This window comes from Procambarus clarkii, chromosome 83, assembly GCF_040958095.1.
Source record: "Procambarus clarkii isolate CNS0578487 chromosome 83, FALCON_Pclarkii_2.0, whole genome shotgun sequence".
Classification (NCBI taxonomy): domain Eukaryota; kingdom Metazoa; phylum Arthropoda; class Malacostraca; order Decapoda; family Cambaridae; genus Procambarus; species Procambarus clarkii.
The window spans coordinates 4917841-5062019 of NC_091232.1; the positions used below are offsets into that span (position 1 = coordinate 4917841).

The following is a 144179-nucleotide window of genomic DNA, read 5'->3' on the forward strand; positions in this document are numbered from 1 at the left end:
GGGTCCTTCATTGTAAGGGGCAGCACCAGAGGACTGGAGACTTCACTCGTGTTTATGTTTTAAAAACCTGAGGCGGAGGAAGCGGGGTTAAACTCATTTGGATCAGAGGGTAAAATTTATATAAATAATAAATAAATAAATGTTTATTCAGGTAAAGTACATATATACAAGAGGTTTTACAAAAAATGATAGATTTATAGATAGAGCTAGTACATACAATGTCTAAAGCCACTATTACGCAAAGTGTTTCGGGCAGAAGATTAACCAAGATTAGCCTTTATAACTCCCACTGTCCTATGCTTACGAAACAAGTCACAACCAAAAGGCTTAACAATCCTTGGCTTACAAAGGGAATACTTAAATCCATTAATAAAAAACATGACCTTGAGAAGAAGTACAGGTTAGGAACCGTCTCCAAAGAATTCTCAAAGAATTACTCGTTATTGCTATCTAAAATAATTAGACGAGCCAAAACTAAATACTACGAGGATAAATTTACCCAAATAAAGAGCAATGATTAAAAAAACTTGGAGCACAATTTCACAAATATTGGGATCTAAGAAGATTCTAAATAAACCAACACTCCTGTCCAATAAAGATGGTCAGCTTTCAGCCTCTGATTCTGCTATCGAGTTCAATAGGTTCTTCTCCATTGGGTCATCCCTTGCAAATGATATTCCATCTTCCAGTACTGATGTTAAGGACTATCTTACAGGTAACTATCCACAGTCTCTGTACCTAAAGCCTATTAATTCCACTGACGTTAATGAGATAATCCTTTCCCTTAAAACCAAGTCTAGTGCCCTTGAGGAGATACCAACTTTAATTTACAAAAAAGCCTCCAGATCTTTAGCTCCTGCTATTGCATTGCTCTTCAACAAGTCACTTGAACTCCAAACCTTTCCAGATATTCTAAAAAAAACGAGAGTAACCCCTGTCCACAAATGTGGTGATCTCACAGATGTTAACAACTACAGACCTATATCAATCCTGCCTAACTTATCAAATATATTTGAAAAACTAATCTACAAGCAACTTTACTCCTATCTAGCCAAACACAATATACTTAGCTCTTGTCAATATGGCTTCAGACCCAAAAAAACACTAACGATGCACTTATTAGTATGATTAACTTGATTCATGCAGCTCTTGATAAAAATGAGTTCCCTGTTGGGTTATTTGTGGACCTGCGTAAGGCTTTTGACACTGTCAACCACCAAAACCTTCTTCTTAAATTACATCATTATGGGGTCAAAGGACACTCCCTGCAATACCTCAAATCTTACCTTACTGACAGGCTCCAGTATGTTTCTGTGAATAATTCAGTTTCTCCCACCCTACCCATCAACATCAGTGTTCCTCAGGGCAGAATACTTGGCCCTCTCCTCTTTCTCCTCTACATTAATGACCTTCCAAATGCCTCCCAACACCTCAAACCAATTCTATTTGCTGACGACACAACCTTCATTTACTCCAGTCCTGACCCCCTTGCTCTAAATGCCACAGTAAATACTGAGCTAAATAAAGTCCATCTTTGGCTAACGGCCAACAAACTCACCCTTAATATTGACAAAACTTTCTATATTCTGTTTGGCAATAAATCCTCTAATCAAATAAATCTCAGAATAAACAATACCCAAATTTGTAACAAATTAGATGGCAAATTCTCATTGACCACAATCTGAATTTCCAGGGACACATTCTAAATATATAAAAAAAGTTTCAAAAACTGTTGGGATTCTTTCTAAGATCAGGTATTATGTACCCCGCCATGCCCTGGTGACGCTCTATTACTCCCTCATCTATCCATATCTCAACTATGGTATTTGTGCTTGGGGTTCTACTACCCAAAATCATTTACGTCCTCTAATTACTCAACACAAAGCTGCTATTAGGACAATATCCAACTCTGTCCCCCAGACATCACTTGGTACCCCTACTCAAATCTCTAAATATGTTAGATATTAAGTCACTGCACATCCTCTCATGTGTATTATACATATATAAAACGCTGAACTGTAATGCCAATCCTGACCTCAAAACCTTCTTTGAAGGTTGTAACAGATCCCATGAGCGCCACACCAGAAATAAATTCAGTTTTGATATTCCAAGAGTACGACTTAATCAAATTAGAAATGCTCTACAAATCAAGGGACCCAGAATGTGGAATGACCTTCCCAACCATGTTAAAGACTGTACCTCTCTCAACCAGTTTAAGATAAAAGCGAAGCACTACCTAATAAATTCCCTGTAACCTACCTTACCCCCCTATTGTCAACCCATGTCTGTTTTCTTAAACAACGCTGTTTGTCGACCTAATTGTATTTGTGCTGCGTGTTCAGCCATGTTTCCCCCTTTTTTATCTTTATTTTTATCTGTTCTCAATACATTTTATTCTTTATACTCAATTAGTATTAAGTTTTAGTCATTAATGTTTTTCCTGCCCGAAACGCTTTGTGTAATAGTGGCTTTAGGCATTGTATGTACTAGCTCCATCTATAAATTGATCAAATTATGTAAAATCTCTTGTATGTACCTTACTTGAATAAACATTTTTTTTTTATTAACCAAGATTTCGGGCATATCTACCTGAATTTACCTGAAGGCCACTAAGACCCTTTTGAGGCCTCGACAACAACAAGCATACTACATAATTTACACTCCTTATCTTTTTCACTGACATCAACACCGTATTGCCAGATATATTTGTTTCCTAATCTTAATCTCATGTAAATATAATCCTTCCAAGTAGACTTTCCTCTACCATAGGTGAAGGACGAATTTGTATTTATTATTGAATAATTGTTAAGTGTGTTACTACTGTTCACCATTGCCATTCTCTTTACCATTTCTTCACCCTCTTGGATCATCTTGATTCTTGTTTTTATTTACTTCAAGGTAACTGACATACAACATCAACAAGAGTTTTTTCCGTGGCGCTCTTCGCTATCTCATCAACTACCTCATTCAACAGTATTCCCACTTCACAGATGGATCAGTAGACCAGCAGGAACAAGAAACGGGAGCTGCATTCAGGGTTGTCAGTCTAAATTGCTGAAAGTAGCGAGCTGACTGTCTAAAAGTAGCGAATTTGTAATCAGAGTAGCCCAATTTTTTTAGTGAATGATATGGGTTTCAAAGTAATATATTTTTTGATATATAGAGTACACTACACCGCCCACGGGATGGGTATGGGGTGCATAATAAAGAAAGAAATAGAAGAAATTGAAATTGCATAATACGGTTATTGACATTCAATAATAGTAAGATAAAGCAATGAGGACCAAATGGGAGACCAGTGATCAGATGAATATTACAGACTCAAGGGTAGCCTTCTCTTCTTGTATATAAATGAAAAAATAAATGTTTGTTTAATTCTAATGCTTGTAGGCGAGAACAGTTGTGAACGCCAGCTAGCGCACAAGTACATGAGCGCCCAAAATACTTTTACACAAAAGACATGTACAGACAGGCGTGTGGCTTCTGACTTCTTTTTTATTGATTAATATTAAATATTAGGCGCTTACCTATAATAGTTATCATTTTATACATGTATAACTCTCACATAATAAATATAAAAGGAGTTTATCCAAAAACTGACAGAAGTGTTGTATTTTGTGCGTTGTATCGTGTTTGTGGGCATTCGGGTGTGTTGTGTTTACGCTGGCGGGCGGCGTCCTTACCAACTCCGGATTATGTCTATTACATCACTAAACTTCATTTAATAACTATATGCCTGTTAAATAGAAGATTTTAATTGTTAATAGCATTATATTGTCGTTTTAATATGGAACACGTACACATATGCGAAACGTCTAAAGCTGGTGTCCGAAGTGGTAAAAATATTAGTGTGCGATGTTGTCAATGTACGGAGTGTCTTGTATCCCTTTGTGGGACCTTGGTATAAGCCTAACATGTATATATACACTGGCTGCCTGTCCCCCTACACAATGATTTATTATTACCTATTATTTTATCGTTTAATTTAAATATTAAAATAAAATAATTTATTTAATTATTATAGTAAGTACTTAATAATTTAATAATAAGTAGTAAGTACATAAAAATGATTAAAAAGTACAGTTTAGTCATAGGAGATTCCTAGATTGGAATTCACTACCAAATTTCAATATATCCAAGTATTTTTAGTGTGAAATGTTGTTATAATATGCATAAATTGTTGTTTTAACAATAATACACTTAACCACTTGGGCTGGACGGTAGAGCGACGGCCTCGTTTCCTACAGGTCCGCGTTCAATCCCCGACCGCCCAAGAGGTTGGGCACCATTCCTTTCCCCCGTTCCATCTCAAATCCGTATCCTGACCCCTTCTGAGTGCTATATAGTCGTAATGGCTTGGCGCTTTCACATGATAGTTCCCCCACCCCCATGAATAATATTACGAGAGCAGTATTTACGGGCTATTCATGCCCGTGCCACCTCTTGGGTGGCTTAATCTTCATCAATCGAGAGCAGTACGTCCTAACTAGACGTTATATGATGATATCCTGAACAGTTGATAAATAAAAGTAATTGCGGAACTCCAATTATCTAATACTTATTATAAATGGTATAAAACCTCATCATAAGCCAAGGGATTTGTAGATCAGTGTTTAAAGGGAATTCGGAAGTAATAATAACACACCTAATGCCATCTGTCGGCAGATAAGAACACTATCAACTGGCAGGTTAATAGTAGTCATAAGATACAGCTTACGCCATCTGTTGACATCAAATTACACCTATAACAAATTACCCCACAAAATACTACTAGCGCCATCTCTTTTTTTTCCAACGCACTATAAATAGCCAAACAGCAACCCATAAGGTGGGTTGTTGTGCTCGGATAGGAGGTTCCAAGCTCCGCCCACAAGTGGTATGGGGTGCATAATCAATGGCATATCATTTAGAAACTCTTTGTTGACATTCACACAACAGCCAATCACAGGAAGGGATCAGCTATAGGTGCCATCCACTTAATAAATCATCTTTATTCAGCACACCATCCTTTCTTATGACATTCTGCTTCAACTTTAATCTATCTAATAAGTGAAATGTTAAGTATTTAAAAGTATTAACATAGTGATAATTAAATACTGCAGGAAGTAACGGGTGTTACAGAAACATGGGCTGGCTACCTAGCTTGTGACGTCATCAGTGGGGGTTGCCTCACACAAATAACAGTGATGATACAATGCTCCGTTCTCTTATTGGACTCGATTATTCAGTTAGATGGAAATTTCTTTCTTGTATAAAGCAAAGAGGTTGTTGTGCACAAGGACGTGCAATATTTCTTAGTTTGCATTTAATTTATAGAAAGAGTGTTGGCATTCCCAGCAACAACCAATCACAGGAAGGTATTTGCTAAAAGTTCGTCTCCTTATTGACGTCCTCAGGAGCGACACACAGATCTAGCTTATGGCTTTCTGTTTCATCTCTTGTATATAAAAAAATATGAATATTTCGGTTACTATGATTATTAAAAGTATGAGATTATAACTTCAGCTTCAGGTATAATTAGCTTACTTCAGGTATAATCACCGATAGCACTACAGATCATTACCCCACATTTCTCTTAACTAACATTAGCAAACCACCTCTTGAGTCAAGAGTGATACGTTTTAGACTACACAATGAAACTGCTATAGACAATTTTATAACTGCTGCTGATAATGTCAACTGGGAGTCCGAGTTAGGTAACATAGTGGACATCAACCTTGCAGTACAATCTTTTCTTCAAAAAACTCTTAGCCTTTATAATACCCACTGTCCTATGCTTACAAAACAAGTCACAACCAAAAGGCTTAACAATCCCTGGCTTACAAAGGGAATACTTAAATCTATTAATAAAAAACATGACCTTGAGAAGAAGTATAGGTTAGGAATTGTCTCCAAAGAATTCTCAAAGAATTACTCATTATTGCTGTCTAAGATAATTAGACGAGCCAAAACTAAATACTACGAAGATAAATTTACCCAAATAAAGAGCAACATTAAACAAACTTGGAGAACAATTTCTCAAATATTGGGATCAAAGAAGTCTTTAAATAACAAACCGACTCTCCTGTCTAATAACGATGGTCAGCTTTCAGCCTCTGATTCTGCTACTGAGTTCAATAGGTTCTTCTCTTCCATTGGTTCATCCCTTGCAAATGATATTCCATCTTCCAGTACAGACATTAATGACTATCTTTCAGGTAACTATCCACAGTCTCTGTACCTAAAGCCTATTAATTCCACTGACGTCAATGAGATAATCCTTTCCCTTAAAACCAAGTCTGGTGCCCTTGAGGAGATACCAACTTTAATTTACAAAAAAGCCTCCAGATCTTTAGCCCCTGCTATTGCTTTGCTGTTCAACAAGTCACTTGAACTCCAAACCTTCCCAGATATTCTAAAAAAAGCGAGAGTAACGCCTGTCCACAAATGTGGTAATCTCACAGATGTTAACAACTACAGACCTATATCTATCCTGCCAAACTTGTCAAAAATTTTTGAAAAACTAATCTATAAGCAGCTTTACTCATATCTAGCCAAACTCAATATACTTAGCCCTTGCCAATATGGCTTCAGACCCAAAAAAAGCACTAACGATGCACTTATTAGTATGCTTAACTCGATTCATACAGCTCTTGATAAAAATGAGTTCTCTGTTGGGTTGTTTGTGGACCTGCGTAAAGCTTTTGACACTGTCAACCACCAAAACCTTCTTCTTAAATTACATCATTATGGAGTCAGAGGACACTCCCTACAATACCTCAAATCCTACCTTACTGACAGGCTCCAATATGTTTCTGTGAATAACACAATTTCTCCCACCCTACCCATCAACATTGGTGTTCCCCAGGGCAGCATACTTGGCCCTCTCCTCTTTCTCATCTACATTAATGACCTTCCAAATGCCTCCCAACACCTCAAACCAATTCTATTTGCTGACGACACAACCTTCATTTACTCCAGTCCTGATCCCCTTGCTCTAAATGCCACAGTAAATACTGAGCTAAATAAAGTCCATCTGTGGCTAACTGCCAACAAACTCACCCTTAACATTGACAAAACCTTTTATATTCTGTTTGGCAATAAATCCTCTAATCAAATAAATCTCAAAATAAACAATACCCAAATTTGTAACAAATTAGATGGCAAATTCCTTGGCATTCTCATTGACCACAAGCTTAATTTCCAGGGACACATTCTAAACATATCAAAAAAAGTTTCAAAAACTGTGGGCATTCTTTCTAAGATCAGATATTATGTACCACGCCCTGCCCTGGTGACTCTCTATTACTCCCTTATCTATCCATATCTCAACTATGGTATTTGTGCTTGGGGCTCTACTACCCAAAATCACTTACGTCCTCTAATTACTCAACACAAAGCTGCTATTAGGACAATATCCAATTCTGGCCCCAGACATCACTCGGTACCCCTACTTAAATCTCTGAATATGTTAGACATTAAGTCACTGCACATTCTCTCATGTGTATTATACATATATAAAACGCTAAACTATAATGCCAATCCTGATCTCAAAAGCTTCATAGAAGGTTGTATCAGAACCCATGAGCACCACACCAGAAATAAATACAGTTTTGATATTCCTAGAGTACGACTTAATCAAACCAGAAATGCTCTACAAATCAAGGGGCCCAGAATGTGGAATGACCTTCCCAACCATGTTAAAGACTGTACCTCTCTCAACCAGTTTAAGTTAAAAGCGAAGCTATACCTAATAAATTCCCTGTAACCTACCTTACCCTTCTATTGTCAACCAATGTCTGTGTTTTTCTTTAAAGAGCGCTGTTTGTCGACATAATTGTATTTGTGCTGCTTTTTCATCTATGTTTTCATTTCTTGTTTTCATTCTACTCATTATGCTCAATTAGTATTAAGCTTGTCATTTAAGTTTATCATGCCCGAAACGCTTTGCGTAATAGTGGCTTTAGGCATTGTATGTACTAGCTCTACCTATAAGTCAAACAATCCTTGTAAATATTTATTGTATGTATGTACCTTACCTAAATAAAATTGTATTGTATTGTATTGTTGTATTGTAACAGTTGTTACACAAAATGGCTAAATTTTGCCATTAAAAAGAGATCAGTGGATTTTGTTATAGAGTTTTATGGAAAGCATTGTTAGTTTAGTTCATTTATTATGCACCCCATACCCATCTTGTGGGCGGTAGTGGAAAGGGTTACAGAGGCACATAATGGGCTCAGGGACTGAACCCCACAATTCATTTCGCTAAGCAAGTTACACTCCTGATGAGCTAGTTACAAAATTCATTATAAGTCGTCACATCATAAATGGCTTCGAGATCGACCACAAGTACAGTTTCTAAATTAAGCAACTGACATATGTGGAGAACTTGTGTCACAATTGATATGTTTGTCCTGCACACCGCCCCCCATCCAGTGGGCAGCGGAGGATAGGTTACAATCACCTAGTTACAACCTACAAATGGAAAGCGTGCTATACAATTTTTCTAAATATCTTCTGATATGGGTGCTGACTTCTCAATTCGTGTACCTAATACTTGAACGCTTTTCTCCAGTTCCTTGTAGATTTTATACCAGTCAGAACAATGAGTACGGGCTCTGAGTATAATTGCGTTTATTATACTATTCCTATATCTGTCTGGGCATTCGGAGTGACCATTCATACACATTCCAGTGTTGGTGGGTTTAGTATAATATCTTCTGTGGTGAAAGAGTTGTCTTAGGTTCTCACGTAGTTTAGTTCATTTATTATGCACCCCATACCCATCTTGTGGGCGGTAGTGGAAAGGGTTACAGAGGCACATAATGGGCTCAGGGACTGAACCCCCCAATTCATTTAGCTAAGCAAGTTACAATCTTGATGAGCTAGTTACAAAATTCAATATAAGTCGTCACATCACCAATGGGTTCGAGATCGACCATATAAGCCTAACATCTATATATACACTGGCTGCCTGTCCCTCGTCAGAACAGGGTGCACCGCTCCTGTGCCAGGTAAGTCCAATACGGGCTCACCATAGCCCGTGCTACTTGCCCAGCTCCTGTGCCAGGTAAGTTACGGGCTCATCATAGCACGTGCTACTAGGAACTTGTTCCGAGTAGCTGAATCTATAACAACAACAACATGTCCCTCGACACGCAGCGCACCGCTCCTCTGCCAGGTAAGTTACGAGCTCACCATAGCCCGTGCTACTTGGAACTTGTTCCGAGTAGCTGACTCAATAACAACAACAAGGAACAACGATTTCAGCTCAGTTACAGCCTCGCTCCTGTGCCAGGTAAGTCCACTACGGGCTCACCATAGCCCGTGCTACTTGGAACTTGTTCCGAGTAGCTGAATCTAAAACAACAACAGCGATTTCAGTTTCAACAAGCCAGGACAGGACAGAAAACAGATTTTTTTCACCCATGTGGGGCATAACAACCAAATCATCAACATTATCTTGGAGTCAGAATCCACCAATCACCGATAGTTGTACAACAAGTGGAAGCTGTAGTTATAAAAGCAAACCAAATCCTAGGAATAGTCAAACGAAATTTTGACGAAGGAAAAGGTAGTTATACAACTGTATAAATCTCTGGTGTGCTTCCACTTTGTATTATTATATCCACGCATTGAGACCTCATCTTCAAAAAGACATATTTGCTTTGGATAAAGTTTAACACCGAGCGACTAAAATCTTTTGCGAACTAAGTCGACTTTCATACCAGGAACGGTTGAGGGCCACAGGGACCAGACATGACAAGGGCTGCTCTCAGCAAAACTTTTAAATTTCTGAACAATTTGGAAGATATTGACCCAGAACACTTCTTCAAAAGGCTAGATGTAAGACGAACAAGGAGCAACGGCTTCGAGCTCAACAAGCCACATTGAAGGATGGAAAATATTTGTTTTCACCCATAGAATTATAAAGTTGTGGAAACGCATACCCGCCGAAGTCGTAAATGCCAAAACATTGATCGATAAAATCCCCAAAACAAAAGGGAGGGGCCTTCGACAAGCCAGACAACCTTCCTGTCCTCGTCGAGACCACTAGAGAGAGATACCTGAATTTACCCGGGGGCCACCCTCGAGTAAATTTAGGGAAACCATGGAACCACTTTCCCGACGAAGCCGTAAATGATAACACATTGCTCGATAAAACCACCAGGGCAAATATTATTTATTTATTTATTTATTTATTTATATACAAGAAGGTGCAGGCGATGAGTCACAATAACGTGGCTAAAGTAAGTTGACCAGACCACACACTAGAAGGTGAAGGGACGACGACGTTTCGGTCCGTCCTGGACCATTCTCAAGTCGATTGTGAAAGAGGAATTGATGATTGATGAAGATTAAGCCACCCAAAAGGTGGCACGGGCATGAATAGCCCGTAAGTGGTGGCCCTTTTGAGCCATTACCAGTATCAAGAGCTGATACTGGAGATCTGTGGAGGTGCGAATGCACCCTGCACCACATGACAGAAGAGAGCATTGTTAGTGTCTGCAGACTTAACACTTGTGTTCTTTAAGTCTGTCATTCAGTGTACGGCCAGTTTCGCCAAAGTATAGGAGAGGACAAGACGAACAGGAAATAGAATAGACACCAGCAGCATTAAAAGCAGGAGGAACGGTGTGAACTAGATTGCTACGAAGTGTGTTAGTTTGTCGAAAGGCGAGCTTTATGTCAAGAGGACGAAAGGTATTGGTAAAAGTTTTGAGTTCAGATATGAAGGGAAGGCATAGTACAGTGCTACTAGTGTTGGAAGCAGTAAGACAGAACAAACCTAATGCACCTTCTACAAGCAGGTGCATTGGGTTTGTGAGAATACATAGCAATGGTATTTACATTCTTGTAAAGCCACTAGTACGCGCAGCGTTTTGGGCAGAAATAGGGGACATTTGACAAGCCGCCGGCTTCCTATCCTCACTGAGAGATAGTGACCCTCTGGTAAATTTAGGTAAATCTTAGCTAATTAAATAATCCTGAAAAGTTTGCTTATTGAAGGCAGTGCTGTGTTAGCAGCATTATACTCTCTGAGCAAAGCAATGCACTGTTGCCCTCCAACCCAGATGATGGGCACTGGGGCCCATACCTATGGACCTATACTTACAACCACGTTCTCGTCTGTGGACCCTCCCTACTCTGGTAGGGCTCTCAGTGTGCTTGGTAGAGTTAGGGGGGTGTTTGTCTGGTCAGGTGAGGTGTTTGTTTGCTAGGCCTGTGGGTACACAACTGCTTGGGCTCTGGTTACACAATAGTCGTTTCAGACACGAGACTCTGCTAAACTCATTTTCTGTTTTAAAACCGGATGTATTGTTATGCTAGGCTATATTACGTTGTTATTAAGGTTAAGCTGCATTGAGGTCGGTTAGGATTAGATTGGTTTGATATGGGTTACGTTAGGTTGGGTTGAGCTAGGTTAGTCAAGTTTCAAAATTCAAAATTCTACTATGCCACGGAGCAGTCTCTGTGGCGCAGTGGTAAAGCACGCGCCCGGCTCTTCGCCAGCGCTGTGACCTGCTGGCCGGGAATGATTGGCCGGGCGACAATCCTTAACTGCTCACCCAGCAGAGAATTGGTTGTTAAACGATTTGGCGGGTCGTATTCCCTGGAAAAAAATTAGGATTAAGGACTTGCCCGAAACGCTATGCATACTAGTGACTTTACAAGAATTTAAGAACTCTTTTTATATATAAATAAACAAAATAATAAAAAAAATCCGCTAACGAATCTACTTGTGTGCGTTGAGACTTGTATATCTGGCATAATTAAAATATTAACTTAAATAATTCGTTTGTTAGACAATATATGCTATTCAGATCTAAAAATTACTTTAGAAAGGTCTATAATGCATATAAATATTAATTTACACACACTCCTGGCGCTATACGCTAGGAATTTCAATATGGCGTTCAAATAATTTTAGGCAGAGGGTCTCTGGGTCGGTTGGTCGCTAACGGCTCCGTGACGCTGACCTCGCCAGTCGACAGGAAGCAGCGGCGGCGTGAGCATGTTGCTCCCGTGTAGGTAAGGCTGATTTTTTTTTTTTTTTTTTTTTTTTTTTTGTGCTATCTGAGCAGTTGGGAGGTACACATGAGTATACAGTCTACCTCCACCTATAATGCTTAATACATTATACATTTGCTCGCTATTATAACATTGAGGTTTTGAAATGTCTCCGAGGGGTCATTGTTTTTTCATCCGGGTTCTGTCGTATTCAAATGTTTGTATTCCACTAATGCTAAATAGTCTGTCCCCTCTCGGATATTGTTGAAGATTTTGAGGATCATGATTTGCCAACATTATACAGGGTAGGATATTATTTAGAATACACTTCCCCAGAGTGTTAAACCACCCCGTCGTCAGGCTAGGCTCGTAAACGCGGTGGTCGACCCCCGCCTCCACCTCCCAAGATGCATTTATTATCGACTTTCATGTACTGTGTATTACAAATAGTTTTTATCGTGTATAAATTAATTTTATATTCTATGTTTAATTAGGCGTATAGTAGGTTCGGTATTTAGGTTCTGTTGGCAATTATTTGCACTTGAAGTATGTTGAGGGTGAAGCATTTACAGTTGCCTGTCCTCAGGCCAGGCTCGCCTACGCGGCGCCCGACCCGCGTTCGTTAATTTTATTGCAGTGCGAATTCAGAATTATTCTTTCGTATAAGGTAATATTATTTCATCAAGTTAATAGTTTAAAAACTAAGTTAAAGTGACAAGCGACAGTCCAGTGTACAAATACTGGAATAGATGAACAACTTCCCAACGGTAAGGAGCAGGGACACGTACCTCCTTCAGGAACTGAATTTACCCGAGGGCCACTAACACTAATGGCCTCGATGAGGACAGTAAGCCGGCGGCTTGTCTAAGGTCCCCCATTTGTCCTGAGGATATTTTCCAGCTGTATTTTATTAAAACCCAGCGGAGTTTTGGCGTTTACGGCTTCGGCGGGTAGGCGGTTCCACGGGTTTACAACCCTATTGGTTAAAAAGCATCTCCTCTTTCCTGTCCAACATTCTGGCTTGAGTTTGAACCCGTTGCTCCTTGTTCGTGTAACATCTGACCTTTTGAAGACATTGTCCTGATCGACATCCTCCAAATTGTTTAGTATTTTAATGGGTTCTATGAAGTCCGCCCTGTCATGCCTGGTTTGTGGCGTTGTTAGTACTGATACGTTCCTGATACGAGAGATGATTATTAAGCTCTGGTATGATTTTTGTCGTAAGACATAGCTCCATAGCTCTGGTAAGACATGGCTCCAGAGCAGCTATGTCTTTCTGAAGATGAGGTCTCCATGCCTGAATACAAGAATTCATGTGGGGGCGCACCAGAAACTTATACAATTGAAGGTCTACTTTCTTTCCCTTGAAGGTAAAGGTACGCATGATTATTCCCAGGGTTTGGTTTGCTCTTTTACTGCCGCTCCCACTTATTGCCTCCCCAGCCGCTCTGGGGCTGTTTGTGCTACTGTCAGTGATAGGTGGATTCTGACGCCAAGATAATGTTGATGATTTGGTAGTTGTGTTGTGTATTATTATGCCTCACGTGATGGATTCTGACTCCAAGGTGCTTTTCTTCATCTATCTGTTGAAAGGTAGTGCTGTCAATTTGGTAGTTGTGATGTGGATTGTTATGCCCCACATGCAAGGTCTTGCATTTATCGATATTAAGTCATCTGACCATTTGTGGAGTTCATGTAGATCTTTGTAAGGTTTCAATATGGCTTTCACTTCCCACTTTATCATAGATCTTAGTGTCATCTACAAATTTGATGTGGTTTGTAATATTCTCATCTATGTCATTGATGTATATGGCAAAAAGAGTTGGCCCCAAAATGGACCTTTTTGGCATCCTACTTAGCACAATGGTGGGGGGTTGGGTGAGAGATTTGCTTGCTAGACTTGCGATTACACAACTGCTCGGGCTCCTGTTAGGTTAGGTTAGGTTTGTTCGGTTCGTTCATGCTAGGCTTGAGGTTACACAACTGGTCGGGGTCCGGTTACACAACTGGCGGGGCTTCGGTTACACAACTGGTCGGGCTCCGGTTAAATAACTGGTCGGGACTCCGGTTAAATAACTGGTCGGGCTCCGGTTACTTAACTGGTCGGGCTCCGGGGGTGTCACTTGGGCTAAGGGTTGTGCATGGTCGGGCTTCGGTTCGTGCATGGTTGTGCTTCAGAGGTTTTGTTCGGTTCGTTCATGCTAGGCTTGCAGTTACACAAATGGTGGGGTCCCAGTTACACAACTGGTCGGGTTGCAGTTACACAACTGGTCGGGTTGCAGTTACACAACTGGTCGGGCTCCGGTTACATAACTGTTCGGGCTATGGGGGTGTCACTTTGGCTTCGGGTTGTGCATGGTCAGGCTTCTGTACGTGCATGGTTGTACTTCAGATGTTGTTTGTTCTGTTCGTTCATGCTAGGCTTGCGGTTACACAACTGGTCGGGGTCTGGTTACACAACTGGCGGGGCTTCGGTTACACAACTGGTCGGGCTCCGGTTAAATAACTGGTCGGGCTCCGGTTAATTAACTGGTCGGGCTCCGGTTACTTAACTGGTCGGGCTCCGGGGGTGTTGCTTGGGCTAAGGGTTGTGCATGGTCGGGCTTCGGTTCGTGCATGGTTGTGCTTCAGATGTTGTTTGTTCAGGTTCGTTCATGCTAGGCTTGCAGTTACACAACTGGTCGAGGGTCCCGGTTACACAACTGGTGGGGTCCCAGTTACACAACTGGTCGGGTTGCAGTTACACAACTGGTCGGGTTGCAGTTACACAACTGGTCGGGGTGTGGTTACACAACTGGTCGGGGTGTGGTTACACAACTGGTCGGGGTGTGGTTACACAACTGGTCGGGGTGTGGTTACACAACTGGTCGGGGTGTGGTTACACAACTGGTCGGGGTCTGGTTACACTATTGGTCGGGGTCTGGTTACACTACTGGTCGGGGTGTGGTTACACAACTGGTCGGGGTGTGGTTACACAACTGGTCGGGGTGTGGTTACACAACTGATCGGGGTCTGGTTACACAACTGGTTGGGCTTCGGTTACACAACTGGTCGGGCTCCGGTTAAATAACTGGTCGGGCTCCGGTTAAATAACTGGTCGGGCTCCGGTTACTTAATTGGTCGGGCTCCGGGGGTGTCACTTGGGCTAAGGGTTGTGCATGGTCGGGCTTCGGTTCGTGCATGGTTGTGCTTCAGGGGTTTTGTTCGGTTCGTTCATGTGGGGTCCCAGTTACACAACTGGTCGGGTTGCAATTACACAACTGGTCGGGCTCCGGTTAAATAACTGGTCGGGCTCCGGTTAAATAACTGGTCGGGCTCCGGTTACTTAATTGGTCGGGCTCCGGGGGTGTCACTTGGGCTAAGGGTTGTGCATGGTCGGGCTTCGGTTCGTGCATGGTTGTGCTTCAGGGGTTTTGTTCGGTTCGTTCATGTGGGGTCCCAGTTACACAACTGGTCGGGTTGCAATTACACAACTGGTCGGGCTCCGGTTACATAACTGGTCGGGCTATGGGGGTGTCACTTTGGCTTCGGGTTGTGCATAGTCAGGCTTCTGTACGTGCATGGTTGTACTTCAGATGTTGTTTGTTCGGTTCGTTCATGCTAGGCTTGCGGTTACACAACTGGTCGGGGTCCGGTTACACAACTGGTGGGGCTTCGGTTACACAACTGGTCGGGCTCCGGTTAAATAACTGGTCGGGCTCCGGTTACTTAACTGGTCGGGCTCCGGTTACTTAACTGGTCGGGCTCCGGGGGTGTCACTTGGGCTAAGGGTTGTGCATGGTCGGGCTTCGGTTACACAACTGGTCGGGGTCTGGTTACACAACTGGTCGGTCTCCGGTTTCACAACTGGTTGGTCTCCGGTTACACAACTGGTCGGTCTCCGGTTACACAACTGGTCGGTCTCCGGTTACACAACTGGTCAGGCTTCGGTTACACAACTGGTCGGGGTCCGGTTACACAAATGGTCGGGGTCCGGTTACACAACTGGTCAGGCTCTGGTTACACAACTGGTGGGTTTCCAGTTACACAACTGGTGGGTTTCCAGTTACACAACTGGTGAGGTTCTAGGTACACAATGGGTGGGGGTTTCAGTTACACAACTGGTGAGGTTCCAGGTACACAATGGGTCGGGTTCCAGTTACACAACTGGTTGGGCTCCGGTTACATAACTGGTCGGGCTATGGGGCTGTCACTTTGGCTTCGGGTTGTGCATAGTCAGGCTTCTGTACGTGTATGGTTGTACTTCAGATGTTGTTTGTTCAGCTCGTTCATGCTAGGCTTGCGGTTACACAACTGGTCGGGGTCCGGTTACACAACTGGTCGGGGTCCGGTTACACAACTGGTCGGGGTCCGGTTACACAACTGGTCGGGGTCCGGTTACACAACTGGTCGGGGTCCGGTTACACAACTGGTCGGGGTCCGGTTACACAACTGGTCAGGCTCCGGTTACACAACTGGTCGGGCTCCGGTTACACAACTGGTCGGGCTCTGGTTAAATTACTGGTCGGGCTCCGGTTAAATAACTGGTCGGGCTCCGGTTACTTAACTGGTCGGGCTCCGGGGGTGTTGCTTGGGCTAAGGGTTGTGCATGGTCGGGCTTCGGTTCGTGCATAGTTGTGCTTCAGATGTTATTTGTTCGGTTCGTTCATGTTAAGCTTTTGATTACACAACTGGTCGGGGTCTGGTTACACAACTGGTCGGGGTCTGGTTACACAACTGGTTGGGGTCTGGTTACACAACTGGTTGGGGTCTGGTTACACAACTGGTCGGGGTGTGGTTACACAACTGATCGGGGTCTGGTTACACAACTGGTTGGGCTTCGGTTACACAACTGGTCGGGCTCCGGTTAAATAACTGGTCGGGCTCCGGTTAAATAACTGGTCGGGCTCCGGTTACTTAATTGGTCGGGCTCCGGGGGTGTCACTTGGGCTAAGGGTTGTGCATGGTCGGGCTTCGGTTCGTGCATGGTTGTGCTTCAGGGGTTTTGTTCGGTTCGTTCATGTGGGGTCCCAGTTACACAACTGGTCGGGTTGCAATTACACAACTGGTCGGGCTCCGGTTAAATAACTGGTCGGGCTCCGGTTAAATAACTGGTCGGGCTCCGGTTACTTAATTGGTCGGGCTCCGGGGGTGTCACTTGGGCTAAGGGTTGTGCATGGTCGGGCTTCGGTTCGTGCATGGTTGTGCTTCAGGGGTTTTGTTCGGTTCGTTCATGTGGGGTCCCAGTTACACAACTGGTCGGGTTGCAATTACACAACTGGTCGGGCTCCGGTTACATAACTGGTCGGGCTATGGGGGTGTCACTTTGGCTTCGGGTTGTGCATAGTCAGGCTTCTGTACGTGCATGGTTGTACTTCAGATGTTGTTTGTTCGGTTCGTTCATGCTAGGCTTGCGGTTACACAACTGGTCGGGGTCCGGTTACACAACTGGTGGGGCTTCGGTTACACAACTGGTCGGGCTCCGGTTAAATAACTGGTCGGGCTCCGGTTACTTAACTGGTCGGGCTCCGGTTACTTAACTGGTCGGGCTCCGGGGGTGTCACTTGGGCTAAGGGTTGTGCATGGTCGGGCTTCGGTTACACAACTGGTCGGGGTCTGGTTACACAACTGGTCGGTCTCCGGTTTCACAACTGGTTGGTCTCCGGTTACACAACTGGTCGGTCTCCGGTTACACAACTGGTCGGTCTCCGGTTACACAACTGGTCAGGCTTCGGTTACACAACTGGTCGGGGTCCGGTTACACAAATGGTCGGGGTCCGGTTACACAACTGGTCAGGCTCTGGTTACACAACTGGTGGGTTTCCAGTTACACAACTGGTGGGTTTCCAGTTACACAACTGGTGAGGTTCTAGGTACACAATGGGTGGGGGTTTCAGTTACACAACTGGTGAGGTTCCAGGTACACAATGGGTCGGGTTCCAGTTACACAACTGGTTGGGCTCCGGTTACATAACTGGTCGGGCTATGGGGCTGTCACTTTGGCTTCGGGTTGTGCATAGTCAGGCTTCTGTACGTGTATGGTTGTACTTCAGATGTTGTTTGTTCAGTTCGTTCATGCTAGGCTTGCGGTTACACAACTGGTCGGGGTCCGGTTACACAACTGGTCGGGGTCCGGTTACACAACTGGTCGGGGTCCGGTTACACAACTGGTCGGGGTCCGGTTACACAACTGGTCGGGGTCCGGTTACACAACTGGTCGGGGTCCGGTTACACAACTGGTCGGGGTCCGGTTACACAACTGGTCAGGCTCCGGTTACACAACTGGTCGGGCTCCGGTTACACAACTGGTCGGGCTCTGGTTAAATAACTGGTCGGGGCTCCGGTTAAATAACTGGTCGGGCTCCGGTTACTTAACTGGTCGGGCTCCGGGGGTGTTGCTTGGGCTAAGGGTTGTGCATGGTCGGGCTTCGGTTCGTGCATAGTTGTGCTTCAGATGTTATTTGTTCGGTTCGTTCATGTTAAGCTTTTGATTACACAACTGGTCGGGGTCTGGTTACACAACTGGTCGGGGTCTGGTTACACAACTGGTTGGGGTCTGGTTACACAACTGGTTGGGGTCTGGTTACACAAGTGGTCGGGGTCTGGTTACACAACTGGTCGGGGTCTGGTTACACAACTGGTCGTAAGTGGAGGCTCTTTGGAGCCATTATCTGTATCAGTGACTGATACTAGAGATCTGGCGATGGATGGGGGTCTTCATGATGGTTTTCAGCCTGGGGGCTGGCTATGGGGTGTGAGTTTTCAGTTATATATATATAGTGGTACCTGCACCTCTGGTGCAAGTGTAGGGACCCATAGCCTCTGAGAAAATAATGAGTACTCAGAGAAGACCTTGTGGCTCCTTACTGAACACTTTGATATTTTCTTCCCCTACCACCTATATTTTTAAAATATATTAATTGAAACCCGTATCAATCACTAAAAAAAATTGGGCTACTTTTATTACAAATTGGGCTACTTTTAGAGCGTCAGCTCGCTACTTTCCGCAAGTTGGAGCTGGCAACCCTGTTCTAGGGTTGTTGCTGTTTTAGATTTAGCTACTCAGAACGAAGTGTTCAGGTAGCACGGGCTATAGTGAGCCTGTGGTTCTAGGGCTTCCTTATTTATTTTATCTATTTATTTATTTTTATATATACAAGAAGGTGCATTGGGTTTGTGAGGGGTACATGGCATGGTGTTTACAGTCTTGTAAAGCCCTGCTCTTTCTCTACTTGTAAAGCCTTGCTCTGCTCTTATTAAGAATGTAATCACTATTTCTCTTCATTTTATGTGTGTGCAGGTTTAGTGGACGGTGAGGTGGAGATAGCAAGTTGATAGCGGGGGGAGAAAGAAAAGGTTGAATGCCTTTGGTTATCTATAAAAGGCTAATCTTACGAATGGGACAAGTTTCTGCGTGTGTCCTCTGTAACCATTTCCACTACCACCCACAATTGATAATCAATTCCCTCTTTACGAGCAAAAGTCTTGGCTAACTCATCAGTTCACGTCTGGTCAGGTTGGGTTATGTTATTGATTATTAATAATGAATTTTGGTTTATGTGAATTTTGGTTTTTGGTTTAGCATGGGGTTAGGTTTCTTTAGGTTATGATAAATTACATTTTATGGTTATATCTGAGGGATTTTTGTAAATTTAGTTATTAATTATATTTGATATTACATTACACTAGTTTAATTATTTTGTAAAGGTTGTCCTAAATTAGTTTTTATTGTTAGATTATCCACTAAGTTAAATTGGCATTGTTTGAGCAGTTCCCTGTGGCATAGTGGTAAAACACTTGTTCTGTGCTTCGCAAGGGCTTTGTCCTGGGTTCGTATCCTGGCTGGGGAGGATTTTCTGGGTGCCAATCATTAACTGGGTGCCTCTATTCAACCAGCAGTAAATGCGTACCTGGTTGTTAAACGATTCGGCGGGTCGTATTCCAGGGAAAATTTGGATTGAGGACCTGCCCGAAACAGCTATGCATGCTAGTGGCTTTACAAGAATGTAAGAACTCTTGTACATATATATAAATAAATAAAAACAAATTGTTTTCCCTACAGAACAGTCTTATCAAGCCCTTACTTCAGGGACCCTACAAATCAAATCTTCAGTAAATTTCAAAGATCATTTATTTTTTTATTCTTTTTATATGATAATAAGCCATTGTGTTGGGGGACAGGGAGCCGAGAGTGTATTTATTCACGTTAAGCTTATATCAAGGCTCCCGCCCTTCCCCAAAGTCAAATTATTGACCCTGTCCCAGGATGCAACCCCACAACATGCTGACTAATTCCTGAGTACAGTACCTACTTACTGCTAGGTGAACAGAGTCATTAGGTGAAAGGAAATGTGCCCAACTATTTCTGTCCCACCTGGGACTTGAACCCGGAATTCTTGATTGAGCGTCGAGACTGTGATTGTTCTCACTTGTGTGATTTCTATGTTGTTCTAATTCCAGAGTTGAGTGAAGGATGTCTGTGTTTGCATGTGGTAACAACACCTGCGCTCAAATTTTGACAGGTGGTCCCAAGCATACTGTGTTGTCCTTCTCTTGTACCTCTGACTGATGTTATGCCAAATTGGGGTGACATTTAGCCATATACTTTGGAAGACAGGTGAGTTCTTATTAGGCAATTAAGTGAAGCTTTGATAATGAAATAAAATCTAGTTCCCTGATTTACATGAGAGCCACTAACCCTAGTGGCTTCGACGAGGACAGGAAGCTGGCAGGCTTGTTGAAGTTTCCCCATTTGCCTTGATCTTTTCCAGGTATATTTTAAAACTCAACACAGTTTTGGCAGTTATGACTTCAGCTGGTAGGCAGTTCCATGGATTAATAACCCTGTGGGTGAAAAAGCATCCCCTGTTCTCAGTCCTACATTATTTTTTGTTGAGCTTAAAACTGTTGCTTCTTGTTTATGTTACATCTGACCTTATGAAGAAAATATCCGGATCAACATCCTCTAACTTGTTCAGTATTTTAAGTTTCAATGAGATCTGCCCTGTCATGCCTAGTTTGCAGTGTTGTTAGCCCTGTGGTCTTCAAGCATTCCTGGTAAGAGAGTTGACTTAACTCTGGAATGACTTTTGTTGTCCTGTATTGTACCTTCTCCAGAGCAGCTGCCCTTCTGGAAATGAGGTCTTCGTGCTTGGATACAGTAATCCAAATGGAGATGCACCAGAGATTTATACAGTTGAACCATTACCTTCTTTTCCTTACAGTCAAAAGTACGCTTGATTATCCCAAGAGCTTGGTTAGCTTTTCTGACTGCTAACCCCCACCTGTTGTGCATTTTTTAATGAGTGGTGGATTTTGACTCCAAGGTCCTTTTCTTCATCAAGTCTGCTGTAATGTAATGCTATTAATTTGGTAGTTGTGGTGTGGGTTGTTATACCCCACATGCATGGTCTTGCATTTGTCGATATTAAAAAAAACATTTGCCAGTCTTCTGACCATTTGCGGCATGTAGATCTATTCATTTGCACACAAGCTGTTTGGTTAAATTATGTATATTTTTGGAGTTGTTACATACTTCCACACTCCTATTTATTTCTTCCTGGGGTGCCTATAAGACCCTGGAGGAACTAGCTTTGAAACCTGCAGTGGGCATTATAATTCATAAATAATGTCCCACTTATGTTCCTTATGAGGTTCCTGGTTATTTTTAGTCTGAATTTTAGTTGTCCTTTTGGTTGCCTTGCCATAGTCTACATTTGTCTTTTTAAGTTCATGTGTTCCTGTTGCTAGTAATCCTAGTGCTACTAACCAGTGTGATCTGTAGTTGCTAATGGGGGGACCTTCGCCGAGCTGCTGGCTTCCTGTCCTCGTCGAAGCCACTAGTGTTAGTGGCCCTCAGGGTAAATCAGGTATTTTGCTCCAATGATGTGTTGATTGTCTAGCATCATCTAGTGATTGGACGAGATTAGACGATCAGTTAGTACTCCTGCTGTAAAGGATGTATATACCAATAGATGTACCCAATTTCTCAATGTATATACTCTGGAGAGTTTACTAAAGTATACTTAGTGGTTGGTCAGTAAGTTATTGTGGTGGCCTTAATAACTTTCCTATGGGTTAATAGGCTATAAGTCTAACACCAAATGCCTTGCTGTTGGTCTTTCATTGATCTCTTAGCAGGACTCAAGGGCTGTTAGGCACATAAATAACCAAATACTGTATCTTATACATATAAATCAAGCTGTAACTTCTGCACTATTATTATTGTATTGTATGTGTGCACCAAAATTTTACAATAATCTTATAAGCTTAATTTTGAACTAAATAATATCAATACCAATACTGTACTGTATTATAATGTAGTGAAATACCTTTCATGTTTTCAGAATCTGGATGGAAGTGGACAGGATACCACTATCAGAATGTTCCTGATAAATTAAGCATAGACCCAAAGTGGAAGGTAAAGGAGTCAAAATTGCCTCATACCTATTTCTTATTCTGTTTATCTATTGTATAATACATCTTTGATATTTTTCTTCCTATGGATCTCTCCCTCTGTGGGAATGTCCATGAGAAAAGACAATTCAGGTAATTTATGATAAATGCTGTAAGCTCTCCTGAACTGCTCTATTGATATTCTTTCCTTAGGTATTTTCACCATAATGCATTATGCTTTTCCATGAAAATGATACTCTTACTGGCACACACACGCACTCAGTGATTGTTATTCTACAGACTTAGATAAGCTGACTACAGGTGGCTCAGGTACTTAACCCCCTATTTACAGCATTTGTGTCTATTGGAAATTGTGGACCTAGTACTGAACAAACAACTTGCTAAAATTTGGAATGCAACCTGTTCATAACTTTGGAGCTCCCTAATATCTAAATACTGTACTTTCAAGTTGAGCTTATCCTTATCAGCATTGCTTTGAATGAGATTACAGTATTAACATTTGAATTCAGGGCAGTTAGGAGCTGAAGCTGATATGTACAGTACTGCTAAAGTAATTTTCCCCTCAGGTTTTTGTGAGTGAAAACCGCACAGCAGCAATCAATAATGCAGGGTCCATTATTGTGTGGGAGGACGAGGGGTGGAGAACTCTGCACTTCCAAAAACATTATCCGGGAGATGAGGCTGCTGCTGTTAGGGCACCATTCAAACACCAAAAACCAGTGTCATTCAAACGTTATAAAGACGGAACACAAAAATTGCAATAATATAAGGCATTTTGAACTTGAAGAAGGTGATAGAGGATTGTCAGTGGTTCCTGTGGATGAAGGTTATGTTAAAGAAATTTGCTGTGATAATGGGTGCAAGAGAGAAAAGTTACGTAAAGTACAAGAGAGTATTATTGGAACAAAAATTCATCCCTGAGTGTGTGAGTGAGCCAAAAAAACTAAACAATGCCAGTTCTAGTACTTATGGTTCTACACTCATTGAAAGTCAAAATTCTGAATCAGATGTGTCCCAAATAGCTTTCTGCAGTGTTGCTCTTGAAGATAATGCTCTTCTTGCACTTGATAAAGGTAAATAAATCATATATTTATTGTAAGTTGGATGCTTTTCTCTATTCAGTTCAGTCACACCCCTTTGTGTTTTAGTGTAAGCTGCCTAAATATTGATACATCATATGTCTGTACTGTACCTCTACTGCATATTTTCTTCCTTTAATGTAATAATACAAATTTATTGTTAGTGCTATTTAAGAAGTTTCATGAGTGGTCTATCTTATCTACCTTGTACAAGGCCCTGAAAGTTACCAACACACACAGGGTCACTGCTTTATGGTAGCTTACATACCTATATTTTGTCATTTGGTTATATGTGAAGTATGGGTTAGCACACTGTCAGCATTTAGAATTCTCATATGGATGGGTTTTATCATTGCAGCTTAACCAGATAATAAATGTCAACAGTTTGGTGTATTAATGAGTGCATCACTTGTTCTCAGAGTAGGAATTTGCTAACCTACAGTACAGTAGTGTAAAATTTCTTAAGCTGATATTTGAGCAGCTTAAAATAATTACCAAATTTTGTTGTATTCCATCAGATGGAGTAATGTATTCTGGTAGTATTCCCATGGGACTTGGACTAAAAATTACTGAAGTTGCAGTGGGAAAAGAACATAGTATGGCACTGACAGCAAATGGTGATGTCCTCACATGGGGTGGTGGAATGTGAGTACAGTATGTTAATGAAGAGGTGTTTACTGTATACAAATTTGTTGTAATATGTAAACATTGCTTGCAAACTATTTTCCGTTAGTCTAATTAGAATGCAAGATGCTAATATATTTTAATTTAAAGGATCCACCAGGACCCGACTCATTTGCCAAGCTTTTAAACAACTTACCTTTCCACGTTGACAGGGAGCTTTGCCAATGGTCTTGCCATGAAAAAGGGGAGGGACACAGTATAAAGTCCAACTCAGTCCACCACCCAACAATGCTTGCTATCATATAGTCATGTAACAGCTAATTCAAGAATCCCTTCCATGAGTGACTAGAACTATCACATTTGGTTGCTCCATGCAGCAAGAAACATTTTGTTGTAAAATTCGGCTCATGCAGTCAAGTTGGATTACATACTGACTGTGGCGTCACAGGGATCTTTTCAGTCCTGCAGTCATTAAAGGTGCTATGGAGTCACTGGATAAGATAATTATGAGCAAGAGTTAAACCAGTATATAGAGAAAAACTAATCCAACCCAGAATTACTTGCAGAGGTGCAAAATAAAAACTTGGTCCTTATGAGCTGTATCTTGGCATCATAAGTAACTGCAAGAAAAGAGGCTAATGTTAACTACTCATTTGCAGGTCAGGCTATCACACACTCTCACCATGTGGCAGCACCATGCATACCTTCCCATACCCAAATTGGGAATGTTCTTACATTCCCAATCTGAACTTACACACACTGGTACTTCCTGCCTGTGTCTCATGCAAGTTGGCAGGCAGGAAACTTTGTTTCTGGTGTGCATATACACTAGTATGTATATATATAATTTGCTTATTTGTTTATATACTGTATATACAAGAAGGTACAATGGGTTGTAAAAGTACATATTTTGGTAATTATGTGGCATGTACTTTCTTGCAAAGCAACTAACATATACTGTAGCATGTTAATTGTTACGAGTTTATATTCTTTGACCCTTACTGCCTATTTTCTCTGTTCAATGGTGGTGATGCCTACCAATGATTTCAACAATCTGCTTATATCTTATGCATGTATGTACTTTTGCCTAAGTAAAAAGTTTATTATATGTTTAACATTCCTCTGGAGTCGAGCTCCAGAGAGAGCGGTATTTGTTTGTGTTCCTAGAGTCTGTTTTATGCTGGCAGCTCATTCTGTGTAATCCTCATTCATATTTGGGCAGAGTTGATTTAGATTATTACTCAAAGGTATCTCCAAATCTTTCCTCATCTCTAGTATTGACAGGGATAGGTTATTGGTCACCAAGCACTCATGCCCTGGTACTCGGGCATCTTCCTCATACATTTGGTCATTGGCAGAAAGGTTGTTGAACCATCTTAGGTCATTTCAATTATTTTTTTCTTTCATAGTGTCGGTCATAATGGCATAGCTATACAGTTGTTTTTACCCCTCTGGACATTCCTTACATCATGGCATTCTCCCTGTTAGACAGAAGGTTTTTCACCTTTGCTTGTGCAATGTCACATTTTGGCATCTTTCCCTATGGTAGTTTGAGGCAACTTCTTGAAGCTTAGGGTTCAAGGGCTGTAGTAGTAGCAGTAGTGCTGGTGGTCTCAGTTACTGGCTTTTGTGGATGCGTAGTTGGATTCTTATTAGTTTAAGGATGATCATGTTATTCTTGTGGCCTCCACTTGAGTCTTGATCAAATGGATTAGTTGGATCTGTTCTGTGCCATCTCCTCTAGTCTCTGGTCTTGTCTTCTGCAGTCTTGATGACAACCCCTTCTTCTGATCAAGGAGTAGGTTCCATCAGAGGTAATGATCAATGAATTGGCTTTTGGGTACCTCACTGAGAGAGCATTATCCTAATGGATTTTTCATGCTTAGCATATACAATAACTTCCTCCTTTATGCATCTTCTTTTTCATCAGAGACTTTATGAAAATTGCCTTTTTGAGCACTTCTGTTCCGACCCTTCATTCATGTCTGAAAGTATGTGGGATAGATTGGGTGTGTGGCACTAGGGCTTGGTATGGGGGCCAGCAAAGGTGAAAAAGTGTAGTGATTAGTTATTAACCTTAGCCTGTCATTGACGATCACAGTCCTTCAAGGGAAGGAAGGCTCTGTAAGGCTTGATTTTGTTATTCTTGGTTATAAAGATACTTTCTCCAGCTATTTCCCCAACATCTTGTATGACTATGCAGGGGTGTTTGGAAACGATTTCTGTGGCACTGGTGCGGTACTCATCCTGCATGATTGTACGTGGTCCTATTTGTAACACATGGCAGATTCCTCAAGGAATGGCAGAATAATACTGTATGCTCAAAATGTGCTTTTCATAAGCTCAAATCCTAGTATATTTGCTGTTCATTTATATCTCTTGCATGAACCTGTTCTCTTACTCTGAATTTTTTTTCTAATTTTGTATATGTTCACCAGATCATTGACTCATTTATATAGTACAGTCCTGTACTTTGTAATGCATTGCACTTTTAGATTTTCAGATAACAATGTCTTTATTTTCAGGCGAGGACAATTAGGAAATGGTGAAGTATGCCAAACACACAAGCCTGAGTTAGTGGAACATCTCCAGGGTATAACCATTTCTTCTATTGCTTGTGGAGGATGGCACTCTGTTGGTAAGTATTGCTGCTTTGAAAGTGTCAGTTATAAATTATCATATATTTGTCTGTTCATCTGCATTGTTTTAACTACTCAACGAGATGGAGCAAGTACATTTATCAGCACTTGAGTATTTCTATATTCGGTATACCAAGTATTAACATAGTACTGTATTCATATCTTTGCTTTTGTGTTACAGAGGAATGAAGACAGTATGGTGTACACTCAAATGTTTAATATATTTTGCAGTGTTTAAATTTGTAAATCTAACATTGTTGTTTAGATTAAATGAAGGTAGGGAGATGTTTTAGGCAAATCCTGTGGTTGCATTATGGTTTTGTCCCACTTATTTTTGTATTTGTTATATACAAATACTGTATATAATGTCTGGTCAGTAATGTCCATTTAATAAATCTATAATTATTAAAATGGCTTCAGATTTCGGTGTACAGTCATTACTGTTGAAAATTGTTATAAAATATTTAAAGATTTATATCCAGAGGGCTGTTTGGGAAGATGTTTAAAGACTACTACAGTAATCATTAACTGTTGGATGAAAAATTAATTACATCTTAGAGTTACAACACTGCACTATGGTAATTAAGTTTCATTGTACAAGCAATGAATTGTACCTCTTGAATCAGCAATATGCAATAATTTGTGCAGCGTGTTTTGTCTTATCCAGTATATGCTGCTTAGATTTGTAATACACAAAAATAAAAAATAAGTACCTAGAGATAGCCCTACAATTGTCCAGTTTTCACTAATTTCTCATTATTCTATTATTATTTTTTCTATATTTAATTTTGCTAACTATATAATCTCTTTACAGCACTAAGTAACAGTGGAGATGCCTATGTCTGGGGTTGGAATGAGAGTGGACAGTTAGGGTTTCCAGCTAAGTCTCAAACCAATCATTCAATCTTTGAAACAATTGAACATTCGTGCCAGTGCCCCAAAAGTGCTTCAATAGAAAACAAGGGAGCATGGGGTCCCAGTGAGACACTAAATGATTAACAGTGGCAAGTCATCGTACAAAGTCACGGAGTCTCTGGCTGAATCCCATGGCTCATTCAAGGAAGAGACATACACCCAAGCAGTGAGAGAAAGAAAGGTCGTGAACCCTCCAGTTGGCAGAGTAAACCAAGAGCGCACCAAAGATGTGATAAATGTTCAAGCGTCTCCCAAATTGTTGGACTTCTGGAGTGAAACTGTGAGAATTGAGGATGTCCAGTGTGGAGATAGACACACTTTGTTCCTATTAGGTAAGTTGTTATATTGTGAACTAATAATCTGTAATTAAATTCCTGAATACTGTAACTCTAGCTGTTATTTCAGTAAATTATTCTTTATTTCAGCCTGATATCCTTAAAGCTGCATTATTTATTATATATTCTGTTAATTAGTATACCAATTAAATGTTGATATTCATACTTGTTAAAAATAGATATTTTGCCTTATGATTTAGTTCGATGTAGCTTACAATTCCCTTTTTAATGAAATATCACTAATATATTTACCATCATGTAATGAAGTACCCTGTACCAGTGAATTATTTATTTATTTATATATTATTTCATATATTGGCCAACATTCAAACCAAGTTATAGCACATAGTCACATAAGCAATTGCAAACACAAAATATACTGTATATATACAATTCGTTTTCAGCTACGTAGATCAGTAAATTTGTTCAATTTAGTTTTATGTGTGGCTAGTTTTGGAAATTGTCAACTTGTGAAGTCTGAGATGCAGTAATAAGATACTGTATGTAAATTAGTAGCAGCAGTGTTGTTATCATTATATGTGGATGTGTAGTGTACACACATGCATTTATCTTCTTGAATGGTAGCCAATCCATAAATTGTAATGCTTTCTAATGATAGTATTATAGTGTGATCTTGATTTATAGGTAGGCAAGGCAATTATCAGGAGCAAGCACTAAGCAGTAGTTACCCAAGTGTAGTTACAGGATGAGAGCTACTGCTTATGGTGTCTTGTCTTCCCAGCACTCTATCACATAATGCTTTGAAGCTATTGATGGTTTTGACCACCACCACCTTTTCACTTAACTTATTCCAACTGTCTACCACTGTTTGCGAAAGTGAATTTTCTTACATTTTTTTGGCAGCTTTATTTAGTTAGCTTAAATCTATGACCTCTTGTTCTTTAAAGTTTCAGGTCTCAGGAATTCTTACGTATCAATTTATTGATTCCCGTTACTATTTTGTATGTAGTAATCATATCGCCTCTCTTTTTATCTTCAAGTTTTGGCATATTTAATGCCTCTAACCTCTCCTCGTAGCTCTTGTCTTTCAAAAGTACTACTATGTAGCTCTTGGAATAGATGAGGATAAGGATTTGGGATAGGACAGAGGAAAGGAATAATGCCAATCCCGTGAACGGTTGGGGATTGAATGTCAACCTGCAAGAAGCGAGACTTGATCTAGTTGTTGATCTGGGATTGGCTTGATGTATAGGTAGTAAACAAAATATTGAGGTGCAATGATTCTTTTCAAGACATTAGAATATATTAAAATTTCAATATTTTTTAGAAATTGTGATGTTGGAGTGTCTTCTATTTTTATATTGGAAAGTGAAAGCAATATTCCCCACAGTATTTTAATTTTTGTATACAATTGCAGATGATGGCAGTGCCTGGTCAGTTGGTATGAACAAGTAAGTGTAAAAAGTAATATATTTAAAATTGTTGTCATACTTAAGATTCTATTTCAGGTCTTTTTGTTTGCTTAACCTTTGAAATCTATTTACTTCATTGGGAGTTTTCAGGGACAATTCCAGTTCACATTATGTATATGAAATTGATTTTAGTGCCACGGTTTTTAATGCTGATTGGCATCATAATGTAATTGCATTATCTTTTAGGAGGCTATAAAATTGACATTTGCAAAAATAATATCATTGATGAAATCGTTGGTACAAATATATCCCCCATATTCCAATCAGAATAATTTGTGCAGATTATTTGAAAGTAGAAATAGATTTTTGTGAAATGTTTTAACCTTTAGATGAAGACAGGTTGTGTTTTACTCTATTCAGATCTTAGGAGTGATCTATCTACATGAATATACAGTATATGGATATATACAATAGTGTATATGGTTTACTATAGTTGTGGGACAGAAAACCTGTTAAGATTGTTGAGTCCCCCTTATATCAACTCCCAATCTCACCCAGGATGCAACCCACAAGTTACCCAAGTCCCAGGTACCTATTGTACTGTACTTAGGCAACAATAGGAGTTGCATTCTTAGTAGGGTTGGGTATGGTATACCCCGTCACTCATAAAGAGTGACTGGGACAAGACGGTGTTTCTTCTACCTGATGGGGTATCAGGTAGAAGAAAATGTTGGCTAAACACTGTCCTACAGCAGGAATCGAACCTGGGCTGTGACCTAATTGCCCTTACATCTTGAATTTGTACATTATACTGTATATATTTCTTCTTGAAATAGAAGCATGCATGTATTTTACACTTGTGTAATGTTAACATATAATTGCAGGTATGGTCAGCTTGGTCTTGGGCACACTGAGGTGAGTGAGGAGCCGGCGCAGGTGTTCAACAGTGGCGTCATAAGGATTTATGCTGGAGGATGGAATTCTGTCTTTGTTACTACATTAATGCCCTCTAAATTTGATGAACATACAACTTAAATAAAAATGGTAATTTAATTATGGTTGTTATTCTTAATTTTATCAAGCCCAAACCTCCTTTTTAGACCTTTGTACAGTATACCTAGTATTCTGTACTGCACTGAGGAATGAATGGAATAAGGTTGATTGACAAGCAAGCATGTACTGGTTTTTTTTATAAAGATATGGTGAAACTATACACTGGCATTAATATATATGGATCTAAGCTGAAGAAATACACATACTCTAAGATTACTTGCATCTCCAGTATGGCTTAAGCCTGTACTAGTCGTGATCTTCCTTCCTATCTCGTGTATGATCCACCTCACTTCATTATTATTGCGATTCCTTTGCTATATATCTGAATATTTATAATCTATCACCACTGTTGTAGATATCTGAACTTGTGGTTTCCCCACAAGGTTCTGTTGAGTTACCTACTTTTTCTTGTTAATCATCACATCTAATATTCACCATTCTTATGCTGGTATCTCCACTTCGTACTTTTCCTTGCATTCCAGGTTTAATTCTCTTCCAGTCTCTACTGAATCTTGCACTTAGTAGTTCTGTCTTATATAAAGCCAACTTGCAAAATGTGTTTGAACATAGATATTAGTGAATCCATGTTATATAAATAATAATGGATGGAGTGAATTTCTGCTGGTATTAGGTACAGGAACAAAACTGAGTGGTAGTACTGAGTACCAGTACTGGTACTGTCGCTCACCACAACTTGGAATAAACAATTACTGTATTCAATGTTTTTGAATAAGCTTCAGAGTATACTGTACAGTATTTCTTAATTTTTATTGCCCAAGGTTCATTTTGTCATATACAGTATATTACAGTACTGTACAAAACCGAGGGATATAGGCAGAGGATAAGTAGAGATTTAACTTATTCTGCAGTCTTGTTTATGATGAACTAGTTAGTTTTGCAGTTCTTTGTTTAGGCTAATATTATGTTGATATCTGTACATTTCATTAATATTAAATTTACAAGTTATCAGCACTTTTACAAAATTTAAAGAAAACTCATATCCAGTTCTTCTCCTCCAAACTGTACATGTTTGGCTTAAAATTTCACCCCGCTGATATTGGCTGACTTTAAAAGACAATATATTAACAGTGTAAATTTTGTGACAATTTTAACAAAATTCATTATCTGGTGGAAGTCTTCACAGCAGTGTTATTGTTTATTAGGCAATTTAAAAACTAAACAGCAATTTCTTCCATTATCTTAGAAAATGGAGTTTGATCTGGTTCTTGAACCATTGTTAACCTTTTTTGAAATGCTTGCACATTGCTACTCGCTGCATCATATGTTCACGAAGGATCAGGTGTTATTTCTTCTGTGACGGCTTGATGTTTTATTATTGATCTACTCATTGAGCCCTCCTTTACCTTGTCTGGCTTAGGGAGTACAGCATGCCTAGGAAAAAAGGAACATTATTTAAAATCTTCAAAGTTAATTGGTATACACAAGGAATTGTAATCCACGACAACTTATATTTACTGTAATTTGTGAACCCTTTGAAAATTAAATATTTTTCTGTAATGTGGGTGGTTTGAATTTTTTCAGTAATGCCATGCAAATTATTTTTGAATATGAATACCAAAAAGAGGTATATATTGCCAGTAAGCCATTATTATTGTATTTTTTCATGTTACAGAACACAATAACTCATAAAAACATGAAAGGAAAATCTAATTTGAAAACAGAGGCAAAACTTTGCTCATAAGGTCTGAAGAACAGGATTTGTCTTTCAAAATCTGTAACGAGGAATTAAGGATGAATCTTTCTAGCAATATTAATAAAGAAATCAAGAGCCAACTTTATTACATAGCTTGAGCCAATAACAGTGTGAAACAGACTGTTTATCTTCAGGAACATCTATTAGCTACAATTCTGCTCTGCAAGCTGACATTTAGTGTATTGGCTGAAAATGCATATAAAAACCAAATGTTCTGTGCTACCACTCAAGTACTGTATAAAGGATACTTGCTAATTATAATATTAAAAGGAATTGTTTAAAACATTTCCTCTACATGTTACCTGAAAGAAAATGTGGAAAGAGTAATCTAGGTAATAATCATGCTATTACCTAGAAGTGTTATATGTATGTACTTATTGTACAAATACATTACTCAATTTGTCTTGAAAAGTTAACTATGTTTTAATAAGATTTATATGTGCAGAGTAAAAATATTTTTGTATCAGAGGACCAACCTAGAGTGCAAGCTGGCAGAGCACACCCAGGACAGAGTATCAGCGCTGCCCCAGATGAGGAACACGCCTATACCGAGGAGGCCAAGGATGGCACTCACCCAGAACACCAGCCGCCATTCTGCACGGCTCCCCTAGTTTGAGATGAAAACGTGAAAGCAAATCATTATTGTTAAATGATTTTTTAACCCTTCAATGTTGGGAGTAGACCTGCCTAACACATTTCCTATCCTCATTTGAATTTTTTATGAAATATATTGTCTTTTGCACATAGATATATGAACAAGTAAAAATGGCCTGAAGGGAGTGTGTTCAGAGAAGATAATGAAGCCTTATTAGTCACAATTTACACAACCTTGCTAACAAGATTAACCAAGATTAACACATGATTGCACTGCTAATAGTATTATTACATATGCAAACAAGTGCAGATCTATTTAAAGTTTACTTTTTAGCATGTGCAGTAAGTTCCTTTCAGTGAATATGAACAGCTGCCAACTAACCGTGGGTGTGAGGTAAGCCACTACCATTGGTGCCATTAAGCCATTGAGGCCCGTGAATGAGTTAGCCAGACCAGAGAGTGTAGCAGCATAGGGAGGTGCCAGGTCAACAGGAGTGTACTGATAACCTCCCACGAACATCATGCAGTTACCCATCACTACCATCAGCAGTGCCACTGATGCCCACCACCGCCACTCGCATGGTGCTTCCACCACCACCAATGGTGTCAGACCAGCCAAAAGTAACCCTATAAAGTAAGAAAACTGTTTTTATTGAATATTTTTTAGTGGCTCATATGAGATACAAGCGCCCTACACATGTCCATTAGATATTGAGCAAAAAGGAGGCCGGTAATGTGTTATCTAACAAGATGTTACCAAGTGTGTTGAAGGTTTTCTTAGTGGTGGTGAGGGAGAGGTGTCGTCTCTTGAGGGTGTCCACTGCAACACCCACTGCCAGTGACAGGGGCACTTCCACCAGCCAGGGCAGCGATGACATTATTCCATTCTGCAGGTATCATTCAAACAAACATTAATGTGCTAGTACAATAGCAGCAGCAATAATATCAATATCACTATTCTGAGTTATACTGTATATTCCAGTCCATTGTTCCACAAGATCCACCTAGTCCATAGAACAGGGTCAGCAACAATCAGGCAGTTTTACTTTCTGACACCAGCACCACAGAAAACCTTCCAAACTTCTTGCAGAAAGATACACTGGTGCAAGGGAGGCAGCCAAGCCAGCATGGCCTACTGAAGGATCATTCAGCAAATTTTTGTATTTTAAATCCTTCTTAGCATTTACAAGTGACCACCATTGGAGTGCTCTCTCGCTATCAATTGGCCTACTCTAGTGATCACTACCAAGTAGAGCCAGGCTTGTAGGGTTCACATAAGATGCATCTATATATATACACATACTGTATATTCACTAATACTATATAACAAAAAACTCACTCCCCACCACTATCTAGTGTATATGTAACAAAACACAAATGCTAATACATGATATAAATGGGGGATACAAAAGCAATAATGAAACATATAATGCAATAGCTCACATTAATATAATGTATTTTTAATTCCTTCCATGCACAGAATGGTCCATAGGATGCATAATTAATGAAATAAAGACAATAAAATAAATAGTATTTCTATGTATTATCTGTGGAAATAGTGATAACAAGTCTTGTAATAATATACTATAATTTAATGATTTACTTCAATTTACCTGTGGGCCCCCCATTTCTAGTGGTCTTGATGGGAATAGGTTGCTATCTCATCAAAGATCTCCCCATTTTTCCTGAGGATTTTTTCCAGGTAAATTTTCAACTGAAGTCTTGGCATTTGCAGCTTCAACGCTAAGTACTTGCATCATGGCGTATTACAAGTACAGTATGTGGATTAGCCACTAAATTTCAGACACCTTGGGGATAAGGGGGGTGTTGGCTCACCTCTCTAATGGAGAAAGCAAAAATGTCCCTCATGAAGAGTGGCTGATGGAGAGTGAAGGCAAAGTAACCGAAGCTGCCAAAAATGGTTGTTGCCATGAGTGCCAGCACTGGCATGCTCCTCAACAGTCTGGCCCATGGCACCCGTCTCCATGGCACGCCACGGCCAACACTCGCCCCTTGGCCATACCGCCGAAAATATCTGAAAGTGTATAAAGATTAGTAGTAAAAGACACTAATTATGGAAAAAAATAACACCTGAAACACTTTACAGTAATTTTATTGAATAATTAAATTGTTTATTGTACAGATAAAAACTGTTGAAAAATAATTTATTGGCTTCAAAGTTAATTTAAAAATAATGATGTACAACAGGTGTTTTTAGATGTATGTCGCTTGGTGAAACAATCTCTAAGAATGGCAACACCGTACTGTTTTGGGTTTTATAGAAAACAGATAAGATGCCAGAGTCAGGTAAAGACTATGATGAATTCCATTTTTTCCATTGAAGCTTATATTCTACATTACTTTTCAAATACAGAAGACAACTACTGTACAGTATTAGGAAACTACAGTCTGATATGGCTGTGGGTTTTCTATTTATATTGTAATTTAGGAAACCAAAGTCTGATAAGGCTGTGGGTGTTCTATTTATATTGTAAAATCTTGTAAGACGAATGTACCTTCTTTCTGCCTGTGAGATGAATGGATGAGTGAAGGGGGAGTTGTGAAGAAGAAGCATGGCAGTAAGAGTCCAGGCACATCCCAGGACTCCCATCAGGTAGAAGACAAAGGGCCAGCCCCCTAAGGGTCCATGGATACAGAGGAAAGAGATGAGGGGGTGAGAGACCATTACCCCTAGCGGGTAGCTGGCATAGATGAGGCTGGTGAGGAGGCTGAGGTCTGGTGATGAACCCCAGCGAGCCAGGAGGTATGGGTGGGCGTTCAGCCCCATCCCCTGTAGCAGCCAGGTATGGATCACCTCTTAATAAACATGTTATAATAATACTGTAATTTGTGTAAACACATCACATAGTTTAATGCTGTTTGACTTTATAATAATAATAATACAGTATGTACACATATAATGAATATGACAGACAATGAATATAGACAGTAAAAAGTGTACAAAACTTCTCGGTGTACAGTATATACACAGAGTTTATTTTAGTTCTGAACTATGTTCAAGACTAAAGTATATGTGCAAAGCGCTCACGAAATGCCAGGCAAGTGTCTTACCACTTCTCCACAGGACTGCAATGCATCAGCCTTGGTAGATTAGGCGGATTAGTTGGATTTGCACATTTCTGATTAAGGTAAACAGTTGTATTTTTCACGGTGTAGCGAATTAAGAGAATGGGCTAGAGCGGTGTAGTGCCATTTTTTCTTTTGAGCCACCTCCCTGGTCCCTCTGGTATGCAAGAACATATTGAATATGTTGTGGTTCTGAATATGTTCTCTATTAGGAATATGTTCATCTGAACTTATTCCTAATGGAGGGACACATTTTCCCGTAGATACCAACATGAAAAAGATCATTACAATTCACAAGAACCTTACAGTGCAGAGGAGGTGAGGTTGAAGTAGGTAACCTCCCTACCTTATACCTTGCTGGTTTGGCCTACCAGTCTTCTATATGCAATGGCTAGATAGTCAGAGTCAAGAGGTCAACGAGGGATTATGAAGAGTGGTTTCCTTTTAAGCCAGAATGGGGTAGACATTTCCCAGCTTACATTCCAGAAACGCATTTGTAAGTCGGCCGTTCGTTGCTTGGAACGACATTTGCTATATAATGGCAACTGTGAATGTGCGATGCTGGACCACAAACAATCTAACATAAAACCCAAATTTGGGGGAAATAATATAAGAAACACTGCTTTATATATACCTTGAATGATGGAATTGTTCTGCTTGTCAGCTTTCCTGAGTTTACCTGAGAGCCACTAACACTAGTGGCCTCGACGAGGACAAGAAGCCAGGGGCTTTTCGAAGGTCCCTTCATTTAAATTAATTTTTCCCACTATGAGGCCACAGGTGTTAGTGGCCCTCAGGTAAAAGTCTTTGGGATTAACATCAGGATATACGGTACGTGCATCATATGTGGTGTAGTCTGACCTCTGTGAAGCCCTGCACAGCCCGGAGAGCATAGAGGGCGCCGTGGTGAATGTGTGCCGCCAGAGGAAGAAGGAGGGTGGTGACCGCGTTGAGGCCCACGCTCAGCACCATGATGAGACGCCCGCCCCAGCGGTCACACGCCCAGCCCCCTAGTATGGTGCCGGGGATGTACCCGCAGAAGAGGCTGGACAGGAGGCGACCTTGCACCACCTTGTTCCAGTTAAAGTGACCCCTTAGCGTCTGTGGCAACAGGAGAAACAAAGATCGTTTTTCATGCGGAATTTCCATGATTAATGTGTTCACGTGTTCAGGGTTCAAGTGATGCTAAGATTATTGTCACACTGTGTTCACTTTATATTCTGTAATAACATCTACTAAATCAAAAGCAATTAAATACTAATGTATCAGTCACGCTGGCTAACGTAACGCAATGCATTGGCGGAAAAAGTATTTATATTCACTTTAAGACGATATTAAATTGTCGTCTTGATAATATCAAGTGCAAAAATATATATTCATGACAAGACTACTTCCCAACTCTAATAAAGCCACGAGTCGGCAAGCTTACAGGAAAAGCCATTTATAATGACAGTAAGACTAGATACAAAAACAATTTCAGTTCACTTTTGTGCACTAAGGGACACCACGAGGGATTACGCCTTTGTTCTGTGGGGATACCATAAGCACAGTAGTCTACATCCTCGGTTTACAACTGAGGGACCTGGGTTCAACCCCATGAAGGGGAGAAACGGTTGAGCATGTTTCCTTTAAACTGACGCCTCTCTTCACCAAGCAATAAAATAGGTACCCGAGAGTTAGGCAATTGTTGTGGGTTCAGTTCCCGGGAAGGTTATCATAGATGGCATAGGGGGAACCTCGATAAGCAGAAAAGAAAACCCTCTAGGATCTTACCTCTTCTGGAGGAGAATCATCATTATATATTAGAGCCACAGAGCCACAGACGCTGAGACTGGTGTGTGGTGTTACTGTGAGGCTTGTGAAGGTCAGGTTGGGTGCTTGGGTGATGAGAGATTCTTCAGTGATGAGAACGGGCTCCTCAGAAGTAATGAAAGACCTTTTAGTACCGAGGACGCCTTCTTGCGTAGTAACAACGTCTCTCTGTGTCATATATGTCGTATAAACAGGTCCCTGAGTGGTGAGGATGGGTTCCTGAGTGGTGATGAGGGCAGTTCCCTGCGTGGCACCGTCACTCAAATGAGTGGTGAGGGAAGGTTCCTGAATTGTGGCCCTGGAAGCTGGGGCCACCATACACACCAGGGCCATTGACAGACTCATGCGCACCATCACCAGCTGTACTGTGCCCATCATGGCCAGAATGATGGTCCAGAACCGCCACGACGCCAACAGAGGACCTGAAAATGATGACAATGTCTTTTATAGCCAACTCAAGCGCTGTATTTTCCAGCGTAGCACCTCCTTTGCAAGGAGATTTGGTGGATATTTTTGTATTATGTTTCATCATACATTTATTATTTTAAAAGTGCTTTTTATACTATTTTAGTATTAAAAGTGATTTTGAAGTGGTTTTGTATGAGAAAAAACATAATTTTTGGGGATATAAATACAAAATATACTCTAGTGGGCTAAAAATATGCATCCTATCCTCTCCGTCAAATATGGCTAGTAACCCATGAACTTAAATTAAGTAGTTGATTGCAAACATGCATTATGAACTATGAGATTCTGCATCAAAAGCAAGTATGACTGGAAGCTGCTTCAGTAAGATCAAAGATAACTAGAAGATGCTTCAGTAAGATCAAGGATAACTATAAGAGGCTTCAGTAAGATCAAGGATAACTAGAAGATGTTTCAATAAGAACAAGGATAACTAGAAGGTGCTTCAGTAAGATCAAGGATAACTATAAGAGGCTTCAGTAAGATCAAGGATAACTAGAAGATGCTTCAGTAAGATCAAGGATAACTATAAGAGGCTTCAGTAAGATCAAGGATAACTAGAAGATGTTTCAATAAGAACAAGGATAACTAGAAGGTGCTTCAGTAAGATAAAGGATAACTATAAGAGGCTTCAGTAAGATCAAGGATAACTAGAAGATGTTTCAGTAAGATCAAGGATAACTAGAAGATGCTTCAGTAAGTTCAAGGATAACTAGAAGCTGCTTCAGTAAGATCAAGGATAAATGGGAGTTGTACCAAGAGCAATGAATTTTAAGAGATACTGAAAGAAAAAAAATGATTTCAGGGAAATAACCCAACTTGAAAAAAGGTTATTGTGAGCTGCTGCGTCAAAAGCAATGGACAGGGGAAAATAACAGATGTGTTATTTCCCTGAATTCAAATCAGGAAAAAACAAAGTGACATTTATAATGACTTGAGAATAAGGGCAACGACGTTTATTAACCCACTGTAGAGTCCTCTGTATACCCAATCACTTCCACTCAATTATTGATCCAGTACCCGACCACTTCCAACTAGGTATTTTTTACCTGAATTTACCTGAGAACCACTAACACTCTAGTGGCCTCGGCGAGAACAAGAAGCCGACGGCTTGTCAAAGTTTCCTCCATTTGTTTTTCTGATAACTCTTTCAAGCTAGATTTTAAAAGTCAGCAGTGTTTTTGGTGTTTACGGCTTCGGCGGGTAGGCGGTTCCATGAGTTTATGATCCTCTGGGTGAAAAAGTATCTCCTGTTTGCTGTCTTATATTGTGGCTCGTTGAGCCTGAAACCGTTGCTCCTTATTTGTGTTACATCTGACTTTTTGAAGAAGTCTGGATGAATATCCTCCAACCACTGATAGACTTAAAGGCTAACACAAAACCAAACATAAGTCATATGATGTACACACACACACACGATACCGAATGGGAAATGGAGTACTTCATAAAACGGACAGAGAGAAAAATGAGTTAGTGTGAGTTGACATCACACCAAACCTGTCTTCTGAAGTCCACATAAAAAGAATTACATCTGCGGCATACGCGAGGCTAGCTTTACTGGAGTCTGACGAATTTTACTGGTCTCGGACTAATTTGAGTCTAAAATAATCTCTGTCTTAATAATAATGTATTATTATTACTTTAAACACTGATCTATACGTCTGGTAGCTTATCATAAGGTTTTATACCGTGCTGGTATTAGGTAACTAGAATTCTGCAATTACTTTTTTATCTACTGTTGAGGACATGTAAGACAAATGTAAGGTTTTGAGGCCAAGTAACGAAGATAGTTACAAGATACGAGCCAGATGGTGTTGAGATTGCAAAAGGGATTATGATAAGAACTTAAGCCAAAAAATCAATGCATAAATGTTCGCAAATATGAGACTGGAATTTATTTATCGAAAAGTTAGCAATAAAATACGCTTTTAGTTCTTTATTTTTAAAATTAAGATCAGGGATTCTGTCTAACGAAGCTGCAAGCTAAATTACCGTTATCCTATAATGTTCGTCTGTAGCTTGACCCTAAATACTCGTTTATTAAACGAATTTATTGTTAGAGTTCATTAGGAATCAACTTTGTTGAAGGCAGTTTCCAACAAATACCTTCCTGTGATTGGCTGTTGCGCGGAATGCCAACGCCTATATGAATAAAATGCAAAATAAGAAGTATGTCCTTTTACTCAATAACCTTGTTGTTGTACAAAAGAACAACAATTTCTGTTTTATACAAGACAGAAATTTCCATCTAACTGAATAATGTAGACCAATAAGAGGGCGGAGGCATTGTATCGCCGATATTATTTACGTGAGGCAATCCCCACTGATGACGTCACAAGCTAGGTAGCCAGCCCATGTTTCTGTAACACTCGTTACATCCTGCAGTATTTAATTATCACTTTATTAATACTTTTAAATACTTAACATTTCACTTTTTAGGGAGATTAAAGTTGAAGCAGAATGTCATAAGCAAGGATTGTGTGCTGAATAAAGATGATTTATTAAGTGGATGGCACCTATAGTTGATTCCTTCCTGTGATTGGCTGTTGTGTGAATGTCAACAAAGAATATCTACCAATGATATGCCATTTATTATTCACCCCACACCACTTGTGGGCGGAGCTTGGATCCTCCTACCCGAGCGCAACAACCCACCTTATGGGTTGCTGTTTGGCTATTTATAGTGCGTTGGAAAAAAAACAGATGGCGTTAGTTGTATTTTGTGGGGTAATTTGTTATAGGTGTAATTTGATGTCAACAGATGGCGTAAGCTGTATCTTATGACTACTATTAACCTGCCAGTTGATAGTGTTCTTATCTGCCGACAGATGGCATCAGCTGTGTTATTATTACTTCCGAATTCCCTTTAAACACTGATCTACAAATCCCTTGGCTTATGATAAGGTTTTATACCATTTATAATAAGTATTAGATAATTGGAGTTCCGCAATTACTTTTATTTATCAACTGTTCAGGATATCATCATATAACGTCTAGTTAGGACGTACTGCTCTCGATTGATGAAGATTAAGCCACCCAAGAGGTGGCACGGACATGAATAGCCCGTAAATACTGCTCTCGTAATATTATTCAGGGATGTGTGGGAACTATCAAGTGAAAGCGCCAAGCCATTGCGACTATATAGCACTCGAAAGGGATCAAAATACGGATTTGGGATGGAACGGGGGAAAGGAATGGTGCCCAACCTCTTGGGCGGTCGGGGATTAAACGCAGACTTGTAGGAAACGAGACCGTTGCTCTACCGTCCAGCCCAAGTGGTTAAACATAATATTATTAAAACAATTTATGCATATAATAAGAGCATTTCACACTAGAAAATACTTGGATATATTGAAATTTGGTAGTGAATTCCAATCTAGGAATCTCCTATGACTAAACTGTACTTTTTAATTATTTTTATGTAATGTACTTACTACTTATTATTAAATTATTAAGTACTTACTATAATAATTAAATAATTTTTTTTATTTAATATTTAAATTAAATTATAAAATAATAGGTAATAATAAATCATTGTGTAGGGGGACAGATTGATTGATTGATAAAGATTAAGCCACCCAAAAGGTGGCACGGGCATGAATAGCCCGTAAGTGGTGGCCCTTTTGAGCCATTACCAGTATCAATAGATGATACTGGAGATCTGTGGAGGTGCGACTGCACCCTGCGTGACGGGAGATGCCTCCCGTCAGGGGGACAGGCAGCCAGTGTATATATATACATGTTAGGCTTATACCAAGGTCCCACAAAGGTGCCAAATTAAAGACTGGGTGCTGCCGGGGCGGGCCCAAGGGCTGCTGGCGGCCCTGGCAAGGCTGAACTTCCGCGCCCTTATAATCACCATTGTTTAATAATCTTCACAGGGAGAAACAACTGTAAATATAGGAATAGTTTATTACAACATACACGGTAAAGAAAACAGCTCGGAAACTAAGGAAATAAAGCTGCCGAAAAAACATTGAAGTCCACTTCAAGTTCAAGTATGTTTATTGAGACAATAAAAAAAATCTCAAAGGGATAGAGTAGCTTAGGCTATTTGTACCCTCTCTACTTCAAGTCCCTCAAGGGGCGCACAAATTCAGTGAGTACAAATATACAAATCACAATACAAGAATCCCTTTTAACATAGCAGGTTAAAATAGGAAGCACAGCATACAAATGATACAAGTGAGTTACAAGTTACAAGGGAACAAGTGAGTAGGCGGTGGAGGCCAAAACCGAAATTGCACACTGATTTTAATGCAGATATGTCGTGATTATCATAATATAAAGATGTTAAGACACGAAAACCTTTTTATTCGTTAAATTGTATAAGGCAATTAAAAGAACCTAACTCACAGCCCCTCTGTTCAAGTCCCTCAACATGCTAAACATATACTCACTCTACACATTCTCGTGTGCTATCTATATGTACAAAACCCTTGTTCCTAAATGCTAATCTTGATCTGAAACTTTTCCTTGATAGGTGTAATAGAACCCATGAGTACCACACCAGAAATAAATATCTATTTGGTATCCCCAGAGTCAGGCTAAATCTGTGTAAACACTCCATGCAAATTAAAGGGGCCCAGTCTTTGGAACTCACTCCCTGATGAATTAAAAAATTGTCCAACCTCTTCCCTGTTCAAAACGCGTTCAAGTGTCGCGTCAGACTAGAAATAAAAATGAATTTTGGAGAATTGATTTTTCAATTACCATCGACAGTGAAAAGAAACATAAGAAATATCGAGAAAATTCGTGTTAGAATTATTAATCTTACTTTTTCGGTCATATTTAATAATATATGTCTACAGGAAAGACTGCTACCAAAATATACTAATATATATATATACTAATATATATATATATATATATATATATATATATATATATATATATATATATATATATATATATATATATATATATATATAAAGTCAAAAAATGAATATTGATACGTAATTAAATAAAACATAAACAAATATAACGATTCTCAGAATGACAACAACTCCAGCTGTTGATACAACAACAAAGGACAGTTTATAATCATTATTCTGTTTGTTCATTGATTTGTTACTTTATTTACCTGCTTCGTCAGTATCACCTCAATATTGGTATATTTGGTAAATGTTAAGAACATTCGAGTAAAGTATGCGGGGCTCCCGCATACTTTTGTGTGTGTGTTGGGTGTGTGTGTGTTGGGTGAGTGTGTGCTGGGTGTGTGTGTGTTGGGTGAGTGTGTGCTGGGTGTGCGTGTTGGGTGTGTGTGCGTGCTGTGTCTGCATGCTTGGTGCGTTCGTGCTAGGTGATCGTTCTGGGTGTGCGTGTTGAGTGTGCGTGTTGGGTGTGCGTGTTGGGTGTGCATGCACTAAAGTTGGAGGCCGTTATTGCTAAGAGTCTTGCAACGTTAATTACAGATTATATCCATGTATGACTAAGTTAAATTCATCGTTACAGCACATTTCCTTCACTAAATTACCTCACTGTAACTCTTCGTCTTGGCCTTAAGTAATAGCTTAATACTAGAGCCATTACACCTAACTTATAACGCCTTCAGTGAAGAAAATTGTGCAGTACACTTATCCAATAAACATTACCATCAATATTACATCATTCCGTAACTCTCTACCCGGCATTTACACGAATTTTTATAGCAACTCTAGATTGTTTTTAATTACGAACGCTGCGTGAGGGGATACCAATGTAAACAATGTAAACAAGTGAGGTGGGTGAGGAAACGTGAGGTGCTTTTAATGTACACTTACTCTTGCATGGGTCGTCACTCACGCTCTCAGCTACAGCGATGCCTTCCACTTCGACTCCCACTTCGACTCCTCCTTCGACTCCCACTTTATATTTCTCTGTGGGGACTCTCAGGGCGATGCTCATGGTGTCGAGAGCAACAAACAGTCCAGTTCACAGAAAATGAAACGAGTAATTTTCACTTCGGCTGGATTCCTGCGTCGATGTGCAGGCTCCTGCGCGTGTGTTTGCGTGCGTGTGTGTGAGTGTGAGTGTGTATGCGTGAGCCGGCGCATACTCTATAGAACCTAGACGCGGGGCCGTTCAGCACCACCAACCCTGCCACATTATCCTCATATAATAAATGCCGTCGTCGATGGCCACACAGTAACACTAACAAGCAGCAAGGCACCACTCTCTTATCAATAACCGCCTCGTCAGTAATCAGTATAAAGTCATCATTTGTATATATTAAGACAAATCTGGAGTACGGCGATTGTTATTGATTTGCAAGGGTCATGAATTATACAGGAAGTGGAAGGTTAGGTTACCTCGCTGCCTCACACTTGTGTATGGTCTGTTCCCGCCACTGAACACCAACCTATACTTGAGAGAATGTCTGTCTGTCCAAAGCTAGCCTCACTGGACTTTGCAGGAAGACTGGTCTTCAGTACAGGACGGACATAGGTTGGTAGGAGTAGGCCTAAGTTAAATGTTTTAAGAAATATTGGATTTATACACCACCCCTTGCAATGACCATCTTTTCGTGGTTGGAGGGGGTAGATAGGGAAGGGTATACAGGGATGAGAAAGAGGAGGGTGGGGAGAAGGGAGATGAGAGGGAAGAGGGGAAAAGAAGGGGGAGAGAGAGAGAGAGGAAGGGAAGAGAGATGGGGCAGGTAAGGGGGAAGAAGGAGAGGGGATGAAGATGGGGGAGAGAGGGGGGAGAGAAGAAGGGTATTTTGACTTGCTGCCGGAGGCGGCTAGTTTATTGTGCACCCCATACTCATCCTGTGAGCGATAGCGCAAAAAGGATTACAGAGGGCACAAAAGGACATTATCAGACCTCAACGGAGATCATTACATTAACAATTTCATCTATCCTTCACACCTTATTATTACAGTGTCAGCTAGTTACAGAAAATGTTTTATTTACAGTATAACATAACAAGGGGAGAGACACATACTGTCCCGGGCACTGCCGGGTACTCCTCCTAGTACACACATAAACACGGCTGACTTTAGGTTCGCCGACTGTAGACTATAGGACGCCTGCGGTGATCGAACCCTAGACAATATCGCCGCCCAACATCACTTCCGTACTCGGTCTACAAGCGTTGAAAATACACCAATGACGTCACATGCAGCGTTGCCACTACCTGAAATGTTACTCTTCGGACTGACTAAATCTAGCTACTTTTCAAGCTACCATGACCAAGCCTAAGTAAATCTAGCTAATACCATGACCAAGCCTAACTAAATCTAGCTAATTTCCAAGTTATCATCACCAAGCATAACCTAACCGACCCCCCCCCACCCCGCCAAGATATTATAGCCAACCCTAACTAAACTTAACTAGCCCCCAAACTATCATAGAACACTGGACAGGGATATTATTACATCTATATGTGTTGATCTTTTAAAACTTGATAAAGGTGAACACACAAAACTATTCAGACAAGTTACGCTGTTATAGTGACTTTATCTCACGTAACGAATGTAGTTTGCGGTAAATTTACTCTATTACAAATGTTCTACCATTTATGAATAAAGTTTTTGATTTGATTAAGTCGATTGATATCGTACGTCCCGTAATTGGTATATAGTTATTTTATCATTCACGTAACTGACGTTACAAATACAACCAATTAAGAACAGAAACGGGTCGCAAATATTTATGTTTTCTATGCATCGGATTCGATAAGTTAGGTGGGTTGCTTAGGCTCACAAGTTTCTGTTAACGCTTAAAGGTTGGATTTTTTACGGAGTAGCAAATCAAGAGAACCTCGGTATTGGAGTGTACTACAAGGGACGGTTCTGAATCCCATCCCGAGTCCTGCGAATCTCAACGGGCACTATTTCATTGACACGGAGTGTGTTTCTGGCTGTCATGTTGGCAACACCAACTGGCTATGTTAGCAACACCTGTTTTCTGGCTATGTTGGCAATACCTGTGTTCTGGCCCTGTTGGCAACACCTGTTTTCTGGCCCTGTTGGCAACACCTGTGCTCTGGCTATGTTGCCAATACGTATATTTCTGGTTGCCATGTTGGCGACACGTGTTTTGACTATGTTGACAACAGGTGTGTCCAAGCATCGGTCGATTTGGTATTTCCTGGCAGAACTAGACCGCTAAATTCAACACAGGTATATACACCGAGAGGTGTACCCCATGTCTCGGTGTATATACAGTGAGGTTACTTTAGCCCTGGAGTGTGTTCGAGACTAAAGTATACCTCCTGGTTGGTCAGTAAACCAGTGTCACGGCCTTAATAACCATCGTGCAGTTGATTGGTCTTAAGCCCTACTCTAAGCCAAAGTTAAATGCGCAGAAGGGCATTTAAGGCTCTACGTTATTCTATTTAGGACACATTTCCCAGCTGTTTTCCGTAGACAATTAAAGGGACTAATTTTTTGGATAATACTCCTGCGAACTTAGTGATTTTTAAAAGCCTGCGCCCCCCACCCTGTTGCTTCTCCTAACACTACGATTACTACTCCCGTCGAATTTGTTCTATTCGTCTCCAGGACCTTCTGCCTGGCGGTCACCTGGATTGCGCCGCTTGGCAAGTAAGGCAGCTGCAGTGAAGCCTAGTGTGGGATAAACAGTTTTTGGACTGTAAAATACAGACGGGTCAACTACATCTCTTTTTATTATTTTATTGTTATAGTGTTTGAGAGTCTGGGTGCAATATGTTACCTGAGGGGCCACCATCTCTAGTGGCCTCGACGGGGATAGGAAGCCGGCTGTTTGTCAAGGGTTCTTCCTCCTCATTTTGTTTTTCCCAGCTGAATTTTAAACTAAAGTATTTCGTTTGTATTTCTAACCACTTGGACTGGTTGGTAGAGCGAAGGTGTCGCTTCTTGTTGGTCGGGGCTCAATCCCCGACCATCCAAATGGTTGGGCACCTTCCTTTCCTCCGTCCTACTCTAAACCCTTATTCTCTTATCCCTTCCCAATGCTATATATGGAACTTAGTGCTTTCTCCTGATAATTACCTTACCTTGGTATTTACAGCTTCAGCGGGTAGGCGGTTCTAGAGATACACATGTCCCTAGGATTGGCTCGTCCGTGAAGGACAAATTATCATCAATCTCTACACCTAATATATTAATCGATGAATTATATATAAAATTTTCCTTGTATAGCCTAATAATTGGGCGGTATTTTTGGCGCCTTATAATTAGACGGTATATTTGGTGCTTTATAATTGGACAGTATATTAGGTGCCTCATAATTAGACGGAACACATGGTGCCTTCCTAAGATTACCGCCATTTGTGTCTAGTTTCTGAGAACGGTAACTTGCCAACTTCGTTCTGAAGATAATGCGGTTTTAATTGGTTTCGCAATGCGATTTTCATTTCATGTCTACAGTATAATTGTGCGCAACCTTTGTGTCAGCTCAAGGCTCTGGGTTTAATTGTCGTCACAGAATGTGCTTCACGGAACTGGATCACATATAATACCTGGGAGTACATTTGCTTGTGTAGCGAGTTTCTAGGAGAAATGATTAATGATAGCCTGAAAGATTTTGGTAAGTAGTAGCAGCAACAGCAGCGGCAAGAGCAGCAGCAGGAGCAGCGACGGCAGCAGCAGGAGTGCCGGAAGCAGCAGCAGGAGCAGCGACGGCAGCAGCAGGAGTGCCGGAAGCAGCAGCAGGAGCAGCGACGGCAGCAGCAGGAGTGCCGGAAGCAGCAGCAGGAGCAGCGACGGCAGCAGCAGGAGTGCCGGAAGCAGCAGCAGGAGCAGCGACGGCAGCAGCAGGAGTGCCGGAAGCAGCAGCAGGAGCAGCGACGGCAGCAGCAGGAGTGCCGGAAGCAGCAGCAAAGTGAAGCGGCGGCAGCAGCAGGAGCAGCGACGGCAGCAGCAGGAGCAGCGACGGCAGCAACAGCAGCTGTAGGATCGGCGGCAGCAGCAGCAGCAACAGCAGGAGCGGCGGCAGCAGCAGCTGCTGCAGGAGTGGCGGCGGCAGCAGCAGCAGCAGGAGCGGCGGCGGTGGGAGCAGGAGCAGTAGCGGCGACGGCAGGATCCTCAGTGGGTCAGAGGGAGCAGCGTGGGACGGTGGCCGGACTACCAGTTCTCACGGGACAATCCTCCCTCAAACTTACTCTCACACCTTCTCTGCCCTGTCTTCATTACATAATATACTTTTTTATATATGTTCGGTAATCGTATCATTCGACGTTTTCTTGAAGAAAATGTACTGGCGGTGAAGATGGACGTTGGAGTGTTTAAGTGTTGAAGTTGCTGAAGGGGACTAGAGTTCACACCACCCAAACTCCGGTCAAACACAGCAACAGGTGAGAATTTATGATGCATATTGTTGTATTTAAAGGTTGTTCAGTTGTCAATAAATCAAGTGATTCGTTATCCTTATTATTGATAATAATAATAATTATTATTTTTACTCATTTATTATTTTTGTTTTTCCAATCTATTAGGACAATGTTTTCCGTGTAGAAGTCAATAGCAACACTTGGGGGTCTTGAGTTATTTTGACACACACGTTGAGGTTTTAATTGAAGTGTTCGATATTTATTCAGTGACATGTAGGGGACATTAACCATTTATTTACAAGATATTTGAATTGGTGTAATGAGCGTAAATTGACCAGTCTACCTGCAACCCGTCTCCAGGTCAGGCTCGTTAAAGCGACAACCGTCCCCCAAAGACGCATTCATAAATTTTAATGTCATATGTTTCAAAAAATAGGTCTGTTCCTATATATAATTTAATGTTATTTTTCATTAAAATTCCATATATAGCTAGGCGTAAGTTAGGTTAGGTGTTTAGGTTCTGTTGGCGATTATTTGTTGAAGCAATCCATCCACGGACTAAGTCCATTCCATCCAGCGGTCGACCCCAAAGACACATTCAGCAATTTTAACATTCTGTTCATTCAAAACAGAACTTTTCTCAAATATAAATTAATATTATTATATATTAGCATATTGTGCATATTTAGGCACTGGTTAGGCTAGGTGTTTAGGTTCTGTTGGCGATTATTTGTAGTACGTGGGTGAAGCATTCACAGCGTTGTGGTTCGAACTAAAGTCGTCAGCGAAACACTTGTTCCGGAAGTGTTCGGGGGTCATCAGTTGTGAGTCGCGTGTAAACCGTTGTTGTTGTTGTTGTTATAGATTCAGCTACTCGGAACAAGCTTCAAGTAGCACGGGCTATAGTGAGCCCGTAACTTACCTGGCACAGGAGCGGGGCAAGTAGAACGGGTTATGGTGAGCCCGTAGTGGACTTACCTGGCACAGGAGCGGTGCGTGATGTGTGAGTAAACCGTTTTTCATTCATAAACGGGGGGTTTGGCGGGTGCATGGAATGGACTTTGAGGTCTTTGTTTAGAGGACGGGCTGCGTCCAACTCCAAATCTCATTTATAAATTTAAACGTACTATCTTCAAACTCTTTTTAATCAAAAAGATATTAATATTATTGTATATTATAATTTGTTAAATTAGATAGGCCTAATTTAGGTTAGCTTGGACGAGCATAGCCTGAAGATGGGGTTAAATTGCAGATAATCTCTTACTGGGATTGTCTATCTTTATTCACATCCATCGCGAACCCGACGGCCATTTAATTAATAATAATTCGTTTTGTCGGGACTGGAAGCCTGTTCATATATATACTTTAAACTTATATCGAGGTCATCCCCCGCCCAAGGTCGAACTACTAACCCTCCCCAGGAGGCAACTTTGCGGTTACCTTGAGATGATTTCGGGGCTTAGCGTTCCCGCGGCCCGGTCCTCGACCAGTTGCTGGACTGACTAACATCTGAGTTTATTTACGTCAACAATAGTTTGATAATGATGTTTACACGATCAAATGGGTTTAAGCGTTTAATGTTATTCATAATCTCATTTATTTACTTCTCTCAGTTGAAGCACAAAGCGCCTTTGGGATTAAATATAGGCTTTCGTCAGAGTTCTTGATCCGCTGGAGTGAGTCTTATCACACTCCCATGGGACGCTCGAACAAAGACACCATGATAGAAAGAGGAATAACTTTGATCCGAAAATCACCCCGTACAGTTGTTGTGTGTCAAGACTCATTTGTGCCAGACTCTGTCACATGCTTCAGTGAGTGATTTGTGTGGCTCCAAGATGTTTGGACATCATTTTTATGTTCAAATAATATATAACTTCTCAGCTACTTCAGTTCTACAAACGTCTTACTCGACCATGAACAGAATACTGCGGTCATATCTGGAGAACCTCAATCTCTCTACCATTACTCTTGGTACAGTTCAAAGGAAAAATGACCTGTCATTTCACATGAACTCACAACTAAAATTATATCATTGGCTATCCGCTGTAAAGTTGAATTTCTCTCTCTTCTATCGCTACTTCACCGGCTGCCACTCTCAAGAAATAGCAAAATTTGTGTGGTCCGTAATAGTTTTGCCATAGTCATAACTCGGCTCCTCCTAGTACTTGCCGAGTCTCTTGCCATTCCAAGAAATGAATGCTTCGCTGTCTCTTTATTTCATCTCCATTGCACAACTGTCTTGAGGAATGGATTGTCCCTCAATAGAATTCTTGGTGACTCGGATACTTTTGATATCGTTCGCCTTATGCGTTTTTGTTCTCGTATTGGCATCCTTGGTGATATTTAGCGCCCTCTGATTATTCTGCACATTTGATGGTGCTACATAGCCTTCCCGGTTTGGTGCCTTCTTTTGATAATTACTTACTTGAGGAATGGATCATCACACTGTGACTATCTCGACACCTCTGATTTTTCAATCATTAAAAAATCCCCTGTGAATTTTGTTTAGCCATTCTACAAATCATGTATCTGGAGTTGGCAAATTTTGCGTTTGTTATCACATTTTACTAACAAAAATATTCCACTTTCATAACATGTGTATCCATAAAATCAAGACTTGGTCCATTTCTTGTTCCTTTGGGGGTAACCAGTCTGACGTGTTTCTGTAATATCAAAAATCAAATTGCTTGTTGCTTAGTAAATCATTCTCTAGTGACGTCTTGCAAGTGTTTGTGTACACAGCTGCGACACAGACGCCATGTTTGTTGTTCACAGCAGGCTTGGAAAAGGGTTACAAAATGCGCTACACGGGAGCTATAAGGAGGCTACATTGCAGGCTACAAGCAGCTACAAAGGGAGCTACAAACGGCTGTTACAAGCGGAGGTTACAAGGGTGGTGACAATGGGGGTTACAAAGAGAGTTACCATGAGGCTGTGCGGTGGCTACAAGCGGGTCTACACGAGAACTACAAGAAGGCTCCAAAATTAGGATGCTACTGCTTACATTTAATACAACACAATACAACGCAAAATAATAAATCAATACAATTCAGTAAATTCCCCCACCCCCCAAAAAATAAAAGTATTTTTGTAACCTTCAACATTAAAATCCCACAATTAGGCTGCGGTATTAAATAAATATCAACACAATACAATAGTGTCAATAAATACAATAAACTCAATACAACACCAAGGCTTACACATTGAGAGCAATACATAGATTTAAATTTATTCAACACAATCAATACACAATAGAGCCAATAGTAATGCAAAAGACCCAAACAACAGCTGAGTACAATTGCTTCTGTGCAACAAAAACAATGAAATACAATACAAGTGTTTACAAACAACTATACAATAGTTTGACTAGAGGAAAACAAAGCTATAGAATAGAGAGAGAGAGGAGGCAATACCCGCAGCTGTGACACGGACTGCGATAATTATATTGTATTGGGTATAGCCTAGTGTCATCAGGGAGAAAGTTATCGCCTCTTGTGCGTGGGAGGTGGGAGAGAGGCATGGGAGAGAGAAGAGAGGCATGGGAGAGAGAAGCATGGGAGAGAGAAGAGAGGCATGGGAGTAGAGAGTCATGGGAGAGAAAAGAGAGGCATGGGAGAGAGAAGAGAGGCATGGGAGAGAGAAGAGAGGCATGGGAGTAGAGTCATGGGAGAGAAAAGAGGCATGGGAGAGAGAAGAGAGGCATGGGAGAGAGAAGAGAGGCATGGGAGAGAGAACAGAGGCATGAGAGAAGGGAGAGAGGCATGAGAGGAAGTGGAAGGTGGTGGAGAAGAAAAAAAGGCATGAGCGGATAATATAAGTTTAGTTCATTTTCACATGCACCCCCATACCCACCCTGTGGGCGGTACATACCCACCCTGTGGGCGGTACATACCCACCCTGTGGGCGGTACATACCCACCCTGTGGGCGGTACATACCCACCCTGTGGGCGGTACATACCCACCCAATGGGCGGTAATGGTTCCAGAAGCACATAATGGGGCTCAGGGACTGTGCCCCAAAAGTCATTTAGCTACACAAGTTACAGTCTTGGTAAGCTAGTTGCACAGTTTTTGCTTTTAGTGAACTGTTAAATCAGCAACGGGATCGTTGAATGAAATTCCCAGCGATACTTATAACGGATATAAGAGGATATAAACTCAATACAACACCAAGGCCTTCCTCCGATCCAAGAGTCTATAGTGAGCATCGGATGCTCCTTAAATGCGCAGCTCCTCCTGCGTGACAGTATGCTAATAGTATGATAATAATGTAAGATAGAAGTCTTGCTAATGTGTACATTTCACTTTGCCTCAGATCTACAAAGTTTTGTTGAAGTTCTTGGTGTATTATTTTTATCAGGTTGCTTGCCTAGGTGTTATCTGGAGAGTGTCTTGAGAGTTCTTCTAATCCCCGAGCCCGGCCAGAGGCCAGGGTCGAGATTTTCTCCAATCAATCCTGCCTTGGATTGATTGAAGAAAATCCAGGAACTTCTTCCTTGAGGCCATATTCTTCGGGGTAACTCTCCAGCTCATCACACATTCGGAGGCCAACATGAGACGGCATCTACGGGGAATGGATTTTGTTACCAACGTTAATAATTGTATTGCATTTGTGTCTAGTTTTAGACATGAGCATGTTAAAAATTGTGTTTTAACTACTCGAATGCAATTTAGGAAGATAAATGATCGTCGACAATTAACGTGTCAAGTATGGAGACGTGTACCCGTTGAGTGCCTGAAGTACGGCCAATAGTTCCAGGTGAAGGGCATAGGCCTAGTTGGCCACACGGCCTCCACACTCAATTGCAAATGACCCGTTGTCAGGATATGGGGGGGAGGTGGGGGGGGAGGGAAGAAGAGTGGGTGGGGCCTCACACGTGAGTGAGAGAGAGAGAGAGGGCCTCACACGTGAGTGAGAGAGAGAGAGGGCCTCACACGTGAGTAAGAGAGAGAGAGAGAGAGACTCACACGTGAGTGAGAGAGGGAGAGAGAGAGACTCACACGTGAGTGAGAGAGAGAGCGAGAGAGGGCCTCACACGTGAGTGAGAGAGAGAGGGCCGCACACGTGAGTGAGAGAGAGAGGGCCTCACACGTGAGTGAGAGGTAGAGGGCTTCACACTCGGGGGGCCGAAATGTACCATTAGAAGGGGACAGTGACAAACCTTAATCCCTTCCGGATCACCAAGACGGTCTTGCCGCGTCGTAGAAGCACAATGGGGGGCGCCCCTAAAATCTACGTCGTCGACTAACAACCGAGGGAACCGGGTTCAATCTCCCCGGGCGTGACAGAAACGATTAGGCACCTTTCCTACCCACCTGATGCCCCCCCTCTCTTCATCTAGCAGTGAAAATAGGCACCGGGAGTTAGACAGCTGTTGTGTTCTGCATCTTGAGGAAGGCCAACAGTTCTTCTAAGGCAGCGATGGTGAGCCTTTTTGAGATCGTGTGCCATCTCGCGACCTCCTGGAACTCAATGTCTTCGAGAACCACAACAAAGTCTGTTTATGCAAGCATAATATATTTATTTATTTTGGTTAGGGATTAAAGCATTCAGGGACGACATTGCATGCCGCGTGCCGAGAGTATTCTTTTGGTATGGCATCTTGGGCACTCCTGTCACACGTTCACCTCGCTCGCTCCAGGTTAATGATGAATAATTTAACTACAGCATTGAGGGGGTGGGAGGGTGGAGGGGGAGGGGTCGTAATGCAAGCCTGGGAAACAGCTTCTTCCACTTCAGAAATGATTGGATAGGTATTTTTAGATTCTCACTCTCTCTCTGTGTTTCAGTCTCTCTGTTTCTATGTCTGTCTGTCTGTCTGTCTGTCTGTCTGTCTGTCTGTCTGTCTGTCTGTCTGTCTGTCTGTCTGTCTGTCTGTCTGTCTGTCTGTCTGTCTCTCTCTCTCTCTCTCTCTCTCTCTCTCTCTCTCTCTCTCTCTCTCTCTCTCTCTCTCTCTCTCTCTCTCTCTCTCTCTCTCTCTCTCTCTCTCTCTCGAACAAACCACAAGTGAAAAATAGATTCCCTTTCCAGCAATCCATTTAATCCCAACAAAGGCAATTTCGGAGAACGATGGAACCAACTTAAATATGAGAGAGGAGGTGAGTGAGAGGCTGAGTGTGACCCTTGCTGTAGAACTGCGGCTTTTGTAGTTCCTGCCAGAGGCTGCAAAAGTAGAAAGGGGGAATTCGTGGCACCCGGAAATACAGCGAAGAAAGGAGGAAGGAAAGAGGTCGTGATGGAAAGTTAGGGACATAAAGAAGGAAAGTAGGAATGGTGGTGTTAGGTGGAGGGAGTGAGAACGGTGAGAATGAAGGGGGAAGGGATGAGATCATAACGCAGGGAGGGGAAACGGGGTGTTGGAATAGGAGTGGTTGGAGGAATCAGAGAGAGAGAGAGAGAGAGAGAGAGAGAGAGAGAGAGAGAGTGAGAGTGAGAGTGAGAGTGAGAGTGAGAGTGTGAGAGTGTGAGAGTGTGAGAGTGTGAGAGTGTGAGAGTGTGAGAGTGTGAGAGTGTGAGAGTGTGAGAGTGTGAGAGTGTGAGAGTGTGAGAGTGTGAGAGAGTGAGAGAGGATGGATGGAGGCGTGAGGTAGAGGTAGGGGTCCGAGACAATACCTCCACACACACACAAGCATAGCAGCAATCTTTCAGCCTTCATGAGCGGATAAACATATAAAAACAAATTACGTCTTCTGTTAGCGCTGACAGTGTTAGGGATCGATGCGTTCTTTCTGGCCTGGAGATCAAAGGTGTCAGGAGAGATATAGGAGAGTAGTTTGTTGCGCACGATGGCTCTGGAATGAACGTGTGAGAGTGAAGCTCTATTCTTGGATCACTAACACAGTGACTCTGGGGAGAAAGGGTATACGTGGCGTTGTGAACAGCGACACTCGGACAAAACACAGATGGTGTCCGGTCAGTACATGGTCAGGTAACAGCACCAAGTGTCCAATTTTCAGTCACGTTATTGTGACTCACTGTCCACATAAAATAATAACGAGACGAAGCCTTCCTGTCCTTAACAACCATATGCCGTACTAGTCGTAAGTTCCTGAGAACAGTGGCAAGGGAAGAAGAGTGAGGTACAAGAAATAAAATTTTACGACAGGAGGCCAACGATTCCAGCTAACATATGAGGCCAGGCGAGCTGATCAAACGAAGAGCTTATCTCTAAATTAGAGCAGTGGGTGTGTAGGAGAAAGTTACCCCAGGTGTGTAGGACTAAGCACGTACAGGGGGTTGAACTTCGGCTCTTTGGTACCGCCTCTCAACTTTGGTACTGCCAATCAACTAGTGTGCAGATTCCTGAGCCTACTGGGCTCTATCATCTAGATTTGAAACTGTGAATGGAGTCAGCCTCCACCACATCACTGCATAATGCATTCCATTTACTAATTACTCTGACACTGAAACGTTCTTTGTAATGTCTCTGTGGCTCATTTGGGTACTCAGCTTCCACCTGTGTCCCCATGTTCGCGTACCACCCGTGTTAAATAATCCATCCTTGTTTACCCTGCCAATTCCCCAGAGAATCTAGTATGTGGTGATCATGTCTCCCCGGGCTCTTCTGTCTTCCAGCAACGTGAGGTGCAGTTCCCTCAGCCTTTCCTTGTAGCTCATGCATCTTAGTTCTGGGACTAGCCTAGTGGCATACCTCTGAACTTTTTCCAGTTTCGTCTTGTGCTTGACAAGGTACGGGCTCCATGCTGGGGCTACATACCCCAGGATTGGTCTTACATACGTGGTATACAAGATTCTGAAAGATTCCTTACACAAGTTTCTCAAGGCAGTTCTAGTTTTTTTTGCACAATCTTCTCCATCACCTTGCATGGTATGCAGGTTAGTAACACTGGCCAGCATGAATGGGTCAGTGCCTCCTGTCTATCACCCTTCTTGATTATCGGGACTACATTAGCCGTCTTCCAAGTTTTTGGCAGTTACCTGTCACCAGTGATTTGTTATACACTATGGCGATTGGCTGACACAGAGCTTCAGCTAATTCCTTCAGTACGGAAGGGGAGATTCCATCCGGCCCTATAGCCTTTGTCACTTGCAACTCTAGCAGATGCTTCCTCACCTCCCTACTGGTAATTATAAACTCATCTAGTCGTGTTTGGTTAGATCTTCCCTCTCCTATCTCTGGGACTTCCCCTTGCTCACAAGGGGACCTCCCCTGTGTGTGTTTACTCACCTATTTTTACTCACCTATTTGTGCTTGCAGGATCGAGCATTGACTCTTAGATCCCGCCCTTCTAGCCATCGGTTGTTTACAGTGTTGTGTGTGTGTGTGTGTGTGTGTGTGTGTGTGTGTGTGTGTGTGTGTGTGTGTGTGTGTGTGTGTGTGTGTGTGTGTGTGTGTGCGTGTGTGCGTGCACGCGCGCGTGTGTGTGTCTCTCTCTGGTATGTATGTATGTATGTATGTATGTATGTATGTATGTATGTATGTATGTATGTATGTAATGTATGTATGTATGTATGTATGTATGGATGTATTAACGTGGCGGCCTCCATATTTAGAACCCTTGAGGTAAAGTAAGGAGGTCTACGGGTCGTGGAGTCTTCACCCTCGCATATTTACCTGGTGAGATTCCCCTCTTATGTATTCAAGCTGAGCCCTGATGTGCCTTCAGCGGTGGCAAGAGGCGAGCTGTTCCACCAGCTTATTAGTCTATGCAACAGGAAGATATAAGCATTTCCTCTGTATGTTCAACAGTTAGCGTAACAACCGACTGAACCAAGGTTCGAATCCCAGGCAGGGTCATATGTTTGAGATTTTTTTTTTACATGTGATGCTTTTGTACACATATCAGTAATATTAATACTAATAATATTTAATAGGCATCTGGGGGTTAACAGGCCGTTGTGCCTAGCAATATATATAATATGTAAGTACATATGTATGAATGTATGGAGGAATGCATCAATGTATGTATAGATGTGTAGACGTCCTCTGCCTCTATGCCACTCATACGCAACTTGCATCTCACAACCAATAAGGAGAGAGAACAAAAAATGTTTACCGTTTCAAAAAATATTACCGCGCCATCAGTGTCTCATTTTAGCGGGCGGGCCCTAGGTGCCCCCTGGTGGCTGGCGGGCGCCCTCAGCGCCCCGTGGTAGCGGGCCCTCATCTCCCCCCCTGGTACCTGGCGGACCCCTCTACACCCTCGGGTAGCAGGCGCCCCCTGGAGACGGGCGAGGGCCCCCCTGGTGATCGTGCTGACGAGCCGGAAAGCTGTAACTCCTGCTCCAGTCTGAGTTGTGGACCATAGAGGCGGGAGGAATTTAACATAATCACGAAAGGGAAAAACTTGGAGACACTTGCCTGTCGGGCAGTTTCTGGAAAAATGCTCAAACATAATATATAAATTTCATTTTAGTATTTGTTGTAACGAGTTAAAACGACTTAATAAATCAGAGAGCCAAGGTTGCATCATCCAGAAGCAGGAGAAAATAGACCTTTGCAGTTTCTTTTTAAAGAATTCAGTTTTGTCTTTTGGCCAATTTAGGCGATAAAAAGAAAGGTGTTTGAAGGCCTCGCGTGATGACACATTTTAGACCAGGCATTTCACGTCTCAGGCAGGCACTTCAGGACAATTTATCGTATTCTCAAGATAGGATTAAGATTTGTGTCGGCCAGGCAGTTTACAGAGAGAATCCGAAGCTTTTGCAACTAACGAGGAGGTTATAGCCCTTGAAAGCGAAAGGGTCAATATATATATATATATATATATATATATATATATATATATATATATATATATATATATATATATATATATATATATGTTAACCTATTAACACTTTAACATATGTTAATAGTATTACTGTGATAACATGTGTTAATCGGTGTTACTGTGCAGTGTACTGTTATACTATGCTACAGTAAGGTATTGTGTGCTGTCATTGGTTATCATATCCGGTAGCACAGTGGTCTACGTCGTCGACTCACAACGGAGGGACCCCCGGGTTCAATTTCCTGGCAGGACAAAGATGATAACTGGGTACGTTTCCTTTCGCCTGATGCAACTGTTCAGTCATCCCGTCCGTGACAATGGAAAACCAATAATTTGCCCGCTTCTTGCTCAGTCGGTTAAATAATGGGTATCTGAACAGTAACTGGTTAGGTGACCGTGCTGGCAGCCTTGCCCTTGGCTAGGGTGGACCTCCATGGGAAATGTACTGGATATCAAAGGTACTTTGTTATCCAGTAATTGGTTCCTAGCTATTATTATTATTATTATTATTATTTTCAGTATGGCGAGCCCAGCACCGTCCCTGACCTTCCCTGACGGGAGCCTCGCTGCTACTGTCACTAAAAGCAGCATCACGGATGATCAGTTCCTGAGTCTTCCGCTAGAGGGACAGAAATGCCTCGAGGATTTTTGGAACAGCAGCTTACCTCTTGACGGTAAGTGTAGAGACTTTATAATTATGCTAATGGGGGTACAAAAGACCTTTTGTTTCATAATACTGTGGTTATCGGTTAATATATTCGTGCCTCGCCAATGCCACTATACCTTGAGTATATTTTGAGTTGGCTTCGGGGCTTAGCATTCCCGCGGCCCGGTCATTGCCCGGGCCTCTGCGTTGCTGTAACACAAGGTCACAACCGAGGGACTAGGGTTCAATCCCAGGGCAGGACGAAAACAACTGGACACTTTATCTTTCACCTGGTGCCTCTGTTCACCTAGCAGTAAATAAGTACATAGGAGTTTGACAATTGTTGCGGGTTGCATCCTGGGAAAGGTCGGTAGGTACTCACCTAATTGTGCTTGCGGGGGTTGAGCTTTGGCTCTTTGGTCCCGCCTCAGCCTTTGGTCCCTTTGAGGTATATTAGGCTTAGAGGGCCCTCGATAAGTACGGGCTTCCTGTCCCCGATATTGTGAATACAAGAAAGGTACAAGAAAGAGGTAAGGGCCAGGTGGATCAAGATAGCAACTTACAGTTTTATAAATGATATCCAGGATTATAAATGGGGACAATAACGGTTATCAACCCCTCATGCTATAGACCCTTGACGAGCTGCAAAATGGACCAATTGTCAAAACTATATTAATAAATGCCTAAAGTTAAATTCAATGCCTTAAATCCAGATTGGAGATATTTTAACATATTCTCCAGCATAACATCTAGGACCTTACAACTAACGCAGCATCTCGGGAGCCGCATTTCTCGTCAAGAACGACTCTCGTGAGCCGCATTTGTCGCGTCAAGAACGACTCTGTGAATCCTGCTTTAGCGCTCACGAAGGTACTGACTTGACCTGAAAACATAAATAAACATCATTATCAATCCCATAACCCACCCCAACAGCCAGGTGATAAAATATCATGGGGAACGGGTCGATAGCAGCTCAGTTGCGTGCTTATATGTATATACATAAAAAAATAAACTATGCGTTTAGAAAGGGCTAACACCTCAGGTGCAATTGTGGGGACACACAGCCTCGGAGATGGGAATAAAGAGCAGTTAGAGAAAACTTGTCATTTGACTCTAAATACGCATGAATATTTTCTAGGGGGACAGCTAGAGGCCTGGGGGACAGCTAGAGGCCTGGGGGACAGCTAGAGGCCTGGGGGACAGCTAGAGGCGTGAACGAATACGCCAGCTATTTACAATCCGAATATTCATGTTTCCCAGAAGATTAATTCAATTTCTTTCTTTATTATGCACCCCATACCCATCCCGTGGGCGGTGGTGTAAAGGGTTACAGAGGCACATGATTGGTTCAGGAACTGAACCCCATAGTTCACGATGTGATCACTTTAATATAGCAGATCGTCTAAATGCTGAGTCAGATTGCAGGTTATCTTCTTGAGATTATCTTGAGATGATTTCGAGGCTTAGCGTCCCCGCGGCCCGGTCCTCGCCCTGGTCTCCTTTTTTTCTTTACACATCCCAAGGAAGCAGCCCGTAGCAGCTGTCTAACTCCCAAGTACCTATTTAATGCTAGGTGAACATATGCATCAGGGTGAAATAAACTCTGCCCATTTGTTTCCGCCTCCACTGGGGATCGAACCTCAGGACTACGAATCCGTAGCGCTGTCCACTCAGCTGTCAGGGCCCCCCCTGTCAATATATTTGTAAAATATTTTTGTGCTCAGTAGACTTTTCATTTCTTAAACGTTGATGATTGAGAGTGACGTATGAAACGTCTCCATGTAAATAATACATCTAGAATTAAATAGTAAATTAATATATATATATTATATATATATAATATATATAAAATATATAATATATATATATATAATATGGAAGAAAAATTAGGTGATAGTCTTGCCAATTTAAGCCGACGTGAACAACAAACCAATTATCGTATTACGGAAATTATCGGAATACTCCGGCAAAGCCGGCCATGAGAGAGAGAGAGAGGCTTGAGGAGACCTCAAAAACATTCCAAAAATGTAAAGCCGCTTCTGCATCAGAAAATGAGAGAGGCTTGGGGGTGTGTGTAGACATAACCTCAAATCAGACTCCAGAGCCACATATACACAAACCCGCAGCGACAGCATATGCCTCGCTGGCCAGAGTCGAGAGAGAGAGTCTTCAAGATCTTAGAGAAAGGAGCTTTCTCAACGCTATTTGTAACCTATGTCAGGCCCAGTTTAGTGTGTTGTCATTCGGCGTGTATTCCCTTCCTAAAGAAGCACCAAATACAATCGGAAAAGGTCTATATTAACTCGTTTTTGAGCTGAGAGGACTGAGCTACGAAGAAAGAGTACAAGAACTGGACCGCTTCACACTGAAGGAAAGAATGAATAGAGCAGATACGATAAAATTCTAAGGGGAATTAGATATCAAGTTTGGAGATTCTAAGGGGATGAAGTGGACAGAATAGCAACGTTAATGAGAGGAATAGTAGAATGTAGAAACACAGGTGGAAACTAAGAGTCACATAGAGGACAGAGATTTTCCTCAGTCATAACTGGAGTGGAAGAACCCGGAACCTCAGGACTACGAATCCGAAGCGCTGTCCACTCAGCTGTCAGGCCCTACTTGTTTGGGAAGAATTACAGCATTAAAATCTAACGATTCGAAAGACGGATCTTTAAGAGTGGACACTTGATCCTTCAGGTGCATTTAGGTAAGTACATCTAGATATCCAGCCAATCGGAAAGTCCTTAAGAAACCTCTCCGGACGAAAAGATAGCACTCTCCTCTGGAACAACGGCTATTTCTCCCGTTTTAGTCAATACTTGTCAGCCTTCCTCTCGTTCTGTGGGTCCGTTATCTTTCTCCAGTGACCTGCGTCGTTACCTGCTCTCGGAGAGGTCGCTTCTCGCTCTCTAACTGCTTATGAAGATTGTATCAGTCTCCCCTGGTCGCCGTAAGGCCGGGCGGCAGTGGCCCTGACGCCTTCAGAAGTTGACGAAGCAAAAGGAGCAAGTAGGAGAGAAGACAAAAGGAGTAGAAGAAAAAAAAGGATCGAAAATATACGAAGATGAATAAAGCAATATGATGATGTAAAAATAATATAGGAAGAATATAATTAACAAGAATAATATAACATAAGATGAAGTCAGTTTAAAAATAATTAGAAACCATAAGAAAATCGTCTGTAAACATTAAAATAAAACCTACGGGCTCACCATAGCCCGTGCTACTTGAAACTGTTTGTTCCAAGTAGCGAATCTTTAACAACAATTAAATTAACAAGAGTTATACCTCATTTCTGTTCACATACACAATGCGTGTTTACTTAAAATCTTAATTATATTCGGAACTAAAACTAAATATCCTGGTTGATCAGATAGCTACTGCAATAGCCTTAATAGCCTTCAGAGGTTCTTAAGCCTTGCACTCAATGCCAATCCAAGAGTATTCAGTTCATCAGTACGGAAAATTTGTTTTAATTTCACAAATTACACAAACAAGATATGAAAAGTTTTGTCTATCAGTGATGCACAAGGTACTCTCACCCTACCTGAACAATTCCTGTTCACTAGTAAAGTTGTTATTATAGAGTTAGCTACTCGGAACAAGTTCCAAGTAGCACGGGCTATGGTGAGCCCGTAGTGGACTTACCTGACATAGGATCGGTGCGTGATTAGTACAGGGAAGGGGGCTAGTGTTCTGCAGGAGTGTACTGACCCCGTCCCTCCCCACCCGCAGGAGTGTACTGACCCCGTCCCTCCCCACCCGCAGGAGTGTACTGACCCCGTCCCTCCCCACCCGCAGGAGTGTACTGTAACGCCACCTGGGACTCCCTGTACTGCTGGCCGGCCACCCTGGCTGGGAGGACGGTCAACCAGTCCTGTGCCACAGTGTTCAGCGACGTGCCGGACCTCCTACACTATCCCGATGGTGAGTCCCTGCCTTCTCTTCCCCCTCAACTTCCCTCTTTTTCCATCTTCTTCTGCCCATATTTTCCCTTGTGTCATCATCAAAACACCATCAGGAATGTCCCATAGTGAGCTATAGCAGAGGGTACCATCATGAGTGTATGATGACAAGTGTACCGTGTACCGGCAGCGTTGGCGTACCGTGAGTGTGACGGGTCGGGGTCCTGGTTGTGGGGCAACTGGACCAACTACTCCCAGTGTCTCAGCGTCATCGAGCAACAGCAGGTCAGTGTAGGTCACTACAAGGGTTTGTTTACATGTCACGCCATACGCCACACAAGGGTTTGTTGACATGTCACGCCATACGTCACACAAGGGTTTGTTTACATGTCACGCCATACGTCACACAAGGGTTTGTTGACATGTCACGCCATACGTCACACAAGGGTTTGTTGACATGTCACACCATACGTCACACAAGGGTTTGTTTACATGTCACGCCATACGTCACACAAGGGTTTGTTGACATGTCACACCATACGTCACACAAGGGTTTGTTTACATGTCACGCCATACGTCACACAAGGGTTTGTTTACATGTCACGCCATACGTCACACAAGGGTTTGTTTACATGTCACACAATACGTCATACAAGGGTTTGTTTACATGTTACGCCATACGTCACTACACAGTTACAGGCCCACGTCACCGTCAATTCTCCATAAACAGAAAATGGGAGGTAACAGTTGGATTCATTTTCCAACTCACACTCGGGAATCCCGGGTTGGAATCTTATGCTAGGCAGAAATGATTAGCCACGTTTCCTTTCACCCCAATGCCTCTGTTCGCCTAGCAATAAATAGGGACTCTGGAGTTAGTCAACTGTTGTAAGGTTACATCTTGGGGAAAGATCGGTCGTTCGACAATACGAATTGAAAATCAAAACAGCTGTACAATGGTAACAAATATGTGTTATTCAACCACAAAGAAAATGGGAGAGAGTTGAAGCGCATTAAAAGAGAAAACAGGAAGCTGAAAGTCCTATTAAATCACTTATAGATTGAAATATTGTGGCGGGAAATCCTATTAATTTACTGCAAATGGGGAAACAGAAAGTTCTGTTATTAACGGCCGCGCTAAAACGAGAGGAGGCAAACCAAATTAAACCACAACCCGAGGCCCTCTCATAACACCCTCACAACCCGAGGCCCTCTCATAACACTCTCACTACCCGAGGCCCTCTCATAACACCCTCACAACCCGAGGCCCTCTCATAACACCCCTCACAACCCAAGACACTTGAGTCAACAATAAGTGGCCAGAGGACAAACACCGTGTTCTAAAGTGCATTTTGAGCCCTTACTCAAGCATTCGCGTGACGTTAATCACGTTCCTGAGGGAGCTATTATCCCAATTTATTCTCATGCAGCATTTAAAAGGACTATTATATCTATTAGGTGGTCAATATAGACAAAGTTTATTATTGTGGTCGTAGCCAAGATGTGAAGTAGGGGTGTCCGAGTGATTGCCAGGTGTGTAGCCAGGTAAGGGACAAGTATATATATATACATGTATAGCTAGGTGGAGGCAGGTGTGTTGACTCAAGATGCAATATATTTGTGGGGCGTTGTGAGGACACGATCACCAAATTCCAGGTGTATAGTTGGACCCCCACGTGTATAGCTGTATGAGAATGAGATGTATAGTTCAACAAGGACCCGGTGAGGACCACCAGGTGTTTACCTCGACAAAGACCCAGGTGAGGACAAGGGTTTAACTATCGCCTCAAGCACCAATTACTACCACCTGTGCTTAAATATAAACACACGACCGTAATCAACTAATGGTAGTCGGCGCTATAACATAACCCTCCCCTGTGATCCAATCATTAGATATATCCGGGTCAAACACCCGTGGCCGCTGGGCGCGGGATCACAGCCGATTGGGCAAACACTCATTGATCTGATCTTCGACCAGCCTGCGGGGCTAAAACTTTATGGTGAAAATTTATGCTAATTACAGCTCCTTGAAATCCCTCGCAACTTCCGGCCATTAATTAGATAAAGAAAACTAAAAAGTGGAATTCCGGATAAAAATAGGGAATCACTTGATGGCCGGGAATTGCCCTAGACCCCTAGCCACTAACAGGGAGCCATTGTTCACTGACGCATTTGAGAAAGCTCGAGTTTAATTGTAGATGGTTTGGGTAGATTTACAGATAACTCGGGTTAAGAGTTGTTGCATACGCCTCTGAATTTAGTCATTCCAGTAGCAGGCACGCGGGCACAGACGCAAGTTATTTATAGCCATTTATGTCACGGATGTCAGAACCATTCTGGAGTATGCAGCTCCAGCATGGAGTTTTTATCGTCATACACACAACGAAACTGAGAGGCCTTACCTGAGAGACAGACATTACTAGCAAAAAAAAAGTACCGACCTTCTTGGTACTAGAAGAGAGAGAAAAACTGGGGAGATCTGATCACGGCATATAAAATATTCAGATGAATCGACATTTGATATAGGGATTAGCTATATGACATCCAAGGGTTGCATGAGCCAACACATAGGGGAAACTATTTAAACATGGCACAGATATGGTCAAAGTAGTGTCTTTAGAGACCAGTTAGTACAGACCACAGCAGTCAACGGAGAGGTACCAAAACAATTGTCTTCACATGCTTCTGAATTATCCTTTATTATTATTCATAAAGGACACGTTTGACGTCAGTTCAACACACCAAGGTTCATCAAATGTTACCCAGTATCACTCCTGTGTAATGTTTTATATTATTATTATTATTATTATTATTATTATTATTATTATTATTATTATTATTATTAAATAAATAGTATCATATTGAGTGTCATGATTTTATATTACAATAAGTGGCCGTCTCTTTCCCTGTTTCTCTCTCTTTCAGCGGGTTCTATTACTATGATAATTATTCTCTCTTTCATGTCCTTATTCTCTCTCTCTCTCTCTCTCTCTCTCTCTCTCTCTCTCTCTCTCTCTCTCTCTCTCTCTCTCTCTCTCTCTCTCTCTCTCTCTCTCTCTCCCTCTCTCTTCATTTAATCTCTTACATTTTACCTCTCTCCCTCCCTGGCTGACCAACCCCCCCTCCCCACGTGACCAACCCCCCCTCCCCACGTACCCCCCCCCTCCCTCCGTGACCACAGCCCAGATCGTCCAGGCTGGTGGAGGCTGTGAGGTACATCACCTTCATTGGCGCCATCTTCTCCCTCTTCACCCTCTTCCTCACTGCCTTCATCTTCACCTACTTCAGGTGAGTCACTCAGTCACTCAGTCGGGTGGCCGTTGTGTACCGTTTCGTGTAAATTGCCAGTTATTTATTTATCTTGTAAAATGTAGATGATAAGACGTACCTAGGTGTACGTTGGTCTTTGATAGGGTCATATTTATGCATTGCCAGGCGCCTATTGTCTTGCCTATATATGGGAATCATTGGGGCTGATAGTTCCAAAGTGGGCATGTAAAGACATAGGCATCATTCGTCCCTATCAAAGCCCTAAATCTCATTGGAATATCATTCTTAGCATAGTAGATTATGTCCTGATTTATATCTACACCAAGTGGCAAGGTCCAGAATCAATATATTTATCAACTGATCAGTCAATAATAATGTGACAAAGGCTGCATGAACGCCTGAGTCATTAATCACCAAGAAGTCTTTTGACCCAACCAGGATTCGAACCCCCCGTACCGTATGATCCTGGGCGGCGGGGGTTCGAATCCTGGTCGGGTCTAAAGGAGTTCTTATGTATATGTGTGTGACGATATGGTGACGCCCCACAGGACGCTGGAGTGCGACCGGCTGCGGGTCCACAGGAACCTGGTGGGGTCTCTCATCGTGAACTTCCTGGTGATGCTGGTGCTGATTGAACCCTTCATCTTCCACCGCCTCACCAATACCTACCGTGACGTGGTGAGTCGGACCTCTGAGGGCCTGCTGGTGCCTGCAGGCGCGGGTTCTAGCTCTCGGACCATACACACTATCATATCCAGGTGCAGGCGATGAGTCACAATAACGTGGCTAAAGTATGTTGACCAGACCACACACTAGAAGGTGAAGGGATGACGACGTTTCGGTCCGTCCTGGACCATTCTAAAGTCGATTCTCAATCGACTTGAGAATGGTCCAGGACGGACCGAAACGTCGACGTCCCTTCACCTTCTAGTGTGTGGTCTGGTTAACACTATCATATCTACTGGTGTTGGTAACTACATATGCCAACTATTCTTACATTAAGCAAATGTTTTCACACAGTTCATTTCACGCACTTAGGCTCTAGGAGACTCGAACTCTCGACCCCAGGAGCGTGAGGCAAAAACTCTACCTCTAGGCCACGCAAACGGCTACAATAGTAAGATTTCAGAGGCAGCAAACCGCTATGCAACTGAAATCTTATACTTCCCCCAGCCACTGCTAAGGTTCAAGGCATTTAGTGAGCCCCGCCCGTGTCAATTGTCAACTACACTATCGTGGAAAATCAACTTTTCACGATAGTGTGGAAAATAATTCATAAAATATACTGTTATACTTTCACACAGTTTTGTCTCTGATTTTTGTCTTAAACTTGCAACTATTTCCTCGTATTCTGTTGATATTTATTGTGAACTTTTCTATTTTCAAGCCGTCAATTCTCCAAATTTATGTTTTTATCTTATAGATATTGTGTACTTACCTAATAACCTAATTGCCTAATTGTGCTTGCGGGGGTTGAGCTCTGGCTGTGTGTGTGTGTGTGTGTGTGTGTGTGTGTGTGTGTGTGTGTGTGTGTGTGTGTGTGTGTAATTACCTAAGTGTAATTACCTAGGTGTAGTTACAGGATGAGAGCTACGCTCGTGGTGTCCCGTCTTCCCAGCACTCTTTGTCATATAACGCTTTGAAACTACTGACTGTGTGTGTGTGTGTGTGTGCGTGTGCAACACAGGTGTAACAAGAGTAGTGTTGGTGTTGCAGGACTGGTTGTGCAAAACCCTTTTGGCACTCAGGATGTACGCCCAGATGGCCTCCATCAACTGGATGTTCGTGGAGGGTCTCTTCTTGCACTCCAGACTCACCTCCAATGTCTTCGACTCCGGCGCTCCCTTCACCATCTACTACACTATAGGCTGGGGTCAGTCCTTCACTATCTACTACACCATAGGCTGGGGTCAGTCCTTCACTATCTACTACACCATAGGCTGGGGTCAGTCCTTCACTATCTACTACACTATAGGCTGGGGTCAGTCCATCACCATCTACTACACTATAGGCTGGGGTCAGTCCTTCACCATCTACTACACTACAGGCTGGGGTCAGTCCTTCACCATCTACTACACTACAGGCTGGGGTCAGTCCTTCACCATCTACTACACTACAGGCTGGGGTCAGTCCTTCACCATCTACTACACTACAGGCTGGGGTCAGTCCTTCACCATCTACTACACTATAGGCTGGGGTCAGTCCTTCACCATCTACTACACTATAGGCTGGGGTCAGTCCTTCACCATCTACTACACTACAGGCTGGGGTCAGTCCTTCACCATCTACTACACCATAGGCTGGGGTCAGTCCTTCACCATCTACTACACTACAGGCTGGGGTCAGTCCATATCTAAGGCTGTAGGATGGGCCACATGCCAATATTTAAATGAAATATACGGTGTATATCAATAGACAGAGATAGATAGATAGATAAATTAATGTCTATTAATATTATTCCTGTACCCTTCTTGGTGTTGGTGATAACAGAGATTTTGTTCAGCTTGTTCATACTGTTGTGTACCATTTCAGGCGCGCCCCTTGTGTTCATCCTGGCATGGTCGATCACCATGTCCCTCCACTACCATGTTCACTGTTGGCAAGGTTATGGTGGACTCTTATATGCTTGGATCCTCGTGGCTCCCATGGTCACTGCCCTCATGGTAGGTGGCTCCCATGGTCACTGGCCTCATGGTAGGGGGTTTTCATGGTCACTGGCATCATGGTAGGTGGCTCCCATGGTCACTGCCTCATGGTAGGTGGCTCCCATGGTCACTGCCTCATGGTAGGTGGCTCCCATGGTCACTGCCTCATGGTAGGTGGCTCCCATGGTCACTGCCTCATGGTAGGTGGCTCCCATGGTCACTGCCTCATGGTAGGTGGCTCCCATGGTCACTGGCCTCATGGTAGGTGGTTCCCATGGTGTGTAGGCATGGAAATGCATCACAACAGCTGCAATGTTTCCTGTTATTGCAATATACTATCGTCCTGCCAAACTAAATGCCTCATTTCCATCACAGACAAATTGAGGGTCACCCACATACGCTGCTGCCCAGGAAATCGAGCCATAATATATTACTCAGGAGTCCATTAATTCTGGTTCGATCTGGCTTATGTGTAGGACCTTTCCTTACACACACACACACACACACACACACACACACACACACACACATACACACACACACACACACACACACACTACTCAGTCATGTTTGTTTTCCATTAGCTTCGAATAATATTAACCCGTCATAAATATTTCTAATACTCTCGCCCCCTCTCACCCCATTCTTAAAACCCGTTCATTTTCCTAATAAATCGAATTCTGTGCGGAATCAACCAATGCGTTTAAAACATTGTATTTTTCAATTTAAAGCACCATAATATTGGCTTTTTTTTTCTCTCTCTCTCTCTCTCTCTCTCTCTCTCTCTCTCTCTCTCTCTCTCTCTCTCTCTCTCTCTCTCCTCTCTCTCTCCTCTTTTCACTTGTCGGTCATTAAGGAGAGTTATGGACCAAATAAATTCCAGCAGCCGCTTCCTCTGTCAGTCACAATCTGGACAAGTTGCCCCCAAAAGAGCCAGTTGATAATATATTTCCCGTCCCAGACGTGTTTTGTACATCATGCTTCCTCCAGTGTGATGGTGACCACCATGGTGACCATAAATTGATATAGATGGGGAGATAGGTGAGATGATGATGATGATGATGACACTAGCAACATCTATTATTATCATTATTATTAGAATTATCATTATTATTATTATCCTATTTATAATGACGTGTTAGCATTCTACAGATAAACTTGGTGTTCCTGGCGAACATCATCAGGATCCTGGTGACCAAGTTAAGAGCCAGTGACGCAGTTGAAACCACCCAAGTCAGGTAAGACCCCCCCCCCTTATCCCAGCTAAGTCCCCACTCATCCCAGCTAAGTCCCCACTCATCCCAGCTAAGCCCCAACTCATCCCAAATAAGTTCCCACTCATCCCAGCTAAGTCCCCACTCGTCCCAGCTAAGCCCCCACTCATCCCAGCTAAGTCCCCACTCATCCCAGCTAAGTCCCCACTCATCCCAGCTAAGTCCCCACTCATCCCCCCCCCCAACCAAACCACCAAGGTTCAATACATCCTCGTCATCTTATCTGATTCTCTGCCCAGCGTAGCCGAGATGCTTTTGTTTTTCCTTGTGTAATACTGGTTGTTTTTGTCGGGCCTTTCAGTTATCTATAATGTATTTCTATTTTCCTTGTTCTGTGCGCTTCGCGCTCTCCTGTACTTGTGTATCCTTGGTGTATGTATATTTTATTTGTATCATAAACTATTTATGTACTGGTCTGTGTATGCTTCCATGCTATTATTGTACATGTTTGTTGTTTTATAATAATAATAAAGAGGGTGACCGTAATCACCCAAATAATTTATCACTTGAAAACGGTAGTGTAATCGTACGAGTGACAGTTCTAGCTGAACAATCTCAGTGTTCAAAATGTAAAGTTTTGCTTTAAAATTGAAATCTCAGCTTTAAAATGTAAAGTTATATACGATACCTTACAGCTATCGAATGTAAAGTTGTGGAACAGATCACCAGGCTACGTAATTGACATGGCATCATTTAATTGTCTCAAATGTAGGCAATATATATATATATATATATATATATATATATATATATATATATATATATATATATATATATATATATATATATATATATATTATATAAATGTTTGGGTGGATATACATAGGAGTTGCCTAGAATAAATCCTTATACAATTGACTTAATCCGTTTGTCATGTTGTTAATTTCATATATTAATTAATCATTAAATATTATACAGTTATTAACTAATCATCAATGCAATTAATAATACAATTCATATTAATCAGTAATACAATTATAAATACAATCCTTATTAATCAGTAATTCAATTATTAATTAATTACAATTGTTATGGTGTGGAGCAGGAAAGCCATCCGGGCGGCAGCGGTGTTATTCCCGCTCCTGGGCATCACCAACCTCATCTTTGCTGTCAACCCTGGCGACAAGGGCGACCTGGAGGACGCTTACATGCTCACTAATGCCCTCCTCCAGTCCTCTCAGGTGAGTCCCGCCCTCCTCCAGTCCTCTCAGGTGAGTCCCGCCCTTCTCCAGTCCTCTCAGGTGAGTCCTGCCCTCCTCCAGTCCTCTCAGGTGAGTCCCGCCCTCCTCTAGTCCTCTCAGGTGAGTCCCACCCTCCTCTAGTCCTCTCAGGTGAGTCCTGCCCTCCTCTAGTCCTCTCAGGTGAGTCCCGCCCTCCTCTAGTCCTCCCAGGTGAGTCCCGCCCTCCTCCAGTCCTCTCAGGTGAGTCCTGCCCTCCTCCAGTCCTCTCAGGTGAGTCCCGCCCTCCTCCAGTCCTCTCAGGTGAGTCCCGCCCTTCTCCAGTCCTCTCAGGTGAGTCCTGCCCTCCTCCAGTCCTCTCAGGTGAGTCCCGCCCTCCTCTAGTCCTCTCAGGTGAGTCCCACCCTCCTCTAGTCCTCTCAGGTGAGTCCTGCCCTCCTCTAGTCCTCTCAGGTGAGTCCCGCCCTCCTCTAGTCCTCCCAGGTGAGTCCCGCCCTCCTCCAGTCCTCTCAGGTGAGTCCTGCCCTCCTCCAGTCCTCTCAGGTGAGTCCCGCCCTCCTCCAGTCCTCTCAGGTGAGTCCCGCCCTTCTCCAGTCCTCTCAGGTGAGTCCTGCCCTCCTCCAGTCCTCTCAGGTGAGTCCCGCCCTCCTCTAGTCCTCTCAGGTGAGTCCCACCCTCCTCTAGTCCTCTCAGGTGAGTCCTGCCCTCCTCTAGTCCTCTCAGGTGAGTCCCGCCCTCCTCTAGTCCTCCCAGGTGAGTCCCGCCCTCCTCCAGTCCTCTCAGGTGAGTCCTGCCCTCCTCCAGTCCTCTCAGGTGAGTCCCGCCCTTCTCCAGTCCTCTCAGGTGAGTCCCGCCCTTCTCCAGTCCTCTCAGGTGAGTCCCGCCCTTCTCCAGTCCTCTCAGGTGAGTCCTGCCCTCCTCCAGTCCTCTCAGGTGAGTCCTGCCCTCCTCCAGTCCTCTCAGGTGAGTCCCGCCCTCCTCTAGTCTTCTCAGGTGAGTCCCACCCTCCTCTCAGGTGAGTCCCGCCCTCCTCCAGTCCTCTCAGGTGAGTCCCGCCCTTCTCCAGTCCTCTCAGGTGAGTCCTGCCCTCCTCCAGTCCTCTCAGGTGAGTCCCGCCCTCCTCTAGTCTTCTCAGGTGAGTCCCACCCTCCTCTAGTCCTCTCAGGTGAGTCCTGCCCTCCTCTAGTCCTCCCAGGTGAGTCCTGCCCTCCACTAGTCCTCTCAGGTGAGTCCCACCCTCCTCCAGTCCTCCCAAGTGAGTCCCGCCCTCCTCTAGTCCTCTCAGGTGAGTCCCGCCCTCCTCCAGTCCTCTCAGGTGAGTCCAGCCCTCCTCTAGTCCTCTCAGGTGAGTCCCGCCCTCCTCCAGTCCTCTCAGATGAGTCCCGCCCTCCTCTAGTCCTCTCAGGTGAGTCCCGCCGTCCTCCAGTCCTCCCAGGTGAGTCCCGCCCTCCTCCAGTCCTCCCAGGTGAGTCCCGCCCTCCTCCAGTCCCCTGAAGTGAGTCCCACTATTATCCACCACCTCATGAGGTATGGTTCTGTGCTCATAAATGTTTATTATTGCAATTCTTGCGACGCTGATCTGTAATATGTAGGGTTGTATATATTATTAATAATATTTATATTATTATTATCAGTAGCAGTATTATTATTATTGCAGTAATAATCAATAATTACTAATAATTACAATTATGATTATTGCAGTAATATTAATAGCAGAAATAGTTTTAGTAGAAGTAGTAGCAATGGTAATAGCAGTACTACTAGTAGTAGTAGCAGCAGGAGCAGTAGTAGTGGCGGAAGTGTTGACTATCACAGTGCTCATCTTCCTCGGCCTCTCCAGGGCGTGTTCGTGTCGGTGCTGTACTGCTTCATCAACAGCGAGGTGCAGGACCTGCTACGGAAGCGTTGGCGCCAGTACCGCACCAGACGCCTGGGCTACCCGGCTCTCCACCACCACCGCCGCAAGAATACCAGAACCACCAGCGTCCTCGACACCTCCATCTACGTCAGAGCCAGCCCGCAGCCTAGCCCACGCCAGCCTGGCTCCCAGTCCCTCGGCAGAAACCACACCCTCAGAAACATCCAGCGACACCCTGGCTCCTACACCCTCAACACCCAAGGCAATAACGGCAGCCACGACAACCAGGCTCTAGATACACACTCCTTCAGCATCCCCGCCCTCGACAACCACGCTCACGATAATCGCGCCTTCCATACTTCGGCGGTGTAGTTGGGGTCTTCCGTCCTCACCCTCGAGATATCTCTGTTGTATTAGTACCGTCAACACCGTCCCTCTTCATCAGGATCGAGAGACATTTAGTGTGTAGCTAACGCTCTCAACCGCTATAGTAATTATAGAACGTGTGTAGCATAGCAACTATATAACTATGGCTAGGAGACGTGTGCCGGTTAATTATGATGTTGATAATTCTACAACTTAACCAAACCCAACTAGGCAGATAGGTAGGTGGTGAAATCCGAACTCCGTTTCGGGATGGAGTTCATATGCGAACTCCGTGGGGGATAGAGTTCAAATGCGAACTCCGTTTTGGGATGGAGTTCAAACCCAAACTCCGTTGGGGGACGGAGTTCCAATATGTACCCATAGAGGTTGTCTTCTTCCCCTGGGTAATGCCGACCTGGTCTTCACACCGCAGACAGCAGACATCTGTGGTGTGGAGTGGTCTCCTCCTCTTATGTTCAACTAGAGCTTCACAGACCACGGACAGGAGACATGTGTGGTGTCTGTTAAAGCTCTTGTTAATTTTCCAATTATGATTTATACAATAGACTTTTGGCAGTAACTGTTCTATTGTGGAAACTTTAAATAAAGTTCCGTTGAGCAAAGCTAGCGTAGTATCTAGAGAGACTGAAAAAATATGCCACAAGCATGACAAAAAATGTTGTCAAATAGATGTTAAAATCTTGGTTTTCTTACATTTGTAAAGTTGAGACTGATGACAGTCTCATCATCCATAATGATGGAATACAACGGAATACACATTACTATGAAGTATTAATTTCTTGGCTAATAGAAAACGATTGCTTCAGATTCGTATGTTAACTTGCATTTGATTGATGTTTCGTACATAATAGTAAAGCATATTGAACTATAATCATTAAGGGACACCAGTAAAATAAGGTGGCTGACACATTTATTTATTTATTTGTTTGTTTATTTATTTATCTTGTTAAGTCGATGATCAGGAGGGGAAACATTGTGGACACAGCTTGTTTTCAACTACTAACACACTTAATTGCCAGAGTCGAAAGCCTGTGATGCTAGGCAAAGACGTTAGCATGCAATGCTAGTTTCAGACACTAGCCCGAGACGCTGTTCTCAGACGCTAGCCTGGAATAATAGTCTGGAACACTAGCAAGAGAAGCTAATAGGATAATCTAGCCTCAAAGAATAGCCTCGGACGCTAGCCAAACACTTGCAAAGTTCTGAAACAATCACATTTCTGTTGACATGAGATGCTCTTAATTTCTCAACAATTCTATAATGTTTATTCATTTATAATTTTCATATTTATAATTAAATATGGTAAACAAAATGTACAATATTTAGTTCTCCCCATAAGTATTTACTTGTGTAATGTTCATTTATTTGCATCGAACTTCTATAATGATTTAAAATGTTTTTAATATTAAACGAGTAACAATGTACACTAATTTAAGAGACATATAAGCTATGAGTGGATTGTTTTTCCAAGACTATAAGCATCAGGAGACATCGGAACACATATAGATGGATTAATTCGAATTTTGACCGTAAACACTAACTTTAGGATAAATACAATATCCTTATTTTCAAATTAAATCCAAATTGTAACAGTATTAACATGTAATGCCGTTATTTATTTAATACTGACGAGAAAACAATACATAAATAGGGCGCCATACAGTCAAATAAAGCTCAAAGTGACAACCTGAGATGAACTGTGAGGTTCATCTTGTTTTGTGAGCCCTAGATACGGCTTGTAATACAGTCACTGATCTTAATACCTGTCCATTGCTGGGATAGGGAAGAGAAATTCATCTCGAATCACCTGATTGACCGATAAGTTGTCTCATATGTAAACACATTAAATACATCTTCCTAATGAGGTGCCGAGAAACCAGATAATCTCTCTATTATACTCTCCACAAATTATGCTTTTCTGTTCGTCTCGGCGGTCCTGAGATTAAAACAACAAACAATTACGTCTGCTGTTGACCAGACCACACACTAGAAGGTGAAGGGACGACGACGTTTCGATCAGTTCTGGACTATTCTCACGTTATTGTGACTCATTGCCTGCAATTACGTCTGCTATTCAGATCCTTCAAGCCCCATCATTTCCCGGAAAAAAGTAGCATTTGACGTACATTTGCTACCAATAAATATTATGCTTTCTTTGTCCCTCTCTAAAACGGAAGGAGCTCCGAGTCCAACCCGTCCTCAGTCCAATTCCATTCTATCCAGCGGTCGACCACAAAGACGTATTCATCAATTTTAACTTGCCGTTCATTCATAGAGTTCACTTTGGCTCTTTGGCTGAAAACACAAATTTCCTCATATAAAAATTAATATTATTATATATTACCACACTGTTCATATTTAGACACTAGTTAAGTTAGGTGTTTAGGTTCTGTTGGCGCTTATTTGTATTTGTAATACGTGAGTGAAACATTTACAGCGTTGTAGTTCGAACAAAAGTCGTCACCGAAGCACATGTTCCGGAAGTGCTCGGACGTCATCAGTTGTGAGTCGTGTGTAAATCGTTTTTCATTCATAAACAGCGGGATTGGCTAGCGCATGGAATGGACTTTGGGTCTTTGTTTGGAGGACGGGCTGCTAAGTCACAACCGAAGCTAGGGAACGAGATACTTGCGGTGAACCAGGAGCTTCAACCACCAAGACTTTCTGGAGCTTGAAGGCTCGAACCACACCATCAACCTACCTAAATCCTCTTCGATAATGCCTTCTCTCCTGACGTACTGCTTCAGTTTGTTGGAGCGTCCAACGACGGCATACTTGGCCAAGACGCCGGTGATATAAACATCGTCGACCCACAGGAAGGGGGCAATGCTGGTAGCTTCAAGAAGGTGTGAACCAAGAGGCGTGGACATGACCCATGCTCCTCCAGCGCAGTATGGCGGGTAGAAGGGCTCTGGGAACTCCACTGACGGCACACACCAGCGCCCCGAACGCCTGACCATTGATTTCTCCCAGATGTAGCATATAATTTTGTTGGTGTAAGAGGTAGTGTTGGTTGTGAGGAACTTGGTGAGGAAGAACGTGTCAATGAGGACGTCGTCATCGGCATGCAGGGTCCAGGGAACATGGAGGCAGTGTCGCGACACCCACTGAAGCGACATCAGGGCCTTGTGGCTCAGCAGGTGATACGTATCAGTGTAGTTACCCTGAGAATTAAAGAAAACATTATGGAACACACATCGTGCTGCAAATATAAACGTCACATTAGTATTAATTCTCGCCCACACTTATAGACTTTAAATAGTGTTACATATCATTCGTGACCAGAGGGAGAGAGCAGTTTCAGGCAGGCTAACAAGTGTGTCAGTAGACCGCAGAGAATACGGTGTGCGAGATGTGAACCACTCGCCCAGTGTCTCTAACACTGACTAGTGTGTTCTGGAGGCATAGATACGCTCGGTGCAGGGCACACGGCGATTCAGAGGCATTGACCAAATAGTTTGCATAGTTACTAGGTGTTACCTGGCAACCACTTCACGTGGTCCCCACAACACCAGACATGGTCCCCACCAGACCACATTAGCTTTCCCTGAACGTTCAGTTGAGGGGTAGAAATAGCCTACTCTATCCCTTTGAGATGTAATTTTTTCTTGTCTCGATAAACATACTTGAACGTTCAGTCCCAGATTAATCTTGTGTAGTGTTACTATTATTAAAAGGCAAACGATGAACTCAGAGACGTATATTGAGTTCATACATAATTGGATGTGGAAATGTTAATTCGGTCTTTCCACTTGGTGTCAATCACCTGGGCTTACAGATTAAACCCTTCCCCTGCTCCTCCTTCCACAGTAAAACGGTGTAATTAATATTTTTTTGTGACGTTTAATTGGTATAGAGCAGCTTCGGCTACTAATTTGTCCTGTCATTTGTATATGTCGGAACGATCTTTTTTTTCCATTATTTTTGTTCTTCACTTCAGAGTTTATAGGGTAGGTTATCTTGATGATTTCGGGGCTTAGTGTTCCCGCGGCCCGGTCCTCGACCAGGCCTCCACCCCCAGGAAGCAGCCCGTGACAGCTGACTAACTCCCAGGTACCTATTTACTGCTAGGTACCACGAGCATCAGGGTAAAAGAAATTTTTTTCCCATTTGTCTCAGCCTCCACCGGGGATCGAACCCGGAACCTGAGGACTACGAATCCGAAACGCTATCCACTCAGCTGTCAGGCGCCCTTGCTCGCACCTCTGTCACTAATGTTAACAACTTCGCACGGGATGGCAAATTGCCCTGACTCCTATCAAAGACTTACAAGGTTGTTTATTAATATTGTACACATTAAGTTTGCACTGCCTTCACGTGTCTTACTCGCCTGCTTCACAACCGGCTGTTGGAACATTATCACACTCTTGTAATTAGATAATTACGGTGCTGTAATTAGATAATTTCGGTACTGTAATTAAATCACTACCCTTGTAACTTTATCGTAAATCAGGAGCAAATGAAACCTGTTGACCAGACCACACACTAGAAGTTTGAAGGGACGTCGACGTTTCGGTCCGTCCTGGACCATTCTCACAATCGACTTGAGAATGGTCCAGGACGGACCGAAACGTCGTCGTCCCTTCAAACGTCTAGTGTGTGGTCTGGTCAACATACTTCAGCCACGTTATTGTGACTCATCGCCTGGAAATGAAACCTGTTTTTAACAAGTTCACCTCAAATGTAAACAGTTAGCTTATATAACATGTGCTTGAGTTCCTGAGATAAGATAACACGTGGTTTAGTTCCGGAACTCATTATGTGACTAATATACCCTATCCGCTCCTCCCACATGGTGGGTATTTGGAATACATAATAAACTAATTAGAATGACTCGCCCAACCCTACCTCATGTGTTCGATTCCCGATTGTCCAAGTAGTTGGGCACCATTCTCGTATCCCAGCTCCTTGTCCCAGTAGTGACCTAACCTATCCTTGTCCTAGTTGCCAGTAAGGCCAGAGATGAATTGCAGGAGGGGAAACAACGTGAAACTTACTCCGAGACACATTAGTACTTAAATCAAGAGAAAACACTAATATCACAAAATTGAAAAATAAACTGAAATGCAAGTTGACCAGACCACACACTAGAAGGTGAAGGGACGACGACGTTTCGGTCCGTCCTGGACCATTCTCAAGTAGATTGTGAGAATGGTCTTGAAATGCAAGACAAAACAACTGTGTTCTATGACAGGTGTCACTGCACCTGTATACATAACAGGTGTCACTGCACCTGTATACATAACAGGTGTCACTGCACCTGTATACATAACAGGTGTCACTGCACCTGTATACATAACAGGTGTCACTGCACCTGTATGCATAACAGGTGTCACTGCACCTGTATACATAACAGGTGTCACTGCACCTGTATACATAACAGGTGTCACTGCACCTGTATACATAACAGGTGTCACTGCACCTGTATACATAACAGGTGTCACTGCATCTGTATACATAACAGGTGGCACTGCACCTGTATACATAACAGGTGGCACTGCACCTGCACAATATCGTGGAAGCGTCTACTCTCATCTGTGATGACCCTCTGCTCGTGGACAGTCTTGGCGCGCCCCACCATGAAGACCACGCCCATCCTGACGCTGGCGTCGTGGGCTCCCGCCGACGCCCACGTCTCCCTCGTCTCCATCCTCTTCTCGACGGAGGAGATGGACGAATGGACATAGGCCACGATGGACAGGTTGGGACGTCGGCGGCAAAAGTCGGCCTCTTCGATGAGAAAGTGACCCGGGGAGACGTACCGCAGGGCTTCCTCGGCGCCTGTTGACGGTGCCTGCAACGATTAGATGCTTTAGATTTATATGTCTGTCTATTCAGCCCGTCCCCAACGTCACTAAGTTGTTGTACTAAATTGTTCGAACTTAACCTTCACAACGGCCCATGAACAGAAATCGGAATATCACGGCTGTTTGGTGAGCCGCTGCCATTTTCAGTGCATTAGTTTATGGCCTGTGGGAAATCATGCGTCAAAATGTTCAGGAGAACGGGTTGTCTATTAGCCGGCCCCTTGGACTGGACGGTACAACTATAATGCCTCTGTTCACCATTTGAATTTGAAAAATGGGAAACCATTAGCTTGAAAAGATGTGCAAAACTTCACCTTATGAATTTTAAACAATTCAGATTAATCCCTTTTATATAACTTTTGGTGTAACCGCCCTTTAAGCCAATTATTGTTGAGTCTTCATAACGTGTGTTTCAATCTTTCTGTGGAAGCCTGTCTCCATTCTCTTTATCGGGAACAGTGTTGAAATCCTTGGTAAAGCCAAGATAAATGTGGCTTGGGTCATCACCACATTAAAAATCCTTACAAGTTCAAAATCTTCACAAGCTACTGCACCAATTCAATTTCTTTCTTTATTATGCACCCGATACTCATCCCGTGGGCGGTGGTGTAAAGGATTACAGAGGCACATAATCGGTTCAGGAACTGAACCCTCTAGTTCGTTTAGCTAAGGAAATAATAATCTTTTGACGCTAGTTGCAAAGTTAATAATGTCATATATACATGTACACATACTCATGCATACATGTACATATACATACGTATACATATATATACATACACATGCATATTTAATCACCTACACAAATACACATATCAATAATCTTTTGTGTCACAAGTGATTCAACAAGAGGCTCACAACAGTCACTATACAAGGCACTTTACATCTATGGTGAGTCGCACAGTTACTAGTCTTGCTGCACACCCACCCAACTGGGCGGCAGTTTTACAGTCATGTGCTCCACACCCATCCAACTGGGCGGCAGCTTTACAGTCATATGCATGCATTACCTACAGTAAGCCAGTTTTACTGCATCAGACATTAATAATACACTCTCAATACCAACAACAAAAGGAAAAGGAAATTTATAACAAGTTCATTTTGTAATTTTATATATTCAACTTAACTTACCCTTATATAGCCCAGCCTATTCAATCCTAATATGTATTAATCATACTTATCAAACATAAACTAACCTAATTTATCTTATTCTAGCCTAGCTTAATTTACTATAACATAACCTATTCTAGGACATTAACCTAACTTACCCTAACTGAACCTAACTCATCCTAACATACCCCAAGTTATCCTAACATAAAACAACCTAACTTACCTTAGCATAACTTAACTCGCCCTAACATATGTGACTTAAATCACATTAATAATGTCATAATTTATTCCCCAACCAACTGACTCAGTTACAATGTAGTGAAAAATACTTTTGAAGACATGAATGGCCGCTAGTCGACTCTTGGTGTGGACCATCTATCGAATTCTGTTTTTCATATTGATTGCAAGTTAAAAATTATAGTAATGCTTCAAGTAATTAATGAGTACATGTTGGTGAGTACATGTAGGCGAGTACATCCTATTCAGAACGGAAGTACAGGACACACATACACACACACACACACACACACACACACACACACACACACACACACACACACACACACACACACACACACACACACACACACATAGTAACAGGAATTGATAAAATCGACAGGGAAGACTTCCTGAGACCTGGAACTTCAAGAACAAGAGGTCATAGATTTAAACTAGCTAAACACAGATGCCGAAGAAATATAAGAAAATTCACCTTCGCAAATAGAGTGGTAGACGGTTGGAACAAGTTAAGTGAGACGGTGGTGGAGGCCAAGACCGTCAGTAGTTTCAAAGCATTATATGACAAAGAGTGCTGGGAAGACGGGACACCACGAGCGTAGCTCTCATCCTGTAACTACACTTAGGTAATTACACACAGAGTAGCGGAAAAATGAAATACACTTAAGGAACAGGTTGTAGAAGCAAATACTATTCATAATTTTAAAACTAGGTATGATAGGGAAATAGGACCGGAGTCATTGCTGTAATCAACCGATGCTCGAAAGGCGGGATCCACGAGTCAATGCTCGATCCTGCAGACACAAATAGTTGAGTACAAATAGGTGAACACACACACACACACACACACACACACACACACACACACACACACACACACACACACACACACACACACACACACACACACACACACTCACACACACACACACTCACACACACTCACACACACACACACACACACACCATACCTCATCGCAGTTCGGCAGGAGGAAGTAGAGTGATTCTGGTTGAAAGTAGAGAAGGCACATATAAGCCAGCGCGGTGACCACAAGGAACCATGCGAATATCACTCCCTTCTTGAAGGTAACAAGGTCTGTGGGGATAAATTACAATCAATGACGATATAATCTTAAGTATGAGTGAGTGCACAATGAAACCACAACAGCGTGATGTATCTGAGAAAATCACTGAAGTATGGGGGTGGGCTCGAACCGGCGTCCTGGGTCACCCCGGATGTCGTTGTTGCTGTTTTAGATTTAGCTACTCAGAACGAAATGTCCATGTAGCACGGGCTATGGTGAGCCCGTAATTGAGTTCGGTTATTCGCGATAACTTTGTTACTGTGATATTTGGGCCAAAGTTTTAATAACGTTATCGTGGTGGCGGATATAGATGCTCAGTGTTCACTAGTGTGTCCCATTGTTCAACTGCTTTTCTAACCATTGTTGTCCCTGTGGATTTTCATCTAATGCAACTGCTCTTATGTGTTGAATGTTGAATTTGATGCGCAGAGCTTCAGTTGCTTCACTTAACAGTAAGTAGTGTTATAGTGGCTATCTTGAGGTTATCTTGAGATGATTTCGGGGCTTTAGTGTCCCCGCGGCCCGGTCCTCGACCAGGCCTCCACCCCCAGGAAGCAGCCCGTGACAGCTGACTAACTCTCAGGTACCTATTTACTGCTAGGTAACAAGGGCATAGGGTGAAAGAAACTCTGCCCATTGTTTCTCGCCGGCGCCCGGGATCGAACCCGGGACCACACAAGTAAAGTGTGCTGTCCGCTCGGCCGACCGGTTCCCGGTGGCGCTTCTGCTTCTGTTCCACAGATATGACACTTTAACTATTGGGTTTATTACCTCCCAGCAGCACTTGTAACCAAGTCTGAGTCTGTGTATGGCTACTGCAATGTCTCTGGATATATTTTTGTCAGACTTAAAAGAGTAGTGCCCAGTGGCTTGTTCGTATCACATTACAGCGGATTTCCTTTTCGCTACTTTGGCTCTGTGGCGACTTTTGACAGTTGGGAGTATTTTCCTCTTGATTTGCTCCTTAATCTGTGAAAAACTTGGAGGTATTTGAACCTGTACAACAGGGAGAGCAGTGGCAGTTTTTGCTAGTGAGTCTGCCTTTTCATTACCATCTATGCCAATGTGACTTGGTATTCAATTTAAGATGATTGGCAGCCCTAGATTATGTGCTTCTTTTCCTCTATGTAGGATTTCTGTGATGAGTTGTACATTATCTCTGTGCTGGCTGGATAACAATGACTGGAGTGAAGATTTAGAGTCGGTATGAATAATGACGTCATGTAAATTATTCTCAATTGTATAGTTTATGGCCTGCTTCAGGGCATATAATTATGTTTGCAATGTTGAGCACCCACTATTCATGCTCCAGTAAGCTTCATGGTTGTTAGTGTAAACTGCTGCCCCAGCAGAACCTCTTTCTTGATCGACTGATCCGTCTGTGAAGATGTGAGTCGTTGTAGATCTTGAGATAGTTTCCATTTGTTGTTCTATGACTGCTTTGAGCCTCTGCGAGTCACATACTGATTTTGTACCAGGTAATCCTTCAATGATTATCTTTAGACTCGATTCTTTCCATGGAGGAGACTGCCGAAAGTGTTGATATGGGCTGTCTTCTCCTTTGTTTCTAATGGTCTGTTTTAAGTCCAGTCATCCAGGACCCACACCTTGACTATCAGTCACGATGGGAGTGACCCCGAGCCGCGAGTTCGATCCCACCTCCCTACACCAAAGATTTCGTGTGTGTGTGTGTGTGTGTGTGTGTGTGTGTACTCACCTAATTGTGCTTGCGGGGGTTGAGCTTTGGCTCTTTGGTCCCGTGTGTGTGTGTGTGTGTGTGTGTGTGTGTGTGTGTGTGTGTGTGTGTGTGTACAAATAAGCTTCAATGGTCCCCAAGCCAATATGCAACCGAAATCTCCTCATCCCTGAAGCTCGTAAGCTTAGAAGTTCCTAAGCTACTTAATAAATGTAAACAAAGCCGCCATGATCCAAGAAAAAAATGTACAAGTTTCGTAAACTCGAGATGAAATCGTGGCTCTGCTGTTTGATACCCCGTGATAACAGAAAAAGATATCCTTTTATAAAATATAAATAGATATCCTCCAGGACATCCTCCAGATATCCTTTATATCCTCCAGATATAAAGATATCCTCCAGGACTTTTCTTTGGTACGAAAATCACGCTTCTCTCTAAGGTCACTACAGCTCTATAGCATCCATACTTTCAACGCTCTGGCGGAACCAAAATAAATTATCTTTTTTTTTTTTATGCAAATCCGCCCATTACAATTCCAGAAAATATATACTGTCTTACAACTTTGAATTTTAATTACATTATAAACTTTGAATAACCTCCGTTATTGTAAATACATTTATATTAATTGATTTAACATTTTAATTTATCTGTTCCAATTCCCTATACAAGGTAGACGAATTGGTAGTCAGAAATAAGTCGCCTTAAACACGTTCTTGAATGTTCAATAAACAGCTTATTTAATTAAATTTACAGTTATTGACTTACTCGGTTATTTAAATCTATATTAGATACAAATTCAAAACAAAATCAACGCAGTTGCAACACTTTTACGTCTACCAAAAAAGACGCATTTATGGTAACTCTAAAAATATACGGAGTTGCAGTACTTACGTCTAAACATGCGGAGCGCATGCGTGACGCGCAGACTATGGGTTATAGGCAGCAGAAAGTACCTTGTCTTAAATAACATTCCACCGCCTTGCGTCCAGATGACATTGACAGGTCGGGAAGGTAGGAGGAAGCGTCTTGAGTCTGTAAGTGTGGAAAGACCTCGTTAGCCGGTGTCTGTTGCTCTTCTGGCTACAGTTACAAGGGGGGGGGGCTCTGAGTGCTGGGGGGGGGGGTTAACACACACACACACACACACACACACACACACACACACACACACACACACACACACACACACACACACACACACACACACAGGAATCTGTACACCTGTTGATTGACGGTTGAGAGGCGAGACCAAAGAGCCAGAGCTCAACCCCCGCAAACACAACAAGGTGAGTACACACATACACATAGCCGGTGGCTGAGTGGACAGCACGTTGGACGCGTAATCCTGTGGTCCGGGGTTCGATTCCCGGCGCCGGCGAGAAACAATGGGTAGAGTTTCTTTCACCCTGATGCCCCTGTTACCTAACAGTAAATAGTTACCAGGGAGATACAGCTGTTACGGGCTGCTTCCTGGGGATGTGTGTGTGGGGGGGGGGATTAATTAGTTAGTTGAAATTGAAATAAGTTTATTGAGGTAAATCAAATACACACAAAGGGATGAGGTAGCTGAAGCTATCCTCACCTCATTCAGTACATCGTGTTAATACATACATAGACACACATCACAACCAATAAACATATTACCGAACATTCTGAGTGATAAATTTAGTTAGTAGTTAGTAACAGTTGAGAGGCGGGCCGAACAGTAAATGGTAAACAGAAAATGGAAAACAGGAGATGCCTTTTCGCCCGTAGAGTCAGCCCATGGAACCGCCTACCCGCCGAAGCGGTAAATGCCAAAACGCTGCTGAATTTCAACATTGAGCTAGACAGAAAAGACAAATGGGGGGATGTTAGACAAGCCGGCGAGGTATGCAGCAACATTTGTGCCATAGTTAAGGGGGTTAAGCTATAAGAATAGACTACTGGAAATAAATCCCACAACCCTTAGGAGCCGGTGGCTGAGCGGACAGAACGCTGGACGCGTGATTCTGTGGTCCCGGGTTCGATCCCGGGCGCTGGTGAGAAACAATGGGCAGAGTTTCTTTCACCCTGATGCCCCTGTTACCTAGCAGTAAATAGATACCTGGGAGTTAGTCAGCTGTCTTGGGTTGCTTCCTGGGGGTGGAGGCCTGGTCGAGGACCGGGCCGCGGGGACACTAAAGCCCCGAAATCATCTCAAGATAACCTCAAGATAAGAAGATAACTTCTATGGTGTATAACAGGTCAGTAAAAACAGGAGACCTACCAGAAAGCTGGAAGACAGCTAATGTAGTCCCAATATACAAAAAGGGTTACAGGCAAGAGGCACTGAACTACAGGCCAGTTTCCCTAACTTGTATACCATGCAAGGTGATGGAGAAGATAGTGAGAAAAAGGCTCATAGAGCATCTGGAGGGAAAGAGGTTTGTAACATCCCCCACCAACATGGGTTCAGGAATGGTAAATCGTGTCTGACATGCTTAATTGAATTCTATGACCAAGCGACAAAAATTTGGCAAGAAAGAGAAGGGTGGGCAGATTGCATTTTCTTGGACTATCAGAATGCCTTTGAAACAGTACCCTATAAAAAGCTGTTACAGAAGTTGGAGAAACAGACAGAAGTAAAAGGTAAGGTGCTCCAGTGGATAAGGGAGTATCTAAGCAACAGGAAACAGCTAGTAATTGTGAGGGGGGGGGGGGAACATATCAGAGTGGTGAAATGTCACCAGCGGAGTCCCACAGGGCTCTGTACTTTGACTCATCCTGTTTCTGATATAATGTAAACGATCTGCCAGAGGGTATAGACTCATTCTCTCAATGTTTGCTGATGATGCAAAAAAATTATGAGACGAATCAAGATAGATGAAGATACAGAGACTACAGGACAGCCTGAATAAACTGGAGGAATGGTCTAGAAAATGGCTACTAAAGTTCAACTCAGGAAAGGGTAAAGTAATGAAATTAGGCGAAGGGAGCAGGAGGCTGAACACAAGGTACCACCTGGGAGGTGAAATCCTGCAAGAGTCAAATAGAAAGATCTAGGGGCTGATATCAGATTGTTAATATCAGTCTGGGGGTTGATATTCCGTGATATCACGGAACCTGTCGCCAGAAGTCCACATCAAAACGATATCATCAGCGGCATATGCTAGATTGGCCAACATAAGAACTGTCTTTAGAAACTTGTGTAAAGAATCGTTCAGGACCTTGTATACCTTGTATGTCAGACCAATCCTGGAGTATGCAGCTCCAGCCTGGAGTCCATACCTAGGTAGACACAAGACAAAGAGAAGATTCGGAGGTACGCCACCAGACTAGTCCCAGAACTGACTGAGAGGTATGAGCTACGAGGAAAGGCTACGGGAGCTAAACCTCTCGTCCCTGGAAGACAGAAGAGTAACGGGAGAATTGATAACCCCCTTCAAATTTCTCAGAGGAATTGACAGGGTGGACAAACACAAACTCTTCAGCACGGGTGGAACACGAACAAGGGGACACAGGTGGAAACTTAGTACCCAAATGAGCCAAAGAGACATTAGAAAGAATTTTTTCAGTGTCAGACTAGTTAACAGATGGAATGCATTAGACAGTGATGTGGTGGAGGCTGACTCCATACACAGTTCCAAATGTAGATACGATAGAGATCTATAGGCTCAGGAATCTGTACACCAGTTGACTGATAGTTGAGAGGCGGTACCAAAGTGCCAGAGCTCAACCCCCGCAAGCGCAAATAGGTGAGTACACACACACACACACACACCCCACCCCCACATGTGTGTGTGTGTGAAATATCTGTAGTAGACATAATTGAGGAAAAATAAAATTGGTTAGAAAGGCGGGGTCTAAGAGCTAATAGGTCGATTCTGCAGACACAAATACACACACATACACACATACACCATACACCCCCCCCCACACACACACCCCACATTGATAACACTTGCACTAAGCTTCACTCCCTTCACCCAGCCTTCTCACTCCCCAAACAACAAGAGTCACACTATAATGTTTAGTGAGGTATTCGACAAGTTTGTGTTGGTCGAGTGGTGTCGGATGAGCTTATTGGTCGAGTGGTGTCGGATGAGCTTATTGGTCGAGTGGTGTCGAATTTGAATTTACTCTGGTGGATATAAGAGTAGTGTAGTTAGGTGCCACTAGTTTCCCCTGGCACACAAGCCGCCATTCAGCTTACAACCAGGTCCCTAAGTGCTGTTGGATAAACAGGCGGTGAAAATGTAAGGATTGGTGCCCAGTCATTCCTCCCTGGCAAGAGCTCTCCAACTCGGACGAAGTCAATCACAAGGCGAGACCCGTGGCGCCTCTCTTTGTGTGTGTGTGTGTGTGTGTGTGTGTGTGTGTGTGTGTGTGTGTGTGTGTGTGTGTGTGTGTGTGTGTGTGTGTGTGTGTGTGTGCACTCCTATTTGTGTTTGCGGGGGTTGAACTCTGGCTCTTTGGTTCCGCTTCTCAACTGTCAATCAACTGATGTACAGATTCCTGAGACTACTGGGCTCTATCATATCTACATTTGAAACTGTGTATGGAGTCAGCCTCCACCACATCACTGCCTAGTGCATTCCATCTGTTAACTACTCTGATACTGAAAAAGTTCTTTCTAACGTCCCTGTGGCTCATTTGGGTACTCAGTTTCCACCTGTGTCCCCTTGTTCGCGTACCTCCCGTGTTGAACAATTTATCTTTATCTACCCTGTCAATTCCTCTGAGAATTTTGTAGGTTGTGATCATGTCTTCCCAAACTCTCTTCTGTCTTCCAGTGTCGAGTCTTCCACACTCGTACCTCTCCAGCAGTTGACTAGTGCACCTTGCTGCTTCCTGTAAGGTAGCTGCTTTCATGGCTACTTCCTTCACTTTGGACATTGCTTCTTTTATTAATTATTTATTATTTATATATATACAAGAGTTCTTACATTCTATACAGCCACTAGTACACATAGCACTTCGGGCAAGTCCTTAATCCAATGTTCCCTGGAATACGACCCCGAGAAAAATCGTTTAACAACCAGGTACCCATTTTACTGTTGAGTTAAACAGAGGCTACAGTTAAGGATTTGTGTCCAGTGCCCAGGATACGATCCCAGGACAAAGTGCTCGCGAAACGCCAGGCGAGTGCGTTACCACTACACCACGGAGACTGCTAAACTCTTCTAAACTCTTTCTAAACATTTTTGCAACATCTGAACGCTTTCTAAGCATTTCTGCAATGGCAGTCCCTTCCATTGATACATTCATATTTTTTTTTTATAATCCAGTATTGTAATTCCGAATATTGTTTTTTCTTATCTTCTTATCTCATTTCTTGCTCTCCCCTTCCTCATCTATACCTCCCTATCTTCCCTTATCCTCCCCCTCTCTCTCACACAACTGTACACCAGTTAGGAAACAGTAAACAGGTTTATCTCGGCCCAAAAGAAAAAAAAGAGAAATAAAAGAAGAATCCATGGTTTAATAGGGCATGTTTGGAAGCAAAGTTAAGGAACAAAAAGGCGTGAAGGAACTTCCGAAATAACAGATCAGCAGAAAGCAGAGAGAGATCTAAGAGAACCAGGAATGAGTATGTCAGTGTGAGAAGAGAAGCAGAAAGACACTATGAAAATAATGTAGCAAATAAAGCCAAGACCGAACCAAAAGTGCTCCACGGCCATATCAGGAGGAAAACAACAGTGAAAGAATAGGTGATGAAACTTAAAACGGGTGAGGACAGGTGCAGAGAGAATAACAAAGAGGTATGTGAAGAACTCGACAAGAGATTCCAGGAGGTCTTCACAATAGATTGAGATGAAGTCCTTGAGCTAGGAGATGTAGCAGTAAACCAGGAGGCCATGGAAGGGTTCGAAATTACCAGAGATGAGGTAAAGAGGCATCTGTTGGATCTGGACATGAGAAAGGCTGTTGGTCTGGACGGAATCTCACCATGGGTACTGAAAGAGTGTGCAGAAGTACTTTGCTTGCCACTCTCCAAGGTGTATAGTAGGTCACTGGAGAAGGGAGACTTACCAGAAATATGGAAGACGGCTAATGTAGTCCCAATATACAAAAAGGGTAACAGGCAAGAGGCACTGAACTACAGGCCAGTATCCTTAACTTGTATACCATGCAAGGTGATGGAGAAGATCGCGAGAAAGAACCTAGTAGCAAATCTGGAGAGAAGAGATTTGTGACACCCCACCAACATGGGTTCAGGGATGGTAAATCTTGCCTCACAGGTTTAATAGAATTCTAAGAACAAGTGACAAAGATTAAGCAAGAAAGAGAAGGTTGGGCAGACTGCATCTTCTTGGACTGTTGGAAAGCCTTTGACACAGTACCCCATAAGAGGCTGGTGTATATGTTGGAGAAACAGGCAAGAGTAACTGGCAGGGTGCTCCAGTGGATAAGGGAGTACCTAAGCAATAGGACACAGAGTTACTGTGAGGGGTGAGACCTCAGATTGGCGTGAAGTCATAAGCGGAGTCCCCACAGGGTTCTGTACTCTGACCCATCCTGTGTTTGATATACGTAAATGATCTTCCAGAGGGTATAGACTCATTCCTCTCAATGTTTGCTGATGATGCCAAAATTATGAGAAGGATTAAGACAGAGGAGGACAGTTTGAGGCTTCAAGAAGACCTGGACAAGCTACAGGAATGGTTGAACAAATGGCTGTTAGAGTTTAACCCCAGGCAAATAAAATGTAATGAAGATAGATGTAGGGAGCAGGAGGCCAGATACAAGGTATCATTTGGGAGATGAAATTATTCTAGAATCAGAGAGAGAGAAAGACCTGGGGTTGATATTATGTCAGTCCGGTCCACCGATGCCCACATACCTGGTTGATGGGGTTCTGGGAGTTCTACTCCCCAAACCCAGCCCGAGGCCAGGCTTGACTTGTGAGAGTTTGGTCCACCAGGCTGTTACTTGGAGCGGCCCGAAGGCCTACATACCCACCACAGCCCGGTTGGCCCTGAACTTCTTTTAGAAAACAAACTAGTTTTCTCTTGAAGATGTCCACGGTTGTTCCTGCAATATTTCTTATAGTCGCTGGGAGGATGTTGAACAACCGTGGACCTCTGATGGTTATACAGTGTTCTCTGATTGTGCCTATGGCACCTCTGCTCTTCACTGGTTCTATTCTGCATTTTCTTCCATATCGTTCACTCCAGTATGTTGTTATTTTACTGTGTAGATTTGGGACCTGTCCCTCCAGTATTTTCTACGTGTATATTATTTGATATCTCTCTCGTCTCCTTTCTAGAGAGTACATTTGGAGAGCTTTGAGACGATCCCAATAATTTAGGTGCTTTATCGCGTCTATGCGTGCCGTATATGTTCTCTGTATTCCCTCTATTTCAGCAATCTCTCCTGCTCTGAAGGGGGAAGTGAGTACTGAGCAGTACTCAAGACGGGACAGCACAAGTGATTTAAATACTACAACCATTGTGATGGGATCCCTGGATTTGAAAGTTCTCGTAATCCATCCTATCATTTTTCGGGCTGATGCAATATTTGGTTGGTTATGCTCCCTAAACGTTAGGTCGTCGGACATCATTATTCAAAAATCTTTGACATGTTGTTTTCCTACTATGGGTAGATTTGATTGTGTTTTGTACCCTGTATTATGTTTAAGGTCCTTATTTTTCCCGTACCTGAGTACCTAGAATTTATCACTGTGATACATCATGTTATTTTCTGCTGATCAATCGAAAACTTTATTAATATCTGCTTGTCGTTTTTCAATGTCTTCAGCCTGAAAAATGTCTTCTCCAATGTCTTCAGCCTTCTTATGCCAGGCTAGCCAACATAAGAACGGCATTCAGAAACTTGTGTAAGGAATCATTCAGAACTTTGTACACCACATATGTCAGGCCAATCCTGGAGTATGCAGCCCCAGCATGGAGTCCATATCTAGTCAAGCATAAGACTAAACTGGGAAAGGTTCAAAGGTTTGCCACCAGACTAGTACCCGAGCTGAGAGGTATGAGCTACGAGGAGAGACTACGGGAATTAAACCTCACTTTGCTGGAAGACAGAAGAGTAAGGGGGGACATGATCACCACATTCAAGATTCTCAAGGGAATTGATAGGGTAGATAAAGACAGGCTATTTAACACAAGGGACACACGCACTAGGGGACACAGGTGGAAACTGAGTGCCCAAATGAGCCACAGAGATATTAGAAAGAACTTTTTTAGTGTCAGAGTGGTTGACACATGGAATGCATTAGGAAGTGATGTGGTGGAGGCTGACTCCATACACAGTTTCAAGTGTAGATATGATAGAGCCCAATAGACTCAGGAATCTGTACACCAGTTGATTGACGGTTGAGAGGCGGGACCAAAGAGCCAGAGCTCAATCCCCGCAAACACAACTAAGTGAGTACAACTAGGTGAGTACACACACACACACATACACACACACACATTCTAGGGGCCTCGTAGCCTGGTGGATAGCGCGCAGGACTCGTAATTCTGTGGCGCGGGTTCGATTCCCGCACGAGTCAGAAACAAATGGGTAAAGTTTCTTTCACCCTAAGTGCCCCTGTTACCTAGCAGTAAATAGGTACCTGGGAGTTAGTCAGCTGTCACGGGCTGCTTCCTGGGGTGTGTGTGTGTGTGTGTGTGTGTGTGTGTGTGGTGTGGAAAAAAAAAGAAAAAAAAAAGTAGTTAGTAAACAGTTGATTGACAGTTGAGAGGCGGGCCGAAAGAGCAAAGCTCAACCCCCGCAAAAACACAACTAGTAAACACACACACACACACACACAAACACTTAATATTCTCTCCTCTTCCGTTTGTTCTCGTATAATTAAATCAAGTATCACTGTAACTCACTGTAGTAGAGATGTAGCGATGTTGTAGCTCAGATGGTGATGTATAATGATGTATGATGATGTGTAGGGTCTCCTGCTCCCTGTGTGTTGAACATATAGTGTTGCGTGGTGCTGGTGGTTGTATGGTGGTGTATGGTGATGGTGGTCGTATGGTGGTGTATGGTGTAGATGAGGCAGATGTGGTGGTAGTACCAGCGTCGTCCTGGCTGCTTGGCTCCACCACCCTGGCTGTACACACACCACAACGGGCGCCACCACACTACATGGGAGCGCCCAGCCACCCCACCTCCCACGGCGCGCGCTCTCTCCCCCCCCCTCCCCTCCCCCACCCACACACACCCACGCGCCTGCTAAGTGGGGGAGGAACCTGGCCAGAACTGGAGACGGTTGGGGAGAGAATTATGAGGGGGCGGGGAAATTCCCATTGTCGGGGACAGGAAGGCCGTGTATATATATATGAATTATATCCTTTACACTTGTATCGAGTTCCCATCGCTAGATCGAACTACCGACCCTCCCCAGGATGCAACCTTGCAATAATTGCCTATCTTCCGGGTACCTATTCACTATTGGGTGAAAAAAGGCATTCGATGAAAGGAAACTTATTTTTTTCACTTCCGTCCCGCTCCGGGATCGAACCCCATAGTCCCTGATTGTAAACAGAGAACGTAGAGTCTTAGACCACTGATTGGTCAGTGGGAAATTGAAATTGAAATAAGTTTATTGAGGTAAAATACACACAAAGGGATGAGGTAGCTCAAGCTATTCTCACCCCGTTCAGTACATCGTGTTAATACATACATAGACACACATCACAAACAATAAACATATTACCAAACATTCTGAGAGATAAACATCTACATTTCCTAGGTCGGTGGGAGAAATTTAATAAAGAGATGAGCTGCCACGAGAATGAATAATAATAATAATAATAATAATAATACAATAGACTACATTAGACACGTTAATTACACACTGGGCAAAGTAACTGTTTAATAAAGCCACCAGTTACCCACAGCGTTGGGAATGATCATTGCATGACCAATATGCTAAGGTTCTATAAGGTCCATATTCATAGCTAGAAAGAGCATAAAACAATGCTAGTTCTTCCCCCTATACCCCACTCACCCCACTCACACCACTCACCCCACTCACCTCACTCACACCATGGGGTATCTTGACCTATATTTAATTCATTCATTCAGTGCTTGAGACCATTATATGCCTCTGTATCCTTTTCTGCTACTCCCACAGGATGGGTAGGGGGGTCTACTACTCCCACAGCATGGGTAGGGGGTCTCCTACTCCCACAGGATGGGTAGGGGGTCTACTACTCCCACAGCATGGGTAGGGGGTCTCCTACTCCCACAGCATGGGTAGAGGGTCTCCTACTCCCACAGGATGGGTAGGGGGTCTCCTACTCCCACAGGATGGGTAGGGGGTCTACTACTCCCACAGGATGGGTAGGGGGTCTCCTACTCCCACAGGATCGGTAGGGGGGTCTCCTACTCCCACAGGATGGGTAGGGGGGTCTCCTACTCCCACAGGATGGGTAGGGGGGTCTCCTACTCCCACAGGATGGGTAGGGGGGTCTCCTACTCCCACAGGATGAGCGTAGGTCGGCATAGCAAACTAAATTTGTGAAACAAACATGACATTTGGTACAGAAATAAGCCAATCAATTTAAACTATTTCTGGATATTGAAACATCACAAATTTGAACCAAGAGGACCACTGTAACTATTTCGTAAAATGTTTGCTAAGCGACCAAGTTACTTTGTGTAATTGACTAAGTACGAAGAAGTGTTTTGTGTTGAGTTAATTAAACAAAGAATGCTGAAAGAAGGCTATTTTTTGACAAGCATATAATTGAAGCACCTATAACATGCTCATAAGGTGCAACAGTCATGGCTTTCCCGTTACACATACACACACACACACACACACACACACACACACACACACACACACACACACACACACACACACACACACACACACACACACACATTCACATATACACATACACATACACATATACACACACGCGCGCCCGCAACAGCTATGGTCGAGTATGGAAGTACAAACTTTTTATCAATTGTTATCAAGACTATTATCAAGTCTTACACATTAGTTCGTTCATGGAGCACAGCCAGGTGACCCAAAAAGTCTTTGACACTATAACAAGTAAATCTGGACCCGGCTGTTTGCTCTATGTTGTCGCAAGCCCTAGTTATGACCACAGTTACACGTATGTTGGCACTCATGTTGCCACGTATGTTGGCACGCATGTTGGTAGTGCAGACTACATGCTCTCCTGGGTCAACCGAGGCACCTAAAGACTCAGCTATTTAAGGGTCATCCCTTTAAACCTGGGTCAATCGGGTCAACTCCACCAGGTCAACCCGGTGCTCGGGTTGACCTGGTGACCTCGTTCGATCCTTAAAGGTTGCAGAGTTCCCAGAGAGCAATATACATACGCATATATATGTGTAATTGCATATATATATATAATGTGATGATGATACGCTGGAAGAGAAGTTGCATCGACCTCAGCAAATCCATACATATGAAAACAGAGAAGCAGGCAGGCAGATATGCAGGCACGAGCAGGCAGGCCAGCAGGCAGTCAGACAGGCAGATACACGTAGACAATTGGGTTGACTGGCAGGCCGATCAACACTGGCTGTCACAAGATAGATGTATTTCCTCAGGGAGAGACATGAGTACCGGACCAGGACCTGTACTGTATCTTCAAGCAAACACTCGCCAGCCTCTGGTTAGTAAAGCAGTGGATCTAGTCAGCCAACAAGCCAGCCAGTCAGACAGCCACTCAATTATCCAGCCAGTTAGCCAGCCACTCACTCAATTATCCAGCCAGTCAGCCAGCCTCTCAATCAATTATCCAGTCAGCCAGTCACTCATTAAATTAACCAGCCAGTCACTCAATCAATTAGCCAGCCAGCCAGCCAGTCACTCAATCAATTAGCCAGCCAGTCACTCAATCAATTAGCCAGCCAGCCAGCCAGTCACTCAATCAATTAGCCAGCCAGCCAGCCAGTCACTCAATCAATTAGCCAGCCAGCCAGCCAGTCACTCAATCAATTAGCCAGCCAGTCACTCAATCAATTAGCCAGCCAGCCAGTCACTCAATCAATTAGCCAACCAGCCAGCCACCCACTCAATTAGCCAGCCAGCCAGCCACTCAATCATCCAGTCAGCCAGTCACTCAATAAATTAGCCAACCAGTCAATCAATTAACCAATCACTCAATTAGCCAACCAGTCAACCAGCCACTCAATTAGCCAACCAGTCAACCACCCACTCAATCAATTAGCCAGCCAGCCAGGCATCTTGCCAATCAACCAACCAACAAATGAATCAACCAGCCAGTCAGCTAACCAGTCTGGCTCTCCCTGTGCACTCGTAACAATATACCAGTTGATACCTGCTGGTTGAGCGAGAGCAGCTGCCGATCTGTCAACAACAAGGAAGTCATATATTAAGAGGAGGAGCAGCCTTACAGGCGGAAACTACACAAACGTATCTCAAATATTATTTTTAATTGTTAATTATATTTAGAAAAGCAAGAGTTGGTTTTTAACACTGCTTCATTTTAAAGATATTTGTGTTTTGGGTGGATTTCTTAAACAAAAAGAAAATCTAAATTGAGTAAAGAGCACTATTGGTCGACCTAGTGGCCTTCACACTCTTTTTAATCTCCGAACTTTGACCTCCACACCTTGGCGTCCATAGCAAATACTGTGACTTCCACACATACATTTTGGCCTTACCACCGACACACACATAGGCCACCACACTCGCAAACCTAGGTTTCTACACTTATACAGTTTGGCCTCCTCATTTTCACACGAAGGCTTCCACACTTACCTACTTAGGTCTCAATAACCACACAATTAAACCTCTAATGCCATACACTTGGGCCTCCACACTCACACGTGGACCTCCACACTCACACGTGGACCTCCACACTCACACGTGGACCTCCACACTCACACGTGGACCTCCACACTCACACTTGGGGCCTCCACACTCACACTTGGGGCTTTCACACTCACACTTGGGCCTCCACACTCACACTTGGGCCTCCACACTCACACTTGGGCCTCCACACTCACACTTGGGCCTCCACACTCACACTTGAGGCCTCCACACTCATACCTGGGTCTTCACACACTCATTTTTACCTATACACTTTCTGTTTACACGTTTCATATATGAACTGTTCATCATGTTGACTAAAGTTGTGTTACTAAGTTGAAGGTAATATAACTGGGTATAATTTTGAGTGTAGGGATTGTGAGTGTGGCTGTGGCGTCATGCAGTCCAGAGGGTATTGACTAGCGTGCGTGGGAGACCCCTTTTGCATGGCTCTCTTCCCTTCTCTCACTCTGATCTTCTTCAGCATTGGCAAAGTTCCCGGCTTTTGGTCGTCTATTGCAATGACTCCCGATCTACACGTGGTATTTCTAATTTGTGAATAGACGGATTATTTTATTATATTTCTGTTTGGTACATTCTGTTTTCCTATTTTCGATAAAAAAATATTAGTCTATTCACAAATTAGAAATAACACATGTAACACTTTTAGTTTTTTTACATCACTATGGTTCTTGTGTTTCTAACTTCCTAATGTGGTCTCTCTGGGTTATTGTTATATATATATATATATATATATATATATATATATATATATATATATATATATATATATATATATATATATATATATATATATATATATATATATATATATATATAGGGGAGGGAGTACCACCTCTGGCAGGAAAAAGGGGGACCCATAGCCTCGGAGGAAACCATACACTACGCATTAGAGGGAATGTAGGTGCCATCCAACACAGTTTCTGTGTGCTTTTCTCCTACCATCCCATTCCTTTTTTTTTTTGCTTTTTTGCTTTATTGTTTATTTAAAGGTTACAAGACATACATTGGTTGATACAAAAAATGCCTATACGTTATATAGGCATTTATATATATATATATATATATATATATATATATATATATATATATATATATATATATATATATATATATATATATATATATATATATTATAAAAAAAAATTCTCGATTTTCGCCTTGTCATTACCTTGAAATAGTTGATGTGTCTATCATGGCTTCTCTGTTTCTTTCTGCCAAATAGTTTTGAAATCAACCTCGTTGCAGATTTTTGCTCCTTTTAAATTTTTTAAATTTTGCTCCGAGGGGCGAGTTTATTGGGCAGCGCCACTCATCTTGTGAGTGAACACACCGCCATAGCAGCATGTACAACACTCCCCAATAGGAAGAAAACCCGCTGGGTTGTTCATCCTGTCACTTGTACCCAGACACAGCTGGGACTTGCTTAACTGTCTCAAGTGAACAGCTCCTCAAACAAGAAGATTAACATTTATCAACCCTTAAAAGCTTACGTTATCTTGCGGGTGCAAAATGGGGAAATCTTTTAAGAACTGTATCAATATTTGACAAATAGTGTTTTCCTAACTCAAACAATGTGGGTTTTTTTATTCTACACATATTCCTAATGTCTCTCAGATGTCTCTTTTGCTCCTTCTCAAGTTTAATTTTGTGTTTCTGAGGTCAAAATACCACACTAGAGTTTCATACTCTAGAATTAGTCTCACGTAATATCATACAATGTTCTGAGTGCCTTCTTATCGACTTGGTTTAAGGGTGTACTAATATATGTCAGTTTTGAACATACTGTTCTTAGCGTATATATGTTATCCACTGTGATAAGACTTAGTGTTATATCTTAGTCCTCATCTTTTATTGCTTCAAGGGTGTGGGTTTTTTCACTGTGTACTATCTTGAGTATCTGTATATATATTTTTCCTGTACCCTGTCTCATCATCTTACACTTACAAGTATTGAACTCTAGAAGCCATTTATTGGATCAATTTTGCAGTTTGGGTCTTCTTGTAGCCTTCATTAGTCTCGACTCTTCTCATTAATTTTGTCTACTGAACTAACGTATGTTAATCAAAGTAAATAAATATGATTCAATAAACAATGTTAGATGTGAAAGAACAAAGTTCTTCACCTCAAGGAGGAAGATCTGTTCCCTTGCAAACGCTCTCACTTTATTACCTGCTGGAAAGAGTACAGCGCTAGTTATAACTTCATAATTATAACTTGGTTATAAGTTATGAAGTTATAACTTCATAACTTAGTGAAGACAATTTTATAACCATTTATACATCAACAGTTGCAACTGCAGGATAAAATAACCACGGAAATCAATATAAAAAATTAGACAGGCAAATTGACAGCTCTGTCAGGTTAACAGGTCATAAGCTCAGCCATGATTGACGGCTACTTCTCTCTACATACTGTGTAACAATAGTTTATGAGGCCGTGATTCCACGCCCGACCGTCGGAGGGGGCGGTCACTGCTGTGTACTGAGTACTCCAGTATTAGCCTGTCCATGGTTGTGGGCGGTCGTTGGTGGTAACTGTTGCGGGGCCTTGTGGCCGTGCTGGCCGGCAGGATGGGCTGCCCGTACCCCCTGTTCAGCGGGCTTGGACAATTGGTATGGATGACTTTACTGGAAAAGCGGATTACCCAACAGTGGAAGTGGTGTTGGCTGACGTCCTGCGGGTTGATGTGACCGCTTTCTGTGGTGTGCAGGTTGTCTCCGGTCACCGGGCAGTGGTCAAGTTGGACCGCCTGGATTTCTTGAGAGATTTTGTCGACCGCTATGACGGGCGCTTCTTCCGGTTGCCTGGAGATGTTGGATTCACGACCATCTTGAATCCTAGCGGCGCGATCATGTGGGCCGTTCCCAGACGACCTGTTGAGGCGCTACTTTAACCGCTTTGGGCGTGTGTTGCACGTCTGTATGAACGTCATCTCCTCTGACAGACTGAAGGGCGTCTCGAATGGGACCCGGACATTGACCATGCGCCTCAAGACTCCCATCCCATTCTCCGTCATGCTCATGGGGTTTTACATCAGGATCTTCTATGCTGGCCAGCCCCGTACTTCCTTCCGATGCGGGTTGTCAGGGCACCAGGCTGCCGGCTGCCACGCTGGCGGTGTGGACCATGTTAACCTCTTCTGGGAGGAGGACTTCCTCCTTCTGGAGGTCCCGGGGGCCTCTGTGAGGCTGTGCCTGGGTCTTCGGATGCTCCGGTGGTGACAGAGGTGTCTGCGGACCACTCGATTGGCGGTGAGTGCGTCGAGTTGGTGTGTGTGGTTCCTCCCCGCCTCCAGCTGCTGCGGCCGAGGTCACAAGGGCTGTATCTTCCGCGGGAGCGCTGTCTAGTGCTGAGGGGTTGTGTGCAGTACATGTGCCCGTGCCGTGTCCCCTTACAAAAGATGTCGTTTGTTGTTCGTATGCGTTACTTAAGGCAGAAAATTTTCATACTAAAAAATAGAAGCGGCTTGCGAAAGTGACGTACTCTCCTGTTTTCTGTATTGGGTCCTCTGGTAGGTTAGGAGAGAACACTTTAAATTAATCGTTTCTTGACGTTGGTAAGCCTTAGGAGGACGGGGTGCGTAGTGATGGTTGTAGTGGTGGTTGTGGGGGCAGGGGGCTACAAGGGCCAATAATAACATGACTCCTTCATTCACCACTAGTCTTGAAAATTTCAACCCAATGCACGAAGGCGTTTTCCAGTTGACACAAGAAACTATAAGTATTGAAAAACAAAACAGAAATTGTAAAGTATTCTTGTGGGGTATCACCCTAACTAAAATTCATGTATAGGATTAATAAAAATAATGCAAAATTATTCGAATTATTTGTTTCATGTTTTAGTTATGTGAGAGCTACAGTGACATAACAGTCTTCATTAAGGCAAATAGTTCAGCAAATTGTGTAAGTTAAACGAAGATTATAAATATTTCCTATTCGTCTCAAAGTTTTATCTTTCATACTGTGAATGAATGAATTATCAGGGGAAAGCGCCAAGCCATTACGACTATATACCAGGATAAGGATTTGTGATGCGACCACTTGGTGGGAGGGGCCAGGATAAGGATTTGTAATAAGACGGGGGAAAGGAATGGTGCCCAACCACTTGGACGGTCGGGGATTGAACGCCGACTTGCATGAAGCAAGACCGTCGCTCTACCGTCCAGCCCAAGTGGTTGTTTTCATACTGTGAGAAATTAAATCATTTTATTATTCAAACATTAAAGTTACATGTTTTCAATACATTTATAAGGATGCCCAGGCATGGAAAGTTGTATTAGCAGCAGCGTCGTCGTCGTCAGTATGTGTTGAGCTCCTTCAGTGTCGCGGCCACACACATCTCCAGCAGGAACACCAGCGTCCCTGCCGCCAATCCTGGAAAAAAACATTATTTAATATGCATAATATAAACACGGAAGGTGAAGGGACGACGACGTTTCGGTCCGTCCTGGACCATTATCAAGTCAATCGACTTGAGAATGGTCCAGGACGGGCCGAAACGTCGTCGTCCCTTCACCTTCTAGTGTGTGGTCTGGTCAACATTCTTCAGCCACGTTATTGTGACTCCTCGCCTGCATATAAACACGGACTTCACCTCATGACAGTCTTATACAAGTTACCAATTGTGTCTTTGAAACAATATAATTTGTTTCGATCTTTTACTACATTTATGCATTTAATATATCTTGTCAGCAGGTTTGACCTCCAGCCAACACCAGGAAGGAACCCATGAATGCATCGAGATCGAGGGCCGAGGCGTGGGTGGCGGCGCTGGCGGAGGGCGGCCGGAGGCACTGCGAGATGTCACCGATCTCATTCTTCAGCCACAGGTTGATCAGACCAGACTCCCTCAGCCTCAAGATCCTGGTGATCATATGGTCAAGAATTAAAGGGTAATGGTAGTGAGACAAATCAATAATGATGCACAATGTAACCACAACAGCGGTATGTATCAAGGTGAGTGCGCCCGTGGCGTTCACGAATGCGGGTTCCATCTCATCTTACGGCTTTAATATTGTTTTAAATTTAATAATGTTTCCAAATACTAAGGAATGGGACATGTTAAATAAATGCCAGATGACACACACACACACGTATATATTAGCACAAGGGAAGCAATATACGAGGCCTCGCCTCACCAATAATCGACTCTTTCTTTGTAGGGAGAGTTTGTCTTGAAAGCCACAGCGATCATGACGGGGCTGTAGATGGAGTCTCCAGTGATGTAGAAGCGACATTGTCCCGTGGAGCTGCAAAGTATCGAGTCCTCTTGAATGTAAGTCGTTAATATTTATATTATTTTATATACATGACTATATGTATCATATCTAAGACAGGTAAAGTTGTATACTGTGAACGTTAATTAACAGAGTAGTATTTACTCTATGGCCGACTGTTTGTCTAGCCTTCATCAGCCTCTACAAATGAACAAATCCACAAGGGCCGTGCCGAGGATTCGAACCTGCGTCCGGGAGCATCCCAGACGCTGCCACAATTTGTTTGTGGATTTGTTCATTTGATGCATCACGTTATTGTGATTTCTGTGTGTAGCCTCTACAAATATTATTTGAAGTATAAATCAACCTGGCCATCCTATTCCATACTACCATAATACCTTTTACCAAAGAAATGCTGGTTAACTATGGATTTACATATTTAAAATAATACCTCATGTCCCAAGACATGTCCATCTTCATTGTGGTCTTGTCGCAGATGCCGGCAAATTGGCCTTGGGCAATCAACTTCCTATCGGTCCAGCAGTCATTGAAGGTCCCCGCGCTGCCGTCAAACACGGCCTTCGGCAGCCCCTCCGTCGCTTCCTAGGATGAACAGATCATAATTTTTTCCCTCACAATATATCAATATGAATAATAAGCAAGTGTATCCCGCATGGGGATCAGACCAGTTCCGTGGAACATTTACTGAGACGACATCTTGAAGTTAACTACAGAGACTTGGGCCTTTGCAATAGCCAGTCCCCGGAGGTTTAAAACTCATCTGAAAGCACTCCGGACCCAGTCAAACCAGCTTTAGAGTTCAAGTACTGACCTGATAATATTGAAACAAGAGTGTGCCGAACTCCAGGCGCCAGGGCATGGCGGTCTGCGACACCAGATCTTCCACTGAGTTGATGGGAATGACGACTCGAGGCACGGTGAGCTTGGCTGTCAGGGTGCTGCTGTAGGAGGACATGAAGACAAAGGAGACCAGGAGCCACGTCACCACCAGCAGGCGGCTCCCGTCAGTCTTGGGAAGTTCCTTCATTCCTGATTAAAACACCATTCTTGTTTTTTTGCGAGTTGGTGAGCCGGTCGATTCTTATTTATCAGGTAATCACTCATAACGATGAAAATACATTTTTTTCGCGCGGGCGTGTGTGTACTTGTGTGTGTTTACTAGTTGTGTTTTTACGGGGGTTGAGCTTTGCTCTTTCGGCCCGCCTCTCAACTGTCAATCAACTGTTTACTAACTACTATTTTTTTCCCCCACACCACACACACACACACACACACCCCAGGAAGCAGCCCGTGACAGCTGACTAACTCCCAGGTACCTATTTACTGCTAGGTAACAGGGGCATTCAGGGTGAAAGAAACTTTGCCCATTTGTTTCTGCCTCGTGCGGGAATCGAACCCGCGCCACAGAATTACGAATCCTGCGCGCTATCCACCAGGCTACGAGGCCCCGGTGTGTAATTACCTAAGTGTAATTACCTAAGTGTAGTTACAGGATGAGAGCTACGCTCGTGGTGTCCCGTCTTCCCAGCACTCTTTGTCATATAACGCTTTGAAACTACTGACGGTCTTGGCCTCCGTGTGTGTGTATGAGTGTGTGTGTGTGTGTGTGTGTGTGTGTGTGTGTGTGTGTGTGTGTGTGTGTGTGTGTGTGTGTGTGTGTGTGTGTGTGTGTGTGTGTGCGGATTTAGTTCACGCGTTTGTGTATGTGTGTATTGCTTTGATGCAGTCGTGTGAGAGTATCTGTTGCATGCGCACGCGCGCGTGTGTGTGTGTACTCACCATCCTGTGTGAGCGACTTCAAAACCCACAAGACAGCGGTAGCCAAGGAGTACCTAATGATTGGAGAGACAGAAACAGTACTAGTTCCCTCCTCAATTAAAAACACCTCCTTTTCTGCTTACTGAAGACTGTTTTATTAATACACGAAGACCAAAACAATACTCATCAAGGTGTAGGGATGAAAACTGAGCTGTGATAGAATGCCAAAGTTAGAGACAACATTTTAACATTTTTAATTGGCTTATCCTAGTGGTTCAAGGTATTGAGTTTTGATCAACATTGTTGTGTCTGGAGCACCTGTAAGGAGTGCTGAAGATCTTGCTCTCCTGCCGGGCGATAAAAGTCAGCATCACGCAGGTGATCACAGAAGCCATCAGCACCAGCAACCACACCTGGAACCGCAGAAGGGTGAGTCAATCACTTGTTTGAGTACTTATCTGTACGAGGTCCTAACTTCTGGGTCATTGATATTGACATGTTAAGGTTAAAGTCATGTTGGTATGTTTGGCGAACAGTTTTGCGGTTATGAATAGCCTTTACATAGACATTAATTGACAATCGACTTGAGAATGGTCCAGGACGGACCGAAACGGCGTCGTCCCTTCACCTTCTAGTCTGTGGTCTGGTCGACATTAATTGAACTTTCCAGTTTATATAGAGTATAAAGAAAATGGAGAAAACAATAAGTACATTACAGAAGCAGGAAAGAGAAGACAAAAGCGGAGGAAAGCAAGTGAAAGGATAATTAATACTGACGTTGGAGGTGAAGGGTTTGAGAAATCCGGACCAGTCACTCTCGAGACGGGGTCGGGTTGTCAGTATGGCATAACTGTCCACGTATATGGGCTCGGAGAAGTCACACACAGTTTCCCGCGCTCGAGAAACACCGAACGGACCCAGCGCGATCTCTACCTCCTGCGGCAGACAAAAGCAGACGTTGAATTCCTGCTCGTATCAAACATTTGAAGTTGAATTAAGTAAGTGTTACTTTCGATGCAATCCTCATAAAACAGAGAGATCTCACTCCCTTGTCCACATACAATCTCAGCCAGGGCATTCCGTTCACCCGAGCCTTCACAAAACAAATAAAAGATGGCATGTTTCCCTGTGTTAGCGACAGGAAGCTTCTTAGGGTTATCGAGGTCCACTTACGGCACACGACTGACATTTCCCATGGTACACACCAAGACAATTGGCCGTCTACTTGGGTACCGATTAATTACCGGTTGAAAAAGACATCGGGTGAAATAATACGTATACAAACGTTACCATCCTTCGCGGAAATCGAACCTGGAACCTTTAGGGTGTGAACCGGAGTTTACCCGAGGAGCCACTATAGCACTCTAGTGGCCTCGACAGGGACAGGAAGCCGGCGGCTTATCAAATGTCCCCCCCCAATTTGTTCTTATTTTTTTGTCAGAACAAATTCTTTCCATATGATATTTTTCAAGCTGGATTCAAGCCTGATTCAGAAAGGAGTAGGTATCATGCCTTCACACCCTGCCCTCTCTTCCTCCTTCTCTTCCTAAGATGTGACGTGGCACTGTCAGCCTTGGCGGTGTGTTCCCAGGCACTAGACGGTGGCATCATGGTTCCTGGGGTTGTACATGGGTGCCCAGCACCTCAGGAACTGTTCCAGTGACGTGCCCTCTGTCCTGATGTGTTAACTACTTGATATAGATGTTATTTCATGGTCCCTCTTACTCCTAAACTTGTTGGACCTCTACACTACCTCATTACAATAATTATATTAAAAGATAAAAACAGATACAGTGAAAGAGAAACGTAATATATAAGAGATTTTTTTACTGGAAAGGGCAAAAGTAACAATCTGGCGGTGAAGAAGACAGTTAAGAGAGACAGACAGACAGACGTGTGTGACCATTCACCTCCCGCTGCAGCATGCCCAGCATCCCTGTCCAGTTTCCGTCGCGGGTCAGGATGCCCCACACGCGGTCCGGCGGATGCACCAGCTCGTACCTGTCTCAGGGGGGGACAGGTATAGTGAGCTGAACCCCTGTACAACAACGCTGAGCTGCTTCCACCTCACACCTACAATACAACACGCGGGCAGGCGAGGAGTCACAATAACGTGGCTAAAGTATGTTGACCAGACTACACACTAGAAGGTGAAGGGACGACGACGTTTCGGTCCGTCCTGGACCATTCTCAAGTCGATTGTGAAATGTGAACACAATCGACTGGAGAATGGTCCAGGACGGACCGAAACGTCGTCGTCGCTTCACCTTCTAGTGTGTGGTCTGGTCAACACAACACGTGTATTACAACACCTCTGCTCTAAGACAATTACAATAATAATACTAGGATAATACAATAATTCTCCATTCCTACAGTACCACAAAACCACAACACTACTGGGGGGAGGGGGGGGGGGGGGTAGAAATAGCCTAAGCTACTCTATCCCTTTGAGATGTATTTCTTTCTTGTCTCAATAAACATACTTGAACAACACTACTATAACACCACCGTGAAATGTGAACAGTTTTATTTTTTTTTTACGTCGCTGGGTCTTAAGAGCAAACTCCTGTTAACGGACTTATAATGTTCCCCCCCCCCCCCCCCTCCCCATATATTAAAACAATCATTGAAACATTTGGTGTTAACCGCTGGGGCGGTGATTACGACACTGGACAATTAATTGTGTAGATAAGAGACGCCTCGGAGCCATAGCTCCGTATTCAGGGTTTAAGTAAAGAGCAAATACAACGCAAGATTAGCTAACATATTAATATATGGATCAAAATTATATTTAAATAAATGACTTAAAATGACAACATTTAAACCTAAAATATATTATGCAAAATAGGAATAAAGATGTATACACAAGAAAGATAAAAATATATACAAACTCTACAGCATCAGAGAAGACGAGACTTATCGGATAAGAGGACGTGCCGCTGTAAGCAGTCCATCCTAAGACCCAAAAGTGATTCCATGCACCCGCCAAACCCCCCGCTGTTTATGAATGAAAAACGGTTTACACACGACTTACAACTGTTGACGTTCGAACATTTCCGGAACAAGTGCTTCACTGACGAATTTTGGTCGAACCACAACGCTGTAAATGCTTCACCCACGTACTACAAATACACAGCCCGTCCTCCAAACAAAGATCCAAAAGTGATTCCATGCAGCCGCCAAACCCCCTGTTTATGAATGAAAAGCGGTTTACACACGACTCACAACTGCTGACGTTCGAACATATCCGGAACAAGTGCTTCACTGACGAATTTTGTTCGAATCACAACGCTATAAATGCTTCACCCACGTACTACAAATACAAATAATCGCCAACAGAACCTAAACACCTAACCTAACCTATCCTATGCCTATATATACACAATATGCTAATATATTATAATATTAATTTATACTTGAGAAAATTCCCGTTTTGAGTGAACAGTATGTTAAAATTTATGAATGCGTCTGTGGGGTTGACCGCTGGATGTAATGGACTTGAGTCGAGGACGGGTTGAATACAAATAATCGCCATCAGAACCTAAACACCTAACCTAAACGGTGCCTAAATATGTACAATATGGTAATATAAAATAATAATTTATATATAAGAAAATTCCTGTTTTGAACGAATAGCAAGTTAAAATTGATGAATGCGTCTTTGGAGTCAACCGCTGGATGGAATGGACTTGGTCTGAGGACGGATTGCCCAACTTGTCCCTCGATAGAATCCTTGATGAATTAGATATCTTTAAATGAACAAATCCTTGGTGAATCAGATACCTTTAATATCGTTCGCCTTGTGCGCTTTTGTTCTCGTATTGGCATCCTTAGTGATATTTACCGCCTTTTGAATATCCCTCAACTTTGATGGAGCTACATAGTCTTCCCGCTTGGCGCCTACTTTTGATAATTACTTATTGTATAAACAACTGAGGACTCCGAGCCGTTTACCTCGAGTCTCATTCCTACGACTGTGACACTTTCCAAAGTGCTGAGTTCCAAACGCGACGAGCTAGAAAACAGAGCAGTGAAATCGCTGTAAGTGAAAGGATAGCTCATTTCCTCCCAGTGATCCCAGATAGCAGAGGACACGACTTGCCAAGGGACGGCCCAGTGCGGTAAGATAAAGCACCATTTAGTTGCCAAAGTTGTTTTAGTTACAGGGTGAGAGCTACGCTCGTGGTGTTCCGTCTTCCCAGTATTCTTTGTCCTATGATGCTTTGAAACTACTGACAATTGACAGTTGTCAATTGTTTGAACGAATAGCGTCTTTGGAGCCCCGCTCCTGTGCCAGCTAAGTCCACTAGGGGCTCGCCATAGCCCGTGCTACTTGGAACTTTTTGTTACGAGTAGCTGAATCTAAAATAACAACATGCTGACGATTTTGGCATCCACCACTTTCCTCCCGTGTTCTATACGCTGTTTGGAGTTTTGTGAGATATTTCCCTCAGTTCAGACATTTAAAAATATAAAAAAAACAGATATGAGGGTTAAGGATCTCTACGTTTAAAACAGTTTCTAATGGTGTAGTTGGTAAACACGAGTTGAAAACTAATTTGTGGATTGTTTCAGAAGTATGTTTTAGAATATTACGAAATACTATTAAAAAGTATGTTTCTAAAGTACGATAAAGTATATTCTAAAGTATGTTTTATAAATATTACGAAGCTCCTTTCTAATAATTAATACGGAAATTCCGTAATACAGAAATTTTAACAATTTCTCTTTGGGTGCTGTAGGAACTTTAATGGGTAGAAATTTAGTATTTAAAAATTCCCCAGAATTCTATCAAATACTTTGCTAGAAACAGCAATTGGTAAAAGAAAAGATTCGTGCGAAAACTTGACCTCGATATCAAATATTCTATAATTAGAACAGTTTATATATATAATTTATAAAGGCTCTATTTAGTAGTTTGAATAGTATTCACTTTATAAAGCTTGAGGGCAAAATTAAGATAATGTAAAGGTAATCCTGTGAATGCAGGTTTACGATAAACAGTCGTAGAAAATTGACCTCCAGTATTTGTAATAGTCGAGAATATTTTAGAAATTTCTTCAATTTCGCAAACGAAAGTCAAATTGAAATGTTTTTGGAATTTAAATACGAAGTACACATCTCGATGCTCATTAAAGAAAGTCATCCACATAATGACGATAACAAATTGACTTGAACTCTGCGGGACAAGTTTCTACACAAATTTTTTAGAAATTACGTAGGTTCGGCCCCAAGCTGAACCCCTTACAACCCCGTATATTTGCGTACACATGTTTCGGCTAAATCTTGCGTTGTTTGTTCTTTATTTTACCTCTGAAGATGGAGCTATGACTCTGAAACGTCGGTTTAAGTCAACTGAAGATGTGTATATATCTATATAATATGATTCAAGCAGCGGCGCAGTACGGCTATATGCCTAACAACCAGGGGTTCCGAGGGCCAGCATATCAATACAGTGGCACATGTGCCTGTCGCTCCAGGACCTGAATACCCAAATTAGTCTGTGGCTCGTAGCTGAACGAGTCAAGTTAATACATGTAATTAACAACCCAGGGAGGGGGGGCATTTGGATATGTATATCGTCGGAGGTTACTCACTGGAAGTCGAGCTTCAAGGCCAAGGTTTGGAGAAGGTTGTCCATTGGGCCGTCGAGGGTGAATGTCCCGTTGTCGTGTTCCACCGCCCGCACCCAAGGCACCCACTGTCGCCATCACAGCAGTTAATAAGTATATTATATAAATATATAATCGGTATATTATATAAGTAAACAATAATTATACAGTCGAACGTAGTTGCAATTTTCTTTAAATTCTGTATAGTTAAAAATCCGGGCAAGATTTATTATGGCATGACACGGACTAGATATGAAATGTCAGTTCCACAATGGGCCTCACATGGTCCGCAGCGATCCTCAACAAAGTGGTCCCCACCATGGCTGTTTATGCGATACACGACGCTGCTGCCTCGCCTGGCTCAGCGTCTTCTTCAGCACCTGCGGTCCTTCACAAGTCAGGGAGCCCTAAAGATATACATTTTCTTAGTGTTGGAGGTATGCTCAGTAACATCTTAAGCGACACGTCTAGCAGGGAGGCCCAGGCCGTTCTTTTAGTAAAAATGTCACCGATAATTTACAATCCCAGATACATATTTAACTCTCACATTATGCATCGCTGACGTCAACAATTATAAGGGGACTAAACATTCATAGATGAGTGTCATTCTTATATTTATGGCGTGCTTGGTGACGATTAACGCGGAGCAATTTTCTTACGAATAGGACGTGATAAGAACATGATGTTACCACGCACATACGCGTTGCACACACGCCTTGCACACACACATACACGCCTCTCGCACACACCACACGCCTCACACAACACGCAGTGATCTAGTTGACTGACGGTTTAGAGGCGGGATCATAGAGCCAAAACTCAACCCAGACAAACGCAACAAAGTGAGTACAACTAGGTGAGTCACAGGCCAGGCAACACACAGGCCCACCCACCTGTTGAAGAGCCTCGTGTTAGTGTCTCAGACCTCGCTTGACAAGGGTTTAAATAGCTCTCTTGAGATTGTTGACATTGTCCCGAGTATGAACGGGCTGGTCAAGGGAAGGTAGGTCATACCTCACTACACCACAGAGACGCGTATTGTCATCACAAAATATACTTGTTTTACTATGTAGATTTGAGGATGGTTCAACCTTTACCTGATCTACTGTGGCGATACTTGATGACTCAAGATGAAGCGGTGCACCTTAATTCCTCTATCAGCTGTCAGCTTCTACATAGTTGATATGTAGGAGAAAACAAGTGGTGAGTCTCGGAGCCAAGTCTGATATGACTTGTGGAACAGATTTGGCGTTTGAATCAAGTTGTTTAATTTTGTTGGGGGGACAGGTGGCCAGTAATATATATATATATATATATATATATATATATATATATATATATATATATATATATATATATATATATATATATATATATATATATATATAATGACTGAAAACTCACACCCCAGAAGTGACTCGAACCCATACTCCCAGGAGCAACGCAACTGGTATCTACAGGACGCCTTAATTCACTTGACCATCACGACCGGACATAAGGAAGTGATAGCCGAAGCTATTTGAACCATAGCTGCAGAACCCCTGTCGTAGATACCAGTTGCGTTGCTCCTGGGAGTATGGGTTCGAGTCATTTCTGGGGTGAGAGTTTTCAGTCGCATATAGTACTGGGGACCATTCAGGCTTGTTCACATTTGTGTTCCTCACATGTGCCCCAAAGAATGAGATGATTTGATAAAATGCTATGCCCAAGATTACCATCCGAGTGCCGGCGGGGAAGTGGTTCAAATGGCTTCGGCTATCACTTCCTTACATCCGGTCATGATGGTCAAGCGGATTAAGGCGTCCTGTAAATACCAGTTGCGTTGCTCCTGGGAGTATGGGTTCGAGTCACTTCTGGGGTGTGAGTTTTCAGTCATTATATATATATATATATATATATGACAATGTCAGACCACGGAGGAAAAATGAAACAGGAAATTTCCTTAAGTACTTTCGTATATTAAATACATCTTCAGAAGGTCATTTTACAGATCGAGTGATGGGTATAAATAGGCAGGAAGGAGTGGTGAAGTAAGGTGAGGTACAATACTTGGACAACGCAGACGGCCCATTGGCCCATCAGATGCACCCAATTGGCACATCCGATGTAGCCCAATGGCCCATCTGATACAGCAGACATACAAGCATAATATATAGGTAATTATAACATAAAGAAGTAAATATATACAATAAATTAGTGAGACAAATGTTTTTCAATGATTCTACTTAAATCGCCCTTTAGCTGATCTATTAGAAATGGATCTAAGTAATATATATATATATATATATATATATATATATATATATATATATATATATATATATATATATATATAATATAATATAATATAATATATATATATATATATATATAATATATATATATAATATATATAATATTATATAATGGTCGGTTTATATAGATCGGGGTCCCTTCCCCCCTCTCAAGGTTGAATTACTGACCCTGCCCAGGATGCTACCCCACAATTAGAAGCTGACTAGCGTATGGGTACCTATTTTACTGCTAGGTGAATAGGAGCATCAGGTGATTGGAAACACGCACCCAACCATTTCTGTCCCGCCCGGGATTCGAATCTTAAATTCCCGATTGTTAGAATGAACCCGACGACATGCTTCGAATCACCAAAAGTAGCAATTATCCCGCTCCTTTGAGCCGGGAAAATATAAGGTGGGAAGTGGGGAGTTACTGTCGTTGTTGTTGTTGTTTAAGATTCAGGTACTGGGAACAAAACGTTCCAAGCAGCACTGGCTATGGTGAGCCCGTAGTGAACTTCCCTGGCACAGGAGCGGGCTGTCAATATGAGTTACTGTCAATATAGTGGGGAGATATACCCCTGTTATAACCCCTCTCACGTCACCCCTACCACCACTAACTAGAGTAGTAGGAGGGGGAGAGAGGACAATCACCACCCGCTCACCACCACCACCCAATCACCAATCATGGCTGTGGGAGGGGCAAATGGCCAAAAGCGACGTTCTTTTTAAGAGGACAGATTGGGTGAAGCTTATCCATTCCCCGTCCCTACTACTGTTGCTGTTTATTTTATTTTTTATATATTTGTTTATTTATACACAAGAGTTCTTACATTCATGTAAGGCCACCAACACGCGTAGCGTTTCGGGCAAGTCCTTAATCCTAATTTTCTCCGGAATACGACCCGCCAAATCGTTTAACAACCAGGTACCTATTTTACTGTTGGGTAAACAGAGGCTACAGTTAAGAATTGGCGCCCAGTAAATCCTCCCCAGCCAGGATTCGAATTCGGGCCAAAGCGCTCGCGAAACGCCAGGCAAGTGTTACCGCTACGCCACGGGATGGGGGGGGGGGGACTTAATGGCTTGGCGCTTTCTTCTGATACTTCCCTTCCCCCGCCCTACTGCCTGAATTATTCTGCAGGAGGCAGATCATTACACCAACACGACGCAGGTCCCTGATGGATGTGTTGTTGCATCTGGGTTACCTAAACAAGCCCCGAGCAACACACACGAGTTTGATCCGGCTGGTACTTCCTCACCCACAGTCAGCTGACCTTCGGCCACCCACTTAAAGCTTGAAATTGAAAGTCTTTAAAGCTCTTATTTTAGTATTTCTTCTTAATCGTCGATTTTCCAGGGTTCGTGTAATTTTAATAAATAAAATATAAGCAAACACTATTCATGCTGGATATTTTTTTTGTATATTTTCTGCTGCTGAGAAAGTCGGTAATGAAAGGTAAAGGTTCGCTTGATTATTCTCAGGGTTTGGTTAGCTTTTTTTGTTTACTGCCGCTCCCACCTATTGTGCAACTTTTAGTGACTGATGGATTCTGACACCAAGGTTCTTTACTTCATCAATCTGTTGTAAGGTAGTGCTGTCAGTTTAGTAGTTGTGACGGGGATTGTTGCGCCCACACATGCAATGTCTTGCATTTAACGACATTAAAAAGCATTTGTCAGTCGTCAGACCATTTGTGGAGTTCATGCAGATCTCTTTGTAAGGTCTCGGTATCACTTTCACTTCCCACTTTACCATAGATCTTTGTGTCATCAACAAACTTGATGATGTGGTTTGTAAGTATTCTCATTTGTCACTGATGTATATGACAAAAGGTTGGCCCCAAAATGGACCCCTGTGGCACCCCACTGAGCACATTTCCCCAGGCAGATTCATTCCCATTTTGCACGACCCTTTGTTTTCTGTTTTGTTTTCTGTTTTAACCATTGTTTTATTCATTCCAGTATTCTCCCATTTATTACATGTGCCTGTAATTTCCTTGCCAGTCTCTCATGTGGTATCGTGTTAAAAGCTTTAGCAAAGTCCATATAAGCTACTTCTACCGGAAGTCCTTTGCCTGAATAGCCGGTTATCGTTTCCCGAAATGTGAGAACAAACCAATTTTTAATGCATAGTATGTTAAAATTGATGAATGCGTCTGGAGAGGACGGCCGCTGCTTTAAACAGCCTAGTGTGAGGACGGGTTAAATACAAATAATCGTCAACGGAATCTAAACACCTAACGTAACGTAACCAATTCCTAAATTTGCACAATATACTAATATAAAATAATATTAACTTATATTTGAGAAAATTAATGTTTTGAATGAACATGTTAAAATTGATGAATGCATCTTTGGAGTCGGCCGCTGGATGGAATGGACTTGGTTTGAGGACGGGTTGCGTGTGCAAACCGTTCTTCATTCATAAACAAAGTTTGGCGGCTGGATTAACCAGCATTTGCCCTTTGTTTAGATCTTTTGATAATTACTTGGCCTTTGAGGACGAGCTGAGGAGGGTGACTAGACTCGTAGGCTTCAAGATCATCTTCTAATTATACACTTCTCTTGTCGCTTCGGCGGAAACTACTGAGAAGACGGTCTGAATCACCATGAAATGACCACATCACGGTATACCAGAATTTACCCGAGGGCCACCAACTCTAGATGCTTTTTCGGGGACAAGAAGCTGGCAGTTTGTCAAAGCCCCCCTCCACTCTAATTTCCAAGGATTTTTTTAAAGGATTCCATGGGTATATTAGCCAATGGGAGAAATAGTAAGAGTTTGGCCCGTCAATGTGGCTTCTTGAACGCGAAGCTCATAACCTTAGTGTTAGTTACCTACCTCAAGGTAGGTAAGGTAGTTATATTGGACCTGGCCAGCCGGACCTGGCCAGTCGGGCTTGGCCACGGCACAAAACGTATATAAATATACACACATCGCATGTTTAACGCTACACTCACATACATAATAGAGTGATCACCAGTGTGTTGTATGTTGCTACCATGAACGCACCTAGCAACGGTCACCTCAGCACTTGCTCAGTCTCCCCCCCCCCACCTCAGCACTTGCTCAGTCTCCCCCCACCCACCTCAGCACTTCCTCAGTCTCCCCCCCCCCACCTCAGCAGTGCCTCACTGCAGCAGGTTTCTCATAAATTACTGACCTCCAGTGAATTGTAACAGGCTAAAATATTGCTGTGTTACCTTGTGTTTCGCAAAGTTATTTAGAGTGCTCTCGATATATTTATTGCCAATATTGAGTATAAACGATGTATATCGCTAACCTAATATATGCGCTGAACATACTTGTGTGTTGATCGAGGACTTGGTGTATATATATATATGGAAGTTCACATATAGAAAGAAGATCGTGACAACGCTATGGTGATATTAAAATCTATACTCAGTAGTAGGTCCAACTTGCGATATATCTTTTGTTATATATATGTGTGCAATGAATTTTAAGGGTGATTTGAGGCTTAATTTGACGTATAATTCAATTTAGAACAAGACTATGCCTCAAACTTTGACACGTTTAGATTATTGTATGAGTAGATTACATTTCAGGCGTGCTCCGTATTTTGAAAGAAATTATAAACATGTATGCAGATGTTTTTAAGTCTTAAATACGCTAGAAAGTGAGATTGGAGCCGTTGGATCAAGTACTTATCAGTACGTTATCAAGTACACAATAAACGTACTTGAACCGTGGGGAGAATCACCTGACTGACCTGAATGATCTGGCTGACCTGAATGATCTGGCTGACCTGAATCACCTGACTGACAGAGGGTTGGCCCCAAAATGGACCCCTGTGGCACCCCCACTGAGCACATTTCCCCAGGCAGATTCATTTCCATTTTGCACGACAATTTGTTTTCTATATTTTCGTCACCAAGACCACACCCTTAATTTGGTCTCCAAACCCCCCTACCCGACCTCCAGTACCAAGACCCCCCCAGACTTAGTCACCAAGACCTAATATTGTATTCCATTTCAGAATGCACTTAATGACCACAGTGAAGCCGTGAATTTTTCATTAACTTGAGCAAACGGTCAATAATCCTCCCTTTAGGGCTCGGGACGAATGTCGTCTCTCCTTTACTTCCCTTAATATGTGGGGCTTGTGTTCATATGATCGCTGTATTCGTCTTAGTAGCAAAGTAATCATCGGTTTATCATTACAGCATTATTGTGTGGTCATCTCGACCAGGAGTGGTTTGTCATTATCATAATAATTGAATCATTATACCCACCACATTGCATAGTATTGTAGAACTTGCATTTTTCATTATCATTTGTTGTATTAAAATATTATAGATGGTCATTATCTGTCTTGTTAAATGTATTTTTAATATAATGAAAATTTGTATTGCATAATCAAATTCGTTATAATTGTACGATAATTATAGTATCATAAGCGTTAGCATCACAATCACTGTATTAACATTATCACGATTCGCTAATAATAATAATGTTGATAATCATAAAACCGTTTTTCAAGTAATTCAAAAGTATTCTAATTATTTCCAATGTGTTACGGGGTAGAGGCAGGTGTTGAACCCTCGACGTTGATGAAGCAGGCTCTCGATCACCCTCAGGCGAGGCTAATTATAGCCTAATGGCTTCCATGCATGACAAACTAGGGTACTCGTGTAGTCATTGCGGCATGGATCATGTACTCGAGGGGGGGGGGCAGCTGTGGCATGGAGCATGCACTGGGCAGGGGGCCAGCTATGGCATATCTCGTGTATTCACCTAGTTATGCTTGCGGGGGTTGAGCTCTGCTCTTTCGGCCCGCCTCTCAACTTACAACCAATCTACTAATATTTTGTTTTTACACACACACACACACACACACACACACACACACACACACACACACACACACACACACACACACACACACACACACACACACACACACACACATTACACATAGTAAATAGAGTGGTACACGGTTGGAACAAGTTAAGTGAGAAGGTGGTGGAGGCCAAGACCGTCAGTAGTTTCAAAGCGTTATATGACAAAGAGTGCTGGGAAGACGGGACACCACGAGCGTAGCTCTCATCCTGTAACTACACTTAGGTAATTACACACACACACACACACACCCAGGAAGCAGCCCGTAACAGCAGGCTGACTCCCAGGTTACCTATTTACTGCTAGGCAGGGTTGCCAGATCTCAATTGCTGAAAGTAGCGAGCTGACAGTCTAAAAGTAGCGAATTTGTAATAAGAGTAGCCCAATTTTTTTTTAGTGAATAATATGGGTTTCAAAGTAATATATTTTGATATATAGAGCACACTATACGATGTTAATTGTTTTATTAATATTATTTCCGCACACACACACATATACACATACATATATATATATATATATATATATATATATATATATATATATATATATATATATATATATATATATATATATATATATATATATATATAATGTCGTACCTAGTAGCCAGAACTCACTTGTCAGCCTACTATGCAAGGCCCGATTTGCCTAATAAGCCAAGTTCTCCTGAATTAATTTATTTTCTTTAATTTTTTTCTGATGAAATGATAAAGCTACCCATTTCATTATGTATGAGGTCAATTTTTTTTATTGGAGTTAAAATTAACGTAGATATATGACCGAACCTAACCAACCCTACCTAACCTAACCTAACCTATCTTTATAGGTTAGGTTAGGTTAGGTAGCAGAAAAAGTTAGGTTAGGTTAAGTTAGGTAGGTTAGGTGTCGAAAAACAGTTAATTCAAGAAAACTTGGCTTATTAGGCAAATCGGGCCTTGCATAGTAGGCTGAGAACTGCGTTCTGGCTACTAGGTACGACATATATATATATATATATATATATATCCTCTGAATACTTTTTATTTTCTTCTCCGAGGCTATGGGTCCCCACATTGGCACCAGAGGTGGTACCCTCACAAACTTTTATTAATATATATATATATATATATATATATATATATATATATATATATATATATATATATATATATATATATATAACTATATGGCAGTGTCAGACCACGGAGGAAGAATTGAAACAGGAATTTCCTTAAGTACTTTTGTATATTAATACATCTCTCTCTCTCTCTCTCTATATATATATATATATATATATATATATATATATATATATTTTATATATATATATATATATATATATATATATATATATATATATATATATATATATATATATATATATTAGTATATTTTGGTAGCAGTCTTTCCTGTAGACATATATTATTAAATATGACCGAAAAAGTAAGATTAATAATTCTAACACGAATTTTCTCAATCTTTCGTACATTTCTTTTCACTGTTGGAGGTAAATCAAAAATCAATTCTCCAAAATTCATTTTTATTTCTAGTCTGACGCGACACGAACGCGTTTCGTAAAACTTATTACATTTTCAAAGACTTTAGTTTACAAATACACAACTGAATAGAACTTACGCATCTCCGATTTTATATCTACATTTGAGTGAGGTGGATGGGGTGAGGTGGCATTAATAGGGTATTAATTTCATCAACACAAGACAGAACAAGAGGTGGTATTAATAGGGTATTAATTTCATCAACACAAGACAGAACACGAAACAATGGGTATTGAATAGAAGTGTTTGTAGAAAGCCTATTGGTCCATATTTCTTGATGCTTCTATATTGGAGCGGAGTCTTGAGGTGGGTAGAATATAGTTGTACATTAATTGGCTGTTGATTGCTGGTGTTGACTTCTTGATGTGTAGTGCCTCGCAAACGTCAAGCCGCCTGCTGTCGCTGTATCTATCGATGATTTCTGTGTTGTTTACTAGGATTTCTCTGGCGATGGTTTGGTTGTGGGAAGAGATTATATGTTCCTTAATGGAGCCCTGTTGCTTATGCATCGTTAAACGCCTAGAAAGAGATGTTGTTGTCTTGCCTATATACTGGGTTTTTTGGAGCTTACAGTCCCCAAGAGGGCATTTGAAGGCATAGACGACGTTAGTCTCTTTTAAAGCGTTCTGTTTTGTGTCTGGAGAGTTTCTCATGAGTAGGCTGGCCGTTTCTCTGGTTTTATAGTAAATCGTCAGTTGTATCCTCTGATTTTTGTCTGTAATAATAATAATAATAATAATTTTTATTTAGGTAAAGGTACATACATAAAGAGATTTTACAAAGTTTGTTGGCTTTATAGATAGAGCTAGTACATACAAGGCCTAAAGCCACTAATTACACAAAGCGTTTCGGGCAGGGATAACGTTTCTATTAACAATATCTTTCAGGACCCTTTCCTCCGTTTTATGAGCTGTGGAAAAGAAGTTCCTGTAAAATAGTCCAATAGGGGGTATAGGTGTTGTGTTAGTTGTCTCTTCAGAGGTTGCATGGCGTTTCACTTTCCTTCTTATGATGTCTTCGACGAAACCATTGGAGAAGCCGTTGTTGACTAGGACCTGCCTTACCCTACAGAGTTCTTCATCGACTTGCTTCCATTCTGAGCTGTGGCTGAGAGCACGGTCGACATATGCGTTAACAACACTCCTCTTGTACCTGTTTGGGCAGTCGCTGTTGGCATTTAGGCACATTCCTATGTTCGTTTCCTTAGTGTAGACTGCAGTGTGGAAACCTCCGCTCTTTTCCATGACTGTTACATCTAGAAAGGGCAGCTTCCCATCCTTTTCCATCTCGTAAGTGAAACGCAACACGGAACTCTGCTCAAATGCCTCCTTCAGCTCCTGCAAATGTCTGACATCAGGTACCTGTGTAAAAATGTCGTCAACATATCTGCAGTATATGGCCGGTTTCAAGTTCATGTCGACTAAGACTTTTTGCTCGATGGTACCCATGTAGAAGTTTGCAAACAGGACACCTAGGGGAGAACCCATGGCGACCCCATCTACTTGCTTATACATGTGCCCATCCGGGCTCAAGAAGGGTGCCTCTTTAGTACAAGCTTGGAGTAGTTTCCTCAGAATATTTTCTGGTGTGTCAAGAGGAGTACAGGCTGGATCACGATACACTCTGTCGGCTATCATCCCGATTGTCTCGTCCACAGGACGAGTGTATCGTGATCCAGCCTGTACTCCAGGCTGTACCAGCTACTCCAGTAGCTGGAGTAGCCTGTACTCCAGCTACTGGAATAGGGTAGTCTGTGCATTAAGCATTTGGCACTGAGTTTTCCCATATAATAGGAACCGATGAAAGAGCATCCGAGGTCCCACACTATCTCATTGCCTGGGAGAGGATTGGAGTTCTGGTTGATTAAATACCCCAGAATTCCTACCTCTCTTATGGCTTTGAAGTATGGTGTAGTGGATACAGCATGCAACTGCCACCTTGTTGGCCAGTGTTCGAGTCCCCTGGTGGGTTGAGTGTCTAAAAAGATATATATATATATATATATATATATATATATATATATATATATATATATATATATATATATATATATATATATATATATATATATAATGTCGTACCTAGTAGTCAGAACGCACTTCTCAGCCTACTATGCATGGCCCGATTTGCCTAATAAGCCAAGTTTTCATGAATTAATTGTTTTTCAACTACCTAACCTACCTAACCTAACCTAACTTTTTCGGCTACCTAACCTAACCTAACCTATAAAGATAGGTTAGATTAGGTTAGGTAGGGTTGGTTAGGTTCGGTCATATATCTACGTTAATTTTATCTCCAATAAAAAACAATTGCCCTCATACATAATGAAATGGGTAGCTTTATCATTTCATAAGAAAAAAATTAGAGAAAATATAATAATTCGGGAAAACTTGGCTTATTAGGCAAATCGGGCCTTGCATAGTAGGCTGATAAGTGAGTTCTGGCTACTAGGTACGACATATATATATATATATATATATATATATATATATATATATATATATATATATATATATATATATATATATATATATATATATATATAATATGCCACCCGTGCCACCTCTTGGGAGGCTTAATCTTCATCAATCGAGACCAGTACGTCCTAACCAGACATAATATGATGATATCCTGAACAGTTGATAAATAAAAGTAATTGCGAACTCCAGTTATCTAATACTTATCATAAATGGTATAAAACCGTTTCATAAGCCAAGGGATTTGTAGATCAGAGTTTAAAGGGAATTCGGAAGTAATAATAATACAGCTGATGCCATCTGGCAGAAGAGAACACTATCAATTTTTTTTTTTTTTCAGGGATAATCCTGCGCGGGCCCTAAGCCTCTGGCTGGCCCACTAAGTGTTGCTTGATTCTGTTTTACCTGGGCGGAGTATGAGTATTTATGACTCGTATGGTCGCTTCAGTAAGATTTTGCCATATGTGTTTAACAACTTCTTCTGCTCTGTTGAATCTAAGTTGAAATCTTAATGGGTTTGTAACTGTGTACTGTGTTAGATAATGTTCCAGTGGTCTGTCGGGCATTTCTCCACAGTGTTGACATTTCCTCTCATCTTCCGGAACCTGTAAGCCTATTTCCCATGCACATGGGTATCCAAGCCTGATGCGATGTAAGTGCACTTCTGTTGTTCTACTGCCCCCTTTCATCAAACGAAGTGGTTCGTAGTTGGTTGAATTCTTGTACCAACCCGCAGATCCTGATGTTGCAACTGCTGTGTTGTGGTCACTGTACATCTTTTGCATTGCTCTGTTTCGAATTACTTTCTTCACCTGGGATAGACTCTGTGGTATGTAAATGTCTACATTTCTCCTCTTAGTAGCAAGTTTTGCAGCTTCGTCTGCAACGTCATTTCCTATTATTCCCACATGACTTGGCACCCAGTTGATAAGTACCCGTCGGCCTTGTCGTTTGAGTGTGTGCATGAATGATAAGACATTTGTGATCAGATGGATGTTATCACATATGTGTTCTTGTTGCAAGGTTTCAATGGCGGTTCTCGAATCTGTATGTATGATAACATGCACTATCAACTGGCTGGTCAACAGTGGCCATAAGATACAGTTACGTCATCTGTTGACATCAAATTACACTTATAACAAAATCCTACAAAATACAACTAACGCCATCTGTTTTTTTTCCAACGCACTATAAATAGCCAAACAGCAACCCATAAGGTGGGTTGTTGTGCTCGGGTAGGAGGTTCCAAGCTCCGCCCACAAAATGATATGGGGTGCATAATAAAAAAAATGATGGCATATCATTGGTAGAAACTCTTTGTTGACATTCACACAACAGCCAATTACAGGAAGGGATCAGCTAAATTAAGGCTCCATCCACTTAATAAATCATCTTTATACAGCACACCATCCTTGCTTATGACATTCTGCTTCAACTTTAATCCACCTGATAAGTGAAATGTTAAGTATTTAAAAGTATTAATATAGTGATAATTAAATATTGCAGGATGTAACTGGTGTTACAGAAACATGGGCTGGCTACCTAGCTTGTGACGTCATTAGTGGGGATTGCCTCATGTAAATAATATCGGCGATACAATGCCTCCGCCCTCTTATTGGTCTACATTATTCAGTTAGATGGAAATTTCTGTCTTATGTAAAACAGAAATTGTTGTTCTTTTGTACAACAACAACAACAACAACAAGGTTATTGAGTAAAAGGACGTATTTCTTATTTTGCATTTTAATCATATAAGCGGTGGCATTCCCCGCAACAGCCAATCACAGGAAGGTATTTGTTGGAAACTGCCTTCAACAAAGTTGATTCCTAATGAACTCTAACAATAAATTTGTTTAATAAACGAGTATTTAGGGTCAAGCTACAGATGAACATTATAGGATAACGGTGTTTTAGCTTGCAGCTTCGTTAGACAATCCTTGGTCTTAATTTAAAAAATAAAGAACTAGAAAGCGTATATTATTGCTAACTTTTCGAGAAATAAATCCCAGTCTCTCATTTGCGAACATTTATGCATTGATTTTTTGGCTTAATTAAGTTCTTATCATAATCCCTTTTGCAATCTCAACACCATCTGGCTCGTATCTTGTAACTATCTTCGTTACTTAGCCTCAAAACCTTACATTTGTCTTACATATCCTCAACAGTAGATAAAAAAAAGTAATTGCAGAATTCTAGTTACCTAATACCAGCACGGTATACAACCTTATTATAAGCTACCAGACGTATAGATCAGTGTTTAAAGTAATAATAATACATTATTATTAATGTAATAATATTATTAAAATAATAATAATACAGCTGAGGCCATCTATCGGCAGATAAGAACACTATCAACTGGCAGGTTAATATATAGCCATAAGATACAGCTTACGCCATCTGTTGACATCAAATTACACTTATAACAAATTACCCTACAAAATACAACTAACGCCATCTGTTGCTTTTCCAACGCACTATAAATAGCCAAACAGCAACCCATAAGGTGGGTTGTTGTGCTCGGGTAGGAGGTTCCAAACTCCGCCCACAAGATGGTATGGCGTATCATTGGTAGAAACTCTTTGTTGACATTCACACAACAGCCAATCACAGGAAAGGATCAGCTGTAGGTGGCATCCACTTAGTAAATCATCTTAGTTCAGCCCACCAGTCATGCTTATGGAATTCTGCTTTAACTTTAATGTACCCCCAAGAAGTAAAGTGTTAATTATTCAATGTGTTAATAAAGTGATAATTAAATATTGCGGGATATAACAGATGCTATATAAAAATGGGCTGGCTACCTAACTTGTGACGTTATTATTGGGGGTTGCCTTGACACAAATAATGATACACTGCTCTGCCCTATTATTCGAGTAAATTATTCAGTTAGATGGAGATTTCTGTCAGGTGCAAAACAGAATTTGTTGTTCTTTTTCACAACAACCTTGTTGTTGTGCACAAGGACCTATTTCTTAGTTTAAATTTTATTCATAAAAGAGTGTTCGTATTCCCCGCAACAGCCAATCACAGGAAGGTATTTCTGGAAGCTCGGCCTCCTTATGGACTCAGCATAACGATCTAGCTCATGGCTCTCTGTTTCATCTCTTGTATATACAAACTATGACTTTTTTCGATCACTGCGATCTTGTTAAATAATACAATCCTATCGCCGGTGTCCGGACACATGAAAGCTACTTAGGTATCAGTGGCCAGCCAGGTGGAGATCACAGGCTGTACAATACTGATAAATTATGTAATTCACAGAGATACGTTGATAAATATTAATGTTTTATATTTTATTAAAAATACAGATATATACTTTGTTTCATACGTTAAATGTAACAATATTTCAGTATATATTATATAAGCATAGTAGGTTCATCTCTTCCATTGGTTCATCCCTTGCTAATGATATTCCATCTTCCAGTACTGACATTAAGGACTATCTTACAGGGAACTATCCCCAGTCTCTGTACCTAAAGCCTATTAATTCCATTGACGTCAATGAGATAATCCTTTCCCTTAAAACCAAGTCTGGTGCCCTTGAGGAGATACCAACTTTAATCTACAAAAAAGCCTCCAGATCTTTAGCCCCTGCTATTGCTTTGCTCTTCAACAAGTCACTTGAACTCCAAACCTTTCCAGATATTCTAAAAAAGCGAGAGTAACGCCTGTCCACAAATGTGGTGATCTCACAGATGTTAACAACTACAGACCTATATCAATCCTGCCAAACTTGTCAAAAATTTGTGAAAAACTAATCTATAAGCAGCTATAACCTGGGAATTGAACCCAGGATCCCAGATTGTGAATACCCCCCTCCTACCGCATTGCTACTCTTTTTAAACCAACCGAACCAAAATGTGAGTTACCTATTTGTTGACGATTTTTGGGATCAGTGTCCCCACGGCCGTTGGGACTATGAGGAAAGGCTAGAGTTGTTAAATATGCCAAAGCTTTAAGATAGAAGAAAGAGGCGATATGATCACTATATAAAATATTGTAAGGGGAATCAACAAACTTGGGAAAAAGGAATTGTGAAATCTGCAATTTCAAGAAAAAGATATTGTTTCAAGCTACAGAAACAAAGGTGCTAAAATATAATAGAAAATTCTCTTTTGCAAACAGAGTGGTATATGTGAGGACCAAACCACATCTCAGAAGATAGAGAATAAGATCACACGACTTGTAAATGGTCCAGGATGGACCGAAACGTCATAGCTTCTCCATCTTCTGAGTTGTGGTTTGGTCATTTCTTCAGTCACGTTATTGTGACTCCTCTTCAGATTGGTAGACAGTTGGAACAAGTTAGGTGATGCATGCCAAAAACGTCAGTAGTTTCAAAGCATCATATGACAGTGTCCGGGGAAGATTGTACACAAACTGGGAAGTTTGGTGAGTAGAGGAACTCCCCAGATCCCCAAGCAAGTATTGAGTAAGTACATTGTGAATGTAACTCTCATACTGTAACTACATTTAGGTAATTACAAAAGACAACCTCTCTCATACACACACACACGCATTTAAAAAAATGTCCAAAAATATCTAAAAATTCTGTTTGGCAAAGTTGTAGATGGTTGGAACAATTTAAGTGAGGCAGTAGATGCCAAAACCATCAGCATTTTCAAAAAGCCATGTGATAAAAGATTATAGGGAAGATAGGACACCACAGGTGTTAGTTCTCATCCTGTAACTACACTTAGGTAAATTACACTAGGGTTAATGCAGACATGGGATCCGACAGTTCAGTAATTTCATATTAAGAGTACATGAATTTTACAGTAAACAATATATAATTTGTTCATGTATATAATTAGGGTATTTAACAATTATATAACATTCATATTCCACTTGATTCTGTAACAATATTTCATGCACATAATTGAAATGATAAATTCAAAACTGTTCACTTGACTAGGTTACTAATTTTCATTAGCCATGAAAAGTCTCCAACAAGCATTCATGAAGTTAGATGTCAGGTTTTGCATTATATTTTTGCACCATTTGGGTCTACATGGTTCATGACCCATCTCAGATGTCATAGATGGGCCCACATGACATTCAAGTCTGGCAATAACACTGGCCAAGGCTTTCACATTGCAAATAGACCATAAGAAGCATGACATTTTTCTTATTATATGTCCATACATTAAGCATGTGTGGTCGATACACTGCCTAGTCAAAGCTGTCTCCCACGGCCTATAATGGTGGCAGGAGGAAGACCAAGGGGAGAGGTCATATTTAAGAGCATGCAGTTTGTGGCAGACGATGAGTCCCAATAACGTGGCTGAAGTATGTTGACCAGACCACACACTACAAGGTGAAGGGACGACGACATTTCGGTCCGTCCTGGACCATTCTCAAATCGATTGTGGATGGTCCAGGACGGACCGAAACGTCATCGTCCCTTCGCCTAGTGTGTGGTCTGGTCAACATGCAGTTTGTTATCCGTAATAGACCATCAAGCTTGCCAACAATTTCAAACTGAAGTATGATTGGTTGGGTAGAAATCTGAATAAGGAATCTTGATGGGAAATGGGACATGCACAAATGACCTTATTAGCAGGTGCAGAACTTTTGTCTGCAAGTTCTTTTGAGGTAATACCAATATGACAGGGTACCCAGCAAAGCTGGACTGTCTTAAATCTGTTAAAGCTGAGAAACAGCCACTTGACAAGCCAGAAAAGGGATGTCTCAGAGTAAACCTACACAGAACCCCTAATAAATTACTTAGCAAGGAATTGAAACTGATGGTAGGCATTCTTTTTTTTTTATATATTTATCATACAGATTTCCCAAGACCAAATATCAACATATATTGTACACATTAATCATAAAATTAATACAAGCAAACATCATGGAACAAACCAATGAAAACCTAGCTTCAGAATAATGTATAATCATGCCACATCAAAGTTCTTGAAAATACTTTAAATCAGCAACTTTCTTTGCCAAAGTACATAAATATTTGTTAAAAAATCAAATGCTCATACAATAAACAAATTGGGGCAATTAATTATGTCTTAATATACACACTATAGCTGAAAATTTCCCAAAACCCAGTGCTATCACTGCATAGAAAATGCAACACAATAGCATAAGCTATTATAATGGCTTGTTATTATTATTGTTATAATATTATAATAATAATATTATAACATTATTATAAGACTTTTAAACAAATTGACAGAGGCCTTTACCAAACTCCATCTTTTTTTTTAATTAAAAAACGTATAATTTTAAATTAAAGTTTCAGAGAATCAAAATCATTTCAAAAGTACATAAACCAGTGTATACATCTGGCTGTATCTCTTACTATAGATAAGTAGGACAAATTTGCTAAGCTGAAACAAAAAATATAACAATGCAGCTTTTGCTATATGGCTACCGTGATAACTTGAATAGCCATATTTTGAAGATGAAATCATGTCAGTGTACACAAAACGATAAATTTAGATCTTGAAATGCACATTAGTGACATTAGTTTGTAACTTAAACTTTAAGCTTATATGCTATCGGTCACTTTCATAACGTAAAGAACAACGTAGATAATACCAAAATTGCATTTGCTACTAAAATGATAGTTATTATACAGTACATATGATGGCTTACCAAATTATAAAATATGAGAAAACCCAAGGTGTTTCAATATGACAAGTGCTTCTTGTGTTATGTTTTATGAGATAGAAAGGAAATCCTATATTGTCTGAGGAACATTTGTCCTTCTTAACTTCAGTCAACAACAGCATATAATTTTGATAAAAATCCATACTCATACAATAGTAAAGGCTGTGACAATGGTTTCTTTTTCACCATTGATTATTTGCACCAAACTTGGGTACACTTGCTTTCAGCTTGACTACACACACTACATAGCCTTCCCGGTTTGGTGCCTTCTTTTGATACTTGACTACACACACCCCCCAAGCTTAGCTACACTCTAAATGCAGGGTTGCTTGGTGATTTTCTCCATTTCTGCCATAACCCTCACTACGTATCACCCATTCATATTTGACAGAATTGATTTTTCACGCATCTTCCCTTCTACTTCCTCACTTTCATGTGTTGGCCGAGGAATATGACATTCATAACCCAACCCAGACACAGTGTGTGATAGTATTCCTTTTCATGTGCTGTGGGTTGGGTTATTTGTTTCTGCCATGTTATTGTGACATTCTCTGCATCATGATTATTTTCACACACTATTGTTTATGAATGCCAATGTGGAAATTGCTTATTTTTATTGACAATCTCATCCTATAAAACTTTTAGACAAATGTTCCTAGGTTTCTTCAAGGGTCTCTTTAACACTTGAAAGCATTTGAAAGTCTGGGAAAAATTCTACATATAGCCACCCAACTTGGATGGGGAGTTACTAAAGAGATATCAATGTATCAAAAATATAACTAAAATAACCAAATCCAAGGCCATCTAGGTGAACTATTGAAAGAAAATTTATCTTAAATTTTGTTTAGTTTGGTAATAAATCTTAAGCTAAAACTAAAGGAAAGAGTTTGTAATTACTTCCCTGCTACAATATGGACAGAATCTTGTGGAATGTATTAGCTGGGAGACCATAATGTAATCATCATCAGCCTCACAGTGTGATAACTATGGAAATAGCTTCTATCCATTTCAACTACAATATGACACATGTTTGATCAGTGCAAATCCTTGTATTAAAATACTGACATGAATGCATCCTCTATTAAAAAACAAAAAACGAAAAACAAAACAGTAAACAGACAACTCCTTTATCTGATAGAAAATGAGCTGTTTGAACAAAGAAATTAATTATATCTATAATATACACGTTAAAGAAAAATAATTCCTAACACATATGACTAAAGCGTTCCTCCACAGCAGATGCATATGGATCTATGAAATGTCTTAAAAATCACATACGACAAATCCCTTTTAACAACAGCTTCTGGTTTTAGTTTCATAATGCAAGATGACAATGGTACTAGCATATAGAATTATTGACAATGTAAGGCCAACTTTTAATGTTTCTTATTTACACCCGAGAGCGTTGCAAACTCTACGGGTGAATACAACCAGCCACAATCATTAACTCTTAGGTGTCAACACCAAGTAACCCAACTACAAGCTAATATATTACATCTATTAAAATCCTTTATACATAAATGTGCATAAACACATTCATAATATATACAAACATGAGGGGAGAAGGGATAGGGAGCTGTTGTAAAAGTATTTTTTGTTGGCAAGATTAACTAGTGAAGGAAAAGGCTACCTCCAAAACATAGATACACCTGCCATAATTTAGCATTTGCAAACCAATAAAAGAAAGCTTTCCATAACATAATATTCTTATTCAATAAAGAAACCCTCAGTGTCACAGAGCACCCTCCCCCCTGATTATGGGGCCAGATTTACGATGTACAGGTTCGCAAGCACTTGCAAACCTGCACATCTTTTCTCAATCTTTGGCAGCTTTGTTTACAATTATTAAACAGTTAATGAGCTCCGAAGCACCAGGAGGCTGTTTATAACTATAACAACAGTTGATTGGGAAGTTTTCATGCTTGTAAATTGTTTAATAAATGTAACCAAAGCCATCAAAGATTGAGGAAGTAAGTACATGTTCGTAAGTACTTGCGTAACTGCTTTGTGAATCTGGCCTATGCACAGACAGTACATACCACAGAGCACCTCTTTGATCCTCCACAGCAATGCATCCCTAAAATAACCAAAAGTATTGTAATGTGGTCATTCTGACAATTGAAACTACTCTGTACACTACCTGAGACGTAGAAGCAAGCAGGGTTTACCAATTAGTGATTATGCAGTTTAAGATAACAATGGACACAGAAGATGTAAAAAGACAGAGAATACATTTTTTTAAAGGAATAGATGAATAATGAGAGGATAGAAGAGTAGGGGGGACTAGAAAATCAAGAAGTGAGTAAAACAAGTTTCCTTGTTATTGAGGAATTTATATAATATAGAAATTTCTCAATAATAAAATAAAATGCAATATAACAAGTTTATAACTTGGCTTCACTGCTTATGGTATATGGTTATAATAAACAGATAATTAAATGTCTCTCTATTACATATAGTGTACTTAAAATTTCATAACTAATGAGTTTTTGGGTTAAATATAGTTCGTTTGTTTTTGCAGCTTTCTTTTTTTCAACAACAAAGTTTAAAGTATTCCATAAAGATTCATTAAAAGAAATTACCATTACAAGAGAAATCCAGCTAATAAATTTAAATCAGAATGTGAGTGATTGATTATACTGTATATATGTATGTATATAATAATATATATATTTTAATTACACACATATACACACACATACACTTCACAAGGGAATCCATAATTTTGAACCATTTTACACACCCGGCTTCTGCTAGTTCCCCTTCTGCCATTAGTTACAAATGGCCATATCAATTATTTTTGTCTTTTTAAATTTAAAAATTAAAAACAGCATATTAATTTTCTTGCTAAAAAAAAAGAAGTAACAAATGTAAATAATTCTTCCTATAATATCCTCAATACTTTTCTGACTGAAAAGTTAGTACTGTACACCAAGGACATGCTTGTAAACCTGCTCGAATAATTTGTTAAAAGACATTAAGAAAACTTAATTGCTTTGTAATGTTAATTATTTTGGAATTGAAAAGAGCATTAAATTGAAAAATTTCAAATAAAAATTGTGAAGCTGCCAATATACAAGGGGGGGGGGGGAAATATGTTCCTTCAGAAGAGAAGCAAAACGGCTTTCTGCTTTTCTCCAAATGTATCCAACAATTGACAAAGTGTTATTGTTTAAATGTCAAGACCAAAATGCTTTATATAAACACAAGGTACTGTATTAGTATTACCTGAATAATAGTGGATATTGTAATGTTTGTTTACACTAGTTAACAAAGTTTTCATTGATACCTAATATTTACCATTTGAGAGAAATCTAATGATGTAAACATTATTTTATAGTTTGATTATTTTGACCATTAAAAGATGACAAAAAACACACAAACTGTCATAAATGTTACCTTGTTTCTTACAAAAAACTAAATACAGCTACACTTAATGTCTATTTTTTCCTAACAATAGTTATTCAATGAACTTAACTTAATGGAGAAATCTGAATATTCCATCCACATTTCTCAGGCAGCAATCTTTTCCTTTTGGTTGAAACCATGCAAAGCATCTGTGTCAATATATACAAATTACAGACACTTAAAACAAGAATTGGAATGAAGAGGAGAAGGAAAAAAAAAGCTAACAAAATCATGCAAAAATATAACAGCATCCATCTTTTCCATACACATTTATGGATCATTTGTAAAGCTTCATACATGGCTCTCCACTTTTAAATGGATAATCATAAAAATCTAAAACAGAAAAGCTGTGTAAAGAGAACAAAGAAGAAATCGTGTTTACTTGATTCGCAGAATACATTAATTTTAAGTGAGCTTGAGAACCCTCCATTCAAAGCATTGCATACAGAGGACTCTTGTTGCCCGGTGCACATGGAATTTTATATGCAGTTGTTTCATTTTTGCAGAAGTGTACATTCAATCAATGCTGAGCATGTGAACGTGGAGCATAAGAACATTCAAGTCCATATCAACACACACACACATAACACTCAAAACATTTTAGGTACGTGCACCTATAGTTATACCGACATGTTCACATATGCACACTCAAATGGATGCAACTATGCATTCACACACGGTTACATGCACAAACATATATAAATGCAAAAATAACACCCAAATATCTGTACTCATACATTCAAACTTTTCCATGCAACCCAGGCATGCACACACACACCTAAGTATATATACAATCACATATGCTCACCTCCTTACATATAAATCACTTACATATGAACAAACCAATTATACTAAAGGACATGTACAAGCTTATATAGCCATGCTCCCAACAGCTAAATATGACATTTATATCACAATATGTAAAGTTTTTCATTTTAACAAACAATGGGGCTAGTATATCACTGCCAAATTCATTTATAAAATATTGACTTACTGATACTCAGGTGTCAATAAAAAGCTATAATATGGTTACCTTATAAATATTTCCTTTTTCAATTAGATGCTGTGGTATGAATCACTAACCTTGTAACAAACAAGGAGGAATATCTAACCTACTATGTAACAAGAAAGAGAAGTAGATTAATCTTAAAGATGTTAAAAATGTGATCAAGAATTTGAATGAGAATTCTGGGTACATTGACAGTAAAAATTACTGTTTCTTTTTCCAAGATATTTGTTTGTTACCTCTCTTGAATTATGTTATATATAACTTAATTAGTTAATTTTCCTTAATCTCATCCTACAGTTGTAAGAAACATAATTTAGGACATATTAAAGCTTCAGTGGAAAGTTCAGCAGTTCCCTTTGTTGTAAAAGTAGATTTTTTCTGTCAAAGCAGATTTCTTCTATGCCAAAACAGTTACTAAAGCGTTTCACATTGCAATAATTATATATTACATTTTTTCTTTTTATCATGTTCTTTCACTGTATTTTATTTCACTTTTCTACTTAAACCACCATTTTTTGAGGATTCTACAAGATGCATTTAATCAACTCCTGCAAAACCCACAGTGCCCTCAATCGCCTTGATAAGCTTCTCGCGGAGTTCATGATATGACTGGTACGGAGGCAGATCCAGCCTATTAAAGCTGAAAATAAAGAGTTTCATCACCTACATTTACAAATGAAGCATTTACGACTTAAGTGCATGTTCCTAACATAACATTTACCTACATTTGGCAGACTCTGCAAATATCATATAGTAATTGTTTCAAATATAATATTTCCATTTGCAATTAAACCCTAAAATGCAAAAGTTCAAAATAATGTTGTCCCTAAAATATGAATTTATAATGTTGATTTTTAACACAATACTGTAATATGACTTACCATGTATGAGAACGAGGATAATTTTTAGTTTCTCCCCACATCTCTATAGTGAATAGCTGTGGTCCATTGCTGCCATACAGTTCCTTGAACCCATTCATGGGAACACGTGAAGTACCAGTAACAAACTGTAGCAGACGGGCTCTCATTTCATTTGTAAAAGATAGAACAACCTGAAGAAGAATAAAATAAGGGAGAGAATACAGTAGTCTTAAAAAAAGAAAAATTATATTTATAAAATCACATTCTTGAACTATTTAACTTTGTTACAAATCTAAAATACAGTAGCAATTATATAAAAAGAAATATACTACAGTATACAATAATGCAATTGTAACAAACTGCATCAGCATGTCAAAAACAAAGCGTCGTAGACAAAAGAATCAAAACCCCGAAATGTAAATTCACAAGGTACTTACCCGCCAGAACCACTGAATGACTATATGGTTAGGGTGGTACTCTCCCTTGTAGACTGTGTTCGCTCTCCAATCCTTGACATCAATCGAGACAATGCCACACATGAGCAGCTCTAGCTCATTCTGCCATAAACAGAAGTCACATTATAATCCAAATTTTGGCTTCAAAGAATCATAATACACAAACAGATCAGGGACTAGATTACACCTTCCGTCTTTTATTTAGTTAATTCTCTAGTTAACCACAAACATTACTCTAATTTATTTACTTAAGCCTTTAAGGATTTTCTGAATGTTTTCTCCTTAAATTTTGACATTTTATGGATTTTTCTTTTAAACTCACACTACAGGAAGCATAACCAAAATAACTACTGACCTCGTCAAAAATCTTAATGTGGGAGACTGGTACCACATCATTGAAGCCATCTCGGAAGGCTTCCATTTGATTATGGATACGTTGGACAAACCGCCAGTTAATAACTAGCCTGTAAACATAATTGTTGTTTAAATAACCTAAACACTGTCATGTGTCAGAACAAATGGTAGTTTAACTGAACTTGCACCCCACTGTAAGACCAGCCTTGTGACATCTAAGAAAAAAGCCTTTGCTGATGTGATTATTAAGGTTATTTGAGAATTACAGTACAGTACTTCAATAAAAGACAGCTGAGCTTGTGTAAAATATGCTAATAATTTTTATTAAGAAATGCAGCATCAGTATAAGTTCACCTTTCATTAAATTTCAACTTTCCATTAAAGACTTTTGAGAATGGGAAGCAAGAGAGAATATTATGTTATTATAGAAGTGATGCTGCAAACAATTTCTAATTAGTGTAAGGCAGCAAATATACAGACTGATAAAACTAAGAACTGCATCATCATAGTAGAAATACGTTTCATTAATAACACATGAAAGCACTAAAATATGTTTTTATATTATATATATATATATATATATATATATATATATATATATATATATATATATATATATATATATATATATATATATATATATATATATATATATATATATATATATATATATATATATATATATATATATATATATATATATATATATATATATATATATATATATATATATATATATATATATATATATATATATATATATATATATATATATATATATATATATATATATATATATATATATATATATATATATATATATATATATATATATATATATATATATATATATATATATATATATATATATATATATATATATATATATATATATATATATATATATATATATATATATATATATATATATATATATATATATATATATATATATATATATATATATATATATATTGGGACAGCATAGAACAGTGGTGTATGACCTCAGCTCACAACTGAGGGACCTGGGTTCAATCCCTGGGTTGGAGAGAAATGGTTGGGCACATTTCTTTAATCTGATGCATCTGTTCACCTAGCAGTCAAATAGGTACTCGAGTTAGGCAATTGTTGTGAGTCGCATCCTGGGGAAGGTCAGTAGTTAGCATAGGGAGACCCTGATAAGCCTACATATAGGTTTCCTGAGCCCAACAACAGGAATTAAATTCTGTCAAATTTTAATGATTTGAAACTTATTTTACCATTATCACAATATACAAATATTTATTGTAGACTCCTGTGTAAATGTGGGGTTGAATTCCTTGAGACCCTGAGTCAAACCAGACCACAAAGCACTTGGTTTAAGGTCTTCTGGGAAAAAATAGGAAGTGTTTCAGGATCAAAAATGTCCTTATATACACAAAATACCACTGTAATGCACTGACCTTCAAAAAGTTTAAACAGAAATATGCACTGCACATTTCAATGAATGAAATTTATTCTGGGAGTAACTGAATGCAATAGCACAGAAACACAAACATTATTATTTCCATTAGCTTTAAACAAAATTTAACAAAATATAAAATGTTACCTGTCATTCTTTAGATGTTATAAATACCTCCAAAGGGTACCTGGTCAACAGGGCTGTGATTCATTCGTCAGACTGCAAGCAGTGGTGTCTAACTGGCTGGTTGACCAGACCACCAACCAGGATGCCATTAATCCACAAAACCACCTCAAGACAAAGTAACCTACAGATCATATTTTTTTGGTAAGACGGAAAGAAAGGCTGCTGTCAGCACAATATAGTAACACTCACTCAATGTATTCATTCTTGTTCTCATTCGTGACAGGAATTTCTGCTCCATTTTCTTTAAGACTATGAGAAGAAGTTCTTCCAAAAGATTCTTCATCCACACTAAATGTTAAATCCAAGTCAGCTGGGTCATTTTCCTGGGAAAAGATGATACACTGATAAAATGGGCATATTGGCATCTAGGGCACACACACACACAACATAATGCACATTAAGGTTATTAAAAACATAACAAACGAATGAAGAACTAGAGCAAATTGTTGATCCAATGACACGTACAGTGTCTGGGGAAAATTTAATTTTGATCCCATCATATGTAAACCAGTTGTGCAAGGAAAAGCTGGAGTAATATACATCATTAGTGCTTGGGGAAAATACACCACTGTGTTACCACTACACCACCTAAGGACTGCATTATATATAATGCTGCAGTATGCAGTGCAGAATATATGGTGAATTAATGGGGGTGGGCATTTTTTATATCATTACTCCTTTTTCCAATTTTCTTCCCAATTGCTGATGGGTTGATGCATCATACCACTCATGGAAATGGGAAAGCGATAAAGATGATATATTTATAACAATTTTAATTTACCAAAACTATGGAAACTAGAATATCTGTTAACTACAACTCACCTGAATCCAGAGTAGAGAATTGTAGTATTCTGAGTCAACACTCTCCATATCCTTAAGTTCAATGGATTTGGATAACATCATCTTATAAAATGGTCGGATGAAGAAGGCTATAAAAATACGAGCGAGAAACATTAATACGAAGCGTTGATAGTTGTGCTTGAGGAGCCCAAGGATGTAGGTTCAATCCAATCATATGGCCTCAATATTTATATGTTGTTTCATTATGTTCTTATGATTTCATTTGTATGTAAGATACCAATTGAGTTCAGAATTTGATATAATTTCTTTAACCATGAGGATATTTGTGCTTGGCCAAGGACTAGACAAAGTTTCAACTCACCATCAAGCAGTTTTCCGTGGTAAACAGCCATGCCGGCCACACGACCGATAAATTTGAAATATCGCAAGTGTTCTTCATTGCACATTCCGGAATATGGGTTGATCTGCAGCGTGTAGTTGTCTCTGAATTGAGAAAGGCATTTTTTTATGTTTATAGCCATTAATTGTCCCTGTATAACCTTTGGTAAGATTCAAATAAAAGGATGATGATACGGCATAAAGATTACAGTATAAAGATGGATTATTTTTTTAGTACTGTAGATGCAAATTACTTTCAAACAATTTATAGCAAATTGTAGCAATTAAAACAAAGTCTTGCAAGCTTACGTGGCAGAATATTCGAAGAGACCATAATAGGGGTTAAACATTTCCTTCGACAGGAGGAAGAAGAATTCCCGAGCAACACCTCCATAATCCAAGCCGACCTAAGTGGAAATCACTACCATTATACACTGTTACAAACTAAGTGATACAGATATACTGAAAATATCATCACACATTATTACCAAAAAACATAGGTTCATACCTCTCCCTCAAACTCAATCCACAGCTTTGTTCGGAGGAGATCCACACGAGACACCTGGCTGATAATGGCAAATGAATCCTCCAGGATATTGTTTCGCTTCACCTTGATATCAAACTTGTTGGGAACATTTGCCTGTATGAGGTGTAAGCTGTTATTCCAAGGTGAATGATGAGCTTAAAAGCTAAAATAAATTATTAAAAGAAAGCTAATTCTACCTGATATGGTTTATTTTCCCCAAAGTGTCCATTCAACTTCATCATCATTGCCTAGACAGTCTCAAAAAGTTTTTGCCCACTTTAACCTTTATACATTATTTTACATGAATAACTGAAATGCCTTTTCTGGCACTTATCAAAACGTATAACTTCAACTCCTTATGTTTAGGCAAATACTGTACAAACTGTGTTGTGGTGTAACACAACACACACACAACAGCAGAAGAGCACTTACTGGCTTTGGAAGTCTGCTCTTGAAGTATTCATATTTCTGTTTGTAATCTCTAGAATAAGGTATGGCTTTGCCTGCAATGGCTGGATTGAGCAATCGTGGGTCTTCCCATGTTGTTGTGCGGTTCTCTATATGAAAAGGAATCATGATTATGCAGCTCCTTGTTTACTAAATGTGTCAAAAGTAGAATGACTTTTTTATTAATTTTATGTCATGTACAGTTATAAAATTTTGCATTTGTATATTTATAATTTTGAAGGAATTATTTTATAATCTAAAACACAAACAAAATTGACACTGTTATAAAATGCAATAAGTGAGATTAAATACCTACCTGGTATATCTTATTTTAATATAGCTTTTCATGTGATAATGTTATAGATCAAATGCAATTAAGCCCCTTGTTCTATGTAAAGATATCCGTAAATTTCACAAACTTGAACTTAAAATATTTTCTGAATTGCTAGAGCTTTATCCCTTTAAAAGGTAACACTACATATATTTTCATGCAAGTCGTATGTCAATTATTATTACATCTTTTTAAAAAAAAAAATATTTTTGTTGTATACTATTTACCATATTTTAAACATATGTGATCACACCCAATTCTCTCCCCAATTTATTTCAACATCAGCAAATCTTTCCTATATTCAATTTTACAACTTTGCATGGAATACTCTATTTTCTTCATTCTTTCTTTTACTGGAATGCATTCGGCACAAGCTTTACTTAACTTCCACACGAGAGACAGACGTACATCCACAGACTATGGCATATATTTAAATAACAGGTTGAAAAAACATCAAGTTGAAGACACTTTGTACTCACTGTGATCAATAAAGAATATACGACCATCAGTATGTACTCGCTGTTCCCAGCCTTCTGGTAGTGGTCCCAACTCATCTTCATGTCTCCAATTGTTTGTGTGGCGTTGATTGGGCGGAGAACTTGGCATGCCAGAACGTGGATCTATCCATGTTGTCTGTTTGTTGATATGATCTGTGAGACAAAGACAGATGTAACAGCTAATCAGTGATTAAACACACCAATATAGCTGCTTTGCAGTGCATTAACCCCTCCCCCCCAGTATCTACAGTGTATGAAATTCTTCAATAATACTTATCGTAACTCACCAATAAAGAACACACGTCCATTCGGAGCTACTTGGCTAGTCCATCCACGAGGCAGTGTTTCATCTGTCCCAGTTGGGGTTGGAGTTTGAGGCTGAGGGAAATTTAAATACAATTAGGTTGATAATTATTACGGTATTACAAGCCTCACAAAAACTAATTAACATTGTGGCATATAAAATATTTATACAACAGTGTTATCTACCCAAGGAATATTTATATATTATAATAGAGTATACCAACACATAGTATTTAATAGTGACAAAGGCCATATGTTTTCATTAATTACATACATACAAATATGGAGAGAAGGGAATGAGGAGGGAGAGAGAGAGAGAGAGAATGGGGAAGATGATACATAACAATACTGTAGTAATATAGTAATATACAGGATTTCAACTACAATGGAAATTGATGCACAGGAGTAGTCTGTTCTGGGAGTATGTCATTATTTTCAGCTGCACTAGAAAACAATGCAAGTCTTCCAATGGACCAAGCTTGTGCATTCAGTGGACTGGAAATCAGAAACTAAAAAAAATTCAACAAAAGTATATAAACATACATTTTTTATTTTTAAGTGATTATGACATAAAAGTACATACTGTATGTGCAAAAGTGTGCTCTATCTTTTGCATTAATAAAATATAATATCTGGTAAAAAGAGCAATATAATAAACAGGAAACTTTGGATGTAAAATATCCATTTGGAATAGTGTTTGGTGAACAAATGCTACTATTACTGTACTATTAATAATAATAATCACATTGAAAAAATCCGTAGGAGCCGTGATGAGGTTTCGAACCTATGTGGTGAGTGTTCCCATGCACACGCTCTAGCAACTAGACCACGACATGGTCTAGCCGCTAGAGCGTGTGTGCGTGTGGGAACACCCACCACATAGGTTCGAACTCTCATCACGGCTACTACGGCTTTTCTCATTGATGCAGTCACGTTAATGTGATTACTATGTGTGTAAGACTCATATTATTATAATAATGATAATATTTATAATATTGAGAAACTTACTACAATGCCACAGCGTTTGAATGAAGGTGAATGAAAGACCCAATATATTTGTAAGCATATTAAAAATGAAATGCTCAAGCACCTTGAGAAAGGATGAATAACTCCTTAGCATGCCTTACCAAAGTCACTCCCCAGGCTGACATACCACAACCACCGGCACCAAGAGTAAGAAATCCCTGGCTGTACAAACCTCCCAGTGACCTGGCACTTTGAAAAACCACATAAACCACACTCTTCCACAAAACATCCTCAAACCACTCCCAGATATTCAACACGGTGTACTACTGACATATCAAAGAAGACTTATGTTATCACATCCCAGATGTAAAAATCCAAAATACGACAACATAACATAACCCATCTTCAACTAACCTACCCCAACCTGATCTAACCTTATACACAATAACCCCATGTTACTTAAGGAGAACGGAGGGCTTGTGGGTGGGAGAGACGGGAGGGCATGTGGGAGAAGGGAGGGCTTGGGGGATGGGGAAGAAGGGAGGTTAATGTACTCTTACCTTACCATAATCTACCCTAACCTATCTGAATTGTGACAACTCCCAAACATACTTCGACTCACAAACTCAGTCTCTTGACTAAACCTCACACTTTTCATAAAATAGCAACACTTTGATACCACTATTAACACAACTCCTCATCTTTGCCATCCTGAATCCACTTCCACTCATATGTATATTTTTCTCATTATGCTCACACAAATGGAAGACATCAATAACTTTCAATCTCAGCGAAATTATGAAAATTGATGCGCCACTGTGAGTGTCGCATCTTACGACATCACCACTCATGCAGTCATCGGGAGGAAAAAACCTTCATGCAAACTGCACGTATTGTGAAGAAGGGTAGGTTACATCCAAAAATACCCTTACACATATATTGGGTCTTTCCTTTACCTTAACTAATATGAATAATAATAATCATGATAATAGAGTAATAATAATAGCTAAATATGTTTTTATTGCATGTAGGTGACCGACAAAAATATCCTGGGGCAGCATATTCCAGGATATGGATTGAGTGGCATGTCAGTACCAGAGGTACAATGATTCAAGGGTGATGCGATGGATTAAGGAGCATACAAAGTTAAGAGTATAATGAACACAGACTTGTAAGCAAGCAATTATCAAAAGAAAGCCCCAAGCCCAGAAAGTCATCAGTGTTACTGTAACAGAATATTCAAGAGCTCCAGGATATCATTCAGGAAGCCAGTATGAAAGCATAGAGATGAGTGATATAAAAAATGTCAGATTACCAAGGATTTTATCAAGGAACCACAGGCTGGTGAAATGACTATGGTAATGTGAGTCTGGTAATGGAGGATTGAAAGGGGGTAGTGGTAAGGATATTAATGGAATTTGGTAATGGTGTTAATGATGGTATAAGTACTGGTGATAATGGTGGCTTCCTATTAGTAACTAAAGGTCTAACTCTTAATACCTTCCCTACTAGCAATAGTGATGGTCTACTAGTAATAGGGTCTTTGTACTGGTGGTGAGGTAGGGATGGGAGGGAGAGAGAAGTAAAACCTAGGAAGGGTTCTCAGTGGGAGGGAGAAGGGAAAGGGGAAGGGAGGGGGTTCAGGATACCAGACATCAGTATTCTATCTTTCTAGACAATTTGACATCAGGTCACATACTTGGTCAAAAGATTAAAAATGAATATGGTTAATTATATAAACCTTTCTTTTATATTTGAAACTGAGATTACTAGAGTATTTCCTCACATCAGTGCCTGTGTGAAGATATTTTGGTGAAAAAAACAAGTTAATTTTAGAGATACGGTATTACTCAAAGTTCTCCTCAGGGGAACCATCGTTGCATCACCACATTAAAGTCTTGAATGTTTCAAGGTGATATGCAAAGGTATTCCCCAAATAGCACCAAACACTGAAAGTGTTGAAAAAACTAATAATTTTTTCACTAAACCATAAGGGATACCTTTAGAATACAATAATGGTGGAGATCTGGGTTGCATTACACACGTGCATCTGGGGGTGACAGTAGACCTTTATGGCTATAACTGGGCAAGGTAAGGGCAGACTGGCAAGTACTATACATATCAACCAAATAAAAGCACCTGGAAAAATAATGCTTCTCTTAATCGAGGACGGTGATGGGAAAGAATAGCCAAATCTCCTTTGCATGTGTTGCAACCGTTGGGTCGAGCCAGTGATTTGCTCATCCAATTATTACCAATTCTTTTAATTAATGGAGAGGTAATTGGACTTGGCTTAGGAGAGCTGCTTTGTGAAGGCTCTGGACTTAGCCACCATACTTCCTCCTCCTCTTCATCTGGGTGATGACGATGCTGGTTGGCTAGAGGCAAGCTTTCCAGTCGGTTCCCAGCATGATGGGCAAATGGAATTCTAAGATATCGTGTAGAAACGATATTCTGCTGTTGGCGAACAGACGCTGCATCTTCCTCATTGTTATCTCCAGGTAATGAAATTACAAACCACTCGTCTTCTGTACCACTAACATGAACACGACTAACTTCACCGGTATTTATATTGCCTATGATAGAATTTTGAACGCTACTGTTGGAGTCTGATCTTCCTTCTCTTTGATGTACATCGTCTGAGCTATCGGTGGTATTCCTAGCAACTCGACGCTGATCACGACGAAGCCGCCTTCTGGCTTCCCGCCTTTGACTTTGTGCTTCCTCCTCACGGTCAGCATATAAACTTCTGACTTCTGGATCGGGAAAAACAGCTTCAGTGAATATTGGTTTCTCCGACCCCAAACTTACTATAACTATTTCAATATTTTGCATCTTGTGGTTTTTTGTTCTATTTTTCACTCAACAGTTTATAATAATTCAATAACTTTAACATAAACTGAAAATAATTCCAGGAAACAGTGGAAAAATTCTGGTTCTTCACTGATCTACAAATTTCACGGGTTGTCAAGATAAGCCAACTGCTGCAATTTACAGGAAGTCAGAAATTCTGTGCTAACAATAATTTTGACAATGCTGTATAAGTTTTTGTTGTTCCAGTGGCAACCCTAAGAATAACTGAAGCAGATCCGTGTGACTAACCCCAGCACAGTAGGAAGCCATCTAACTGTCTACATACGTACACAGCTTTACATTGCATCACGTGTCATGCATGAGACTTCCTACCTCAGCATCTTACGTGTGCACATACGTCTGTATCATGGATGTTACACTAGTTCCCAGTTCAACATCTTCCATGTACCATGTACTGTAATATGCATTTTTCATTATTTTAATTTTTCATCGTTGTCTTTTTTTTTCACTAGCTTTTTAGTATAGCATCTTGCATATCTAAATAAAATTAAACTTAGAATAACATAAAATTAGTCCTGTGACTTTTATGTTTAGTAAAATGTTGTAATGTTCAAGGTAAAATGCTTCTTAACTTCAGGTAGCATCAATGTAATAGAGTACATAAATATTAATGTATTCATCATTATAAGACATGTTTCCTAAGATATTAAAGTCTATCACACATTATTCAAACCGTACATCTTCAAAAAGTGGACACTCGATTGTTTATCAAGAAAACTCACAGATACAATACATGTGTATATATTACAACCACACACTTAATACATCAATCTTTCTTTCACCACTCCACTATCACCAACACAAACCTCCCTACTACCTTCCACAACCATATGCACTGCAAGCAAAGAAACCAGCAAGAAAATAAATAAAAACAAAATCACATTAACACACATGCAAATCCACACTTCCTGCTTGCCTACATCTCGCTTCCTCCTCCTCACGAAACCCTCTTGCCCTTCATCACCACCTATTACTAAGATATAGTGTGTGTTTGCTAAGTTACCAAATCTAATTACATAATATACAATTACAGTACTAAGGAATTCACAAAGTACAAAATAATTGGGCAATTATGAGCAATGCTAACTATTTCTCAAAGTTTTAGGACATAGCTAAAACAAGAAGCTCTGCTGCAATTTAGAGGATTAGGAGGACAGAGCTTAGCTGTAATGCAAGAAGTGGATATAAATGAAATAACAAGAAGCCACAGTAGCAAGACAAGGAATAGGTAGAATGAGGCAGATGTGAAGGAAGTTGACTTGAGTTGAAATTTAATGCAATTAGGTTGTATGACAATGTCTTATACAAAGGTTCATGAATTGCTAATCAAGATACTCCATAGTAGGCCAGTTTAATTTATGAATGAGCATATTACAGCCAACAACGAAATACCTAAAACATTATGAGATGATGTTATTAGACAGAAAGTGCTTCATGAATCCTTGACAGAACAGGGTTTAAAAATATTTAAATCAAAGGCCTGAATCTAGTTGTTGAACCCTGGTTTAACTTCTATGTACAATAAGTATTTGTGAACTATTAAATATGTCCATATGAATGTCTTCATTTATGTATGTATGCAGATTTATGCTAACTGATTGCAGAAACTCTGGATGGAGTCCACTGACTAGTGAAAGAGGAGGAGACCGACCAACCAGAGCATGCACTTCCATCCATGTGATGTGCATGTATGGATTAACAGCAATGCAACAATGCCCATTTTCCTTGAAACTAATGAATTACATTTTAAAGTAGAATTCAAACAAAATTTACCAGATGGATAACTATTATACTGTAAACTACAACAATAATAATTGCCAACTACCATACACTGATTGTAGTAGTGCAGTTTTCTGTAATCCTAAGCTGAACTATAACAACTCCATATAGCAGAAATTTCTTGATACTGTATGTATCAAGTATTCATTGCCCAAATAACCATCATCTGGTCATACTGTGATCTATTTAGTTCAATAAAAAAATTCAGAAATATAACTTAGTCATGCTCAGCACCATTTGGTTAGCTAGTAATTGTCTGGATCTGACCTGTAGTGCGTCTCGGGAATTCTACTCCCTCAAGCTCGCCCTGAGGCCAGGCTCGAATTGGCTGTGTGATCACATCATTGCAGCCTCGCTTATATTGCTGCCTCATAGTGCAATTTAATCATAGAAATTAATCACCAACTTGCAAAACAACTTGTAGTGATAGGGCACATGGAAAAAAATGGATCTTTGGAAATAGAATAATACATTTACCCCTTTTAACACTGACTCGGCAAGGTCTATACTGGGGCATACCTCCAATATTTGGAGAAAAATATCATGCTAAATTTAGCTCACCAAAGGGTACCATTAATTCTTAAAACCATTAAATAAACTTACCATTAAGATAGCATTTATATTATTATACTGTATACATAAATAAGCAAATATATAAAGATTATGAAGCAAGCATGCACAGAGTGCAACGGGTGGCAAGAAGTGTGCATAGGTGCATACCTTGGGTGCATTATTGGTAACACTAGAGTTGTTTATGGTGATAGTGGATGGGGTTGCCGGGGACGACGCTGTTGAGGATGGTCGTTGACCCCCTGTGCTTTGTGCCTCTTGAATCTGTCAAGACAAGTGGTGGTCAAGCATAAGTGTACCCCTCTTCCAGCCTCATCCAATGACCAATATGGCTTCTATGGGCTAGTATAATGCAATGGTGCATAATATGACATATACAGTGAACATAGAATAGGGATCATTTTTTAATTTATCAACAAATTTGATAAATATTTACTGATGTGCAGGTGCTAAATGATTCAGGCACAGGTTAAAAGTTTGTATGCCAAATACTAATGTGATATTGTGTAGCACTTCAAAGATAATTAATACAATACTTTAATAACACAACATGAGCCCATCCTTCAATAATTAGAGTACTCATAGCAACTATTTGGTCAAATGTACAGAAATGGAGTGTTGGGCCTAAAAATGTACACATTCTCTATTACAGTAATGAATTAGCCTAAATGGCATACTAAGAAATTGGA

At 41.2% G+C, this 144179-nt stretch overlaps 7 protein-coding genes across 10 annotated transcripts in view; 2 read left to right on the top strand and 5 right to left on the bottom strand.

Annotated features, from left to right (window-relative positions):
* The window catches only part of LOC123768731 (spindle assembly abnormal protein 6 homolog), an 18053-nt gene extending 17945 nt beyond the window's left edge, over window positions 1-108 (bottom strand). Inside the window, 1 exon segment of the mRNA XM_045759448.2 lies at window positions 1-108. This exon segment is cut by the window's left edge and continues 17 nt beyond it. The gene's annotated coding sequence lies outside the window, so the exon portion shown is untranslated.
* Window positions 109-20446: 20338 nt separating this feature from the next.
* Window positions 20447-30407, top strand: LOC123768729 (uncharacterized). The gene is given in 12 exon segments (XM_045759441.2): window positions 20447-20497; window positions 20499-20546; window positions 20548-20590; window positions 22320-22393; window positions 22956-23153; window positions 23156-23462; window positions 23987-24113; window positions 26618-26730; window positions 27546-27685; window positions 27687-27978; window positions 29360-29393; window positions 30239-30407. Coding segments are annotated over 12 exon segments (1578 nt in total). The 3' UTR covers window positions 30390-30407.
* A 122-nt stretch (window positions 30408-30529) lies between these two features.
* LOC123768728 (uncharacterized transporter slc-17.2) lies at window positions 30530-44001 on the bottom strand. The gene is made up of 9 exons (XM_045759440.2): window positions 43842-44001; window positions 37576-38036; window positions 36664-36903; window positions 35232-35506; window positions 34552-34750; window positions 33473-33602; window positions 33098-33342; window positions 32598-32728; window positions 30530-31799 (listed from the first exon to the last, which is right to left on the bottom strand). The coding sequence occupies exons 1-9, from the start codon at window positions 43963-43965 to the stop codon at window positions 31694-31696; spliced, it is 1911 nt and encodes a 636-aa protein (XP_045615396.1). The 5' UTR covers window positions 43966-44001; the 3' UTR covers window positions 30530-31693.
* A 2569-nt stretch (window positions 44002-46570) lies between these two features.
* On the top strand, window positions 46571-73977 carry LOC123768826 (corticotropin-releasing factor receptor 1). Of its 2 annotated transcripts, none has more exons than XM_069316319.1 (11): window positions 46571-46607; window positions 58573-58727; window positions 62501-62626; window positions 62795-62889; window positions 65786-65892; window positions 66423-66552; window positions 67591-67747; window positions 68407-68537; window positions 69672-69757; window positions 70839-70974; window positions 72812-73977. In XM_069316319.1, exons 2-11 carry the CDS (start codon window positions 58574-58576, stop codon window positions 73199-73201), a joined length of 1512 nt encoding a protein of 503 aa, XP_069172420.1. In that variant the 5' UTR covers window positions 46571-46607; window position 58573; the 3' UTR covers window positions 73202-73977. The 2 variants fall into 2 exon arrangements, with proteins under 2 accessions (XP_069172420.1, XP_045615571.1); XM_045759615.2 differs by lacking the exon at window positions 46571-46607 and adding an exon at window positions 48069-48340.
* Window positions 73978-74116: 139 nt separating this feature from the next.
* Window positions 74117-92211, bottom strand: LOC123768727 (beta-1,3-galactosyltransferase 5). Of its 2 annotated transcripts, none has more exons than XM_045759439.1 (5): window positions 91956-92211; window positions 84105-84183; window positions 81342-81466; window positions 78720-79010; window positions 74117-76380 (listed from the first exon to the last, which is right to left on the bottom strand). In XM_045759439.1, the coding sequence occupies exons 2-5, from the start codon at window positions 84145-84147 to the stop codon at window positions 75829-75831; spliced, it is 1011 nt and encodes a 336-aa protein (XP_045615395.1). In that variant the 5' UTR covers window positions 84148-84183; window positions 91956-92211; the 3' UTR covers window positions 74117-75828. The 2 variants fall into 2 exon arrangements, with proteins under 2 accessions (XP_045615395.1, XP_045615394.1); XM_045759438.1 differs by having other exon boundaries at window positions 84043-84183.
* A 7521-nt stretch (window positions 92212-99732) lies between these two features.
* On the bottom strand, window positions 99733-108945 carry LOC123768871 (probable glutamate receptor). Its single transcript, XM_045759664.2, has 11 exons — window positions 108809-108945; window positions 108512-108615; window positions 104825-104915; window positions 103692-103850; window positions 103233-103327; window positions 102936-102988; window positions 101968-102185; window positions 101587-101738; window positions 101058-101168; window positions 100622-100782; window positions 99733-100293 (listed from the first exon to the last, which is right to left on the bottom strand). The coding sequence occupies exons 1-11, from the start codon at window positions 108845-108847 to the stop codon at window positions 100217-100219; spliced, it is 1260 nt and encodes a 419-aa protein (XP_045615620.1). The 5' UTR covers window positions 108848-108945; the 3' UTR covers window positions 99733-100216.
* A 16487-nt stretch (window positions 108946-125432) lies between these two features.
* The window catches only part of Nedd4 (E3 ubiquitin-protein ligase Nedd4), a 41508-nt gene continuing 22761 nt past the window's right edge, over window positions 125433-144179 (bottom strand). For both annotated transcript variants that reach the window (XM_045759436.2, XM_045759437.2), the window contains 13 exons: window positions 143641-143754; window positions 137286-137376; window positions 136981-137151; window positions 136156-136280; window positions 135706-135837; window positions 135507-135604; window positions 135181-135302; window positions 134841-134947; window positions 134208-134341; window positions 132393-132501; window positions 132020-132139; window positions 131604-131773; window positions 125433-131362 (listed from right to left, as the gene is read on the bottom strand). In XM_045759436.2, the coding sequence (XP_045615392.1) occupies window positions 131260-131362; window positions 131604-131773; window positions 132020-132139; window positions 132393-132501; window positions 134208-134341; window positions 134841-134947; window positions 135181-135302; window positions 135507-135604; window positions 135706-135837; window positions 136156-136280; window positions 136981-137151; window positions 137286-137376; window positions 143641-143754 (1596 nt within the window). In that variant the 3' untranslated portion in view covers window positions 125433-131259. The remainder of the gene's footprint in view (window positions 131363-131603; window positions 131774-132019; window positions 132140-132392; window positions 132502-134207; window positions 134342-134840; window positions 134948-135180; window positions 135303-135506; window positions 135605-135705; window positions 135838-136155; window positions 136281-136980; window positions 137152-137285; window positions 137377-143640; window positions 143755-144179) is intronic.

Coding starts and splice junctions, on each gene's coding strand:
- LOC123768728 (XM_045759440.2), bottom strand. CDS start 43,965: ATGAGCATCGCCCTGAGAGTCCCCACAGAGAAATATAAAGTGGGAGTC. Junction 34,751..35,231: donor ATCTCACAGGCAGAAAGAAG/GTACATTCGTCT, acceptor ATACACTTTCAG/ATATTTTCGGCGGTATGGCC. Junction 33,343..33,472: donor GAAAACCTTCAACACACTTG/GTAACATCTTGT, acceptor CTTACTTTATAG/GGTTACTTTTGGCTGGTCTG.
- LOC123768826 (XM_069316319.1), top strand. CDS start 58,574: ATGGCGAGCCCAGCACCGTCCCTGACCTTCCCTGACGGGAGCCTCGCT. Junction 67,748..68,406: donor CTACTACACTATAGGCTGGG/GTCAGTCCTTCA, acceptor GTACCATTTCAG/GCGCGCCCCTTGTGTTCATC. Junction 70,975..72,811: donor CCCTCCTCCAGTCCTCTCAG/GTGAGTCCCGCC, acceptor CGGCCTCTCCAG/GGCGTGTTCGTGTCGGTGCT.
- LOC123768727 (XM_045759438.1), bottom strand. CDS start 84,121: ATGTTATTTAAGACAAGGTACTTTCTGCTGCCTATAACCCATAGTCTG. Junction 81,467..84,042: donor TGCGCTCCGCATGTTTAGAC/GTAAGTACTGCA, acceptor TTATCCCCACAG/ACCTTGTTACCTTCAAGAAG. Junction 76,381..78,719: donor GCTTCCACGATATTGTGCAG/GTGCAGTGCCAC, acceptor TTTAATTCTCAG/GGTAACTACACTGATACGTA.
- LOC123768871 (XM_045759664.2), bottom strand. CDS start 108,847: ATGGTGGGGACCACTTTGTTGAGGATCGCTGCGGACCAT. Junction 108,616..108,808: donor TGAGGATCGCTGCGGACCAT/GTGAGGCCCATT, acceptor TGATGGCGACAG/TGGGTGCCTTGGGTGCGGGC. Junction 103,328..103,691: donor TCAAACCCTTCACCTCCAAC/GTCAGTATTAAT, acceptor CTGCGGTTCCAG/GTGTGGTTGCTGGTGCTGAT.